This window comes from Trematomus bernacchii, unplaced genomic scaffold, assembly GCF_902827165.1.
Source record: "Trematomus bernacchii unplaced genomic scaffold, fTreBer1.1, whole genome shotgun sequence".
In the NCBI taxonomy this organism is placed as follows: Eukaryota; Metazoa; Chordata; class Actinopteri; order Perciformes; family Nototheniidae; genus Trematomus; species Trematomus bernacchii.
The window spans coordinates 9,687,784-9,792,734 of NW_022987564.1; the positions used below are offsets into that span (position 1 = coordinate 9,687,784).

The following is a 104,951-nucleotide window of genomic DNA, read 5'->3' on the forward strand; positions in this document are numbered from 1 at the left end:
GTATTCATACACACAATGGACAGCCAGATAATATTCTGCTGCACTATTGAATAGCTGACACCTGGAAGATTTGCTTTCACACGAGCCCTGAGGCTGGACAACCTCACCCCAAACCTAAGCTAGCAAGTCCCTGCACAACATCCCCAGGGTGGGGGGGAACATGAGCAATGTGTGGCTTTTGTAATTTTTCCCCTTCTTTTTTTTTTTTTTTTACTTTTGGCCTCCTTCTGAAACCATAATCACATCCTTTTCTCTTGAGAGATATTTCCCTCAATTCACAAAAGACTAAAAGGATTGAAGCAGGAAGGTGTGTGTGTGTGTGTGTGTGTGTGTGTGTGTGTGTGTGTGTGTGTGTGTGTGTGTGTGTGTGTGTGTGTGTGTGTGTGTGTGTGTGTGTGTGTGTGTGTGTGTGTGTGTGTGTGTGTGTGTGTGTGTGTGTGTGTGTGTGTGTGTGTGTGTGTGTGTGTGTGTGTGTGTGTGTGTGTGCGCGCGTGCGTGCGTGCGAATGGCAGTCCGGAGACTTTTCTCACAATGATAACATTTCACAATCATGACACCTAACTGTCTGGAAGATTTCCAACAGGAATGAGTGCTATCATGACTGATGATTAATAAAACACCGTGATTTGGACGAGTACTTATTTCATTTTTGGTTTATTATGTTTATCCTCAAAACAGAAAGCACTATCATACACTGTACAATTAGATTCTACAACAATTAGATAGTACATTTGGATTATGTGCCAAAAACAATCATGTTTCTTTTTTCAAGTTTTAACACATTTTTCCTAATAAAGCCACAAAAAGAAAATGCACCTCATAGAAAACTATAATTTTATTATTTTCTTTACAGACTTATTTATATTGTGGTGTTATTGGGATAGCATGTGATACTTAGTTTCCATCATGTACCTGGAGTTGCAGTTCATTTTCATATTAGCTGTAATCAGGCAAATACTGAGCGGATATGAACAGCTCCACTGTTCCCAAAACCAAAGAAACAGATAGTAGCTAGATTGATATCTAATGCAGTCAAAAACATCCCTGTCTATGCTGAGGCAGTATTTGTATAACTGTGATTAAAAATGTATGTTTAAAACAGGATTGTAACAGTCGAGACAGACATTATTAGGTCAGCAATGCAAAGAGGACATTATTACATTATAATGCTGATTCAGCTATTTTATCTACACTATCTTTATTAATAATAGCTAAGTGTCAGTGTCAAGCCTGTGTGCAAATGTTGTGCATGCTGGTGGCACAGTATGCATGCACACTTCTTTACCTGCCCCCTAGTGTTGCTTTGAGGGAACATCACTATTTGATATTTATCTCGTAAAATTGTTGTGTGATTATGTTTTTGTGTTGTACATGGTTACATAAAAAGAACAAGGTAAACATGGTTTAACTGTACAGAAAGCAAACAACAACAGTCCCATTATGTTAATGCTTATGACATAATTAATGATCATTTTCATGAACAAGGCGATGGATTAAACCCTAACTTCCAAATGGGCATCATCATGAATACAATAAATAAACATATCTTAAAATAATAAAGAAAACACACCAAAGTTTTGTGTTGTGTGTTTTAGTACTTACCAAAGCCACGTGGGGGCGACATTGCCAACGTCATGAATCCGCATCATGGTGCGTTCACAAGTCCTCTTGTAATCGAAGAAATAGATTTGTTACATGCATTTGTTCCAATGTTGACTAAGTAGGTCATTTGCATAGACTGTGTAAAATACGTAATTTACCGTGCACTACTCCCGAGCCTGCAGGTTTTCTGTTACATAACCTCTTATTCTATGGTTATTTTAGTTTTGTATAACTGTGCGTATTAATCATTTAAGGTTATCTATGTATGCCTTATTTCCATCTTCGCACTGGATCCATAAATGTTTTTTTCTTAGCCTCGAAGAGACGCATTACACCAGTGTCATTGAACGCATCAGTATCCTTTAGCTGTCTGTGAATTGAGAAATTCTTACAAATTGTGTACGCCTTACAAACGACACGTAGGTTACTGTTATTGTAAAGAGGTAAGTACTGCTGTCCTTTTAAGATTGTATAAGCTATAACATACCGCTGATACTTTTCCTGGTTAAAGTCTCCCACAGGCTGAAGGAAATAATTAGTTGATGTTTAGCCGACTAGCTAACGTGTTAGCCGGAGTGAGCTGAGGTTAGCATGGAGGCTAACCCACGCTACAGCTCGGTCATGTTAGTGCAGAGAAACACACCAGTGTCACCTGGATCACAACGAGCCAGATGTGCTGAGATAACTGAGTTTCAAGAAGTTAACAGGTTGACTGTTACTGAACAGTCAATTTAGAGATGGATAGGATATTAAGTCTCATCAAAAACAGTAGCTAACAACTAGCTTGCTAATTGTGTCTGTATTATTGTTCCTACCTCTCAAGACTTACTTAACAGACATTAGTAATTCCAGTATGCCCAATGCTTTGCGCACAAGTGCAAAACGTTGTTAATTCAGATAGCTAACATATGGTGTAACATGTTACGATAATGCTTAGCAGGCAGCATTTTCATTAATTAGCCATCGCTAGTTACCAGTTAATGCAATGCTGACCAAGGTCAACGTATATATAGACGTTGATGGGAGGCAAGGCTGAATTACCAAAAGGAAATATACACAATTTCACTGTCCCCATACCTGCAGGGGTCTGCGTCTCCATCAGTGTTCTAATGTGAGAGTAAGCACCACTAATGTTTATAGGATGTGAGCTGCACTAATCATTGTCAAGTTATTGGGGCTCATAGCTAATTCGTGTTTCATTTGGTAACACTTGTAGTCTGATTGCATTCTTAGAGAAAATTGTGGGGTGTGTTTATAACACACTCTACAATTTTCAAATCTGTTATCCACCTTAACTTTATAAAAGAAAATATCTTATTGAAGGTGCCCTTCTTGGATTGTTTGCTGAACCAAAGGAACTAGTTTATTCCCAACTCATAGAGAAACAAATCTTCTTTTTATGGAGGGCAAGAGAGAACTTGTTTCCCTCCCTGATTCCACTCTTTCAAACGAGTCACTTGTTAGTAAATCTGTAGCACAAACTGACAAATCTGGTCATGTTAGTCAGTTTTCTTTGCTAATTAAAACTTTCCTTGGTTGGTTAGTTTCGCCCATCTTGAATGGTTTTAGGAAATGAATTACCCTTACCCGTCATGTAAATCAAGGTTTTATAGCCCTGCCTGTAATTTCCCGTTCAGGTAAACTGAAGCTCTTCTATCTTGTTGACTTTGCCTGACCTCGGCCGGCTGGCAGTTGTGAAGTCTTTGCTTGCATTTTACAGTTTTTATAACAACCAAACGTTTAGCTGCCTGTAAGAAAGTCCTTGCACCTGGCCCTCAAAATGCTGATGAAAAATACTGAAAAAATTGCCAAAGTGTTCTCCTTTGCTATCACAGTAAACATGGTATTAGGCCAGTCTTTCTCTGTGGGAACTGAAATAACTCTCCAAACGTTTTAACTGACTTATTTATGGTAGATGTGTACCAACAACAAGAATAGAAAGTTAAGAAAAGGTCACAACACTGTGGTGTATCGGTAAACATCAAGTCATGTGTCCTTGCTTCCTCCTCTTTAGGCTTTCCCAGAATGGCGCGCGGGCATCAAAAACTTCAGTCCCAGCAGAAAAATGCAAAGAAACAGACAGAGATGAAGAAGGCAAAGGGTCATGACCAAAAGACAGCCGCCAAGGCAGCGCTAGTGTTCACCTGCCTGGTGTGCCGGGTGAGTATGATATCTTTACTATTACAACCCAGAGACCAACACCTGACTGAGGGTGCAGCCTGGTAATACTGCTATGTTATATAATAATGCCGAATTCTAACCCTTATTATGTCAAGGTTAGAAAAGTGCTAGAATTTGAATATATTCCCTTAAAAAAATGCTTGGTTTTCAACTAAATATATTGTTTTATATACACAATCCCTCATGTCAGAGTTCATTTGAACTTCTGGTGAAAAAATCCAATTGACCAAATACGCTGATCGCTTTGAGTATAAAATAATGATTTAAAGGTAATATTTTATGAACCCTTATAACGAGAAAAGGCTTTTATTTTCCCTTTATAACTCTGCTGGTGTTTGGTCCTTTTTTTTAATAATTCTATGAAGACATTTGTCCTAAATTATAAATTGTATGTATTTTCCCTTCCCGCAGACCCAGATGCCCGACCCAAAAACCTTCAAGCAACACTTTGAGAGCAAGCATCCGAAATCCCCTCTGCCCCCCGAGTTAGAGGGAGTGGAGGCATAAACGGTCACCATGGATACCAAACCCATTCAATGCCCTGCACCAACTCTGCACTTGTCTCAGTCTGACAGCAATGGATGAATCGATGTAACCAACTAAAATAGTTAGCCATATCTACGTAGGCTTTAACGGGCCAGGTTGCTTTAACACAATGCTTCCCCCCCCCCCTCTCCAGTCCTCTTTTCACTTGTGGTTAAATAACTTGCGGGGCTAAACTTAAATACCGGTTTTAATTCCAGGGCCACTGGAGTTCCAGGAACCATTCAAGTGTCGAATGAAGATTTCTCCCTTCCTTCACTAAGTTCCTCAGAACAGTCACTGCCCTGATGTCTTATGCACATAGGAGTATTTCTAGCTGCTAACTCTTGTACCTCTCTAACTCAAGCTTCAATTAAATCAATTGTTTGATAAACCTATAAAGCAAAAAGACATATGTTGTAAAGGCATAAAGTGTCTTCAAACAAAGCATGGGATTGGCTTGGGTGGGAAAATTCAGATTTTAAATTTGCTACAATCAAGACAATGGCAGATGTGACCTTGTCTTTTTTTATTTGTGCTTCAAGCATTGAATCAAACTGAGCCTGTGGCGTTTTTTTCTCATATCAGTTGTTCAATATTGAATTCTTCCACAGCGCTGTCTGCCGTTTTAAACTGCAATCTTTCACCTAGCTAATCATAATTTCATGTTGGGTAAAAAAAAAAAGTGAAATTTCACAGGCGAGTGTAAGCAACTTGTGTACACTTGGATACGAATGAATGAATGCTCCAATGATGTATAATAACATTTTATTAAATTTTACTTTGTTGTATATTTGCGTTTCTCTAGAAAGTGTTTTTTTCTTCTTCATATAATTCCAGGAAATCCTTCTAAGGATTTTGTAGGATTCATCTTATTTGTTTTTCTGCCTCGTGGGTTAAAATTAACTTCTAGCTTTTTAGGGTTTGTTGGTCCATTTACTTTTACTGCCAGTTCAATATTTACAGTCCATTAAAATTGACCACATTGTTCTGCTCCTCTGCTCATAGTGTAACTTTATTTTTCTTCCCATTTTGCAATATGTCAGCGTGAAGTCGTTCTGGGACATCAGCTGCTGTCACCTCTAAATGCAATCATTTATGAAGAATGATAGATAATAGTATTCACAATATTCCGTGAAGCCATCGGTAGGAAAAAGACAGAGTGTAATTGACATCTGACTTGGAAGTCATGCCAGGTGGCCAATCTACTCTAATGTGCCCATTTTTGTCATCTTGCCTTTTTAGGAAAACATTACACTGCGGGTACTTTACTCTCGGGTAAATTGCAAAAATCTGAATTTGATGTTGGATCATCATAAAAAGCTTGAACCTTCATTTGCAGGAATAATCTTATACCAACTATACTATAATTGAAGCATCTTGTTGATGGCTACTATAAATGTAAACCTTTTTCAAAATGTAAACATTACTTGATGCAAAAGTAGCAACGCTACATCTGAAATATGGTTTCAAGTTGTTATGCGATGGAGTAGCTGAAACAAACTGTCATAAAAGCTTTACATCATCTGCTGCTGTCAACAGGAAATGACTTGAACTGCACCACATTATAATTAACAAAATCAATTAATGCTGTGTGAACCGATAAGTAATTTCAGCTGCTGAAAATATTGTCTTCGACTCTTTTTCTTCACAAGCATTCATTTCCTCCGAGGTGTGACAGATGCTTCAGTTCAGCTCTGACTGTGACTGAAAAGATGTGTTGTCCCACTGTACACAAAGAATGAACTGCAGCATTGCATTCACTGGTATTACCAGCGTGCCTTGTATTCACAATGTCTGAGTCTGAGAAATAACGTTGTTTTCCTGTTTAATCTGAGTATTCAGAAGAACAGAGAAAAAAAGCCAGTGCCATGCTGCATGTTTTTCACTCACCCAAATGAGTCAGTCTGTCAACATGTAGCCTTCATTTAAAAAAAAAAATGAGGGTTGACTACACCTAGCAATTATGGTCATTATCGATTAATACATGAATCAAAAAGTAATTATTGTTAATTTATTGTGTAATCTTATGTGATTTATTTAGTATGCCAATAGTGCGTGTAAGGAGTTCTCAGTTAAATCAAATAGTCTTAGAAACCATTTTTTAGGTTATTTTTCCTTTGTGATCAAAGAAACACTAACTTCAAAGTGAACACGTATAGACTGATACATCAACATAATCTCTAGACACCGTTTCCTAGCAACTGCTAACATTTAGACACGGTACGGTAGATGGGGAAAGATCATTTTGGATTTGCATTATTGTTTAGTCCCCTAAATTAGATCAATAACATGAAATAATAACATTAAAAATTCAATTTTGGAATGTTTATAAAAGATGGAGCCACACATGACTTAGCAAAATAACCTACATGATTCTTCTTGACATTGTTTTACATAATAATACTCATAATTTATCATTTGTAAAAACACAACTGAATTTCGTCTAGTATTTTTTAGCAACACGTCACTACATCTCCCACGAGGACAAACGCTGTTTAGGTGTTTTTTTCCACTTCATACAACAATATTTAAAACCTTGTAGATTTACAGTTAGATGATTTCAAAAGCAGAGATATAAAAGACCGTAACACATAGTAGCCTATGTTCTAAACTATGTTTTGCCTACTGTAATATGGGAATTAGAATAAGATAAGATTGTTGGAAACTTAAATAAAAAAATAAAAGATCCACCAACTGTTTCCATGGCTTTAAATCTTTTGCCTCTAAATGTGGTTGCCATAGCAACCCGAGTCTGACGTCATCGTCCCAGTGAGACCGTGCTGCTGTGTCTTTGATTGGAGGGAAACCCCGTGGACGAGCGGGAGCGATCATCAGCTGTGCGGCCGGGAATCAGGAACAACATCATCTAACTACACTCGCAGGTTAGTTCTCCTATTTACTCCTCATTCTCGCTGCTATTATGAAGATTAGAACGTTATTTTGTACGCCGTGTGCTTAGACAGCTCTTTAAATTTAGCTTGAATTGTTGCTACTGTGGACTGTAAGAGGAAACCAGTGATGCTCCGCTTACTCAGTCATTGTTCGCCGCTTAACGTACTGAATGTGGAGCTTTACTGCAGTTGTAACCCATCTATGTATTTTACACACTGTGTTTAGAAGGCTGATTTTGAGTGTACCCCATTATCTTTTTACAAAATGAAGCAAGCCGACATTAATGTATAATGCTCGCTGAAATCATTTGCTCTGGGTGTTTTCCGGGAAGCGAAAAAGGGCGTTCACTTTGGACTGAAATAAGCAAAGCTCCTTTCATTCCGGTTAAACCGAGTCTGTCACACCATTATTGGGGTTTATTTGTATATTGTAAAATAGTTAGGAGATATTAGAATAGTTAGGCCATATTATATAGCAAGTCCTGCATCCTTGCGGCACACAGAAGTGTGTGTGTGTGTGTGTGTGTGTGTGTGGTGAAACTGGGTGGCCGACATTCCTCTGAAGGGTGCAGGTGTCTGCTGGTAAATCTGACTCACTGATCGTGGGATTTTTGAAAAATTAGTCTCCTGCGTTTTTCACAAGGAGATAATAAATGTTAAGCGATAATTAGCAAATGATGTACTTATTTCTATGCAATTTACAGCCCTGTAGTTATGGTAAAATGAAGCAAAGTAATATCTTAAAGTGTTACAACTATTACTAATACTTATGTCCTATCAATCAAATACATACATTTGTAAGTAAAGTTATAAGATGTTAGTCATGTCATGTTATTAAGCAAAAATGAAGAACACACTGGTTTCGGCTTTAGTTTTATAACCATATCCTGCTTTTGTTTGGTGTCAAACACATGCATGATGATGATTTCCGAAATGATTTAGAGTTTTTCACTCTGACATAACATTTTATGGACAAATTGACTAATCTATTTATGAAGAATATACTAATTGATACCTGTGCCCTGGGAATCTTGTTTTACAATTAACATGTCAAACAACTAATCTAGAGAGAATCTCCAGATTAATCAAATATATAAGTTGCTCTTTCAAATAGAGATAGCCTGAAAATTACATTTCATTTTCATTTAGCTGACGCTTTTATCCAAAGCGACTTACAATTATCAATTGGACGGATAAGGAAAACAATCATGTTGCAATGGCACTTTCAATATAGTTGCCCTACTATAACCACCCTTTTTAAAAATTTGATATATCATACTATCTTTTCAAATTTCTATTCTATTTCTTAATCCATTCTGATGTAAAACCCCTGTACACTATACACTTCTCTTGTGGAATTTGTAACAACTTCGATGCCAAGTCAACTTAGTCACCAGACTGAGTGCAGATAAACAAAGCTGGGTGAGATCCAACAACTATTTAAAAAATCTGGTGTGCACACACCCTGAACATACCTACTATTGCGAGAAACGCTATAATAATATTACTTGAATAATGTCAGGTGATACGATAATTCAACAAAGTGAAAGTTGTGCCATAGACTGCGTGTTATATTCTCCAATTATATCAGAGATCACTTTTTAGTGCTATTCAGTGCATGAAAATCTCTTAAGCTTGTGTTAACCAGAAGCATTTAACCAGAACCCATTCAAAAAACCATTGACTTTTGACACAGGGAAACTGTTAGTTGTAAAATGCAAATTGATTTCCTGGTTTAAGACTTGTTCCTTCAGCACACTTATAACTTCCTTTCAACTGATTGTTATTTTGGTATCTCCAAATGTGTGTTTGCATGCATGCCAGAGAACAGGTTTCTTTCAAAAAAACTTGATGACACAGGAAGGACAGTGTGTTTACATGTACTGTAGTCATCGGTCATTCAAGTTTAAGGATCATATCCCCCTTCCTCACCGTGTTGCTCCCCTCTCTCTCTCCTTGTTCCTGCCCTCCCCCCAACTCTCTCTCCTCTGTCTTCCTGATCCGTCTCCTGTCCTCTTTGTGTTGTCCTTCCCGACCCCCTCTCCTCTGGCCTTCCTTCCTCAACCCAGACAGGAGCCATGGCAAACCATGAGGAGAATGTACAGCGAGCCAAACTGTCGGAGCAGGCCGAGCGCTACGATGACATGGCTAAAGCTATGAAGGCTGTGACAGAGGAGAGCGAGGAGCTCAGCAACGAGGAGCGCAACCTGCTCTCTGTGGCCTACAAGAATGTGGTGGGGGCTCGGAGGTCCTCCTGGAGGGTGGTGTCCAGCATGGAGCACAAGACTGAGGACACCAAGAAATCTGCACAAGCCAAAGGGTACAGAGAGGCTATCGAGAAAGAGCTGAACGACATCTGCCAAGAAGTGCTGGTAAGCTGCAGAGATCACGTAGAGTTGCAAATAGGGTGAAAGGAAATGGAGAGCAAATGCTTGAACCGAGATTTACAGATGTGAAGCCAACAAATAAATCGGCTGTTTTTCTAGTGAGAACTTTAAGTGTTACAACAGAGAGAATGAGTGAGGGACTGTATTTGGTTTTCCTGTCCATGACAACTGTATGCAACACCAGTCAAATGCACTTAACAGATGCATTTATTTCCGCACAGGTTGCTTGCTTTCATATAAACATTATAGCTATAAGGTCAATAATGAGTTTAATTTGGTTACAGCCTGTATGGGCTGGGGGTCACGTCAGTAAGAGCTACATGGGGCAGTGTAAATATTCACTAACAACGTGTAGTCATGTGTTTCTGGATACCTCATATTTAGGGGGAAAAAGTTGGAATCAAATATTAAAGTATAGTGGACATAGTCGATGTGTAGGAGCCTTCACAACATGTATATTAGACTAGTTTGAGTCTCATGTTTTAAGTCATTCTACCAAGATATGCTTCAAGCTAATGGAGGCTTCTCGCTGCCGCTCTAGATGTTCAGATAGCAGACAAACCGGTGAACTGGCAGTCTTGTAGATTTAGTTTTTGAAATGACGCCTCATTCACTGCGATTTAATTTTACTACAATTTGATCAAAAGGCTGTAATGTTTCGTATAGGAGTGAGATAATATAATTTTGTATGTGCCAATATGCTCTGTTTAATGTTTCCTATCACTTTATGATATCTTTCGTCCTGACTTTCTTGATTGTTTTTGTATAAGCTAATGAATGCAAGAAATTAGCAAATTTCAACAGTGAGGATGAGGTTATCCTTTAAAGCAAATTCATGACCATTGGTTAAAATGTTCAGGTTAAATACACCACTCAAAATTCTGTTAAGTTATTATCTTATTTCAAACTGCTTGTGCATTTGTCTGTTGAGTTTCAAGACGCATTTCAACAATAATGTTGCACACCTTCATTGCAGGACCTGCTAGACAAACATCTGATCCCCAAAGCTACGCCTGCTGACAGCAAAGTCTTCTACCTGAAGATGAAGGGAGACTACTTCCGTTACCTGGCTGAGGTGGCAACCGGAGACAAAAAGCAGGGTGAGGAAAGCAGTAAAGCATTTTGAGGTTTCTTTTGGTCATCATACTTGCCATTAGCCTCTCCATTAACCCCGGTATTCACCCGGGACAGGGGAGTTATTATTAAGGTTTATGAGAAGTGCGTCAAATGTTTTTTTTTTTTCAAATGATTCCACCTTTTGCTAAATACAAACATGTGTACTGATAAACAGTCCTTTAATTATTATATGTTATATTCCATTATATTACACATATTCTGTTAATTTACACATTCACATTTCGTTCTGCATTTTGCAGCTGTGTATCCTTTAGCCTGGAATATGATCATGGCCTTAATCTTCCTCGTATGTATGTCATATTATTTGACGATTAGTGCACCAAGCTTCGATTAGTCAGCAGATGGTGCTTTTACACAAGGTGATCTTTTATCTCAAACTTTTTACAAGGTGTGCAGCATAAGATACCATGATGATCTACCCTGCTGGGAAATAACCAGAAGAGTTAACCCTGAAATGACCTTGCTGAACCCAAATCCTGCTTGTGGCCACTGGCTTGCCTCAGGTGTTGTTTGTGGCCAGAATACTTAATGCACACGAGGTCTGCTGCTTGGTCATCATGGCAACAGGAGCTGCACCATGTCGTTTGCTGCTACTGTTGAAGAAATATTTTGAGTTTAGTTGTTTTTCCCTTAGTATTTATCCTTTTTCCTTCAATTTGTGATGAGCATTTTATAGTCTTCGTGGTTGGTTGGTCATATTGCTGAACTCTTTCTTTCTTGTAAAATGCTGACCAGAGCCCAGTGTATTTGCTAAATAGCTGAAACAATTAACAAATGAGTTGATCAACATATTTATTACATTCTGTGGACCGAAATAATTATTTTGTGGAGGAAATAATCAGCAGGTTAATGGATAATCATAAACAGCCCGGCAATTTGGGCATAAGAAGGGCTTAGGTGACGTATCTATGAGTTGAACTGCAAACTTAATATGTGTAAATATTGGCATATGTGGGAGGCTGTGGCTCAGTGGACTTTAACTGAACTTCGAATCAGGGGGTAGCAAGTTCGAGTCCCACTGCAGTCAGCATGTCGTTGTGTACCAGGGCAAGACACCTCACCCCAAATTGCTCCTGTGGGGATTGCCCACAGTACTGAATGTATGTAAGTCACTTTGGATAAAAGCGTCTAACAAGTGACATGTAATGTAATGATTGCCTGAAATACATTTTAGAAGCAGGAACATGCACATACAGATTCTGAACAAAGGATCGTACTCTTATCCGGCAGTCAGCTATTAATGTAAACAAACCTCAACAGATAGCTCTTTCCCATTCAGTAAAATCTGCTAACTGATTGATCTCTCTTTCTATGTACAGCAACCATTACTAATTCACAAGAGGCCTACCAAAAAGCCTTTGATATCAGCATTGAAGAAATGCCGGCTACCCATCCCATCCGCCTAGGCCTCGCTCTCAACTTCTCTGTCTTCTTCTACGAGATCGTCAACTCGCCTGATAAAGCCTGCAAGCTGGCCAAGGAAGTAAGAACCGCCATTTTCTCATATAACTATCTTGTGAAAAGCATTATATGATGTTAATGTGGGTTTGTGATTCTGTAACTAATGAGTTAACTTAAAAGCGGAAGTGTTTTTCCTGATGTTTGAATACAAAGGGACTTTTCACCTTTACTAATTCTAACTTGTCATAGGAAGACAAGTTTAAGGTGGTATAATTTCCTTATAAACGAACAGGTGCATTATCAAAATTTTTAGACAATTTTCAAACCTTGCATTGTTTTTTTCTGCCACAAGCTGTCATGAATCGACTTTTATTCAGACTTTATCCGCATGTTTTCAAGACCCTTTTTGAATTTTGTTAGTTTTTAAATGCATGTTTTTACTGGCTCCCGGTACAAATAGAAAAGTAAGTAATTCTAAATGGTAGAATCTGGCTGCAATGATAAACTACCATGGGCCGCTTCGCTGTCTGCTGTTAGTGTTCTGATTGATCCCCAAGCGGTAGTAGGTACTTATTGTGTACATAATGAGCATTAGTACATCAGTCTTACACCATAACAAAAACCATAAAATACCTTGGTTTTACACATTTTCTGCAGGCAAGTGTATTCCCTCAGTCATTCCTAATTTTCCGATGTACAGTTGTTGTTGGACAGAAATACATCATGTTAGACCGTACCTTTGACTAAAGCTGTTGTCGGGCTCAACAATTTATCAAGTACAGCAGGAATGTACACGTTATCTTAAACCTTGTTCGTGGCTGTTAGCTGTTGTCTTTTTTTAGCCATTATCATAATTTCTTTTAGTTTTTCCTTGCAATTTTTTGGGTACAATTGTCGGAAGCCTAAACACATGTTTTTTGGAAGCACTGATGGCTGTCTGTGTCTCCTCCAGGCATTTGAACAAGCCCTTCCACAGCTGGACTCCCTCAACGCTGACTCCTACAAAGACTCCACCTTGATCATGCAACTGCTCCGTGACAATCTGACAGTAAGTGTGTCATCTTCATTTCTGTGTCCTAAAATGTCACTTTCTGATCTCACTTATCTCTGCACTGGTTTGGTTGATTTTGACTTATAAGTCATCTATACTTTACTAAATGTTTGAAATATTGAATTGTTTCCCATGATTCTTAGTTTGCACTAATCTCAATATCACTTGCTCTATTGCAGCTGTGGCAGTCAGACGCCCAGGCTGAAGAGCAGGAGGAGGGGGACAAGGAGAAGGAGAAGGAGAAGGAGGGGGAGGGGGACGACAAAAAAGAAGAAGATAAGAAGGAGGATGCAACTGAGTAGAACTAATCTTCAGAAGAAAAAGAAAAGCAAGAAAAACACACATGTTTTACCTCTCACCAGCCTAAGTTATGTGTGTGTGGCTGTGTGTGCATACACATGCACAGATATGTATGTTTACACTCCACTCACAATGTGTAAAGTACAGGATGTGTATGCAGATACACTGACGTGTATGTGTGTTACTTGTATGAGCACCTCCACAGAGAAAAGAATGGAATAGATCTGTCTTGTTTCTTTCGAATCTACTTGTTGTGTCAAACAGTGGATGTTTATTTTTTTATTTTTTTGTTCATTGTTTAGTCCAGATGATGTCCCTTCGTTTAGATCCAAATCTGCCCCATGTTCTTTAACCTTATCACCGTAGCAAACTGCTGCTGTTGCAGGAAAACACAAACAAAAAAACCTCTAAGTGTAATTTTGATAATTTGTATGTTTTACTTGAACTCAATATTTACAATCATTGTGACACGTGAGTCTAAAAAAATCCTGCATATACACTGTTAAAATAAATTTAAATAAAAAAAAAATATTGTTACAGCAATCAGAAGTCACTAAATTTAAGATCTCGTTTGAAAAAGCAGTGATCATATGATGGAGGGATTTACCTTGGTAAAGATCTATTACCATATTGGGTGTATCCATCCCGCCCTCTTGGTGTCGGTGTAGCAGATGGTGTATTTATGGGTGGTACACTTGTCATTGCTCTTTGTGCATTTGGGCATAGGAAAGGTTTTCTGTATGAATGGCCACTTGGGAATACTGTATTTAAACTTTGGTTTGGTTTGGTTGAGGGTTACATTCCATTTGACTGACATCTATTTCAAACTCGGTGAAATGTGTACACTATAATTTCCTGCTATTCTCAATAACACATGACAAGGTATGGAAAGCCTAAGAAGTGAACAACTTGACAAAAAGGCGCAATACTGTAACTTTTGATATTTTATCTTTTCAGCAGTGCAGATGATACTTTTGCCATGTGCTCTCATGTGGCTTTCTGCTCTTTTTCTATTCAGGTGTTTTGTATTTTCTTTTTGTGTATTTTATTCCCTTGAATATTGATTTGACTCCTGGAATGTATGTGGTTCTCAGTAGTATGGTGTGAGGGTTAGCCGTGCTTTGAAACTGGCAGTTTCTGCTTAGGATTTAGCTTGAACCAGGTGGTTTACAGTAACATTTACCTTCCTTGAAAGTACATTGTGAAAAACTAAAACATGCCTAAAATCAACTGATTATTAAAGTAACTTGGTAGGAAGCTGCGTTATGACAATTTAGTAGTAACAAAGTAGTGCCAGTTTCTTATAATTAACAGTATCTTGGTTTTAAAAAGATGGGATGCAGGATTCAGAATTAACACTGAGTATGTTATTTGGTTATGTGCTTTCATGTAAGTGGAATTAAAACATTAAATCAAGTGTGCTGTGTTTGCTCTTTGTACATGTGGAATTACTTTTTGTTTACAATGTATTATTATAGTTATCTGAGAATAACCCATGTAAAGGCATATCCCAAAAAGGATAATTTCTCGCATGACTCCATTGTGAGCAAATAGCCAAAAAGTGGAGAAAAGTCTAGAAACATTGAAAAGAAGGACACCATTTTCATTTTTCCATGGGGACATGAAAGAACAAACAGAGTTGTCTCTAAGAATTCAAGATACAACTGAGTAATTGAAACAAATTGCCATTTTGTGGGTGAAATGTTTCCTATAAAGCATTGTATTTAGGTGATATAGCCGCTTGTGAACGTCCTCTAAAAGCACACAGCCAAGAACCGCCTTCATTGAACAGTGGCTGATTTAACGTTAGAACTCTATTATCTAACAAATCTAGACAGAACACTACTTTTGATTTCAAACGATGAAAAGGCTTTATTTGTAATAATGCACAATAGCTGCTGTGTAGTTTTAGCAACAATGCGACATACAATAAACTAAACAAAAGTGAAAGACAAAATTATTCAAGTAAGTCGCCAGAACAGCAAAGATATGTACCAAAAAAATAGAATAAGACAAAAACAGAATATAAAATTAAGCTGATGCGAGGCCAATGGGACACTTCGGTACGCTGATGAAAGACCTGTGAGATTAAAACATGAAGCTAATATCATTTTTTATTTTATTCCATTACCTCCCTTGGTTCTGGTGAATTAAAAAAGACTCAGTAGAAAAGCACAATGGAAAAGGCAGCAGAGCTCTGGTTTGATTTCAGATGGATACTAGCTTTTCACTGACAACACTGCCCTCTGCAGATGGATATGGCTTTGTGGGCCATGTTGTGGTGCATGTATGGATGTAATTTTGTTCAAATTAAGCTTGACTCACTTTTTTAATCTGCAGTGAAATGTTCCCTGTCAGTGTTAAACTATAATGTGTTATTATGTTGCATTAGACTGCTGTAAATGTTTAAATGTGTGCTCTTTTTTACATGTTGGTATGTTGAATCTACAGCAAAGCATAATTGTCTCCAGGATCATCATGCATCCCTAAAAAGTAAACTTTTCATGTGCTCAAAAAAGCATGTTTTGCACAAAAGGCACCAATTCAATGTTCAGGTTCACAAAAACGTATAGTCATCACATCTAGATACATGTTTTTCACTGCAGCAAGCCTCTGAAACATAGTATTATAAACATATATTCAAATAAGTGCTTCAGATTAGTATCATACCTGAGTAAATGTATTTATTCTACCATACTATAAAATATCAAGGGTTTAGTTTTCAATCAGTAGGCCCATTTCAGTGACATTTGTGAGCTAATCAGCTCAGATCAATGGCCTTTAGAAACAGATCTAGTTAAGTGAGTAATGTAGCTCTGTCTTCATTTTCACTCTGATAGCAGCTGATAACGCCATAAGAGTCACACCCCAGATGTATGAAGGCTGTAGAAAGCATATGTTTATAATGGGAAGGATTTGTATAAGACAAAATCAAAACAGCACAGCTATTCATATAGGTAAACCTTTCAACTACATGGATATGAAATACACCTTTCACACATGACTCTTGCTTGATATTTGCACATAATAGGTGTACTCAAAATCAATAATACACACATGGTGTGGCATTGTACAGGATAATGTAAAAAAGGAATATAAATGTCCAAGCATGAAATTGCAGGAAATAGTTTGTCACACGTGGTGGATGATGGTGTCAGAGACAAAAGCAATGTTACATGTGCTTGGAAATCATGTGATGTAGTCTTGCACGATATCATATTTGCTAAATGCCCATGCACACGTTACGTATCAAATGCGGAATACCGTGTTGCGGTAAAAAATCTCATAAGGCACGACAGGCCCATTACATCCTGACTGTAGCCTACTACTGTCTATATACTAGCGGGGATTTAGTTTCGCCTGTCGATCCTCTCAAATGCAGGGGATTTCACGTCGTCCCCATGCAGCACCACTGAACAATTGCCTATTGTGGTCAACACAATAAGTCAATTTCGTTTTTACTTGATTTCATCATCATGCGTACAGCTGTGGTTCACGCCCCCTTGTTAACTTGTTTTACAAATATACTGGAACATGATTGGTCCATTGCGGTGACGCGTCCTCTGGTATATATAAAAGCTCTTCCCAGTGTTTCCTCCCCCTCTACCCCGGCTGTTAGCGCTGTGTGAGTGCGTGTGTGCTCCTGAGCCCGCTCGGCACACGTTCTATAAAAAATAAAAAAAAAACAAAAAAAATTCAAAACATAAAATATACAAAAAATCATTTTTATTTCTTTTTGTAACAACGGTGAAGCTGGAGTAGACCCTGCGCATTGGACGGTAACGTATAAGATCGAGCTAGCTAACGTTTAAACGGAAGACATTTTTGTTTCAGTCGACGTCGTACCAGCTCCGAAGCGAGGCCTTAAGTCGCGTTTATTCGCTTTTAACATCGCGTGTCGATTTGAGTTACAGTTTAAATTCATTAAGAAGCGGACATAGTTCGATTTTAAACGTATTTTTTTTACTCAAAAGCCGTAACACGCCAACGGTTGTAAACGTCTACCATCAGCATTCTGCTTAACTGACGTGACTTATAGCGACCGTTGGAGAACCACACGTTCGAACAGACGACAAAAACTTTTGTCCGGTTATAACATCTACAAAAATCAGTCTTCGTCCAAAAGAACTCCGCTAGACCATGAACCCCAGCGCTCCCAGCTACCCCATGGCATCCCTGTATGTCGGGGATCTGCACCAAGATGTGACCGAGGCCATGCTGTACGAGAAATTTAGCCCTGCCGGAGCTATCCTATCCATCAGGGTCTGCAGGGACATGATAACCCGGCGGTCCCTTGGATACGCCTATGTTAACTTCCAACAGCCAGCGGACGGTGAGTACTTTATTAAAATGCCGAGTAAAATGTGTGAAAAATTGTCTGTTTTAACATGCCATGCGGTGATAAGCGAGAGCTAGCCTCCTTTTTTTTTTTTGCTACACGTGACTGCGGCCGACATGTTGTCGGTATAGGCAGGGTCTCCTCATGTGAACCACCCAGCAGTGGCGTAGCAGAGAAGAACCCGGCCCTGTCCACCATAGTAATGTAGCATCGTGCTGCTGAAAACTAAATGCCTCTTTATCTCTGTTCTGTAAGGACGACACCCAAACTGTTCGGCCTAAAGTGCTGCCCAAACCGTTTATTTAATCCTCCCTGAATGCTAACCCGTTAGCTTTGTTGTGGTATTAAAATTCAACTCTATTTCAAACGTTGTCGGTTAGTTGTTCGAATGTCAGCCCTGCACACCCTCCAAAATCAATGCATTCCCCGGTTATGAGCATTGCTTTGCCTAATTCTTCAGAATTAATTAATTTGCCCCGCATTGGGGATATTTACGGTATTACAACAGCAGAAGTATAGTGCAGATGAAGGGAAGAAAAAAGACTCGTAGTTTAAAAAAAAAGAAGGGGAGGCTTAAAAACAAATTGCAGATAAGTTCACAATGGTCAAAAAGTAGCAGCACATTTGATTTATAAAGTGACCATATGAAATTAGCAATACATTGGCAAATATAATAAATAATATTATATAAATAAAGTGTAAAATGCACCAGGGTAGATAACAGTGTTATTGCAAATTAGGGGTATTGCAGTATATGTGGGTGGTGCATAGTTTATTTAGTTTTTTCCGAAATATAACAACCCTTTTTAATATAGGAAGTATTAGGGTGGTGAATGTAGATCTAGCCCTCTGTAATGCATATGAAATAAACATATATATATATATATATCCTGTTAATTATTAATTTATCTGCAACTAACGGTTATTGTCTGTCAATGAACAAAAAAACAATTTATTTCTAAAGGAAAAGGTTTTTGCACTTGAACAAACAATGAAATGATGTTCATTAACATAGAATGTTTTATTTGAAACCCCCTTGGATGTACTGATTAATGTAACACGTGCTAATTGTGCTTCTCCCCTCAGCCGAGCGTGCACTGGACACCATGAACTTTGACGTGATCAAGGGGCGGCCTGTGCGCATCATGTGGTCGCAGCGCGATCCGTCACTGAGAAAGAGCGGCGTGGGAAACATCTTCATCAAGAATCTTGATAAGTCTATCGACAACAAGGCTCTATACGACACCTTCTCTGCTTTCGGCAACATCTTGTCATGCAAGGTAAAGGACAAGTGACCGACTCCCCTTCTTTTTGTTTCCAACCTGAAATACGGGGGTGCTCACGCAGAAGTCATTGTTATGCCACAGCATTTAAAGTGGTCATTTGCATGTGTGTGCTATGTAAATGTCCTGGAGTTTCTTTCATTGTAAACTACTTGCCCCCCACTTTTCACCCCTCAACAGTCAGTTTCTGTTGCCTTCTGCCCATCAACCGAACAGTACATTTGTATGTAGATTAATATTAGATCAACTTTATATATTTTCCCATAGCAACCAAGCTACCAACCAAATTCATGCAACATTGTGGAAGTAATTGAGATGTATAACAGCAACAGTCATTTACTGTTAATCAATTGTTGACTAAATTATTTACTTGTTCCTGAATACAAGGCATGCCACATGAAAAGACAGTATTATATAAAAATCTAATATTTGAAGTGTGGTCGAATAACTATTTGAGGTTGAATTTACTGCATGTGTGTGTGGCTTTTAAAAACAGCATGTGTTTTCTTTCTCTAAGGTGGTTTGTGACGAGAATGGCTCTAAAGGCTACGGGTTTGTGCATTTTGAGACTCAAGAGGCAGCTGAACGAGCCATTGAGAAAATGAATGGCATGCTCCTCAATGACCGAAAAGTGTAAGTTAAGGTTTAACACATTTAAAACCGTGGTGCATACTAATGTGTGAAATGGGGTAACTTGAGTCTTTGTTCAATGAATGATGCTTGAGCAGTTTCAGTCGGGAATTCTTTGCAAAAGTGAGTGAATACATAGGTTTGGCAGATTAAGACGCAATAAAAAAACAAAACAAATTATGATGCATAACGTTTACTTAAGGTATGCAATTTGCATTACTATTTTGATGAGCAATATTTGGTCTTATTACTGTAGTGCAAGTGTTTTAATATGTTGCTAAATGTCCATTTGCAGATTCGTGGGCCGTTTCAAATCCCGCAAAGAGCGCGAGGCCGAGTTGGGTGCCCGCGCAAGGGAGTTTACAAACGTCTATGTTAAGAACTTTGGTGAAGACATGGATGAGGAGAAGCTGAGGGACGTCTTCAGTAAATACGGTCAGTCAGGGTGTCCATGTTTCAAAAATATTGATTCCTGTTCAAATGAATACAGTATTTTTATCCTCTGCAGTATAACATGGGGCAACTTTATAGTCCTTAAAGATATTTTCTCTGTTGTCTAGGGCAAGCCATGAGTATCCGAGTCATGACCGATGAGAGCGGAAAATCTCGAGGCTTCGGGTTTGTCAGCTTTGACAGGCATGAGGATGCCCAGCAGGTAAGAGTTGTGCCGACCCCCTCGATATACATACATACGGTAGTTTTAACAGTTGACTAAGTTTTCTTGTTTTTTTTCACAGGCGGTGGATGAGATGAACGGGAAAGAGTATAATGGCAAGCTCATCTACGTTGGCCGTGCCCAGAAAAAGATGGAGCGACAGACAGAGCTCAAGCGCAAGTTCGAGCAAATGAAACAAGACCGCATGACTCGCTACCAGGTCTGTTTCCTTTTCAAATTATGCATTTTAGTCAAAGCTGCTTCTTTAAATCCCTTCTGTAATGTTTGGTCAAGCTTGTTGAAAGAATGCAGCTTTGTCAAATTCGGTGCTCTCTCATTAGTAGGTTGCACTGGCCAAAACAGCTGCAACAGTGACTCTGTAGTTCATGGGCCCCATATTTCTTCACCATGGATTTTGGGGATAAATATGTATTACAGACAATACCTTTTTTAAATAAACAGTAAAAAAACTTCTTTCAGTCCATTGGCATTCGATAAAGCTTTCGTAATGAGTCATATTCTCAAAAATAAATCCCAAAGTTAGAACTACTTTTTGTCTTTTTTCAGGGTGTCAATCTGTACGTGAAGAACCTTGATGATGGACTTGACGATGAACGTCTGCGAAAGGAGTTCACACCGTTTGGCACAATAACCAGTGCCAAGGTAATACCTCAGCTATTGGCTTATACTATATCATTTATAGATTTACCAGTGTCCAATTTCACTCATCTTTTCTTTCTTTGTTTGACACTCAGGTCATGATGGAAGGCGGACGCAGCAAAGGTTTCGGCTTTGTCTGCTTCTCGTCCCCGGAGGAGGCCACCAAAGCGGTGACAGAAATGAATGGACGCATCGTAGCCACCAAGCCATTGTATGTTGCCCTGGCACAGCGGAAAGAGGAGCGTCAAGCTCACCTGACCAACCAGTACATGCAGCGCATGGCCACTGTGCGCGCAGTGCCAAACCCAGTCATCAATCCCTACCAGCCAGCCCCGCCGTCTGGCTATTTCATGGCAGCCATACCTCAGGCCCAGAACCGTGCTGCTTACTACCCAGCTGCTGGGCAGATGGCCCAGATCCGCCCGAGCCCCCGCTGGGCCACACAAGGGGTCCGGCCACAACGTAAGTATCTCACACTTCCTCACATGTCCGTTCATCATTGTGTATTCACTGTAACAAAATAAGTTGTTTGTCTCGTGTATGATACCATTGTGTTTTTGTGCTCATAGATTTCCAGAACATGCCAGGTGCGATGCGTCCCTCAGCACCACGCCCTCAGACCTTCGGTGCCATGCGGCCGTCCTCCCAGATGCCCCGCATGATGTCCACCCAGCGTGTTGGTAGGTCACCTATACCAAGTCAATATTCCATCCAACTAAACACAAAATAAAGCTTACCTGTATGGCTGCTGCTTTTGTCTTATGCGTTATTTTTCTGTCCCTCTTGCTGCAGCTCAGCCCATGGGCCCCCGGCCAGCTGCTGCAGCTGCAGTTCCTGTGCGCGGAGTCCCTCAGTACAAATATGCCCCAGGAGTCCGCAATCCCCAGCAGCACATGCCTGCGCAGCAACAAGTTGCCATGCAGCAGGTACGAATGCACATTTTTCAAAAGGCCACACTGACTGACCCATGCATCCCTGCACATTAGAAAAAGTTCAGTATGGACCCAAATGTTTTTGTTTATCTGACTTTTAATCCCTCCCATCAGCCTGCTGTCCATGTTCAGGGACAGGAGCCTCTGACAGCCTCCATGCTGGCTGCCGCTCCCCCACAGGAGCAGAAGCAGATGCTGGGTAAGTGTCACCAACAGCTCTACACAAACACATACTATGTTAGCCTGCCTTGAGCTCTCTGTCCTTATTCTTCCATCTCTGACTCTATCCCCCACTTTACCTTCTTCGCTGTATTAAATGCGTATGTATTTTACGTGTTGTCTCTAACAGGTCCTTGGTGAGTAGTTTCCTCTGTATTAAATCCTCATTGTCTGTCACACCTCTAGGTGAGCGTCTGTTCCCAATGATCCAGAACATGCACCTAGGTTTGGCCGGGAAGATCACCGGCATGTTGCTGGAAATTGACAACTCAGAGCTGCTCCACATGCTGGAGTCCCCAGAGTCTCTCCGCTCAAAGGTAAGAACTTGAGGAACATTTCCACCAAAGGATGAGAGTTTATTAATTTTAAGTATGCATCTTCCCTAGTTTGCACTTTTTAAGATGCAGGAAAGATCTTGTGGCAAACGGAGCACTTTAGAGATGGCCCCATGATGTTTTACTAACAATCTACAACCTTATCTTTGCAGGTGGATGAGGCGGTGGCTGTGCTTCAGGCCCACCAGGCTAAGGAAGCCACCCAGAAGCCTGTGCCAACCCCAGCTGGAGTCGCTACTGCCTAAAAGCATGGTATGACTACCTTTCCAGAGAAGGATATGACATCTCATCTCTCATTTCTGTCACTTGTGTACTTGACGAGTTGTAGAGTTATTCGTATCACTGATTGTATTTTTGCGTTTTCACAGGTGTTGGACATCTTGAGACTAGCTTCACCGATGGACAAAATAAATAAACAATGAAAAAAATGAAAATACACAAAACAAAGTAAAAAGAAGTGAAATGATATAATAAAAAATGCCTATGGTAACAAGTCTCCAACTGGGCCTAGATGAACAAACACCAGGCCTGGTTTGTTGAGTTAAAATGAGAAAATAAACAAAAAATGGAAAAAGTTAAAATCAAAAACTACCAGTTCATGGAGGGTTTTAGAAGAGAATTCTGTGACATTGAATCATTCCTTTCTGCCATTTTATCCCTTTTAAATGTTTGGATGTGTGGGCTTTAGAAGCCTTTTATTGTGAAATGTCTTATGACCTTTGCTTGCTTCAATAAATCTTGGAAAAATATTCAGTTTGTTTGTCATTCTTCTGATGTGAAACTACAGAAAAATACCATAAGCCAGGCGTGTAATGTATGCACAGTTACCAGATGTATCCTGGTAAGAGTTTCAATAGAATTGGAGGATGAAACCCTGTTTATTTGTCACTCGTACATGCACACAGTGAAATGTGGTCTGCATTTAACCCATCCTAGTACTAGGAGGAGTGGGCAGCTATTGTACAGCACCCGGAGGGCAATGGGGAGTCGGGGGGTGTCTGCCTGGTGCTTTGCTCAAGGGCACCCCGGCAGGGCCCAGGAGGTGAACTGGGACCTCTGCAAGTAGCAGTCCACACTCCATATTTAGGTCTGATCGGGGACTTGAACCGGCAACCCTACGGCTCGCAGTCCACAGCCCCTACTCACTGAGTCACTGCTGGAAATGTTGGCATATTCACAACTCCAATTATACTAGATGCTAAAGTGGTCTAAAAACAAGCACCCATCATACACACACACAATAATGAAGTGGACAAAGTGCAGTTGCGTTTCAAGATTTTATTGTGCTTTGGGACAGATGATAATGTCAACGATCACTGAAACACTTGTATTTCTGCCTGCATCCGATGCACAGTGGTGGTGTGGCACAGCTGCATCTTTAAGGAGCACTGATCAGTTAGTTTTCGATGGGTGCGGCAGGCTTGGTCAGCTGCTGGAAGATGGCCTCCATCTGCTGCTGGAAGCTATCGATCTGGGGCTGGAACTGAGCCTGCACGTTGGCGGCCAGGGGCTTGATCTGGGCCTCGGCGTTGGAGGCCACGGTCTGCAGCTGCTCCTGGATATGAGCCACCAGGGGCTCCAGCTGAGTCTTCTTCTCATTCACGAAGCTCCTGTGGGGTACAACATGAGCACCATGAGACAAAAGCATAGATACTAGAATACAAAAAACAATCTGACCTGCATATTACACAACTGGTTAAATAAACAAGTGCTGTACTTATATACAATTATTGTGTCCTTTATGAGTATTTGCAATATTTTATCTGACTTGTATAATAAGGCAATTGTGGTGCTTTTTACTTTATATATAAAGCTCTAATTACTTGGCAGTAGATATTTATATATGCACCCTAAAATTGAAAGTTAAATTATGATTTATTCAGTGGTGGAAAAAGTAGGAGAAATAAAAGTAAAAAAGACATGCATCAATATATACTTAAGTACTCCTTATACAACATTTCAGAATTATATTATTTTACTGGATTATAATTAGAGATATATTTGTCTTCAGCACTTGTTTATACCTCCTTATACTGTTCATAGTGTAAATACTTCAGTTGTTTATATCTGTCAGATGCATGTATTTATAGTATACAATGAATTACACTGCATTACTAACAGCATGTCGTTGTTTTAGTACTTTCTAATCTGTCTAAGTGTACATTCAAATAATTCATTATGTCATCATATATTGTAATTTATTACTTAATTTAACAATGTAGCAATAATCTTAATCTCCAAAGTGATTTACTAAAACTGTATGACAGCCAGTAGATGTGACTGAGTGACTGAACTCTGAGTTAGTTGGATGTCTGCCTGTACTCACGTAGCCTGGTTGGCCAGGTCGTGGGTGCGTATGATCTCGGTCAGGTCCAGAACCATCTTGTTCTTCATGTCCTCAAGGTACTGACCGAGCTTTTCAAGATCGGCAGTATCTTGGGCAAAGCTTCCTGTGGGTTTAAGGAAAGTCAATGTTAAGAATGTTTTTCTGCCCAACAGAATACATGCACTGTCAAATTTGAAGAAAGTAAAATGTAAAGATCATACCTTGTGCCAGAGCAAGCAGAACAACGGCTGCGATGAGGGAGAATTTCATGGCTGCTGAGTGGAGGAGACCTACAAAAACAAATATACTCAATTATTATCTATGTTTGATATTACCTGGGGCCAGAGTGCTGCGTGTTCCTCTCTCTATTATTTCTGTTTTTGCAATAAAACCAAAATGAAAAGCATCAAGATGAGTCATTAAGTTGTTTTCTGAAGTTGAATAGATATTTGTTTCTCAATCAGATGACTCACTGATGAAAGTTCTCACATTTTCCAGGAATCACAGTCAGTCTTCTGGTAATAAAATACATATTTTCTAGTTTGTCCAAACGCCCACATGTCAACTTGTAAACTTGATCTGGCTTATCATTGACGTCCTGTCAACACTAATAGGTGAACCTTGACTTTGGAGTAATTTACCACAACAATGTGTTCCCAAGGTCACAAAGTTAACCTTCATGTTTTAGAGCAACAAAACAAGATTTATTTAGTATTAATACATCTGTTGTGAATTTAGAATAAGATATGTTTAAGGAGAAAGAATATTCTCATACCGTTGTAGCCCACATTTATTCACCCAATTTAAAGTGCCTAAAATTCATTTTTTTTAACCAAGTTATCGCATAGTTTTTCCACTTCTCTTACACTATGCTTCTCACACCTCAGTGGTGAATACTACTTTGGGTCATTTATTTATTATTTTAAACTTTTAATTAAGCTTAAAATCTGATTGGCTTGTCACAGGTCACAACAAATGTACGGACCGTATTCCATACTATTGTCACAATTAAGTTAAACATAAATGAAATATCAAATGTAATTTTAGATAACAAAATCAAGTACTTCAGGACCAGAAAATGTTTGGCAAATTAACAAAGGACTTCAACAAGTTTCAGAATTTGGTTGTTAACTGAACAGAAGACGTTTAGATGATTTTACTCATGTTAACCATAGTATACTTTATACTACCCTGATATGGAGTCAAACATGATTTGTATATCTCCTTTAGACATCATTTCCAGTCAGAGTATCAAAATAGAGAAACAGGTTTGCTTCTTAAAAACAGCTGTTGTAGATGAGAAATCTAAACCAACATAAAACATTTTTTCACAAACTAATAAAACTGAATTAACTAAATTCAAAGAAATAGATTGAAAGGGATCATGCCATAACTTTATATAAACGTATGACATTGAAGACTTCAGGAGCAAATGCTACCCAATTTTAAGACATGTCATTCTTTAGTTCAAATTCACCCCATCCTATTGTCATTATTAACATCTGCTCTCTCTTCAAATCTCTAAGAGACAAGGCACATTTGACTTTCAATGCATTACATTTCAGTCTTAAGTTTGTGGAATTGTCTCAGTAGTTAAAGCGCATAAGCAAATTATATGAACAGATTCAAACTCACCTGTACTGTAGGAGAAAACTTGACCGGATGGTGCCTTCCTGCTGGACTCCCCCACCTCTTATAGTCACACATGCTGATGCAGCGCCGTCCTCCTGTGAATCTGATTGGACAAGATAAAGCAACAAAACATTATTGGATGTTTGGGCCAGTGAGGGGATCACAGCGCCAACCCTTGCTGCTCATCTGCCACCTGGGCAAACAAAAGCAAAGTCCAACAGTCCCTCTGACTGTCCAACACCAGAGTGCATCTTATCATGGTGATTAAATAAAACGCTCAATTACTGAGAACAGCATCACCACGATGACGTTGAGGCCAAACTTTGTTATTGCCACATCAGCTGCAAAATATATGATAAGAAATAAGACAACTGAAAGACTGTCCTGTTTTATCCCTGTTGATTTCATTATTGTTTTAACATACCCTGATTCATTTATAATTATTTTACAATTGTTCACAGATTTTGTTACTTTTGTCAATAATGGCACCCTAAACTAAGCTTTTAATTGTATTTACTCAACTTTACTTCAATTAAGGTTGTAATGGGATCATGATTCAATCATTTACATTTAAAATAAGGGATGAATCATAAATGACCATTCCTTAGCTTTCATGGTATTTGTGTAAGGCACTGATGAACTGTGATTGATTGATGGATGTTCTGATAAAATTCTTGGAGCATTGAACTGAAAACACAATGAGTACACGGGAGAACAGCAAATTGACGTCAGGTTTTGGCTGGAGAATTGACAATGTTGACAGAATTACTCACAGTTGTGACAGTACTTTCTGCCCAAACCAACTCTTCTCTTCCCCTGCTCTTAGAAGCATAATCAACATTACATTACAAGACGCTGCAAGTCCTGTCCCCGGTCAGGTCACACTGTCCTGTTACTGTCTGAATAATAGATTGTTTTATCTTCATGTCTAAGACACAGCTGTGGTTGAAACCCAAGAACAAAGAAAGTCCAGCCTCATCAAACTGGTAGAAACCGCTTCCCCAAGGCTGGAAAGAGAGCAGTTTAAATGATCAGAACATAGACTAAAGGGCCCTATGAATAATTTCCTATAAGAAGTGATCTGTGAAGTTTACATGTTGAGTAGTGTGTTGCCATGACATTTGGGATAGAATCACGTTCCCTTGAATCACAAGGCCAACATTTCAATTAGTCCTGTATAGATCTGCAAAACCAATTACGTTCCCATCAGCCTCAGCTGTGCTCTGTGTTAGTTAGCAAAGGTTAGCATGTTAAAACTAAGACGTCATGTTTGGATGTAGCTCATTTCATCACTGTGCTTAAGTATTGCCTCACAGAGTTGCTATTGTGGTTGTGAACTTGCTATTTATTTACCAGTGTTGGGGAGGTGTTGTTAGGGAGGAAACTACATTTTGCAGTAGCTTGCTGGTAGTTCAACCACTTTTATATTTTCATCAATGATAACAGTGATTCAATAGTCGATTAGAAATGTTTTGCCTTTTAGTTGTTTCCAACCTTTTATTTTGGGTAATAAGACGAAAGGAATGCTTTTTTATTTTATTTTCCACTGTAATAACCCCCCTTTGACCAAACAGACCACGTTTTCTTTCATGCATTAGCCATCCCAAGACACTTGACCTTTGACCTTTGTGTAGTGCCTGGCTGACCTTATGTGAAGACTGTTTTAGTTATTAAGATCGTGAAAGTCAGATGTTACAATACTCACAAGTAAACAACAACTTTAAGTAATACAATGTGATAAATGACTTATTTCTTTAGTGGTATTGAGGTTATATCTCAGACATGAACATGGTGGAAAAAATAAAACAGAACAATGAAATGCCATTTTTATTTGGCATGTGACTCTTTTGTTTAAGACTTTTCTGCAATATATATCACATATATACAGTATATGGTCAATCTAATCTAATTGTTTTACTATTTAAACACACTTTTTCTAAGTACCTTTAGTTAACCAAACTGGATTTCTACTTAGAGTAGCTCTGCTGAATAGTTCAACTTCTTCCTTTGTGACAAAGTTGGTGGCTTGCAAATCTATGGTTTTAAAGTAGCTTTCCTAACACTGTTATTTACTATATATATCATGAACTCTGATTATGTGCTTTTACTAAATGTCTACCTTAACAGGTAGGGAATGAGTTAAAGTTCAGTGTCCTGTTTGGGAGTGAATACAAAACCTTACATTGTAGAGTTATTAGTCACAAAACACTGTAGTCTTTTAAAATGTCCGCTGTTCTTTCGAGCAACATATGACATTCATTATTGTGGATGAAAACCTTCTACCTTTGGTTTACATCCAACAGGGTGTTACTGCTACCAGTTTATCTTTATGGCTGTTGTAAAATAATTAATTCTCAACCCCGAATCCACCCCCAGCCATAAACCAGTCAACAAATTGGGAATACAGGGGAATTATGTGAGAATTGAACATAAACAACAGGAGCTGTTTAATAAAACTTGAACAACAATCCTTTGAGTCTCTTTTCATGTACTGGAAAAACCCTTCACTGGAGTTTTAAAAATCAGGTTTTGACTTTAAAGCTTGATGGAAACCAGATGTGGGAATCTCCCTGTCCAGAGTGTGTTCACGGCTGGCCTGGACTCCCCGGGTGGAAACGGCTTTAGGTTGTTTACGTCTCCCAACTCATCCTCTAGAAAAGAAAAACAAATCTGGTATGCAAGGCATGCAGGGAAGACACTGACCTGAGTCTAAACGCTGCAGCAGCAGGAGGAGGTGGGAACTGTTTGATAGAACTGTTTGATAGAAAGTGGAGTATTGTGTGTAATTTTGTTGAACATAAACTCAGAAAAACCTGAAAAAAAAGAGAGACAGAAGAAAATGTCCTAAATAATATTTTAGGGGTTCTTTCTATTGTGGCAGTAAATGCAGCATTATGATGTTTTATAGTGTTGGTTGTTTCATTTGTAACAATGTCTAATATCTAATGTTGATAAAAGGACTCAACCTTGACCTGAGTAAAACCTTAAAAAACATAGTCTAAAAATAAAAAGCAACAGTCCTGAACATCAACAAATTGAGAGGTACAGAAGTATTATCATCAAAATGAACTCCAAGTATAAAAAGTATACTTTTCATTAAGCAGAATGGTCTTTCAAAGAGTTATATTATTATAGCATCAGTTCTTCCCACACATTTTTTTATGTAAGATCCTTTTAATGTTGTATCTGTGGATACTTCGTATAGTACTAGATTGATAATATGCTACTGCGTCTTTTCCTGTTTACTTGTTACATGTTAAAATTATCAAAATCTTAAAGATCGTAGTAAAGTAAAAAAGCAATACTTTTCTCTAAGATGTAGTGGTGTAGGGTGAAAGTCTAAAGTATGCTTAATAACTAAAGTGAAAGTAAAAATTGTACTGGAATACTTTCACATTCCACCACTCATATCTTATGAGCTAATATAATGATTTGTAATATAAAGTATTGTATATATATATGTTTGATCAGATTCTGTGTTCATCCCCTTCATAAATAAAGTAAAGAAGTATTACCAGGGAAATGACCTCAGAGTTACTGTCTCTGTAGGAAGATAGGAATGTGACTGATACAGTATGATTAGATTGTTACCGATGCATCAATGAGTAATCAGGACTTTACTGTTGTAGCTGGTTGAGGTGGAGCGAGTTTAAAGTACTTTATTAGCTGTAGTTCACTGTTTCCCAACGTAGGGGTCAGGGCCTACTTCAAAGGGTCACAGGATAAATGTGATGGGTCTAAACATGAGATGATTAATGAAACTGTAGAGAAGACAAAAAACAAAGTTCTGAAAAATATTATTTATAATCATTGTTTGGAAATTGCTATAATCGTTGCTTTTGTTCATCAATCATTGGAGCATTGCACTTCTTATGGTTTTAAACTGTAATTTAACTGAAACAATATGAGAGGTTAAGAGGGGATAATATTTCATTATTTAATGTAGTGTATGTAAAGTAGCAAAATATACAAAACCTCAAATTACTTTTATTTTCCACCACTGGATTTTTGACATGCAAGCTTACTTCAATAAACACACAATGTTTAGGTCAGTGGTTTGTTATAAGGATAGTGATTCCATCAACAGTCAGAGAAAGAACTGATCACAAGAAGTGGTCAAAAAAGGTAAATGGCCCTGCCGAGCAGCTTTAGAAAAGGACTGCAGAACAACATCAGTGTTGAATTGTCCCAGAGCTGCATAGCTGAGGTTACTGATGTAATGAAATGAGAGCACGCCCTCCAGTGAGCCAAACACTCATTACAGTTGTGATAAAGGATGGTTTGTTTTCCTTTGTGTTGTATGTGCACTTTAAAGTAATCAATGCTACCAGGCCACGTCTCAGATGTTAGATTGATCTGAGATACCCAGTCGCTCAGTCTACTAGATTTGTTAAAAATGTGTTTTGGCAAATTCAGATCTGAGAAAAATGATATATTCAAATTCTCCCCATCATCCTTCTCCACACTCCTCTGGCCTGAAACCAGACCACAGAAAGAATGAGAATGTGCACAGGCTCCAGAAAAGTCATAAAAAACCTTTAGTAAGCTCTAGAGGAGGACTCATTTCCTCCCCAAGTCCTTGGTGGTCCACTAACTTAAAGTTTAACCCAGGTACTTCAGACTTTCATTGTCTGTTCCAGAGAAGCATCGTTATTGTTTTCAGCCTCTTATCGAGTAAACTGAGTTACTTCACTTTAGGGTTTAATCACATGCTTCAGGCTGCAGAGCCCACACTGTAGTTTTGCTCTGTTCGTCCCAGAGAACAGGGGAGGCTCAGATTTCTTGGCTGGATACCTCTTTGACTTTCTACTGCTGCATTCAGGTGCTTTAGTAAATGTCGTAATTATGAAAACATAATGCACATAACTGAACATTGCATAGAGGAAATTAGGATGTTATTCATGCTCAAGTCACCAAATGTTTCAATTAGATTTATTTTCATTTTAAAGCATTTCCATCTGTTTCCCGTTTGTGCCATTAGACCATTCATAGGGGAACTGGGTTATCTATTACATTGTCAGTTCCTATTATCAAATCTTTGTTTTAAATCCTGGTGCATAAAACATTGCAAACACTGTTTCATTTCATTCAATCCAGCAAAACAATTATCATACAGTAGAATACAACTTTTCTGACCTAAATTGTTTTCTGACAAAGCTCAAAATGTTTAACTTTACAAATTGTATTGTATTGATCCCTGAAGCTGTAACTGATAACATAGGAAATCAGTAGCAAGGTCAAAGTTAAGAGAAAGTGTTTCTTTTAGATAACATTAATTTATTTTACTTGGACAGAAAGCCTATGACACACAATCGCAACATTGGCACTATGGGTTTTACAATACTTTTCAAATGGCAAACTCTATCCTAAAACAGTACATTTGGATTAGAAAAATACACACAAACACACAAACAAAAAAAACAAAAAAATATTTGCATGCAAACACCAAATATGCCTATAACCATACCATATTTAGCAAACACCCAACATCCATTACAAAGTGTTAAGTAAGGTGTACATAATGTTAGAGAAATTAAGTGTATTTATCTTAATAATATAATTAATGCATTAACACTGTGTACAGTGATGGATTCCCCAGCTCTAAGTATTTAGAGAACGAGGGGTCCTTGAAGGCACCGGTTGACTGACATCCCCGCAGTCTAATCCACACAGTGAAGATGCACAGCAGCGGTGAAATGTGTCGAATCAACATCGGCTAACTACTTCTCTAGGCTGTGATTGACAAAACCCCGCTAACACTTTGTTCCTCTAGCCTCTACAGACCGTGTTTATTCCTAAAACCGTCGGGTACACATTTAACCCACACCGGGACTTCGCAGACGTTACGTCGGGACAATGGAATCTCACGTCCTCCCGGACAGTATCCGCCCTCAGCGGCTGCAGCCAGGCATCGGATTCGGCTCAGGACCGACCGGGACGCTCCGCTCCTCTCTCCGGCCCGGGGTGACGGTCCCCATCGCGCCGCTGCTGCCCTCCCCGGCCTCTCTGTCCGCCTCGTCCGGGCCTCCTCCGCCGCCTCCTCCGCTGCAGCTCCACAGCCTGTACGGCGGGCTGGGAGCGGGGCCGTGGCCGGGGGCAGGGCACTGTAACCCGGGGAACCCGGCGGTGCTGAAGGAGGCGGTGGAGGCTGTGGTCCGGAGCTTCGCTAAACACACTCAGGGCTACGGCAGAGGTAACGGGGATAATGCTCTGTTAATGTGGAGACAAATGGTGTTAACATGTGGCATATAGACAGAGGTGGGAAAAGTAATCATATCTTGTAGGCTACTTTAGTATAAGTATAACTACCAGAGTGTAGGAATACTCTGTTACAAGTAAAAGTCCTGCATCCTGCACCAACAGTACTCATTATGCACATTGGCCCATTTCAGAATAATACATTTTTATGTTTTAATTATAATTATTGATGCATTAAAGTGTTATCAAAGCTGGTAAAGGTGCAGATAGTTGTAATTACTTAGTATACTGCAGGATAGCTTGTGGATTACTCAAGGTGTAACTAAAGTATGATTTAAGTGTTGATTATATTTCATATCATTAATCCAAATCTGCATAGTAACTAATGGTATTAAATAAATGTATAGGAGTAAAGGTACACTATTTACATATGTAGTGGGGTAGAAGTACATTACATAGTAGCAAAACATTGAAATAAGTAAAGTACAAGTATCTAAAAATTGTATTTAAGTACCGTACTTGAGTAAATGTACTTAGTTATTTTACACCACTGCTGGCATATAGTTTAGTTTATACTTGGGGAGTTTTGAGGAGCAGAAAGCCACTTTGAGCTGCACCATTTGTTTGGATGTGGATTAGCAACAGACACAAATGAAGCTACATTCCTTTATTATGTTTGGTTGCACACTGAAAACTATACTGACATTATATTGTTTTTACTTATAGGATTGACCGTGTTCTTTTGGGATGCAATGTCACCAAAATGTTTTTTTTTTTTAATTAAAGTTTTCCTCTAATATTTAGATAGCTATAACATTGGCTTTTATCCCTCCATTAAAGGATTAAGACATAGCTGCAGGGGGTTACATTTACACACAATAAGCTTTAATACCTATACATTAGCCTAATTAAATGTAACTTATTTTTAAATTGGACACGGTACACTACTGTCCTGTAATGTAGACAGTAAAACGTACTAACAACAAAGGAAAGGCAGGGACTTCACTTATTATCAGTATATCTAGTGGGTACATTTAGGTTATTCACATCTTTACTGATCAAAATAGACATCCGTATATTAATTATCAAAAATATGTTTGTGGATTATCCAGACTCTCTCATCGAGCTTTAACAGTGGTATGCAATGAACTGTTAACTTAAAAAAATCAAAAATCACAAGGTATAGTTTATTTGTGCTTATATCTGTTTATCATAGTTTACCTACCTTTATAAAACATGTTATTCATCTCTATTGCATGCTGGAAAGCCCTATGCATAAGACATTACACCAAAAGCTGCTGTCCTGTTGGCGGTGGAGCTGACACAAATGTTCCTCCCCGCTGCTAATAGGATTTATTTCCAAAAGATTGTCCCTCTGTGCTCCTGACTAACAGCCTCTTTCCTCCTCTATCCCATTTAGGCAGCTTAACACCTTCAAATTTGGCAGGACCATAAAGACTGTTGGTATTTTTGTCTTAATGTTGCTCCAATTTTTGTATTTAATCTTGCGACAAAGGAGTTCTTGTTACAGAAAATTATTTGTTATATTTTAGCATTTGGAGATAATAATTTCCCCTACATTATACAGTAATTTGGGGTTTCTATATTTTCTTTGTGGCATAGTTATTATTCAGCCATTATCGGGGAATGAAAAGGCCTTTATTTGTCTTAAGAGTATTAAGACAGGGGGTCATTCTGCCAGGGACCATTTTCAAATGGTCCCTGGCAGAATGACCCTCAAGTATTTACCCTGGCTGATATCATTTTTTATGTCTATTTATGTCTATTTTGTCTTTTCCACGTGATATATTTGTCAGTCATGTGCTGATTGAAATCAGGCCACTGCCTCCTAGTTTGTTTGAGTCTGGGCCAGCACCATTGTCACATGCCATCCTCCTCTATCTCAAAATATTTCCTGTCGTTCTATCTTATCACTGCACCGATCCCTGAGAGGCTCAAAAATAACTCGGTCAGGGTCTGAATGATTTGTTTTCTTGAGTCTATTTCTGGTGGACTCAGTACTTCATGTATATTATGGGGGACTCATCATACATCTAGCACTAGCTTAAGTTAACTATTGGACGGATACATATGAGAAATGTCTTTGTTGTAAAAGTAATATAACGGAGAGCTACTTGCTTTGTTTATAATATTGAATTGGCTGTTCTCAATAGCAAATTGTTGTTTACATGTTATTACTTTTTATTGGCAACCAGCAAGGGAACATTTTTTAGAGAGCACAGTATTTTCCCTTTTCACACAGTAAGAGCCTTTTTTGGATTGCAGTTTAGGGATTGATATATCAAATGTCAGAATTTAGCTCTTAAACACACTGATCAGTCTCCAGATTTGAGAGCGATTGAAACAAGAGCTCAGCAGTAAAGAGCTCAGAGAAAACTGATGATGTTGGCTGCACTCACATTTCCCTGCAGATCCAAACAGAAGTAATCATTTCCGATTCAGCCGCAAATCCTTTACTGCTTTTCTTTGTTGTTGTTTTCCTTTTGGAGGGCAGGGATGTAGCTTTGTCACATGAGCACATCAAGTGTAGAGTTGTAGGGAGTGTTTTTTCTTTAACCAGCTCCTCTGAGGTGATACAGAGTTTCCTCTCATCAGCCACCACCTAAATATTTCCAGGAAAAACCTCTGGCATCCTTAAGATGACCTCCCCCCCCTCCCTTCCCATCTTTTTGTTTAGAGAAGATGTCACAGAGTACAGTTAGAAAATGTTGATCTACCACACTGTGACAAGGATTTTTATACTTCCTGAAAGTACATTTTAATTATACACAGCTGCACTGTCAGGAAATTAATTAATTAATATATATATTTGAAGTTCAGCAAACAAGCAACAACAGTTTATACATGGCATAATTTGCATCCACATAGAGAGTAACATACATAATATAAATCAATAAAAAAACCTGTAAAGAAACAGAAGCTTTTGCGAATTTCACAATGAAATCAGTACAGCACCATATCCAATTGCTAGTAAAAATGTGAAGTTTGTCCGCATGAATCCCTTCTCAGTATGACTTCAATTTTCGACAATCCCCCCCACATGTGTGTGTGTGTGATCTCCATCCTGTTTACAATCCGTCCAGCTCAAATGTGTTTTCCCTCCGTCATATTTTGATACATTGGAACTACTTATTCTCATGTTTCCTGCTTGTGATGAGGTTGCTTTCATCTCTGTGCCCTGCAGTAAACGTGGTGGAAGCTCTGCAAGAGTTCTGGCAGATGAAGCTGACCAGAGGCGCCGACCTGAGAAACGGAGCTCTAGTTGTTTATGAAATGGTCCCATCCAGCAACCCTCCTTATGTCTGCTACGTCAGCCTTCCCGGAGGCAGCTGCTTCGGGAGTTTCCAGGTATCTTGTGTTTCATTTCTTAGCATGCTTGTGAGAACATCATCACATCTTCTTTTGATTTTAAGAAAGTGCTTATTGGTGTTTTACAGTATGATTATTTGTAACAAAAGTGGTCACTAATGTGCTATGTTAGTTACAAGCTGAAACATTTCCAACATGAACCACTGGAGAGCTCAGTTGGAGCTGGTAGTATTAGGCAATGTCCTCCCATCTGTCTCTCCCTTTGAACACTGCATCTAAATTAAAAGCACTCTCTGGCTCAAAAAATATCTTTAAAAAAAACCCACATGCTTGCAACCACAGCACACTAAATATGGATTCTCAGGACAGATAAAAAGTGTCTGTTCACAGTGTGAACTCCACATAAACACTGGCTGGCTTTATGTTTTGGACTGTAAATCTGTAACAGTGATCGTATCTGACCGCTAATGCATGATTCCTTCCCCGTTTGACAGTTCTGTCCCACCAAAGCCGAGGCACGACGCAGCGCTGCCAAGATCGCCCTGATGAACTCTGTTTTCAATGAACATCCCTCCCGCCGCATCACAGACGACTTCATAGAGAAGAGCGTCAGTGAGGCGCTAGCCTCCTTCAATGTAAGTTATTTATAATAGATTACAGGAAGTCCTGTGCTCAAGTGATTCACTGGCAGTGAGGAGGAAGTCACAGTGTATCTGCACTGTGTTGTGCTGATATGTGAATGAAAGTTATAGAAAATAAAGATTAAATAATGCATTAGTATTAATTCATGTGGTACTGTTTTTTACACTCACACTACCTCACTGCATTTACATTTTATTTTAAAACTGTGACTACTTTGCAGATGTTATGATTGATTTAGTTTTCTGAGTAGTAGGTTAGTCCATTGCAGTGTATTCCAACGTATTCTGTATATTTTATATTGTGTGCTGTATGGATTATCTTTAGATGAATTGTTAATATGTATATATTTACTGTTTATTTTGTATTGATGTGCAATGCCTATTTTTACATCCTGCTGTACAAAACAATTTCCCAAATTAGGAGCAAAAAGTATATCTTATCTAATTTTGAAAATCTCATGCAGTTAGAAACATGAACATGGCTATTTGTCCACAAATAAATGATGCCGTAAAAAGGAAAATAAGGAATATTACTTTGCCATACATTTTTCAATCAACTTTCTTAAAAGAAATTCCGTCAGATATCATTATTTTTTAAAATACACTCCTACAAAACATGTTTTGTATGCATACAACACACAGTTAGATTTCATGTCACCATACCAGAGGCCTGTACTACGAAGCTGGATTTTCGCTTAGCCGGCTAACTTCAGGGAAATCTCGGGCTTTCCGGTCCTACGACGCTGGTTCTCTTTTTAGCAGGCTAGATTTCCATGGTAACTTATGCATCAGTTCTTCCCACACATCTTTTTATGTAAGATCCTTTTAATGTTGTATCTGTGGATACTTCGTATAGTACTAGATTGATAATATGCTACTGCATCTTTTCCTGTTTACTTGTTACATGTTAAAATTATCAAAATCTTAAAGATCGTAGTAAAGTAAAAAAGCAATACTTTTCTCTAAGATGTAGTGGTGTAGGGTGAAAGTCTAAAGTATGCTTAATAACTAAAGTGAAAGTAAAAATTGTACTGGAATACTTTCACATTCCACCACTCATATCTTATGAGCTAATATAATGATTTGTAATATAAAGTATTGTATATATATAAAACATAAAACTGAGCGGCAAACCTGCTCCGGAGCAGGTTAGGTGGCAGGCTAAGAGATCAACTCAGTGAAAGCACTGCCTGCTGACCAATCAGAGCTCCGTGTGCGGAGTTTAAAGCGATCAATTCATATTACAGGACAGAGGAAATACAGAAAAACTGCCGTTGCAGGAAAGACGGCCGGCCAAAATCAACTGACTGTGTGAACGTGAAAATTAATAGAATATCCCCTCCCATCTTCAGAGCAATCTGACTATTATAATATTAGCGTTAAGAAAGCTTACTTAAATATCTGCCACGACATAAGTAACCGGATCAGAGTAACATTAAGTACAGTCCGCGGCACTGTGAGTGCAGACGTCGATGTGTCCCATTATCATTCATATCATATCACATCATAATGTATCATATATTTCCTTATTTGAGTCAGCTTCTTGAGCCGTATCTGGCCGTGCAACACTCACAGTGTCACATACTGTATGCAGAAGTATTATTTTAAGCAACACATTAAGTTGACGAAACACTCGAGTCAAATTCTCCTAATTAAAGTCAGATCCACTCGTGTCTTGGACGGGGCAGTGATTTCATAAACCTGTTAATGTACGCATTCAAACACTTTTTCTTTTACCAGCTGTATTCACCTTGCAGGTGCAGCTATGTGGCTTTTATCCTGGATAAAGTGTTTAAGTCATGGATGTTTAAAGTTTAACTTCTTCATATTTGACTAATATTAAAGTTCACTTTTCATTCAGGAAGTATGACGCTGCGCTGTCAGTACGCTTGTCCGTGTTTGAGATTGGTCGAATGCTCCAAATACCACCCCTTTCATGTGAACGCGCACCTAACTAGATAGGACACGGCTGGCTTGAGCGATCCACTTGATAACCAGCGTCGTAGTACAGTTTAGCCAGAGCGCGTATGTTTTGGATTGGGCCAACCGGCTAACTCAAACATATCCAGGTTAGGTTGAACCAGCTTCGTAGTACAGGCCTCTGTTGTTTGAGCCAACACAGCTGGGTGACATTAACTTGTTGTTGTTGTTGTTTACAGGGAAACAGAGAAGAGGCTGACAACCCTAACACAGGAATTGGAGCATTTCGCTTCATGCTCGAGTCCAACAAAGGAAAATCCATGCTGGAGTTTCAGGTGTGGAAAATTCAGGAATGTTTGTCGTGTTAAGATGCATTTTCTGCCAGAGGATAGTGTGACGATAGAATTGCAAATAGCAGTGTGAAAGGTTTGAGCCTTGATGCCGTGTTTAGAGTGTTGTATGTGTTAAGCTTTAATGTGCATCTAATATAACAAAGATAAAGACCAGTTAAATGAAGTTTGTTTGCTTCTAGATCTATTGAAAGGGTTAAAACACAGCAGTTTGAGCCGATTTGTGACCTCTTTATCTTTTAACACAGAGCTTGTAGCCAGAACATCACCACCCTATGTCTAATTGGTAAAAGGGAAACTGAGGGAAGCATTCTTGTTTTGCAACACCGAGTTGTTACACATTTAGTCTCTTGAGGCGAGTTTCATCCCTGATTCCTGCTGTTTTAAATGTGTTTCAGGAGCTGATGACCGTGTTCCAGCTGCTGCACTGGAATGGAAGTCTGAAAGCCATGAGAGAACGACAGTGTTCCCGACAGGTACCGTCTTTCATCCGACATGGGTTCAATTATCCAATCGCAGACGTGGTGTTCATCACTTTTAATTTAGTCTTCTAAACAAACAACCTCTGTGTCCCATCTTTCCCTCATGGCATAACTGATGCAGAGCATTACACACTTTTGAGAGCAGCGATGAGCTGGAAAATAACATCACTGCAGATAAACAAGCACTATAAATGCTAACAAATAATGTCTCCATAAGCTTCTTGGTTTATGCAGCTGAATTGTGAAGTATGTTCAAATTGTAGATCCAAGAAATTGTCTTTGACTTTCTTGATATCAGGTTTGATATCTCTACTCCGACTGACTCTCTTTTCACCATATATAAGCTAACATAAGGCAAGCCAATGTGTACATCAAGACAAGATGCTTAAGAACAAAGACAAGGTGTATATAAAAAAAGACAGATTCAGAGTTCTCAGAAAGCAGCACCAGGCATCATAAGATTAAACCATTTAATGTTGGTTAAATACAGTGATTTGTTTCATTGAGAGATGTTCAGCCAAGAAATTGAGCCATTGTGATGTTTTTATATTATGTCTGTATTTCAAGTTGGGCAATATTGTCTTTTTTGAAAATGTCAAGGTTATACTTATTTGTGTATGTGAGGTAAAAACTAACTGTGCAGTACATTGCTACAGTAGAAAAAGAATGCAACTGATAGCAGAAACACAACATTTTAGAATGATTAAGAAAGAGTATCAATCGTGTCCGTCTGAATAAGATCATTATCTCCTTATATCATTTGAAATATAACGCTTGCTTTACACACAGGCGGAGATTTACTGAAGTCTGACCACATTTAACCTTGGAAGTCCACTTAGCTTCCTCTGTCTCATTTTATGTGCAGGAAGTGCTGGCTCACTACTCCAACCGGGCTCTGGATGATGACATGCGCACTCAGATGGCAGCCGACTGGGTGAACCGGGAGCAGAGTGTGGCGAGCACTATCGCACAGGAGGTGGCGTCGACGGAGCGAGAACTGGAGGACGCGAGGCTGGCGGGAAGAGAACTGCGTTTTTACAAAGAGAAGAAGGACATCCTGATGATTGCTGTGGGCCAACTCAACGCAGCCAACACTGCCACGCTGCCCTCGCACTAAACCTGCCTCCATCGTGGAAAAACATGCCTTCACTCTCCCGGTAATAGTACTGATTACATCATACATGTAAAGGTGCTTCATCTGAAAGGGTTTGTATCTTGTGTTTTGAATACCATGAGGACCAGGTAATCAGGCCTTGATTTACAGTATGCACAACCGTCCATAAAACCAACCCTTGCCGTTATAGCCGTTGCCTCTTTGTGCCTAGTGATTACAGGATAACAGTGCTTTAAAAAAGATACCTGTAAACTTGCTGGGCTTTTTCAACTGACTTGGGGTTAACATGTTTTTTATTATTTCATACTTTATTTGAGTCAAAGTAGACGAAACACACCCTGCCTTTCATCACTGAATGTACGGGACGTAAGTTTATATACCACCAAACCAAACCTTTTTTTTTTAAGGTTTGGATCATTCTTAATCTTTTTGATTTCCTTTATTTGGCTATGTTTACTCTGATAGTATTTTGGACACCAGCAAGTGAAGATAAAAACATTTATGGTTCCTTAAATCTAAATGGCAAGTACCCTGTGTACATAAATAATCAACATATTTTTTAAACACACAAAAACCGCAAGGGGATAAAAGATTCCAACTAACTATCGGTATCGTCAGATAGAGGCTTTAAAATGAAATATAGGAATCAGCCAGGAGTAAACATTTCCTCGGAAACAAAAATGCTTATATGTTACATAACAAAAATATGACTTGTTTTACATGTTGCCTTAGTTAAAGTAGTTTTTCTTATTATGCTTAGTCAATGTTCACATTTCTTCAAAATGTCTGCATATGCCAGAAGGCCATCGGGACAACAGTAGGCATAATGATATGTAAATAATTCCACTACAGGAGAGGCTTTATGTTTCCTGCAATATGATGGATAAAAAATACGTGCATATCGGTTTCCACATTGGCAATCGGCCACATGTGGAAACAGAATATGGTTACAGAATATCGGTATATCAAATATCTGCAAATACCATATCGTACATCCCTAAACCCTCGATAATGGTTACAAGAATGTGTTCTGCCTGTTGTAATGAAAAGAAAGTGTATATATGTGGCAATTGAAATGAATTCAAGACAGCATTGAAGCACACTCATATAAGAATGTGTAGGTTCTTTGTTTAAATATCAGCATTTGACTGATTGCTCAGGTTTTTGAAAAAGAAATCAGATAATGAACCGTCACTATGTATTTCTTTTTTATTGGTGGGCTTCTTACTATTTTAGTGTTCATTGTGTGCTTGGTGACCATGACAGTAGCTGAATGTATATTTTCAGTGTGCTATCAACTAAGGATCTGCAAAGCAATGCTGTTTAACATTTAGACGACTGAATTGTTATTGTGATGCAGGATGGGTTTGTCATGTGCTTCATTTAGAGAACAGAGTTTAGTAGACTCAAATGTAGGTCATGATCTCATTGAGTCAAAGAACAGTGTTGATTGGAGTCTAAATGTGAAGGCCAAAAAAACAAATTGAGGGATCTTTTGTGATTGAACAAGCAGTTTGTTTGTTAGCAGTGCTAGTGTATGTCAATGGGCTAAACAGTGTATATGAGTCGCACTTATCAAATGTTTTCATGTTGAAGGACCTAATTTAGTTCATGCTGAATATGTGATATCTTCATATTTCTCCATGTATCTAAAATGTATTGAATACATAATACGGATAAAGTCATGTTGGTGGGTAGCCTTTTAAAGACCCCATGTAATGGAAGTGAGAGTTTAATGGATAATGTGTTGCTCTTGTTGGATGTAGTGTGGGCAGTGAGTTATGCAAGTTAAACAGCAGGAGCGCTCATTCTCACTGCTAAATGCTGGATTATCAACAGCAGAAACTGATTACACTACATGTGGGGAGTCTGCAAATAAAAAACAAAGAAGCAGAGATGGAGTATGATTAAAGCCAGATTTAATTGTATTACTTCACTCTTTTCCCTGAATCATTGTGCCTTTTTTAAATTGGTTACACATGTAAACAACCTAAACATTTCATTTCCTTTAATGTGGTCTTTAAAGGAGGCTTTACTCTGTTTAAAATGTTTTTGTTATTTCATGTAAAGGTAAATATTACATGCTATATTATTGTTACTTATAGAAGATGTTTGGCATTTTGAGAAATGTGCTTATTCTCTTTCTGAAATAGAGTTACTAATCTCTTATTAGTCCATTTTAAATGTAAGGCTTCAGCTTAGCTTAAAGGCTGATTATCTGAATTGTTACAGTAGAGACGTGAATCTTGCCACCTGAAGATGAATAAGCACATTTCTCAAAATGTTGAAATATTAAAATGTTACATGACATAAGTTTATGAAGGATTTATTAAATCTTGTTACCTTTGGTATACATTTATAATCATTATATATTGTTTGTTTGGTACTCAGCTTGCAAAATATGTGTGCAGCACAACCAGGAAGATATTTCTGAGTAAGTTTTGTCTCTGCAGCAATCTTCAGTCAATACTGAAAAGTCAAAATAGACATTTGAACTGAAACAATGAACACTTAAACCTCACAACTCTGCAGCTCGAACCCTGCAAATCTTACATTTTTCTTTCACTTTGGTTTTCTCCTGCTTCCAGAACCTCATCTGCAGAGATGAACTATTTGAATGATCTTTTTACAGGAATGAGGCTCGAGATCTTAAATTGTGTGTTTATTTTTTATTTTTCTTGTTACTTTGATGCGTGTGTGTGATTTTTGACTACAAGCCATTCATGTTCGAGCTCTCTTCTTAAAAATGCCTTTTATCTTTCTTTGTGATCATTATCAATGAAGGCTTTTTTAAACAATATATTTTTTTGATATCCATTTTATAAAAGAACGTGGGCTTTTTATCTTTTATGCATGTTGTGTTGATTAAGTTTGTTTTTAATGTTTCGTATTCCATACAGTATTGTTTTATGATAGTGTTTCTGAAGGCTCTTATTGTATGTATTTTCTATGAATATTTTGTATTCCATGTTTATACTTTTATTAGATTTATATAATGTAATAAAATGGCTCATACAAAAGTGTATTAAATGGTCTTGTTACTTGTTTCAATCACAACTAGTATAAAAAGGTAATTATTAGTAATGTTTTATTGGTATGTGATGTGTATAATTTACACACAAAAAATTGCTTTTCAAAAACATTTTAGAATGAAATGTACCCATTTCATACAAAAGCATAGTGTGCTCCACACTTTGCTCTAAACGGGATAGGAAGGAAAAGGGCTATAAAGTGATATTGCTTATTGTTCCAGGCAATATAGATTGTTTCAATGTTATGTCTGCAGGAATTCCCGGTTCCTCTTTAATACATATTTAATGTTTAGTAAAATGCAGATAAACATTGACGTAATGCAACTGATGAATCAAAGACGGGCTTCTAGTTGAAGCTAATTTGCAGTCCTTGTGAACTTGCATGTGTTTCATAGATTACAATAGATATCATAAGTAATTTGCCAAAAATGGTAGGAACCCTGCCTTTGATATCAGAGTGGGTATAGCATTATGATAAAACAACAACAAGGCCTGTCAATTGACATTCACAACATTGCTCACTATTGTAAAAATAAATAACTGTTAAAGATTATTTAAAAACGAATGCGTAAATAGGTAGGGCTTTAAAAAAAAAAAGTATTTATTTATTTTGTTTCACTTCCGCTCCCGGAACACACAGACAGGAAGAGGCGGGGCCTCAGTTCAGGACGCTTGCCTGGCTCATTCAACATGGCAGCGGGACCAATTTCAGAAAGAAACCAAGGTAAATACCTCTTTATTAACTCTGTTTCAGACTTTTATTTAAGTCATCTTTGAATCTGCATGTGGATTACATTTCATACGGCTTTCCTCATGAGTGTGAGCGCCGGTTTAGCTCATAGTTAGTGGTAAACATCCGCCAGTGTATCACATGGAAGTGTTCATTTGTTAGCTTAGCTTGCTGCTGCTTTACCCATTCAATGAAGTTTAATATACTCTTAATGCATTTCAAATGTTTGCGTTATGATAACGTTGGTGCGGTGTTGATTATGTATTAATTTGAAGTATTGCTGCGGCTGTTGTGAGTAATTTAGAAGCAGAGGTACATCCTGTTAGCTAACAGCTAAAGTTAGCCTAGCAAGCTCACCATGTTGAGTAGCTAAACAAATGACTTCACATTTTTCTATATGAAATATGTTTTTGAAACCTTTGATAGGATAGTAATGTGTTCTGTGGAAATTAATATTATAATTACGGTGAACATATAACTAAACTGTTAGGATATAAACGTATTGGTCTTCACTTCAGTTAGAACTGTCTATGAAAGTCGTATTTGAGAGTATTATTGGCTACGTTGCAGCCTTATCAAGGTGGACTTCTTTTTAACTGAATTTCTTCAGTTTCTGCTTAACTGTTCAATGTTTTTTTTTAAACTTCTATGTTGTTGATATGATGTGCCTTCCAGGGGGTTTATCCTAAATAAATAAATATATATATTCAAGTTTGCAAACACATTTTTGCTCTTATTAAACATATTTGGAAGAATCGTCATCATTATATTTTTTAATGATTGTATATAAATATATATGTGTTTTTAAAGTTGATCTCATGTCCTCCAGTTGTAATCTCACAACATTATTTTTATTATATTCTCCAAATGACTTAAAGGCCACATGCTTTCATTCAACAGTATGTTATATCTTGAGAATGTTTCCTTTTGAAATCCATTTAAAGTTCAATGCATTTTTGGACATCCAGTTAATTTCCCTCTCACGTTTATTTAAAATTGTAATTAATGTTTTCAGATGCCACTGTATATGTCGGCGGCTTGGATGAGAAAGTATCAGAGCCGTTACTATGGGAGCTTTTCCTGCAGGCCGGCCCTGTTGTCAACACGCACATGCCAAAAGACAGGGTGACCGGCCAACATCAAGGTGAGTAACCGCTAAGTGCAACTCTTGTTACGCAAGAAAAAATCGTGCATCTTTTTGTATCCAGAAAAATGCATGTAGCAACCTTTTTTTATCTTCTCAGGTTATGGCTTTGTGGAGTTCCTTAGTGAAGAAGATGCTGACTATGCCATAAAAATCATGAATATGATAAAGCTCTATGGCAAACCCATTCGAGTAAATAAGGCTTCTGCACACAACAAAAACCTGGATGTGGGTGCCAACATCTTCATTGGTAATCTGGACCCTGAGATTGACGAGAAACTGCTCTACGACACATTCAGTGCCTTCGGCGTGATCCTCCAGACGCCGAAGATCATGCGAGACCCAGACACCGGCAACTCCAAGGGTTATGCTTTCATAAATTTTGCGAGCTTTGACGCATCAGATGCCGCCATTGAAGCCATGAACGGCCAGTACCTCTGTAACAGGCCCATCACTGTGTCCTACGCCTTCAAGAAGGACTCCAAAGGAGAACGACATGGCTCTGCCGCAGAGCGACTCCTGGCTGCACAAAACCCTCTCTCCCAGGCAGACAGGCCTCATCAGCTGTTTGCAGACGCTCCACCGCCAGCGAGTGCCCCAACGCCGGTTCTCACTGCTATGGGGAGTGGGATGCCAATGCCAGGTATGACGAAAATACTGTGGTTACATGTAGGATATTCAGTGGCTCGCCTCTTTTCAATATGACATTGTTTACAACTACTAATCATCATGAAAGATCCCATTAATAGTAACTTAATAAATGTTCATTTCAGGTCATATACTCATAGAGAACATATTGTAGTTTGACATGCAGGGAAGATGGTGTTTGTACTACAGGCCCTGCACCATAATTGATCATACCCATATAACGTCAAACAAAGTTAACACTACATTGGGTCAAAAAAGCACTTTTTATTTGCATTTAAACTCAAGTTTTCCCAATTTAATAGTTCACACACTGCAAAAAAATTGTTTTGTTATCAGGTCATAGTTCACCCTCCATTATCTCTTTTAGCTTTGAAGACATCTCTATCAAACAACTATATTTATTTAAGTTTCTGAATAGAGTTTAAACATATACAGTCTATAGCTTTAAAGTGTCATAATGTAAAGTCAATGGTACCTTGTAATGTTGCCTTTTGCTGTCAGCTGTTGCTCCCCACAGACCTGGGGGGGGGGGGGGGGGGGGGGGCTCAAAACTAACGGTCCCATCTATAGATAATGATTTCCATTGCAGATTTTTTTTAAGTGAACAGCAGAAATGTAAAAAACCTATCCGACAAAAGATCATCTCAAACCGCCGCTGTGTTGGGATATTTAGGACATTCCAATAGAAATTGGGCGTTGCTCAGGTCGCATTCTGTTAAACACTGTTACACTATAATTTCATTGAGAGGCAATCTAATTCCTAGGAGAGACCTGATGTAACACAGGGGGCCGCCTACATGCTGATATTTGGTGGCCACAGTTACAGTTAGTATAATTTGACAGCCATGGGGCATCAGGCGATGGTTAGTGCTTTAGGCTTTCAACTAGCAATACCCAATCATATTCCATTTACAGCAGCTGCCTCTAATTAATGATTATTTATCGAGTAGTTAAAACGATGTAAGTGCTCTGAGAGCAGATAACAGGTTTCATTACCAACAGAGATATACAGTAAACCCAGTAGGAAATGCAAGAGATGTCTCTTGTGTGGGTAAGTGATAATTACATCGATATGTTTAATCTTGGGTGATGTCTGGAATTAAGAGTGAACATAACAGCTAACAAATTAACCTCTTTAATGACATTTTTAAATATTCAACAAATACTTAGAGAGGACCATATAATATTTAGCGAAGACACTGTGCATTAGTACAATATAATAACTTGTAAATACAACTTGTTTCTGTGCAGGCATGCCACCTCCTGGTTTCCCTAATGTTCCTCCTCCTGGATCGATGCCTCCATCAATCCCCCATTCGATGAACATGCCTCCGAATGCAGGTGGCCAACAGGGCGGGGGGCTTCCACCCGGACCCCCACCCTTCCCTGGCGGCATGCATCCAGGTACTAGTTTGTCAAAGATTAAGTATACACATTGGCTGCAAGTATGTATATAGGGGAATGTATACTGACAGTTACCACAGGTGCTAAAAACAAGTGAGCTTTATACAGGTGTTTTCAAGGTTGTGTAGAGCTGAGTTATATATTAATAATATATATATTAACATCATTATATCATATCAATATCGTGAGATTTCGATTTTTTTATGTTTTTAAAGGCTGCAATAAAGTAAAGTGATATTTCTTTACTTTACCCTCTTGTTTATGTTGTCCAAATTACTGAATAATATTTGTCTAAATTCTCACAGTGTAATGAGTTTCTGATAAAAGCATCAATGGCCAGCCCTACAACATCGTCCCCCTATAACAAAATCAAGGTCTTTGGTTAAATATTGTAATAATAGATTTTTTTATATTACCCAGCCCTACTTAAAATGCTTTAAATTGACTTTGAAAGGGTTGTAAAAAGCCTGGTTTAAACATTGAATAGATCTGTGTCCTTAAAACAGTTTGTTCATGTTAACGAGTGTTTTCAAAAACAAAGGAAGCATTGAGCATTAACACGTAACTGTTTCTGCAACGCAGGTATGCCTCAGATGTCCATGCCTCCTGGTCCTCCTGGCATGGTGCCTCCCCCCCCGGCCCCCCCAGGATCAAACCAGTCCCGCGCCCCGCTACCACCCGGCATGCCTCCTCCGCCCATGGGCATGCCACCCAGAACGCCATATGGACATCCCATGGGTAAGCACTGGAGCTACTCCTCAAATATTTGTTATCAAATTAACGTGTTTTCAGCTTAAAAAAAATAACATCTCTGTCGCGTAAAAAGCTCCAATAAAGAGCAACTGAAATGGGGATAACCTCACTTCTACTGGTTGGTTAAGCGGAAACATTTATTATTGATTTGTAGTATTGACAGATACCCACGTTGCCAAGACTACCATGACAATTAAGCTGTTATAGGCAGGTGTGCTATTGATCAACCACATCTCTGTCGTGGTCGTCTTAGCACAATCAATTTTTAAAGGACACCTTCACCATAGTCCACGTCTTGAACTGAAAAGAACAGTGGGCTATAATGAGAAAAACGTGGTAAAATGTTACGCCTTGTATAAAAAGAGGCTCATAGATTGGACAAGAGATGAAATCCATTACACCTTTTGTCATGCCTGAAAATGTATATCATATAGATCAGATTTTGTTAGATCGCTCTCACACATTGTGGCGTGCAGTGGACTAGTTGGATTGCCTTTCTGGCACAGTGTATGGCCCTTTCACACATGAGTTTCACGCTGATCTGTAGGTGTGTTGATGGAAAGAAATACCAATAATATTGGTTAGAGGTTTGCTGTACAAATGATTGTATACTGGTATGATACTATTTTATAAGCTATTCTTCCGAGCTTGAATCAGTTCACAACGTTACTGGAATAATCTGTGCTAAATCTGGTGGAATCACAAGCAGTTCTTAAAGGTCACCTATTATGCAAAATCCACTTTTTCATGTCTTTTATACATAAACATGTGTCCCCCTCTCCGTGTAAAAAGATTCTGAAAGTTTCAGGAAAAAGATTCACTCACTTTTTGTCCTGATCCATTTATATAAAAACCTGTCTGAAAATGAGCTGATTAGATTTTGGCCACTTTATGATGTCATAACGATTTTTTTGGGTTGTGTAACCATTAGCCAATAACCAACCAAGGTAACCCCCCCCACCTTATCACCTGAATCTCCTCCTATACCCCATTCACACCAACGGTGTTTCGGGGCCGGTTCGGTGCTGGTGCTTGAAAAGCACCGGGTTTTCCTGTTCACACCGCAGCGGAGCAGCCTCTAAGCTCCGGAATCCGGTTCGTTTCGAGCACCAAAAAGTTGTCCGTCTAGAAGCAAGAACCGCATACGTCACGCTTACGTCGGAGGGGGGCGAGATTAACCTGAGCTAACAGTTAAGGCGAGTACGGCAAATAAAAGTTGTAACAAGCAGTAGTGCTGAGCAAAGTGACTAGAAGGCAACCACACACTTATAAAAAAACACGCTTTATAAAGTCAGGCAACACTAACCAGGCTTCGTGTGATTCTGTTTATTTGTACCTTACTTTGACCATCCGTTCGCTGTTATTGATCATTGTGGAGAGCAGGCAGACGTTTTGTTTTGTATTATAGCAGCTATCGGATGGAATCAATACATGGGCTGCACAGGTTGTCATGTCCGACTATCACAAGTAGAATCATAATGAAAAATACGTCGGTAAAAAGTGCCTGGAGAAAACGGCTTAGCAAGTAGTCAGTTTAGCTTCGGTTGCTATGCTAACATCACCCATGTTATACCAGAGAAACTTTCATAACAGCGTTGTGATGCCAAACAGCGTCAATTCAGACTGACACACATTCACTTAAGGGGAACTGGGGATATGTATCAGCTGCTTGTGTGACAGTCAGACAGTGAATACTTTAGAGCCGTGTGAGCTAACCCGGAGCTAACGGGAGAATACACTCGTGGAAGAGCAGCAGCACTGCAGCGGTCGGTAAATGAAACACATTAATAAACAATGAACCACGGCACTCTGGAGAAAAGTATAAGGTTGGAGAAGTCGTTATTTAATTTAATCTGGCTTCGTATGATTAAAAGCAACGCAGTCCCCGGCCCGTTGTTGTTGTGAGGTGAGCTCCGTTGGGGAGAAAATCAGCGACGTAAACTGTGACGTCATGACGCAGCAGCGGCAGCACCAGTCGGGCTCTGAGCGGTGTGAAAAGAGCCGGAGCTAAACCGAAGTACCGGTTCTGAACCTGAAAAGCTCTAGCACGGAGCTTGAACCGGAGTTGCGTTGGTGTGAAAGGGGTACTAGAGCACCATTGTGTTATTTGTAACCAAATATCTCAGAGGGGCGTGGGGAGTGGCTCCTTATTTTCATCTAAAGTAACAGACAGAGAATCAGCACTTTTGAAACAGGGCTGAAACAGAGGGGATTATGGGATGCTACAATGATCTGTTTGGTATTTCGAGCCAAACACTTCAGAGACATGTTTTGTATATATGAGACCTATAATATATTGATGAAAAACAGTATAATAGGGGACCTTTAAAGTGTTTTGTTTTAGGGAGAAATGTTTTCCAAAAGAAGTTAGTAACACAAAAGTGTGATAAAATTGTGGCTGGTTAAAAGAAAAAGGGAGCATGAAGTTAATTTCCAACACTGCTACAGTAACACGGAGTACAGCTTGTCCTCCATACTATCCATGTGCTAGGGGATGCAGCTATATTCTGGCAGGTGTATTGCTCGGGACCAAAGGAAGTGCTGTGTCAAGTGTGACATTGTTAGCATTAGCAGTTCTCGAGAAAATCTACATGGAGCAATAGGCCAAGCAGTCCGGTTCAGTCCTGTCTGGTTTCCTAGATTGGAAGGGGCTAAAAGCTGTTATAATGATAAAAACTGATGGTTTTGAAAACTGTTTTGCCCCATGGGTCAAACTGTTCATTATCCACCGTAGTGCAAAACCTCTGCATTTAATGATGCTAACAAATATTGTTAACTGTGGTTACCGTTGGCTTTGGTGAGAGTGCAAAAGTTGTGAAAAATAGAGACTAACAACTTCTGTCTTTGACTACGCAATGTATTGTTTATTTACCGGCTAATAGTAATACCTAGACTATGGATTGCTATACGACCATAGTAACACACTGACCCTGTCCAACTGTTACTGTGAGAAGATAAAACAGAAAGGCACATTCATTGTTTGCTAGTGTTTAACCACAGACAATGATGAATTATGTCCATAGAGTCTGCTATAGTAGCATATAATCAGAGATGAATATTTTACCATGTTATGACCCTCCCTCTTCTTCTCCCAGGTCACCCGGTGCCTCCAGGGATGAGAGGCCCTCCTCCCATGCCTCCACCAGGCTACGGCGCTGGCCTTCCTCCTCGTCCTCCTTTTGGCTTCCAGAGAGGACCCCCGATGCCCCCGAGGCCCCCCGGTGTCCCGCCCCGCGTTCCTATGAGAGCACCAATGCCACCATAATCCATTACAGGCTGCAGAAACGGGCTCTCATTTTGATTTTTTTAATACCTCTTAAGATCTACTCAAGTTTGTAATAGTGAGAATCATTTAACCCCGTGTATGTATTTTTTTTTTGTGGTCATTGTACAGATGAAGACCTTCAATGAATAAATTTTTTTAGTACACATTTTGAAAAGTAATTTTTTAACTCATGAATATGAACATCTTCGTCTGCATGGTTAATATCATAATAAAATGCTTCTTCATAGCAGCCATTTTGACACGCCATGCCATGTGTCCCTGTCTGCTTGGTGGCATTTCCTCTCGTGACTCTTAAGGGTTGAAACCAAAGTAATGTTGGGTTCCATTTGAATTTTTCCTGCCCTATACTGAGTCAAAAATGTCCGCTGTTGTATAAGGCAATTACATTTACAAATATCCCTCTGTCTTGGTTCCAAGAACTGACACATATGACTAACATATATGACACGTGTCAGTTTTGGTCTGATAGTGGCTATAAAGAACGGTTCGGGGCAACCATAATTATAAGTAATACCACTTTGCATATAATGACTAATTATGTCAAATGTAGTTTCCTTTCATATTTTATATTTAGGTAATATTTTTTAATCCGCACACAAGACTGCATCAATTCCAGATAATGAAAAAATAAGAAATGTGTCACAACATCAGGAGGATACGTCCCCTCCTGACCCAGAAAGCGACGCGGGGTTCTGGTCCAGGCTCTCGTCAACTCGCGCTACTGCATTTCCCTCCTGGCTGGTCTACCTGCATGTGCCATCCGACCTCTGCAGCTCATCCAGAATGCAGCAGCTCGTCTGGTCTTCAACCTTCCTACATTCTCCCACATCACACCGCTCCTCCGCTCCCTTCACTGGCTTCCAGTAACTGCTAGAATCCACTTCAAGACACTGGTACTTGCGTACCATGCTGTGAATGGTTCTGGCCCTTCCTACATCCAGGACATGGTTAAACCATACACCCCAGCACGTGCACTCTGCTCTGCATCAGCCAAACGGCTCGCTGCACCCTCACTGCGAGGGGGACCCATGTTCCCATCAGCAAAAACACGTCGGTTTGCTATCCTGGCTCCAAAATGGTAGAATGAGCTCCCCATTGACATCAGGACAGCTGAAAGCTTACACATCTTCCGGCGCAGACTAAAAACTAATCGACTCCACTTCGAGCAATAAAATCACTAACAAAGCACTTATATACTAACTAAGCACTCATATACTAACAAAGCACTTATACTAACAAAGGACTGGCTTATCTAAAGCCAGTTGAGTACTTAACATGGTTTGGCTCTATGAAACCTAATGTACTTGTATGATTCTGTTTTCTTCAAGTTTGTATCTTCTTGGTCGAATGCACTTATTGTAAGTCGCTCTGGATAAAAGCGTCAGCTTAATACAATGTAATAAACAGAAATTAGAAATGTCAAATTACTTTCAACCTAATCTAAATTAACGGAAGCATTTTAAGATTCCACGACTGGTTATTATTCTGTCCTGCTGCACATTGCACAGCCTGAGGAATGTGACAAATACAAACAACTAAAAATAAATATCTCACATCGATGGAGACATTTTATTTGAATGGGGATGACATCAGACTGTCTGTGGAAAGCTCACGTTTCTTCACGAGCAGGTCTTCGTGCAGTAGAAAGGATCAAGAAAATGGCAAGTGGTTGGCATGGCAACAGGAGTCAGGTGTGCCTGCACGTGTGTATAGTCTGTGCACACAATTTGATCTTCATGCGTACAGACAATGATCTATTTGTAAAACAGATGCATGGAAATAAGGTGATAGGGCGCGCATGCGTGCCTGGGTACACATGTATATAGTGTGTTTAATACTGATCTAGTGTTTCCTAACATGGTACACACAGACACATAAGATAAGATGAAAACAATGGCACCATCTTAAAGGGGCAATGGCTGGAGGGAAGTGGAGGAAATGTGCGCAGATTGTGTGCAGATATGCGCCAAACCCCTCCAGATATGAAGGCGTTAATGTGCTCGTAAAGGGTTTGCATGGGGGAGGGGACCCCTGCACATCACTGAGTGTGTGTGGATGCCTGGCGTGGGCTTCTCTCTCCTCCAACCCGCACAGCATCATCACGGCAACAGACTCGTGCGCACCATCATCCTCACCCTCCTCCTCCTCATCCTCCTCATCCACATCTCCGGCTGAAGAGGCTCCACATCGCAGGAATAAAGGTGAGCGGGATTGATAATTAGCTGTTAGCGGCCAATGTCGTGTTAAAGCGTTTTATATGTTTTATTTTTTGGCATTAAGACATCCTCGGTAAAAGACGATGGGCGTGATTTGCAACCGTTTGCTTCACACAGCAATTAAAGATCGATTTTGTGAATCGAGTCGCGGCCCTATAATCTAATCCAAATCGTGACGAGCTGTCGGCACCGTGCTTTCTAAGAATGAGCACAGATGTCAGGATGCAAGACAATCGGCTGCTATTTATAATTTAATCCGGTCGTATTTGTGGGCTGTATAAATTGGCCTGTTGGCGACAAGGCCTTTTTTCCCTTCTTCTTGACATCAATGATTATGACTGGAGTGGAGTCTCAAATTGGCTCATATTTGATCACACTTTTGAATCCACGTTCTTGCTGCCCCTTCTGGGTCATATCTGCTTCTGAAAAACACATTAAAACAGACATTAAAATAGCACAAATATGATAATTTCATAAAAAGGCATGCGAGATCATTTTATTTGGAGAACGATTTGTGTTATAAATGTCGTTATAATGTTATCTTCGTGTCCAAATTAATCATTACGACGTTTCTTCGGATAGAAAGCCCTCTAGCTTGCAAGCATGTGAGGATGGCTATCTGCTCTGCTTGGCCTCACTAAGGAAGTGGTCAAATTATGCTGATCGATTTTTGAATGGGGGAGAAAATAAGGACACCAAAATCAAAGGGCTTAGCTCCATCTTCCTCACCCTCTCCCTGCTCTTCATCACTGACAGAGCTGCATGGGGCTGTGGAGATGCTGTCAACTTGACAACAGGGCCGAGAGGAGAAAAGTGGCTTTAAAGCGTTTATTCGGATCTGACTAGATAGTGTTCGCCTTTGCACTTTAGTGTCTTTGTGAAGAGGAAATAACAAGGGTTATGAGAAGAGTGCATTTGTAGGTGACCTGTTGCATAAAGGATTCAGTACTTTGTAGTGTATCTATCTATCTATCTATCTATCTATCTATCTATCTATCTATCTATCTATCTATCTATCTATCTATATCTATCTATCTATCTATCTATCTATCTATCTATCTATCTATCTATCTATCTATCTACTGTATGTCTGTGCACATTATATGAATGTAAAGAGATGTTGTTAATACACATACAGAGAATGATTGTTTTAGCTGGTGCTCTGTCCTCTGGTGATTAAATATATAGCTATACTCCATATTGGGCAAAAACTGTCCTGTACTCATGCAGTTGATTTCAATTATACTTGCTAGACTAAACCCCATCTATATAATAATGGAAAAGGAGTAAAAGAAAGGAGAAGGAGGGGAAAGAAAGAAGATTTAAACTAATATCTTTCTTTTGTTCCATTATGTTTACTTCAAAGCATTTCATGTTAGCAGTCAAATTAAAGTAGAGAAAATAAAGACTGATATCTGAATGGTTTGAATCTGTATATTGGTTATATTGTAGTACCCTTATCTTAATGTTAATAGTAACACCTAAGCTTTTCTTATTGCCAACAGACATGCATGCTGTGTGAAAGGCCCTGCAGAGCTCTGTTTGTATGGGACAGTTATTACAGGCCTGTAAGTGCACAAGTGTGAGTCATTATTAGGTTAGTGTCCGACAGTTTAGCCGGGCTGACCAGGCCTGTGGGCTGCTTTTGGTCTGTGCCAGTAAATACGCTCATCATGCGGACGGGGAAGGATCTGTGACTACTAGGGATGATGTTTGAATTTAATTTAACATAAACAAATCAAACTTTTGTGCGTTGACCAAGATGCAGATGCATCTTTTTAATCAAACCTACTATTATATATTATATATATTATATATATACTATCCTGCCTTTGCAGGAACTATCATTTGAACGGCTAAACAGGCAATACATTATTTTCTCAGTATGATCAAACACAATCATCAACAAACAGGCAATTATTTAGCAAAACCCAGGAATATCGCTGTCACTGAGGACATTGATTTCATGCATTCGGTATCGGTTTATGTTCATCATTTCAACAACCTAAAGAACAGTTATGTCATTCTGTATTGCTCATACTGTGTTTGAAAGGTCGATTAAAATGTATGTTTATGTTTTTTAGCTTCAAGAATATTGAAATTATAAAAAATATGATGGGATTTACTCTTTCATCATTGTATACAGTGGGAGTGTTGAGAAAGGCTTTAAAGTAGAGTTTAGACAAGCACATCAGGAGATACCAGAACATCTTTATAGGTTTCTTTTTGTGGATGACCTCTGGCTTCAGTATTTATGAGACCCTGTTGCCGGCCCTGTATATACTTTATACCTGGCAGACATTTCAAGCTCTGTCCACACATTATTACCTGTCAGATCTCATTTTTGAAACAGGGGTCAAAGTGAGCGTTGCAGTGATGCCCCTCATTCTGGGTCTGTTGTTTCCCTGCACCGCAATATCAAAATGACATGTTGTTTTATCGCACGTCGACCCGTGGTTCACAGCATCCTCATACAGCAGCATATGGATGTGGTTATTGTCAGTGAACTACACGAGTCAGTGGCTTATTTTCTTCAAAATGAGATGTGATACTGCAGCAGACAGTTTAAATGGACATCAGATTTCCGGCTCCTTTTTTCAATTTCAAGGCTCATTTGTTTCAGCATACAGCTTCTCTAAATCCTCCGTTGTTCCCTTTTTGAATTAAAAAATGCCTTTATTTGATTAATCTAAATATCTAAATATACCTATTGCTTTTTCTTCTACATGGTTAATGCATTTTCTATTCCTAAGTAATAGAAAAACACACATTTCAGGGCAGGATTTTTGAGCAGTCTTAAGGACAAATAAAGGAGAGGTGTTGATATGTGTTGATCTGTCAGGCCTTCATTGATCATTTGAGCATTATATTTGGTGCATTGCATTTGAGTCACAGTCATGTACTGTAGCTCTTATTCATTAATGTCCTCACCAACCGAAATCCATTAAAAATCACTCTGACCATTCAGGGCTTGATGTCTCGACCCGTTATTACCATCAGTGACTCAGCAGTAAACACATGCTGGGCAGATATGGAAATGCAACAGGTGTAGCCTGGAAACACGGCATCAAACGCTGATTAGGTGGTTTGGTTATCTCAATGAATAAAGAAGAACCATCAGTTCAAAGAGAAAGACATGTCTGGACAGTAATAGGCATAAACCACCCTCATGTGTAGAAGACACCAAGACAGAAAGACACAAAACAACTACAAACAACACATGTTTGTTTAATTTTCCTTGTGTTAGTTTAGCTTTTCTTTGCAGTCATTTTCTGTGTCTTTGTAGTCATTTTGTACCTCTTATCAATTTGCATGTCTTTGTACATCTTGCTTCTATTCCTTTTCTAGTCACTTTGTAATCATTTTGTGTTTCTTTGTGTTGTTTGAAGAAATGCTACTTCATCTCAATAGCTATTAGGTATGCCTAATTTTTGTGGGCCTGGAAATTAGCTTCGCCCCTTGTTCCCTCAACAAAAAAACAAAGAGATATTTCCATTGGGTTTTGGATATTGCAGATATACCTTTTTTCACGTAATTTTAACGTAACCACCACTAAGCTCAAGGCTGACCAGTGTTCAGAGCAATTATGTTTAATGTCCTTAAAAATCTCTTAAATCTCATTTAACCTTGTTAGCAAATGCCTTTTTGAAGACATGAAAATGCTTCACAAGTCAATAGTTGGGTTTTTACTGACATATTCATGTTGTATAAGAAACGTCAAAATCTCTTTAGCTTGTATAGATCACAAACCAAATTTCTGGCATCTTACCAAAACCCACAACAAAAAACATTTATTTCGACATAAGGGACTAATAGTGCAACAATTATAACTGATATTTGGGTTTGGATACTCATTCCTGAACCACTCCATAGACACTTTAACCAATCCCATGGCCCATATACTAGCCCCTACACTTTATAGTGGCTCACCAGAAATGTGAAGTTTATAATGCCATGCCTTGATAACAAAGTGCCTTTAATGAAACTACTACTACATGCCCGAATGAAAGTAATATAAGACTTTCCATTTTCTCCCCAGACAAAACAAGAGCCTGTGGTCAGTCCAGTGACTGACAACACATCTGTGAGGTGTATCCTGAACACACAGAAGCTTCAGGTGGCCTCTCCCCTAAATCCTTGACCACTTTTTCATCTTCTGATCCTCTTTAAAATGGAGGAGGGTTACCAAAACCGGACTGCCTTCATAAAAGGCGCCAAAGACATTGCCAAAGAGGTCAAGCGGCAAGCATCCAAGAAGGTCGGCCGCTCAGTGGATAAGGTGACCGACGAGTACAGCAAGCGCTCCTACAGCCGGTTTGAAGAGGATGATGATGATGACTACCCCCAGCAGGGGAGCCAGGACGGAGGCTATTACCGTGGAGACAGCCAGGCGGCCAATGACGAGGAGGGCGGCCACAGTGACTCCACAGAGGGTCACGATGAGGATGATGAGATCTATGAGGGCGAGTACCAAGGAATCCCTCGGGCTGAATCTGGCAAAGGCAGCCTGGCTGGAGGACCGGGCTCGGTGAGTGCCGGCGCTCAGCAGTTAGGAGACATCGGAGTGTCCGAGGCCGAGAGGAGGAAGGACCAGGAGGAGCTGGCTCAACAGTACGAGACCATTTTACAAGAGTGTGGTCACGGGAAGTTCCAATGGACCCTGTACTTTGTGCTTGGACTGGCACTCATGGCAGACGGCGTGGAGATCTTTGTGGTGGGGTTCGTCCTGCCCAGTGCTGAGAAGGACATGTGCCTGTCTGAACCCAACAAGAGCATGCTAGGTAAGACTCTTCTCCCTATGGTGCACAGGCTCTGGATTGGCTGTGTCACCATTTCTTTTTTTAATGTTGCTATAAGTACAACTGTACTAATGAATATTGGCTTAGTATACTAACGAATATTGGCTGTGAATCCACATTGTATTCTTCTGGTCTCTGAGCGCTTCATTGCTCTCCAAAAACGTTTAAAAACACATCAGCGAGCCACACTGTTACAATTGTGCATCATTACCATTAACATGAGCACTTTGAGGCAATGTACACCATCCTGCTACCGGAAAAACCTAATACAGCACCGGGAAATAGTCCCCAACAAATACACTATTTACTGATGCTTGAGTAGTGTTTGCTAAAAACCTTTAACATTCGTGCTTTCAGTAGAGAACAGGCCTGTGTCTTGGAGATTATTGTTGGATTTGGTGTTTTCATGAGATTTATTGACCATAAAAATATAGCCGTCAAGAATAACGACTGATATTATAAAGAGAGGAGATTTGTATTACTCCGTATATTTGAACTGCTCTCTTGAGAGAGCCTGAAAAGCCCATAATAATATAACAGCAATAAGAAGACAGGGTAGACTTACATCTGTTCCTCTAATAGTTTCATTTCCTCTGCTCTCTCCACAGGACTGATTGTATATTTTGGGATGATGGTCGGGGCCTTCCTCTGGGGGGCTATGGCTGACCGGATAGGCCGCCGCCAGTCTCTTCTCATCTGTCTCTCTATCAACAGTGTCTTCTCCTTCTTCTCCTCCTTCGTCCAGGGATACAGCACCTTTCTGTTCTGCCGACTCCTTTCGGGTGTTGGGTAAATTAAGAAATACTGTATTCATATTTTCTTATTCTGATGTGATCTTTCCGTTATGAAAGCCCATTTCTGCCAATGTGATGAAAAAAGTCCCTTGATATAGTGAATTAGTATTTGAGAAACAATTTTGACATACTATGTTATTTTTTTTAAGAAAGTTTCTCCTTATTTTGAGGTACTTCATAAATGTTTTTGGAAAGCTTTTAATAATTTAGAAATTTGACCTCATATTTTAAAATGCTCCCTACTTTTCTTGAGGTACTCACTCATTATTTTGGGATATTTGTGACACTACCTAATTATTTTTGATACACTACCTCACTCTAACTTACTTTTTTTTAAGACTCACATAGGGGAAATGAGTTTCCCTATGTGAGTGTTTAAGACACCTAACTGCTTCTTTGAATATGTTTTTTCTTTTTCTTTTCTAAAACTCGCATATTTAGTTGCTAGAATCATTTTAATTTGTAGTTTAATCAGCGCTTCTCCATTATGATGCACTAACGAAAACATATAAACCATAATACAGTTAACTAAATGGAAATAAGTGAAAGAATAGGTGTGAGCCGTACATACGTTGTGTTTCAGGACATCTCATATCAAATAATGTAACGTCTTCTTTCTTATTACAAATGCTGTTAATCCTTCAACTTAAACTGTGTGTTTGAACTCTTAAACAACAGGACTGTTCAACTCAGTTTGTTTCTGATCTTTGTAGGATTGGTGGCTCTATTCCCATCGTGTTTTCCTACTACTCTGAGTTCCTGTCCCAGGAGAAACGTGGAGAGCACCTCAGTTGGCTCTGCATGTTCTGGATGATTGGCGGGATATACGCATCTGCCATGGCCTGGGCTATTATCCCACATTACGGTGAGTACAGCAACTATACACCTGAATATAGGAGTATTGTTAGCTACCTCTGCTAATGTTTAAGTTAGATGATCATCCTAACTTTGATAAACACTTTAAGCACAAGTTAACGATTTTAGGGAATATACCCATTTGCTTTCTCACAGTTACATGAAAAGAACGATACCACTCATATATGTCCATTACATACATATGAGGTTATAACGAGTTAGCTTAGCACAGACTGCAAAAAGGGGGAAACAGCTAGCCTGGCTCTGTTCAAGTGTAACAAAATCTACCCAACACATATATTTAAGCTTACTAAATTACTCAATATACCTCTAGTTGGTTTGGACTTCTCATTTTCTCTGAGCAATTATTAACGTTACTTTCTTTGGAAATAGCTGTTTCCAATTTGATTGCTAAGCTAATGTATCTGGCTGCTGATTTTAGCTTTATATGTGGCGGACAAACATGAGAGTTGTTTTCATCATATCATCTAGTTCTTAAATGTAGATATTTGTGCAGTAAGGAAACTGTTGACACACAATTTGGAGCCTCAGTTTTAGTTGGTAAAATCCTGCTGGTTTAAGCTTTTTTGCTAGCAAGCATCTTTCCAGAAACGCTGCACTGCGGCTGACCTCTGACTCCCCCGGAGGCAGGACAAATAAGAACATAGTTCATTCAGTGTCACACCAAATTAAATATATTCCAGCCTGTGCCTTATAAAGACTTGGTGTTCAACCTCATCTGATGCCCTTTACTGTACAATTGTAGGGCAAAGTGTAAGGTTTGACTATTATTAGCAAATATCTTTTGTCTTTTCAGGATGGAGTTTCCAGATGGGCTCGGCCTATCAGTTCCATAGCTGGCGTGTGTTTGTGTTAGTATGCGCGTTTCCCGCTGTCGCAGCCATCGCTGCCCTCAGTGCCATGCCAGAGAGCCCACGCTTCTACTTAGAGGTGAGCAGATGTGCTGATTGACGGTCTGACAGTATGAGATGGATACTACAAATGTGAAATAACGATAATTTTTTCTTGTAATGTTTAAACTAATGTGGTTACTTCCATACAAATAACAGAAAGATATACACAGTATGACGTTTATATTTCTTTTAAACAGAACGGCAAACACGACGAAGGCTGGATGATTTTGAAGCAAGTTCACGACACTAACATGCGAGCAAAGGGACACCCAGAGAAAGTGTTTTCTGTGAGTATCCCTGACATTTTTTTGTTTTATGCCTTTATGAGATATCCGACAGCAAAAGAAGAAAGGTTAGTCAGAGAAGGAAGAGATTGGGAATGATGTACTAAAGGTCATCGTTTTTATTGTTTGCTGCAGTTTTTAAAACGTAGTCTCTAGTGGACAGCTTGAAACATTTTCACAGTCTTGTCTGACATACATTGTATTCAAACGATAAATCAGCTGTGCTTTAATGCAAATCAAACATAGATTTCATTAAACAAATACTCAGGTGCATATAAATAGTTTCCTTTTTCTCTACAGTTCAGTGTGTTGGCCTAAAGACAGTTACACTCTTTAAAGAAAACAACAACCACACGTTTTTAAATGTCCAAAATGTAGCATCTTTCAAAGATATTCTAGTGATCCTTTTGTACAGACAGAAAGATAGCTCCCAATTAAAATAACAGAGCAACCTTTCCACGTCTCAGTCATCAGATTGACAGGGCGTGAAGGAGGTCTGCACACAGTACTTCTCATAATAAATGATTTATTCCTCTCTATAGCAATGTTTCAATCTGCAAAATCGTCTTTAGACTTTGTCTCCTGTCAAGGATATTTGTTGACCTTCACCTGACTATTTATGACTAAATGTGCTCACACTTGTTCCCTTTTCACCAGGTTTTAAATCAACAATAAATGTCCAACACGTGTTTAGTATAAATGAATGGTAATGCATTCTAATCACATGGGGAAATACGTTTGCATTATCCTTTTCGTCTCACTGTGTTATCGTTTCTTCATGGAAAACTCAAAGCTGCAGGAGGAAGAAATACCATTTGTAATTAGAAAATGTTACCATCATAATTCATTTTAAGACATCTGGCTGAAGGACTTGCGTCTCTGTTATCTAAGGTCACCACAATTAAGACGGTGAAACAGATGGATGAGTTGTCGGACATTGGCACCGACACTCCGGTCTGGCAGCGCTACAGGCTGAAGATCGTGAGCCTCTCCCATCAGGTCAGTGAAGGAGACGCCATGTTTTGCACAAGTTCTGAGCCAAAACTGTAAACAACTTTTAAAAGCATGACATAAAAAGACCCCTGAGATCATTTCTGTATGAGGCTGTGGCCTTTTACAGCTCGAGGCTGGCTGTAAAAGGCATCGGTGGAAACAAACATTGTGGAGGAAGGCGTGGGTGGCAGCAAGTCCAAGAGTAGCTAAAGGTTGAAGATGCCATCTTTTCCCTTTTAATTAGTTTCTTCACCACAGTCTGATTTTGTGAACTATTTAGACTTAAAATTCACAAATGATTACATATTCAGACATATTCACATTCAGACTTTCTTTTCTGCCTTTTGTTCCCTACTTTTAAATATAGTGATAATTTGTTGAATCTGTTACTAAATGACTTTTTCTTGTTTAAACTTGTGTTTTTCTTGTGTTGCACATTATTGCAGCACCACTGCTTCAGGCAGAAACTTTACCAGCAAGATTTTAATTTGCATTCAGCCTACGTTCTGCTACACGCCTACACCCTCCATCTTTTACAAAATCCACTACTGCACCACCCGCTTAATGCCCACTACAAAAAGTCTCATCTCTTAATGTTGAAGCTGTAACTAAGTAGTTTCATGTGGAAGACAACAGATATCACCAAAAGGGGGAGAACAAGCCTGGCTGTGTTCAAGTTTTAGGTCCAATTCATAAAGTTAATTCTTTGTAAATTGAACATTACTGCTCAGGAATATCAGTCGAAATATCACCACATTATCAGATTAAACTAAGATCATACACAATGTATCTTCTGAGGGGTTTAAAATATGTTCTCCCATGCTTTCTTTTTTCTAAAGTTGTGTGTTTTCCTCTTTACGTGTTGCAGATTAGGAACAACATCCTTGCCTGCTTCAGCCCAGAATATAAACGGACCACTTTCATGCTCATGGCTGTTTGGTTTACCATGTCTTTCAGGTAGAGTATAGACTCATACAACATTTTCTAAGTGGGGATTCTTGTTCACTTCTTAGGTTTATTTAATCGTTTTACTTAACATCGTTCACTTAACATTTTGCAGCTACTACGGTCTGACAGTGTGGTTCCCAGACATGATCAAGTACATCCAGAGGCAGGAATATGACTCACGCACAAAGACCTTCACTAAGGAGCGAATCGAGCACGCCACTTTGAACTTCACCATGGAAAACCAAGTGTATCGCGAAGGACACTTTTTCAATGACAAGTGAGTGTTTTGTGAGCTGCCGTTTTATTCAGATTTATGTTCTAATGATCAACAATAAAGCACAACAATAAAACTGCAGAACAGAAAAGTTTAACCTTTGACGTGTTCGTTAGGTTCCTGAACCTGAAGATGAAGTCCATGGTGTTTGAAGACTCAGTGTTTGAGGAGTGCTACTTTGAGGACATCACCTCCACACACACCTTCTTCAGAAACTGCACCTTCATTGCAAGTTTGTTCTACAACACAGGTAAATATTAACAGACATGTTTCAGTGTGTTCAATAGTCATGTGCACGAAGATGAACAGACGATGTAGCTTCTCCTGCAGCTAAATAATATTCATGAGCAGTGAGAGTTTAAGACATTAAACACTCTGTTAAATGTACTTTAGTGTTTTGGTGCATAACGTTAACAAAAAAATATGAACAAGTGCCTCTTTAAATATTGTTAAACAGAGAAAAACACATCTCATTATGTCAGTACTCATTTTAATTACATCGCAGGTTAACAGTAATGATCACTTTTATGTTATAACACAGCTGCTGAGGAAAAACACACGTCGGAGTGTGCAGGGGTTTTACTGCCGCCTGAAGTAAAAATAGAGACAAGATAAAACACAGATGTTCAGCAGATCTGTAGCCATGGAAACATTCTGTTGCTAGTATCCCTAGGTTACTGAAGCAGAACTGTTACCATAGCAACGTAAACAAATCACAGACTGTTTGACAGCAGAGTGACGAGACTCCTGACAGCTCTCCATGATTCGAAACAACAGATGCAAGAACGTGTTCAATGGATAATTAGAACCAACAAATCTTCTGAGATAAAACTTCAGATCTTATTTCTTTATTCTTTTTAATTGATTTTTCTCTTTATTAATCAGCCTGTGTTTTCTGATCTTTGCTTTTTATTTAACCAGGAAAATAGTGTCAATAACTAGGAAATAGTGTCATTTATATTTAATGTTGCAGACACAAAAACTACACATAAATGAAAACAGAATTATAATCATGAAAAATAAGTCATCAACACACTCAATCAAAACAACACAACAATGTGTCTCCCTGCAAGTCATCCAAAAGAGTCTCGACTCGGCAGATTTATGTCTAAATGAAACACAAATAAATATAAATACAATTTTTCCCAATTCAGTCGTGGCTTTAGAAACATTAAGTAGCAATTACTCCTCGGAGCAAAGACAATACATTTCCAAAGGAAGTTGATATAAAGGTAAGATTGCCTTACAAATAAGAATATGCCAATGGCCATTGGTAGAAAATGCAGGCTGTCCAACTCGACCATGCAAAGAACAATATTGTGCTTTCAGTCAACGTGTCAGATTCATCCAGAGAAAACAGAGGAGCTGCTTCTTAAATCCCACAGAAACCGCCTCAGCAGCTTTTACAGCAGCAACAGTATCTTCTCATCCCTGAAGCCAACAATACATTCCTTTATGTTCATGTCATTCGGGCATCTTAACACTTTATGATCCTTCAGCACTCTTATGCCTGACTGCTTTTAATAAAATGTTGGCTATTGGTATGAGAGCAGTTTCAGCGGTGTCATCAAATAATAATGTGCTTTTGTGCAGCTGTAGTGCATCAAAGTATAACCACAGAATAACATAACAGGCCTCCCAACCTCTTGTGACCTTTTCTGTTGTTCCCCCTGTTATTTTGTTTTAAACAGTTTATAGCGAGGGATGCTGTTTATCATGTTTAATCGCTGCCTGGAAGGGATTTCAATTAGAAACAGCTGCTGGCAGGGGACCGGTTGTGTGGTGGCTTTGAAAATGTCCCCATTTATTTTGCTGAGATTCGTTATTTTCAGGCAAGTTTGTACATAACTAAGGTTTCAGAAAGGAAAAATATGGTCAGAAGTTCTTCAAAATCATAGTATAAAAAACATCTATTAGCCTAAGTCAAGTTGAATTGATAGAGGAGTAAATATGTAAATGTCTGCCCTACAATCTTTGCTATGAAGAGCACTGTCCTTATCTGTGGTTAATGTTACTTCTAGCATCTTTAAGAAGAAGATACATTGGTAGATCTTAAACATTGCTTAATTTAACTTGGAAAACATGAAGGGGAGGCCAAAGTACATTTTCCAGCACTGAGGATTATCTCCAATCCTTTAGTCAGGCTGCATACAACCCTGACTTCCTCCTAAGCCTGCATGAAAGGATTTAGTTGAGCAATTATCAATGTTTTTAGTTTCAAACACATATTCGAACACAAACTGTAAAAGTTATGTACACACTTCATTGCACTTGATTGGATTACAAAATTAAACCTATCCCAGTCGTTATTGCTCGTAAAGTTAAATGTATGTCAATTAATTCCTTCATAAATATCAGAGCATCATCACTTCTCTCTCTCTCCCTTTTCTCTTTCATCAGATTTATTCAAGTACAGGTTTGTGGACTGTAAACTACTCAACAGCACCTTCCTCCACAACAAAGAGGGCTGCATACTGGACTTCAGCGACGACTTCAACAATGCCTACATGATTTACTTTGTCAACTTCCTCGGCACGTTGGCGGTGTTGCCTGGCAACATCGTGTCAGCTCTATTAATGGACAAAATTGGGCGTTTAAGGATGCTGGGTAAGACAATCTAATCAATGCAGATAATTCACTTTAGGCTATACAGGCTATTTAAGTTAATGTAATTCTGTTTCCTCTGTCTGTCTCTCTCTCATCAGCGGGATCCAGTGTCATATCTTGTGTCAGCTGTTTGTTCCTGATGTTCGGCAATAGTGAGTCGGGGATGATCGCCCTCTTGTGCCTGTTTGGTGGCATCAGCATCGCCTCGTGGAACGCCCTGGATGTGATCACAGTGGAGCTCTACCCCTCGGACAAAAGGTAACATGATGGATGATGATGATGATGATGATGATGATGATGATGATGATGACGTTTTTTAAGGTTGATTCCCTGATGTGAGCTTGTGGGGATTCAGAAAGAGCCAGTTGTGGGAAATAACTAAGTACATTTACTCTGCAGTTTCCTATAAGGTGCTTTTACTTTACTTAAAGGGGACCTATCATGCAAAATGCACTTTTGTACGTCTTTTATACATGAATATGTGTCCCCGGTGTTCCAGGGAACTCACCAAGTGTCAGAAAACACAACCCTCTCTATTTTCCTCCATACCCAAATCTCTAAAAAAAGGGCTGCAACGGATCTGATAAAAACTGATCCAGATTTGAACACTGTCCTGACGTCAGGACAGTGGCGCTACGGCTATTGGGCCAACTCCACCAATCAGGAGGAGACAGCCACGGCCATTGCCGTTCGAAAGCGCTGGAGATGCTGTAGTACATATGCCAGGCCAGTAGGTGGTGCTGTTCTCACAGAATCTGCCCTTGCAAAAACAGAGCTAAAAAAGTACAAATTGAGCAAAATGAGGCATGGCTAAAATGCATGATCTGTTTGGTATTTGGAAAAAGTATAAATATGCCTTATATAGTTATGGTCCTACACTATATTATTAAAATATAGCATGATAGGTCCACTTTAAGCACTACTGTTAGGTAAAATATGCTTTGATGACTCCCATTTTTGTAATAGTTGCATTTTTGTTAGGTAAGCTTGTGTTGAGAAACTATTCAATGTGGAGTCGATGTTGAACAACTTCGTCTGACAAATGTTGTCACACCACTGCAGCATGATTTCTGGTGTCTAATGTCTTATAGGTTGAGGACTTGTATGTACATGATACAACCAACAACTATTATTACTAGCATTACAAGCGGAAATACAACAAAATATTGTACATTTAAGATTTGGTGCTCACGTCAGTTCTTAAAGCCTCACTGTGATTGTGTTTCTCCCTCTCTTCTTGTTCAGGTGCACAGCGTTTGGCTTCCTGAACGCCCTCTGTAAGCTGGCGGCGGTCCTGGGCATCAGCATCTTCCAGTCATTCGTCGGCATCACCAAGGCCGTACCCATCATATTCGCTGCAGGCGCCCTCGCTGCAGGTAGTTTCCTTGCGACAAAGTTGCCTGAAACACGAGGCCAAGTGTTGCAGTAAAACAAATGACCAGCAGTTGGCAGCAGAGCACAGCTGGAGTGTGTGTTTGACAACAAAAGGCCCGAACATCCCAGAGAGCTGCCGCCACACACCAACAGAGCAGACTGCCATCCCCATTGTAAGCCCAGAATCCTTTGAAACATGGATTGCATCATTTAAAGTCTATAGAGCGATAAAGAGTAGAGCACACAGATGTAGAAATACATTCCTATGTCATGATAACACATCTAAATCTGTATGATAACACTTTCAGCTGAGGACAGAGATGTTAAACGCAGAGATGAGACTGTAGAAAAAAAGCCATTCATGGGGGAACGTGAACATATTTAGTCCATGAATGTGGTAGGTTTTCATATATGAATACAATGTTTTACTTTCCTGTCTGTCCTTGGCATCAGTGACTGGCTTTCAGTGCTGCTTTTTCATATCACTGTACAATTTACTCCACATTTCCATTGAGGCTAGTGCTTTGATAGACGTTTTCTTTGGAAAGATCTCACAATGAATTTCAGGGTGAATATATTTTCTCTGAAATGGCCCATGACCCTTGATCACTGCCATCTAAAACCAGAACAGTTTTTACCAAATGATATAAAAACATTCCAGTGAGACTTAATTTATTCAAAACTCCTTGTCCCTGCAGTCTAGTCCTCGACTGAAAGGTGAAACGCAGACAGGCGAAGATGCATTTCACAGGATTCTTAGTTGTAAATGGGAATGGTTTGATCCAGCTCCTCTCGTGTTTTCCCCTCCCTGTTGTTGAACCATGCAGCTGTGGCAGTGTGATGTCTGCAACACAGAAACGCATTTTGGTCAAGTGCTTGATGTTGAGAGAAGATACTTTAGTGTAATTTTTGTAAATTAGTAGTGTGAGTGTGCATGTGTGTCGTTATGAAAGTGTTTCATGTGTTTCAGTGCAGCCATGGAGAGCATCTCTTACTGATCCAACAGCAGAATGTACGGAGCAGCAGTCACACATCCATTTATATCAAATACAAGTCACGCAGTAGCTCAGGTGTGGTGAAATGTTTAGGCCACTTTTACAGCTGGTGTTATGTTTAAGCAACAATTCACCAATTTATTGTACATGCTGGATAGTTCTCTTATTTAAAAATTCCTTTTATTTGCCTTAATATGAAAACAAGTCATAAATGAATGGAAATGTTTGTTCCATGGAAACACGAAATTGACAAAACTATAAATATTTTTGCAGACCGTTTAACCACAACTCTTTTCAGTAGTTATTGTCAGAATGAAACTCTGGAAAAGTAACGAAAAATGACCTTAATATAATTTATATAGTTATAACTGTATTTGGTTGTTTTATATTTTCCTGTATGACCTTAAACAAACAATGCAGTATCCTTCCCTAACTTGTGTTAACGCCCCTAGGAGTCATGATGTGACTTCATTATTCTCATAAGCACAAATTAAACACATCTGAAGTCCTATTGATCAGGCAGCATGGCACATAATGGTCTAATTTCATTTTAAGGGCTTCTGATCCTGCCAGAATACATATGTGCCACAAAAAGTGAAATCCCTCACTGTGTTCCTACATGATTCTGCTTAATCGAGAAGTACACAAATACACAAGACCATAGCTTATTGTGACTTTGTTCTAAATTGGACACAATTTCTCCAAAGTAAAGCTAACTGAGTACCATTATATATACATAATCATTACTTAGTCGATCATTTCTCCAAAGGTGTACATCAACATGTGTGCTGACAATCAGTGAGTGTATGTAGGTGCTGCTGCCCAGTAGAGCATGTTGTTTGACCTGAAGATGTCCTCTGAATTGTGTGTGTGTGTGTGTGCGTGTCTTGTGTCTATATGATGACAAACGTGTCCCGTCTTGTTCATGTTGGAGAGACTGTTAGGATATGTCATTCTGTTCATGTGTGTATTTATGTGTGGTCGAGTGTGTGTGTGTGTGTGTGTGTGTGTGTGTGTGTGTGTGTGTGTGTGTGTGTGTGTGTGTGTGTGTGTGCGTGTGTGTGTGTGCGTGTGTGTGTGTGTGTGTGTGTGTGTGTGTGTGTGTGTGTGTGTGTGTGTAAGCTGACTCTAAATCGTCTGTCACATATTTTTCTACTTTTTTCTGTTGCGGTGTTTTCATCCCTGCGATGAATGCAGCTCAGTTGGGGACCATGAAAATATATTTACACTAAAGAGAAGAAAAAACAATATATGCAGTGTAGAATTGTATGTGCTGTTCTTCATGATAGACTCGGGTGCTCTTTTGCTGATTACAATTCAGTCTTTGAAAACCAACCCCATCAAAGATAGCCAGTCTAATAGATGTCTGTTCTCGGTTTAGAAATATGGAAAAGGATCAAATCTTAAACGAACAAAAACAACTTTGCCCTCTAATCCTTCTGTATTCAATCGTGACGCATGTTTGTATCGTATTGTCTCACTTCTTGGACGTCCTGTATGCCAGCTGTTTTTGTCTAAAGCAAGAACTAGTGTTTTCATTGTTGTATGATGACATAGATTTGTTGCTTGCAGTGATTGTTCTTAATCAAAGTGGGGTTTAAAATTGGTGAAACTTGAGTATGTGTTCTGAAAGTAAGTTAGTGGTGACTGTGCTCCTTGTTTACCTTGGACCCAGATAACTCTTTTTTTAAATAAATATATATATATATAAATAGGCCTAAAGTTCAGCAGAGAATGCTTGTAACTGTGCAATTCATCTTGTCAAAGAGGTACAAGATATGGCCAGAAAATGGCAATATGCTTAGTGAGAAAGGAGCCAGAATAAGTCCAATTCGACATTCACATGTTTGTCCATTTGAAACTATTTTGAAAAGCGGAAGTGTGAGCAATAACGTGGAGGCTTTCACTAAATCTGAGGAAACAGGAAGTCTGTGTTAAATCCAAGAGGACCACCAAAAGATTTATCAACTCATCAAAAGAGCTCCCTCTGTCAAATTGAAGCTCCTTTCCAAAATGTAAAAGTTCACTATTTAATGTTACTATGTGTAGAATTTGCATTCTATATAAATATATATATATATGTATAAACTATCAAAAGGGTCACTGGTTTGAGTTTTCTCTATGACGGCAGTGATATGGGATGTGTTTGCAAACACCTGCCTGAAGACTTCCATTAATGATGGCGGTCTGATAAAGGGGTGGAGGTCTTTTTATGGCATGGTTTCTGTTTCCTTAAGAGCACACGGATCAGTTCTGAATGAGTCCTGAAAAAAAGGACCGACCCATGCCAGAAAACAACTCCATCTGTAAAAGAACTGCAAGAATCCTTCACTGTAGTTTGGACTTTGGGAATTTATGTTTGTGTTTTCTTTAGTTTGACTCCGAGCTGTTTATTAAATGATAAAAGTTCTACTCTTAATGTGAGTTAAATTCTGAAAAATCAATGTACTGTGTGTAGAAACTGTAGATGTTTGTACGTGCAAGTTTGGAATTTGTGGAACAAAAGATCAATGAAAACAATTCCAAAAAAGTTCAATATGACACAAAAATCTATCGTGTGTTGTCTTTGTGTTTTGTAAATGAAGACTGAAAATCTTGGTACATTCAGTATTTATTACTTCTGGATATTGAGAATATTTTAGTGATGCTGAAAAGGTGCTGTATTTATTTTACGTGAGAGTTGTTCATTATTCCAGGATTGGCCCTTTATCCAGTTCTTTGAAGAAAATCATAATGGAAATAAAACCTGAAAGAAAACCCATTGTGAGTTTGCATTACACAGCATGATATCAACTCAAGTTTAATTCAGTAATACTTAAGCATTATCTCTACACCGACTACTTTATGTAAAGGTGCAGTTATGTGGTTGCTTTCCACTCCGATCCAGGAAAAGTTTCAGTGTCTTGGCCAAGAAGACTTCAGGTGCTCCATCCACGGGAATGAGTCCTCAAGAACAAAGGTTTCTGGTTTAATCGCAATGCTTACAATACAATTTCTGCAGGTATGTGACAGAGGCATGGCAACACTTTTTGCCATTTCCTCAGTCAAGGAAAGGATACAGTTACCCAAGTCCTTAAAAGGTCCCCTATTATATTTATCAATATATTAGGTCTCAGATATATACAAAACATGTCACTGAAGTGTTTGGCTTGAAATGCCAAACAGATCATGCATTGTAGCATCCCATAATCCCCTCTGTTTCAGCCCTGTTTCAAAAGTGCTGATTCTGTCTGTTACTTTAGATGAATATAAGGTGCCACTCCCAACGCCCCAAAAAAAACCAAAATGGTGCTCTAGGAGGAGATTCAGGTGATAAGGTGGGGGGGGGTGTTAGCATAGTTGGTTATTGGCTAATGTTACACAAGCCAAAAAAATCGTTATGACATCCTAAAGTGGCCAAAATCTGATCAGCTCATTTTCAGACAGGCTTTTATATAAATGGATTAGGACAAGTGAGTGAATCTTTTTTCCTGAAACTTTCAGAATCGCTTTACACAGAGGGGACATATTTATGTATAAGAAACATGAACAAGTGGATTTTGCATAATAGGCGACCCTTAAAGGGGCCCCATTATGCTCAATTTCAGTTTCATATTTTGTGCTTCATGTTCAATGTTCCAAAAGTGCTTTATTTTTCCTCAAACTGCAGCACCTTTTTTCACCCTCTGTCTGAAACCAGAGCCCAGTCTGCTCTGGTTAGCTAGGTGGCTCTGTTAACCGCCTGGAGATGTCCTGCCATATAGCCCATCATGTTCAACGTGTTGGAGCGCTAGCCAATAGAACTGCAAGTGTTACGTAGTGATGTCACGGAAGTAAACACAAACCCACTACAGGAAAACACAAGTTAAGAATCAGATTTATTAAAAATAGTGTCCCAACTCCTGTGGAAAAATATACATTTAAATATCAGGCCATCTGCTGATCACATGAGGGGGTAACAAGCGAAGAGAGCGATCCCACACTGGTTACGTCCGTTTCGAGCCATCTTGATGTAGCCTTCCTCTCCATAGGTTACACCCCAGCTACAATTGAAGAACATTTAGATTATAAAACAGAAATAAAGTTTTATACATTTCCATTCAACGCTAAAATCTCAGACACACCTATTCTTGACCAGCCAGTAGTCGTGTCCATTCTCGGTGCCGTAGCCCACAGCCAGCACGCCATGGTTCACATTGTGGGTGCAGCTGTGGTCCCTGTACACTCCTGTAGGGTCACACAACAGGTAAAGACTTCAGGAAAACATTCACACAGATCCCAACATGTTTTAAGTAAACTTACAACCAAGATTAAACTTGTCATTTAAGAGGTATTAAGCATCTTCTCACCATGACGGTAAAAGCCAAACTTGGGCCTGGAGGCATCGATTGCTACAGAGATAGGGCCAATTTTAGCTAGCGCTGCCTTCAATGCAAACTCATCGCCCTCTGCGATGAAGGCGTAGCTTGAGCATTTGGCGACGCAGTACTTTGGGTTATACTTGCAACTACCACGCTGTAAAGAAAGCAATGTTCAGGGGAGTTACAGTAAGGTTAAACTTTGAATATTAACACATTCATTGCTTAGGAATCTCACCCAGCCAACGTAGGGGTAAGCTGCTTCTGAATCTATGCCTTTGTTTTTAATGACGTATTGGAAAGCGTCTGCCATGAAGCCACCGTGGCACCCATTATTTCCGGACATAAGGGAGCAATCCACCAGATTCTGAGGACTGAGGGACATCAGGGCGCCGTTTTTCTTCTTAAGTTGCCCTTCAAGAGCTCCAACTGCACTGAAGGCCCAACAAGAGCCACAAGAACCCTTGAAGAGAGAAAAGTTGATTAAACATAGGTCCAAATTGGCACACTAGCATCAGAAATCCTTTATTGTTCCCACAGTTTTGAAATTGTAATTGTTACAGCCACTGGATTTAAAAAAGGCAAATACAATAAATAGAATACAATTTAATAAAGAGGCAAGCACACCGTAATTAAGATAAATAACCATCCAAGGTCAAATATAAAATATTTAAAGCTGATTTAATAACCACAAACAGCCGAGTGCAAGTACAGTTTGATTCGATTAGCACAGAGGTCCACTTTTAAGTCCTTGTGAATGATCCTTGACATCTTCCCTGCAAGAGGTTTTTCTTCGAGGTCAAGGAAAAGTGGATATGATTTTTTTCCTTTAGTCGACTGCAGTCTTTGTCTTAAGCTACAAAACCCAACCAAGTCCTAATGTTCTCTGTTGATATGAACTGATTATTTAAAGGTATCCCTCACCTGCTGTTTGACCTCAGTTACCAGGCCTTCTTTCCTCCAGTCCAGTGTTGGCGGTAGAGAGACGTTGACCGCAAAAGAGATGGGAGGACCCCTGGTCAGGCCAGAGGGCACGACGGTGCCCATCAGAGTGCCTGAAATCTCCTCAGTGGTCTGCAAAAAAAAAAAAGATTGCAAGTCAGTTTGTCTAAGATAAGAGAGCTTTATTGTCTCCCTTAGGATAAATTTGTCTTGGGCATCGAGATAAACATAAAACATTCAGGTCAATCAGTCATAGATACAGAGATCACATATCACATGGCAAAGAAACAACATACAGGTACAGCACTTTCCCTATTGCACATACATAAATCAAATATTGCATTCATACATAAATCAAATATTGCACCTTCCCTACTGCATTCATACACAAATATTGCACTTTCCCTATCTAGGTAAGAAACAGTTTCAAAGAATACATAATGAACATAGGCATGGTGTTTTAATCCAATAATAGTTTACTTACCAGGTCCCCCAAGTGGTTCATGGCCAGCTCATAGGTGTGCAGGCCCAGGGAGGATTCCAGGTTGTGTACATTAATCATTTCAAAGTTGCCTTCCCAGATCCGCCTGCGCCCAAACTCCTCAATCTGGAAACACAGCACAGTAACTACATGCGATACGAGTAAAAACCTCCTGACTGAAATTACCAAGAGGTGAAGACTTATACGATTGATAGGCATTTCCCTTGTAAAAAAGAGAAATGGTTACAATTTTAGAATTAATGCAATAAGGAGATGACAACTTCAATTGGCTTTCATGCCTAAACCCCAAACATTATTAAAGTCTTAAGATAACTTAAGACTTTAATTTTACCTCGTGTTCATAGACTTTTTGATGCATCTTCTTCCATAACACCCAGTGTCGATCCAGTTCTGAGCTGAGAACGGCCAATGCATATCCACACACGATGGTGAGAAGCAAGCTCCGAAACATCTCTGGATCTGGCTTTGATTAGACAGCTGCAGCAACCTTCACTGAAGCACCACCAGCTGATAGCAATTCACATTTAGAATCAGTTGAAATAAAACATAAATCCATGCATTAGTAAAGTGCATTTTTTAAAGATACTTGCTGGTTACATTTATGGAAGGCAACAAGTAGATGGAAGAAAAGTGATTTACCAAGATAAAAAGGCAATTACCAATACATCTTCACATTGACTATAGGATATAAAAGTAAATTTAGCCCACTATTCATGCACTTATTGGAGAGAAACAACAAAAGTAAGCATTGAAAATAAACGTCAAACATGCTTATTGGAGATCAGAGATGCTAAAATATTACCAACCTGAGGAGATCACTGGGGGAAACGGCAGGGAGAAGCTCAGGGCTTTTATAAGCCACCATGCCCACTGCACACCTGCAGCTCATTAAACCTGCAACACGTGGTTTCTCCACTTGGGGGCAGCACTAAAAAGAACATAACACTGACACATCATTTCCATGGATGTTTGCCTTTTTTAGGCTGTTAGTAAAGCAGCTACGGGGCAGTATTTAATTGATCTGGAGTCGTGTTTCTAAAGAATGTAAGTCCAATCTCATTATTATTATTTCTGCTTTGAAAGGAAGTATCTGCCCCTTTAGCTGCAAAATGTTCCCTAGCTGTTTGGTGCTGGGCAGACTCCTTCTAGTCTGCTGCTTTCAGTTGAGTGATTAGCACATTTAGATAAATTAATTAAAACAAACTTTTTCTGTTCATTATGCTCAATTAATTTCATGTGGTTTAATGTTTCAAACAAGAAAGGTTCCAAGTAGACTGCATTTCTCTATAAATACTTGTAAAACCTGTGTTTTCACAAAATGCTCTTCAAATGATAGGCCTACAGTTTGGAAAATAGTATAAAGTCTAAGGAAGAACAGCAAGGGGAGGAAGATAAATGTGTCACAAAGAAATCAAGTTAAACATCTCTGCAATATATTGTCCACCAAAACCAATAAAGAATCCAGAAGAAGAAGTTTATTAACAACACCCATAATTAGGCCTTAATAAAAATAACTGTATAATACTTTATCTAAATATGACAACAGTAATAATATTTTCTTCCCATGCCACCCTTCATAACAGGCAGAACACCGATATTTAGTTTATTCAGAGTTTAATTAAATCCACAAAGTTCACTGAAGCAGAGCCAACATTTAAATACAAACATTTAAATAAACACATCAAATTGATAACATGAAGAGAACTCTATCTTCAAAATGAACTTTAAGAAAGGAAACGCAGGCATTTTTTATTTGTTGTATCCACCAGTTTTACTTCCAGGGTATCAGTGTCAGTGTTACAGGTAAAAAAAACAAAGAACAATGTCTTGATATCTAATAAATAACATTTTCACAGCGTGGGGTAGACTGCAAAACTGGCAATACCACAGAGGTTGTTCTTGTTTCTTGCAATTCGAATGAAGCCTTCTTCTCCCCACGCGGTGCCCCAACTGCAAACACAAAAACATTCACATGTAATATTTAATATAGGTCATACACTTCACATGTGGGATAAAAACAATTGTCAAATCCTGTGACACTTTTTAGCCAGAAGAGATAAACTCACCTGTTCTTCACGAGCCAGAAGTCTTGTCCTGCGTCTGTGCCGTAACCCACGACCAGCACCGCGTGATTTATGAACTTTGGGTTGCAGTTTGGTACATTATATAAACCTGAAACATGCATAAGGTTTATAAAAGTGGTTAAGAACATTTTAAATATTGACATGCTCTAAAACTCTCTCCTGTCCAGCCACACAACCTATATGGATATTGTAAAGATAAAACATTAATATCACTAAACACAGAGAAAAATGGGCCTGTTAGCATGAATAAAACATCTTATTCATAACTGTTAATAGAGTAAGAAGAAATTAAAACAAATGTTCATTTAAGACAACACTGGACCAATACAACTATAAGATACAGGACTTAACACCTGAGAAAATAACACTTAATGTAAGTGCACCACCAAGCTGTCTTTGTATCCCTCTAAATATCTAATATAATTAAATACGAAAGTGATATCAATTTTGATTTTATGTCTGTAACTGAACCAACATTTGATGAAAAGAACATTTTCCAGTGGTGGATTGATAATATATATCAACAGAGCAAAATATACATAGCTGCAGAGTTGGGCCTTTTAAACAATTTCTGAGAAAACGATATTATATAGAAGATTAGAAGCAAAAGGGAGACATACTACTTTAAGCATTTGATTTCACCCCTTAAAGAACCTAAAATGGTCATAAGATTAATGGAGCAGGAAATGACTGCAAAGCCTGTTCTGTTTTCATCAACCAAAGTATAAAAGATACCATACTGCACATCCAATGTTTAAATGTCCATGAAGCCTCACCTCCTCTGTAGAGATGGAAGGATTTCAGCATGGCGTTCAGGGCCACAGCGACCGGCCCCTCTGACGCCACGGCAGCCTGCAGAGCCCCCTCATCCCCCCCAGGGAGGATGTGGAAATCAGAGCAGTAGCCGGCCTTTCCTCTGACTGAATACCGACACTTCCCGTTCTACAAACACATGTGAGATTTACTAATTATAATATGTATCTATCTATTTAATCAACCTGTTAAATATGTTTTATTCTCTTAAACCACTTGTGTGGAAGTGTATCTTGATTTTGTTCTAAGGGTGAATATACATCAAACAACAACACAGTGTATTATTTGTATTAAGTATGCAGAGTGATTACAATGCATGTATACAGCGTAAATATTAATGTACAAATCTACATTTCTCATATCACCTCAGCTACAAACAGAGTTTCATTCTGTATTCAACACATCTGTCAAAACACAAATCCAGCTCTGAAATATAATTATAATTAATGTTTCATACATACAACAGACTACATAAGTATTTAGGAAATATATTTGGCATGATGGTTTGTCTGTTTATCAGAAATTCTCTTGATGGCGGGTTGATTTGGCAAGTAAACCGAGTAAATGCAAAATATAGAAAAAAACAAGAAGAAACTACAAAACTGTAAAACAATACTTTAATGCAATAATTCTTAATATAACAACCTTGACAGTTAATTCCTTACCTGGTGTTCGTAGGGGTAAAACTTCTCTGAGTCCACGCCTCGGTTGCGGATGACGTAGCTGAAGGATTTGGAGATGTATCCTCCTCTGCAGCCGTGGTTCCCGTCGCTGGTGCTGCAGTCCACCAGGTTCTGAGGACTCAGGGGAACCAGGACTCCTGTTCTCCTCTTCATCTGACCCTCGAGAGCCCCCAGAGAGCTGAAGGCCCAGCAGGACCCGCACATCCCCTTCCAGAAAGATAAATGATTGCCACTGGTTGTTTATTAGCTCTTGTTCCCTCAATTTAAAATGGCTGATCTAAAATGATTGCTCACCTGGTTTTGGACCGGACTGACCAGGCCGTGCTTCCTCCAGTCGACACTCTGAGGCGTCGCTGAGCCTCTCGGTTCCTTTAAAGTGACATTTCTGAAATCAGCTGACTCCTCCAGCCTCAGGCCGTTCAGCTTCTCATTGACTTCCTCAGCTGTCTTGAGAGAAAAGAGGGCTGATAGATATATGCCATGCACATACAGTACATTTAACAATTTCAGCAGCAGTTTGAGGACATGATGAAATATATATCAGCGTTCCTCAAATTCCTCTTCTTCTCCCAAAAGTTTCTCTCCAAACTTTTCATCCTCAAATCTCCAACCAGGCTATAGCCCTCTTTTGATATATTTATTTTAGAATCACAGATCTGCAAAGGAAGTTTGTATTTGTGCATGTAGTGTCCCTCAGACACCAGCAGGCAATCATACAACTAACCACAAGTTCCTCTGATTCAAGTTTACACTTCTGCCTTTAGGAAAAAGAGAACAAAATAGACCACAAATACTATGTCATTTTTATTTGAACTCAATAAAGTGCCACGCCAGGTCAAGCCTTTAACTCGCCCCCCATTTTTAGCTGTGTAGTCCTTTTGTGTGGGCTTCAGATTTGACTTTCACTGTAGTTTTCTCGCATCAGCACAACAACTCTGTAAAAACGATAAGAACATTTTAGCCTTCCCCACATACGTCCTTCACGTCTTCATCATCAAAGTAAAACATTTCTTTATTACCTTCCAACACAGCCTAAAAAATGCCCTTAGTCTCTAGGTTTTGACTCTACAAACCTTTATCAACACTTCACTGAGCATAAATGATTAATGTCCTATTCAAGTACTGTTTCGCATGTACACCAATCCTTGATGTAACTTTATTAGCCCTCCCAGATGCACTTTACGGGGACCTATCATGCAAAATGCACTTTTGTACGTCTTTTATACATGAATACGTGTCCCCGGTGTTCCAGGGAACTCACCAAGTGTCAGAAAACACAACCCTCTCTATTTTCCTCCATACCCAAATCTCTAAAAAAGGGGCTGCAACGGATCTGATAAAAACTGATCCAGATTTGAACACTGTCCTGACGTCAGGACGGTGGCGCTACGGCTATTGGGCCAACTCTCCACCTATCAGGGGAATGTGGGGTTGGGCCACGGCCGGCCATTGCCGCTCGAAAGCGCTGGAGACGCTGTAGTACATATGCCAGGCCTGTAAGTGGCGCTGTAGTCTGCCACAAAAGCAGCGAAGAAGACTTCCCGCGCATGGTTGCCATGGTTTCCCTTCTGTTTATTCTCCGCTGTGGCTTTTTTTCTCCCTCCCCGAGGCAAGCGTTTGCTCCTGCTGCTTTAATTCAATGCAATCCCTCCCCGTCGAGGCAAGCACTGTAATTCTCTCCGGTTAGTCCACCAGCAGATGACAAACACCCACCTCTCCGCCTCTTCCAAGGAACGAGGGGACCGTGCGGCAGAGTTTCAGTTTCAGTTACTTTCGCCGGTCAACATGTCCGTTAAAGTTTAAATCTTCCGGACAAAATTAGAAAAGTGCCGGTCAAAGGTCTTCTTTGTTATTTATTGAGCTTTAAAACAAATGAATAACGACTCTATAGGCCTATAATAATATAATAAAACACGGAGGACGGAGATCTTTTTTTCTCCCCCTCTTGACTTGATCAGAGCACGGCTCCCCTCTCCTGCAGGGGGGCGTGGTCGGCTGCAGCTCACAGAATCAGCCCCGTAGACAGCAAACAGCACATAGAGTGAAATGAGGCATGGCTAAAATGCATGATCTGTTTGGTATTTTGAAAACAGAAACGTATAAATATACCTTATATAGGTATGGCCCTACAATATATCATTTAAATATAGCATGATAGGTGTCCTTTAATCATGGTCCAGAATGAATGTCCAGATTGGCCCAGCCATACTGGATTAAATTAATCAGTTTGTATAAAGCGAGATTAGTGCTGTTCTATAGGTTAGGATTTAGTTCAGCCACGCAGGGTGCAGGTTTAATGCAGATTACCAGTGTTGGTCAGTGACATCAGTCACGTGCCAGCAGATGTCAATGAGTATGAACCAGCTTTAATGTCTAGCAGCGAGAGGAGTCAGTGAAGGGACATCATGTTCAGGGTGAAATATCCGCCTGTTTACTATCTCTGGTCTCTGTGATACATTTCTCTCTTAAATAATGATGACATGTTCAAAAATGTTGAGCACTGTAGGGCGTTCTTCGGTTTGGCAGTAAAATATCTTGTTGAATATATTCAGACTTGAAAGATATAAAGAGGTCTTTTATGGTTGATTCAAGGCTACTTCAGTAAGCTATACATTCAATAATTGCTTGTTAATTTGAATTAGATAAGATTAGATTACATTTTACTGCTGACTTTCTCCAGACTAAGAGTCGAGACGTTTCTGTTTTGTGAAGGATCCAGTGCTAAGAAGTTTACACAACCTGTTTTCTGAGCAGTAGACTGAGAAGCAGTTTTCCTACCATGTCAGAGAGATGATTGAGTCCCATGGTGAAGCTGTGGTTTCCTGCTGAGGCCTCCTGGTTGTGTCTCAACACTAACAGCATGTTCTTCTCCCACACCGCTCTCCTGAACTCCATCTCAGTCTGAAACCAAGACACAGGCTAAATGATCTGATAAAGTGTGTGAAAATGTGTGTGTATGGTTCTGACATTCTTACCTTATTATCATAAACCTTGCGATGTTCAATTTGCCATTCCTCCCACACTTTATTTAAGGCAGATGAAGAGTGGGTGAGGATCACAAACGCCAAAAGCAACACGGCACAAAGTATATGCATCCTGCAGAGGGAGAAGCAAAACTAGTCATATTATAAGAGCAGATTATCCCTTTTTTTATTATAACCATAACCGAAAAATGTAATGGACACATTTTTAGTTTTTTTGTTGTTAATTTAAACAGAATTTCTTTAGGTTTTTTACTCTTAACGTCGCTTTGAGTTCTGTATCAACAATCTGACTAGCTCCTTTCTGATATCTTATTACAATAAAAAGATGAACATCTAAACTTTGACATATCTTAGTTGTTGATGTGCACTGTGCTCGTCTAGTCTAAAAAGAAGACACACTTTAAAACAACCAGAGAAAATCCGGTGCTGTACAACTTTGATTCAGGAAATGCAGCAGGAGGTTTTTTAGCATTGCAGACTTTTAAAAAGATTTCCTCACTAGAGAAGTTGAAATCAGTCTCACTGTAATCTTTGAGCTTCCTTCTCAGCTAAACGTTTGTTTTTACATCATTAGCTTTTGATATGTACTCAGATGATCAGTAAAACAGTCTCAATGCATTACCAAGAAGATTGCATTTACCTTTTTGCAGAATTATCAGCAGGGGAGAAAGTGAACAAAGAAAGTTTGTAACGGACCAGAAAGCCTTTCTCCCTTTAGAAAGAGGAAGTATAGCTTCCTCCTGCACTCTGTTGCTTGTTTGTTGCTCAGTCCTTCAGTTCATCTGCTCTCTAACTTGTCATGTGAATCTAATTTACAACCAGCTGCAGAGGCCCACAATACCTTTCCACTGCCAGAGGTGGAAGTTATAAAAGCTACATGATAGTAATATATAACAATAATAATAATTTGTTATCTAAAAAATAACTGTAATAGATTGATAGAAAGAGATAGGCCTCGTAGACCCATTGATCACCATTTTCTGGTTCATTATTAAACAACACATATCATTGAGTTTGTCATTTACACATGAGAAAAACAAATTATTTGGCAGAAAAACAACAATAAAAACACAATACACATTCAGTTTGAACTTTCTCTGCACAAGAAACCATCAAGTCACTTAATATCGGAAGAACTGCAGTTATTAATTGGGACTAAAAGTTAATGCACGCGCCTAAAAATGGTCAAACAATTTACCACTGTAAAACCACAACTATGTGTTGTTTTTTTCTTAGATTTTTTTTCTCAGATTTAAAAAAAGACATAGTGTTTTGATTTGTGAACTTGAACGGTGCTGGTAAGCACGTTTTGATGCATGCCACTGCCACTTCTTTTCAGTCACTATGCTAAGCTAACTAGCTTCTGGCTGTATTGGTGGCTATATGCTGGCTTAATGATGTGGTATCTTCTGATGTAACTCTGTAGTAAATACAATTGGTGTATAATATTTTTTCTATAAAGATGCTGACCATGTCATTTGCAATGTCGCTGGGTAAGATTTGGCTGAAGACATTTGTTGCAAATCATCTCTGCAATCCCCTTTTCTCTTATCTGTGTACTGTACTCTGTCTAATAAACAGGAGGGAATAACCTATAGACATCACAGCAGGCACCACCACAGGGAGTAGCAGTGACGAAGCAAAATAATGATAAAAATACATTGTGATATAGGAGCTTTAGGAGCTCTGATTTGTCCAAGACTGTTGCTTTCGTCACTGATTTTCCTTTCCAATGTTGGACAGAGATTTCGCTGATGAACGCAGATTCCCCGAGGTACCAGATGGTATGTGACTGACTCAGCACCGGCTCTTCTTCTGTGGTGATCGTGCACCTTTTGTTTCAATACACACCTCATAATCCTTCAGCTGAGCAGAAAGTCAGGCAAATCTGTGTTATTTTTCTAACGCTTATTGAAGGGAGTGTTGGCATATCCAACTGAGAAGTGGAGCAGTGTTGGTGTCGCTCTATCATAAATGTAAGAAGGAAATTATGTATTTTTGGGTTAAGTTTGACCTGTCCCCACCTTCCAGCACTACAAATCAACAGTTGTGTCTTCATCGAAAGGCTTTAATAGACCAAAAATCTGAAAAATATCTGTATTTCTAAGTGTCAGTGCTTGAATTCATTCCCATCTGGTGTTTGTGCCCAAATCTCTTCATTTGGCTGACCTGTGTGCTACCTCCTGTCATCCAGTAGAGTGAGTTGGATGCAGCCCAGGAGCTAGTGTATATAATCCCCCAGCATGCACCTAGCACACACACACGTCCATGAGCCAGGTTTGTGTTGCCATGAGTACAGCGAAGCAACAGGGGAACAGAACTGCAGCAACACGCTTCCTCCGGAGCTGAATAATTCAGAATGGGAGGATAAGGCTTTCTCGTTATGATATGTCTGTCTCTTTCTCTCACACTGCAGGTTTCATTTGGATGTATTTCTGAGGTGGACACGAGAAGACCAAGAAGATTAACCCTGCTCTGAGAGTTATCATTCTTTGTGTGCATGTTTACAGAGACAATAATAGAAAAAAAATATTTGCAAAATGGTTCTACCTTTTGATCACAAAATTGTTAAAATGGAGCTATCACAATGACAAGCCCTCCAGACTGAAGAGACGGTGAGTTACAATGTTTGATTTTCTCACTCTTACATCACTTCGTGTACCTTACATTGTTCTTGAGCTCTCTAAAATGTTAGCACCCAGTAAATAACTGTGATTTCACCTTTGTACACTGTTTTCACTCTCAAGCATGTATACGCTCTCAGAGGAGTTCAGGAGGTGTCAGTCTTCATCACTCACTGCTCTGGGGAGTGCCTGACTATACAGTATTCCCCAGCTCTATACCCATAACTGTGTCTAAATAAAGTAAAAACCTAAAAATGATAATCCTAAACACAGCAATAACTTATTTTGTCATAAATACACTCTATTGAATATAACACGTTTCCAAAAAGGCAAAAATCCAATGATTTAAGTGTAAAATGTTTAGTGAGCTCTTTGAAATGCAATATAATGTTAATGTTAAAATAAAAATATTTACACAAAATCCTCTTTTGCCTTAGTGAACATGCTTACCTATTTTTTCCTATTTTCTTTTTATTTAGAAACGCTGCTCTTTTGGCAAATAATGTATGTATATAAGAAATATTACTACTATAAATGCAGTCTTTGTCTCTCTGCCCCTCTTGTCACATGTTCTATAGTGTTGCGTTGTTTAATACAACATGTGAAAAGATCTGAGGTGGCATCACACTTTTTTTCCAGCACTCTCTTGGCAATCTAAATAACACATTTCAGTCACACATTTTGTTTGATGAACTGATTCTGTTGAATTGCTACCTAGGATTCTCGTTTCCATTTTTAAAGGAATGAGTTTATATATCATGTCAACATACATTTTTGCATTAATTATTTGAGGAGATATAGTGTAATTACTGAGCTATTTTACAGTAACTGACACTTTTATCCCAGTTGCAGTTAAACTTCGAGCAGTGTTATAAAACCATTGGGACTGGACTTCCTGTACAGAAATATATTTTTGCTTTTACTGCACCATAGTGGTTGATTTACTATTGGTTCATATAAAGAGAGAGCAACTTCTCACATAATTCTGGATCCGAGTATCAAGAAAATACCTCATGTGAAGCCTAAAAGTTTTAATAATCATTATTTTGAGTACTATTTATGTTTTGCAGAAAGCTCCCTATTTTCAATGATGTATATTTCTTTCTCACTCTTTTATCAGCTGCCTCTCTCTCTAACACACAGGCCACCAGATGTTTGAGGGGATTGCCGTCCACCAATGGCTGTGCTGTGGAGCTCTCTTCCTGTTGGCAGCGGGGGTGGCCTTCTCCTCTGAAACCCGCCGGTCGTGTCCACAGCCCTGCCGCTGCAACACCGTGCTGCAGGAGGTCAACTGCTCCGATGGACAACTCACTACAGTGCCCAACATTCTCCCACAGAACACTAAATTACTAAACTTGACACATAATAAGATCAAGTCTCTGGTGCAGCAGCAATTCCAGACTTTGACACAACTTTTAGACTTAGATTTGAATGACAATATCATGGTTTTAATTGAGGTGGAAGCATTTATCGGCTTGCAAAGTCTAATAACTCTGCGTCTTGCTCGCAACTACCTAAAGATTATCCATGTGGGGGCGTTTGATGGTTTGCCAAAACTAAAGTTACTGGACATAAGCAGAAATGAGATCCTTGTTTTTCTCGATTTTACTTTCCGTGACTTAACTGCCCTTCAGTTTATTATAGCAGCAGATAATGACTTAGTTTTTATTTCTCGTCGAGCTTTCACTGGCTTAACCAGTCTGCAAGAGTTGCATCTCGATGGCTGCAACCTCACTGCCGTGCCGACAGAGGCGCTCACTCAGCTTGGCGAGCTGAGGAGTCTTCATTTTCACAGATTGGGCCTCACAACGCTGCCAAACTACGCTTTCCGTCAGCTAGAGCATCTCAAGGAACTTGTCATTTCTCAATGCTGTCTGGAGAATCTGTCAGGAAACAGTCTCTTTGGACTAAATCTTACATCCCTGACTATTAGAAACTGCAACCTCAGTGCTGTCCCCTACACCCCTTTGCATCATCTTGTATATCTTGTATTCCTAGACCTTTCTTTTAACCCAATTACATTCATTTATGGGAACCTTTTTGGAGAGTTGCTCCGGCTCCAAGAACTCCATTTGGTGGGGGGATCATTGCTGCGTATCGATATTGGAGCATTCAGAGGTTTGGCTAATTTCAGACTTCTGAATGTATCCAGAAACCTTCTTACCACACTTGAGGTGGGAGCCTTCCATTCAGTGGACACCCTGAGAAATCTGGGACTAGACAACAACCCACTAGCATGCGACTGCCGCCTGCTGTGGGTGGTGCGAAGGCAACCATATCTGGAGTTTGGCGGAAATCCACCGACTTGCAGAACCTCAGTGCAGTTGCAGGGTTGGTATTTTCTGGACTTTACTGAAGCTGAACTCCCAGGTCTGCTCACATGTCGGCAGCCTCGTATTCTGAACCGCAAACCTCAAGAAGTGAGAGTAGATCAAGGACACACAGTGGTGTTTGAATGCAATGCAGAAGGTGACCCTGTGCCATCGGTCACATGGATAAGCCCACAGTTAAAACCTCTATCGCCCATTGGCAGAATACGGGCTCTCTCTAATGGCTCGCTGGAGGTTCGCTATGCCCAACCTATGGACAGTGGTGTTTATTTCTGTGTGGCATCTAACGCGGCAGGAAATGACAGCATGCCCGTCAGCCTTCATGTCCGAGCCTTTCCAGCATCTTCCAAAAAAAACCTGCGTCTTAAAGGCTGGTTTGCCTTTCCGTCCGCCTCGCCAGGTGTGAGTGGAGACCAGAATATCTCATTTGATGTAAAGACGTTACTGGTAGCTGCAACCATTGGATTTCTTTCATTCTTCAGCTCTGTGAGCGTATGTTTCATCTTCATGCTCTTCTGGAGTAAGAGTAAAGGGCAAATAAAGCACACAGCCACAATAGCATACGTGCCACGAAGTGCTGAGTCAAGTAACGGAGGGAAAGGCAACTATATGGAGACAAGCAGGTTCACCATGAAACTAATATGAGTCAATAAAAGGTTTTTATTTTGCTTTAATTTCAAAGCATGCAAATGTATGTCCAACACACACTGAGTGTTAATTAATCCGTAAGCATGTAAGCTAGAGCTACAAAAGGGAAAAAAGACAAAGTAAAATGTGCTGGCATGATTCTAGATATTAATAAGAGTCTAAGTAACGTTTTAGGAACATCTAACCACATCATTTCCTGTCTGTCTCTGACACAAAAGCTCCACTATAACAAACCCTGAATGTAAACCAACCAAAGTAAGAAAGATTTAATTTGCATAATGCATTTGCTGTAGAGATGTTAATTATTCAGTTAATTGCATGTTGATTATATTGCTTTGTTGATGTTTATGTATGGAAACAATTTACAAATGTTAGTTTTGTTCATTTGGTTTCCGAAGAACAAGCGATATGGTTTCTAAAGAACAAGTGAAATAGCGCTCTTTTAAATTGAAATAATTATGATGGACGTCAGATGTACACAATACTTGCATCTATATTGCCTGCCATTCAAACTCAATTTGGTTATATACTGTGCTGGTATTCTAATATTGTCACATTTACTGCTGTACTCATTATTAATAGATGTATATCCCACACATATATTAAAGTATTCTTTAAATTCTCCAAAATAAAGCACACATAAAATGTAATTATTGTGCTGATTTTTGTTGTGGTTATTCAATGTTTTTTGGTCAAAATGTACGAAGGAATCATCAGATGCCTAAAGCATCATGTTTGCTTTGTACAATTCTTAATAAACAAAACATGAATGTAAAAAAATACAATTTTTATGTTGAGTAAGGTAAAACATGAGGGCTCTCCAGGTATAACAAATCACACCAACTTAATATGAAATAAAGCATGAATATGGTGAGTGATATTTCCAGAATGTTCGTATACATTTATAAGAGGCAGATTCTTAAAGGGCTTATGCTATATGGGACGGCCAGGACCATCCACTCCTGAAGGAGTTCAAGCTTCTGTCCTTAGGATGTCGTAATAGGCCCCCAACACGAGAACAAAGAAATGATACATCTCCTCTCCCTGTGCTCTTTCATCCTTAGTGATTTTAATTTGCTTAATAGCATATGTACCCTGGCTGCAGTCCTTGCACTTCCCTTGCACACTTGTACATTTGCATTATTTGTATTTGTACTTTTATGAATTTCCATTTCCCAGCTTTAGCTCTGCACTTTATTGTGTTGATGTGTCACTGATGTTGTGCTTTCAAACAGAATAAATTATTTCTATTAACACCAATGGGTGGCTGTAGCCTTGTCTAGGCTTTAATCAGAGGGTTGTTCGTTCGATCCCTGGTTGCCTGGTCCCTGCTATACATGTAGCAAAATCCTTTGGCAGGTTATTAAACCCCAAATGGCTCTGTTTGCGTTTGAATGTTTATCCTTCCTAATAAGGTGTCACCTTGGGATTTAGCCTTTACCACAAGTGTATGATTGTGAGTTGGAATTGAGTGATGTGCTAATACTAGAAGAGTGCTATACACTGTGTATGCAGTGAGCACACAAAAAAGTGTATTTTTATTTTGTTGAAACAAGCCGAATACCAAGACTATTCACAACTGCCACAGTGAAGTTCATATAATGCTGTTGCTATGGCAATAGATTACCTTTCTGCTGGCTCCATGACAACAGTATCTAACATCGGATGTGTCCACCATTCTAAATGTACCGGAGCCAAATTGTTCTGTGAATGAAATAAATAGATATAAAATCAATATAAGATCAAATTGTACACAAACGAAGGTACCAATTGTATGGAATTGGGAGGAGTTTTATTTTGTAGTGTAGCCCGGAAGTGCATCAACTGCACCGGATGTATTGGTTAGGTATTCCTAGTGGTTAGCATTAGCTGTGTTCTTAGCTTGTTTTACTACAGGTCAGTAATAACGAGCACTTTTTAGGCCTATTAGCGTGAAATAAAGCGTATTTATAACTCAAACAAATATGGGTACGAACAGATAATTGAGTAAGCCAAAGGTAAAAGCGGTCCCCTAAAAACAGCCTAGACCGATAGTTATCTCAACATTAGCTAGCTAGATACCGAAGCGTGTTTTGCCATTGTTTATAAATCACAGTCATGACTCTCGCGGTGGACCGGGAGCAGAGGAAGACTGCGGGAAACCGCTTGTCAAAATTACTGGATGCTGAAGAAGAGGATGATTTCTACAAGACCACGTATGGAGGGTTTGCCGATGTGAGTAACAAAAACTGACTGGTACAGATTAAACCAGCTAACTAACACCTTAGCATCACCTCTTGGCTAGCTTGGTCCCTTGAATAGCTGGTCAAAATACTCCGCTTTATTAAACTTTCATTTACATTATCGCCCTAAATGTACATATTGTCAGATTAAATCATATTAGGCTGTTACTGTCTACAAGTTTGCAAAGTTACTAAATGTATTTGTTTTGTTGTTTGTAAGAATTAGCATCATAATATACTTTATGTCCCAAAGGGGAAAGTATTCATTATGCAGATTGGACCATTTCAGAATAATATATATTGTACGTTTTGATTAGAATTATGAATGTGTAGCTGGTAAAGGTGCAGCTAGTTTTAATGACTTTGTATACTGCAGGGTAGCTTGTGAATATACTCCAGGTGTAACTAAAGTCTTATTTAAGTGTTGATTATATTTCACATTATTAATCCAAATCTGTAATGTAAATAAAGGTATCAAATAAATGTAGTGGAGTAAAAGTACACTTTTTACCTTTGAATTGTAGTTGAATAGAAGTACAAAGTAGCAATAAATTATAATGCTCAAGTAAGTACAAGTATTTCAAAAATAGTAGGCGTGTGGATTAGTGCGTTGGTGTTCGGATCAGGGGAGCACAGGTTCAAACCCCACTGCAGTCAGCATGTTGTTGTGTCCCTGGGCAAGACACTTCACCCCAAATTGCTCCTGTGGGGATTGTCCACAGTACAGAGTATGTAAGTCGCTTTGGATAAAAGCGTCTAACATGTAATGTAGTACTTAAGTACAGTAGTTGAGTGAATGTACTTAGTTACTTTACACCACTGCTAGTACCCATCTTCTACAATGATTTCAATTGGAAACCATTCTGTTGAAGGACTGGGTTAGGTAGGGTAGGATAGGTAGACACAGTAGGTAGAGCTAATTTGATTGAGGTGTCTTATATTTAGTCTTCTCTTGTTGATACATTTGGATGAATGTACAAATACACTCCAACAGACCCATTCTATGGTACTGCTGATTTAACCTTAAACCTTAATCAATTACTCTCTTGAACAGTTTGAGGATTTTAATGATGTGTTATCTTCATGAACGTAGCATTTATTGCAAGGCTGTTGTATAACCTCTAGCTTGACAGTCCTAATAGACTGAGTCTAACATCTACACAGCCTATATTTAAGAAGATCATGACTTCAGCATGTGCTGTTCAGTGGAACAAAACCCCGTTAGGTGTTTCTCATGTCTTTTAGTTCAAGTGTACTTGAAGCCACCGTAGAAAGAGAAGATGCATGAATTCTCAAAGATGAAAGAGATATATTTACCACCAATATGAAACACACCAAAGGACACTTCCACAAAATGTGTCTGCAAATGATTCTTGTCATTAAAACCACCATGCCCAGTGATTCATCCCAAACTGTGACCACGACTCCAATATTTCCTGGCCGACTTTATCTTAACAGCTGACAAATTTGTGAAGGCTGTTTGAGAGTGCCAGCCTTTCCTGCGTCACACTCTTAAAGAGAGAGAGAAAAAGCTTTCAAGGCTTTAGGATTTATGTGTATCAAAAGATGATATGCTATTATTCGACATTCAAGTAACTTTATTTACATTTAAAGACTCCGAGTGGTATCTTCGATTTAAAAACCTGTCTCCGTAATTTCCAGACAGATGCTGGTTCAAAGGTCAAATTGTTTGGGAGATTTGGCAGCAGCTGCTTCGGCTGTTCTGACGTTTAGCTGGAGTTGACAAGAGTAGCTAGGAAAAACAATCCTGAGACGCCTCAGACCTCTCTGCTGGTAATTTGATAAAACAGTGTGACCATGCTCCTGCACAAGCTTCAATTTGAGGGCTAGTGTGATTTAAAAGGTCTGAGTATTTTCTACTTGTGATTAATGTTGGTGTTTTTCAACTAATTTTATTTGTGCGTGCATGTTTTGTCATGATTTTCCCGTCATAATTAAATAACAGCGGGATGTGTGTTATCTGCGCACTTAGGCTACTCAGTATTCAATAACATATTTGTTTTCCTCCTTAGAGCTCCGTTATTTGTATCTTGCTTTGAACATCTCAGACTAAATGCAGATTCCCAGGACTCTTTTAAAACATACTGCTGATGAACAATTACATTAAAATAACCCACTTTGTCTACACTTTGTAAATACATTCCATGATGAGCCTGATGTCTGTATCACCTTGAGATTTGCTTGCGGTTAAAACAAAAGCATAGAGAGAGCCGCTTCCTGAATGTGATTTTGTTTTAGATCTGTTTGTGTGAGTGGCGTGTATTTCTCAATTAAAAATAAACTGGCTTGTTGTATGGGAGAGATTTTAACTGAGTAAATCTCATGGTTTTATGGCTTTACAATATGCTTAGCACACATGCGTGTCACAGAACCTCACTGAATTACACTATGCTACACCTTTAGCTTCAAACTGGTGGCACATCCATTGTATTTACATTAAAAAAAGAACTGAGGGAATTTGATTTAAAAGATGACTCCATGGTGAATTCTGAAGCTAGTTTCATCAACAGGTAATCTATTTCGACATGTTTAATACATTTCTTTCAGGAATCAGGAGATGATGAGTATCATGGAGAAAATTCAGAGGATGAGGATGTGGTGGACAGCGATTTTGACATCGATGAGGGCGATGAGCCAGACAGCGACAAGGAGGACGATGCACCTAAAAGGAAAAGCCGGGTTGTTACTAAAGCATATAAGGTAGGAACAATCATTTGATATTAATATGTAAATGAAATTATTTCATCAGTCTATATATATATATATCTGGGAGACCTTTTATTAAAATGACACTGCAGCGTAAAATGACCTGTTCTTGTGACGTGCAAGTATTTTTACTGACAGATTTACAACATGAACGAAGAAATTCATACATGATTGAAATAGATCATGAGTTAACAGGATTTTTGTCTTTGTTTAATCCAAGGAACCAATAAAGGTGGCGAAGCCCAAACCAAAAAAACCCTTGGAGGAACAGAAGAAGACTGAGAAAGTTAAAGTTGAGCTCAAAAGGAAGATCCCACCAGAGTTCCAAGATTTTGGTGAAAGTAAGATTGCAAAAAAACAAACACAAATGCCCACACACTTAATGATCCAAAAACACTTCACTAAAACGGTTTAACACATAAACCATCACTTCATTAGCACACACTGATTACATCACAACTGAACTGTTTCAGTACTTGAACATTATGAATAATTGGTTTAGCTGTGTATCATTCCTTAGCACGGAAGTCTGTGCGACAGTCCACCAGCGAGCATACCCGAAAGACAAATCTGCGCCTGCAAGAGCGTCAGGATGCCCCTCGGAGGAGGAGGGGGGCTCATCGGGACCGGCCCCTCACCCAGGAAGAACTGCTGGCCGAGGCCAAAATAACGGAAGAGCTCAACATCCGATCTTTGGGTGAGAACATGTTATTCAAGTTAATCAAATATAAAGATTTTTGGTCCCAAAATGTTCTGTCTTGTGTTCAGTACTTTTGTTCAAGCCTCAGTATATATAGTATGTGTTTGTGATGACTCAAACAAACATGTCTGACTCTTTTCATACAAAAATAACATTTCAAATATTATTTCATAGGCGGATAAATAACAATATTAATTGTACTCTATAACATTTGAATAAAGCCTAACAATTCAGACAGACATTAGGCCTGTTTTAGTTATTTGCCGTGTCAATTGCATAACCTCTCCAACGTGAGACACTAATGGCATTTCTGTTGATGATTGCAGTATACATAGACATTTGTAATGCAAAACAGATGCCCCTAGCTGTATTTATAATATATGTGAATCAATGTAGTCCATCTGTTTGGCAAATGGATAAACAAAATCTTAGTAAATACCATATCATGATGAATTTAACCAGTGATTATTGATGCTAAATAAGTAACGAATATGTATGAGTTAAAAAGAAGATGACCGTGTTCATTTTACCGACTGTGTGTAGAGAACTATGAACGTCTGGAGGCGGACAAGAAGAAACAAGTCCACAAGAAGCGGAGATTTGACGGACCGACCATCCGTTACCATTCAGTCCTGATGCCACTCGTTTCACATTCGGTCCTAAAAGAAGAAAACGTTGATGTTGAAGGGTACGTTTCATATGATCTACCTTAATTGTTTTACACAGACAAAGAGCATATCGAATTTTAGTTTTTTTATAGTTTAAAGTATGTTTTTCAATTACCCATCTACCAAAGGTTGGATCAGGACGTTCCTCAGACTGCAGCACAGAATCCCAGCACGCCGTCCCAGCAGCCTGCGGGGGGGCTGTGCTCCCGTACTTATATAACGTTCAGCGAAGACGAAGCCTTCGAGGCGACGTTCCCACACAGCGGCCAGTCGAGCCCCCCGCTGCCAGTCCAGGAGGTTTGTCCCGTTACCCACAAGGCCGCACTGTACCGAGACCCGGTGACTGACATACCGTACGCTAACACACGAGCCTTCCGCATCATCCGAGAAGCGTACCGTAAATACGTGGCAGCTCATGGATTTCCAAACACTTCGGGTGCGGTGACAGGACTTGACTCCTCAGCAACAAAGAGCTCCCGCCAGAAAATGGTTGTCAAGCAGAGTGCTATGGCAACATAGATTAGTTTCAGAAATAATTTTCAAAAAAGGTTTGTGCTTTTTTTTATATGTATTAGTTTAAGCAGAATGACTTCACATGGAGTCAATCCCTTTTTGTATACAACTGTCAGGCATTCAGCAGTCAATGTGATTATTACGTCAAAGTCGGTGAAACAATTGAAGGCAAACACCAGTACTACTGTTGACTGGAGAGAGCATGGAATTACAAGAAGTAGACCTTACTGAAAATCAAACATTACCAAAACCAAGCAGGTGGTGCTTTCCTTCAAACGGCAAACAATCTTATCTTATCTTTAGTACAGTATCACCCTAATAGAATACAAATCTTGTTTGAATGAACAAAAAATAATCCCTGATTGGCTTTAGATGCACATTGGCAGACTTTTGTGTTTTTCCTTAAATGAAATGCCTTTTTTACTGTCAATATATCTGGGCTCTACAAATGTACATATTTCTCAACAAAAATAAATGTTTGAAACATTGGAAAAATACCTATTTACTATTTCTACAAACTCTGGTTTATAACACATCAGTCGCATGAACAACGGCTACACTGAAAAGATTCATCATCTTAGCATTCCTGTTTTCTTTTCATTTACTGTTTTTTTTAGCCTGTAGTTGTGTTTTACAGCTTGTATCACTCCATCCATCATCATAATAAATCTAATTCCATCCCAAATGCCCTTCACAACCTAAAATCCACCCTGAATCTAACCATATAGTGAGGTTTGTGTGTCATAATTAGATTAACCGTGGTATCAAAATAAGTCAAATTACGACATTTCGATTTTGCTTTTTAAAACTTTAATTTACTATTCAGACAAATGCCATTACTGAAATTACAGGAGATCATTTTGGGAAAATTGGGCCCAGGAGTTTCATTTACTGCGTCTATCTGCAGGTCATTGTGAACATTTTAATTAATCAAAGCTGTTATTGCTCATTGCCAAATTTGAACAGACTCCATTTTCTGTCTGTAAGGTTTGTTATTGACAAGACATCTGATGAATGCCAGCCACATAAATCACATTACAATATCAAAACAAGCCAGATGAACGATTTTGAATTTGTTTGAACCGGCCATGGAACTATAATAAAAAGCTGTTATTTCTGTTCCTGGTAAATAACATAATAGAAAATTGTTTTTTTTTAGCTCCAGTCTCAAGTATCCCCACAAACAATACTGCTCTGTTGGTCCCTGTAGGACCTTGAAATGATGTTTTCTATATTTATTCTCTCAGGGCACAATCACAGAGCAACAGAGTCGCGCTGAACAACACTGAGTGCTTGGCTACCTCTGACCCCTCGCACATTGAACTGAAATCCCTCTCCCCTGCACAGCGTGGTGTAGCTTTTGGCCATCTCCACCAGTCTGTGTTACATAAAGCCCAGTGGGAAACAACAATATTGTAAACATTTAATCACCCTGGTTTCAAGGACAAAAATTAAACAAGTGGCATTCACGTTGTTTCTAATATTAGTGTTATTTTCAGCCGCAGTACAGCCCTTTCGCCTTTTACACTTCAGCCTGACACATCGATGACGGTGAAATGTCTGTAACGGCTAAACCAAAAACAAACAAATCAAATGACAAACAAAAAAAACTGCTACTGTGGAACCAGATGGTGAATCGTACTCAGAGACCGATCCATTGTCTAGGCAAGAATAACGTTTGTGCTTCGCTTATTTTCCTGGGTTTAAAAAACAAACAAAACGGTACAAACAACTCTTTCCCTGCCGCATGCCCTGTGAAAAAACATATTCCTTTTTTCTGGTGCCAAATCCCACCTATACCTGTCTCCAATAAATACCAAGATCACCTTGCCCTAATCATCAAGCTGCCTTCAAAATAAAAGCACAAACATCTACTGTAATTAATGGAAATATTGGACTAAGTACTGATGCTGAACGTATGCTCTACAGAACAGCAATAAGATACATGTTTAACTATTATATAATGCATATCAAGGAATAGATCGACTTCGGCCCTTGAAACTCTTTTTGAGTTTCAGGTAGAGATCCAGCTGAGTCGTCCTCCATATCAGTTCAGCCCTCAGCAGATGGTTCAGGCAGACATTTCACTTCTGAAGGAGCGTTCCCAAAATTCAGATTTGATGCCGCTGCCAAGAGGATCTCGTTGCACTCAAGCGGATTTTCTCCTGCTGTTCCTGAAAAGTCCTGATGATGTTGAGCAGAGCATCTCGCTATAGGCAGTCAGCCATGTCTTTGTTCTGTGTCCTTAGCAACCAGGCTGTTTACACTAAAAAGCTCAGGCTCCATTTCATGTTCTTTACCAGTCAGCTGATTTTTGACTAAGGGGAAAAAAGAAAATGCATCTAGCATGATCTTGATCTGACCTCGGCTAATGTTTTCGCTTCAAATATCCTGTAAACCCAGGTTTTTTCATTTAAAATAATCTTATGAAAAAGGAACTTAAAGTAAAGCCATATTGTTCAGGATGAATGACCAATACAGTTAAATGTATAGTTCACAAATAATTGATTAATAGTTTATTGTGAAAATGTAAGTGACAACAATTCTGATAATAATTATCATGATGTTTTTAATGCTTCCCTGATCTGTAAATTAGAGGTGAACTGTGCTCTTAGTGCGGATGAGCTGATCTCCACGTTTGACTCGACATGTACACTAATATTGGATTATGTTGCTCCTTTTACGCTTAGACGCACCAAAGTTCTCTCAGAGCCGTGGCTCAATGACTGTACTCGTGCTCTCAGACGCGCTTGCAGGCGTGCAGAGAGAAAATGGAAAAAGGATAAACTCCATGTCTCCCTAGAAATCCTTCGTACTTGCCTTTCCGACTACCAGACGGCAGTCAAAGCAGCCAAAACAGAGCACATTTCTCTGTTAATCTCCAAAAACAGCCATAAACCTGTCCTCAACTCTATAATTAATCCCTGTGATGTTTCTTCTATTGTGCCATCGACTACTCTCTGTGATAAGTTTCTTACATTTTTTATCGAAAAAGTATCTGCGCTTAGGCTAGCCCACACTAGTGCTACCCCAGATCCTGCTCCTTTTATGTGCCCTGCTGTCCTCGACCACTTTGAACCTGTATCCCTCTCATCTCTCTCGGATGTAGTCAAGCACCTGCGGCCGACAAACAGACAGCATTCCCTCTCGCCTTCTCAGAGATGTTTTAGAATCAGTTGGAGCAAGTATTTTATTACTTATAAACACCTCTCTTAGCTCAGGATGTGTCCCAGCTGCCTTCAAACATGCCGTGGTGCAGCCACTGCTTAAAAAGAAAAATCTCGACCCCTCCATTCTCGTAAATTTTAGGCCCATCTCCCAGCTACCTTTTTAATCTAAAGTCCTGGAGCGAGTAGTCTACGCCCAGCTGCAGTCTTTTTTAACCATGCATGGCATCCATGAAAAGTTTCAGTCTGGCTTCAAACCCATGCACAGCACTGAAACAGCCCTTTTAAGAGTTTTTAATGATCTGCTCCTAGCCGCCGACTCAGGTAGCCCAGCTGTCCTGGTGCTGTTAGACCTAACAGCTGCCTTCGACACTGTGGACCATAGCATCCTGTTGTCGCGGCTCGAACAGTCCGCAGGCATCACAGGCTCTGCCCTTGCATGGTTCAGGTCCTACCTGACAGACCGCAGCTTCTCAGTGCAGCTAGGTACCTTCTCCTCTGCTACAGCCCCTCTTACCTGTGGGGTTCCCCAAGGCTCGATCCTGGGCCCCATCCTTTTTCTACTGTACATACTGCCCCTAGGTTCAAATCTCACAAAACACAACATCCCCTTCCATTGTTACGCCGATGATGTACAGATATATCTGCCTCTCAATTCAAATGTAAACTCATTACAGCTATTGATGGACTGCTTGACAGAGATCAAATCCTGGCTGAGCCAACATTTCCTCAACCTCAACGAGAACAAGACCGAGGTCATCTTTTTTGGACCCCAACCTCTAGCCTCTCCGGTTGATATTCTGGGCTCCCTCAATAAAAACATCCTCCCCTCTGTCACGAACCTTGGAGTGACCTTCAATAGCGCTTTTAAATTTGATAAGCAGGTCAGCACCGTAGTCAAAACCTGCTTTTTTTAAATGGCCAAGACCAAGTCGTTTTTATCTTTTAAAGACCTAGAAAGGGTTATTAACACCTTTGTAACCACAAGGCTGGATTATTGCAACGCTCTATACGTGGGTATGGACCAGGCGTCAATTAGACGCCTGCAGCTAGTGCAGAACGCAGCTGAGCGTCTACTCACTGGCCACAAAATCACCCCAATTCTGGCCTCATTGCACTGGCTTCCAATTAGGTTCCGAATTGATTTTAAACTCCTTTTATTTGTTTTTAAAGCACTAAATGGGCTGGCTCCAGCTTATATAGCTGAACTCCTCCATCGCTACACCCCAGCCAGAGCTTTAAGGTCGGCTGACCAGCTGCTGCTGGTAGTGCCCAAGACCAGGCTAAAAACCAGAGGTCACCGAGCCTTCGCAGCAGCTGGCCCTAGGCTCTGGAACACTCTGCCCCTCCATGTGAGGTCGGCCCAGACCCTAGGGGTTTTTAAATCGACACTAAAGACTCACTTCTTCTCCCTGGCCTTCTAGTCAGAGCAGAGCACGACTCCTGACATTTCCCAGTGTTTGATTTTTATATTTGCTGTTGTAATTTATTGTCTTCTGTTTGCTATCGCAGTAAAGTGTTTTTTATTGCATGTACAGCACTTTGGCTCGACCAAAAATCGTTTTTAAAATGTGCTATATAAATAAAACTTGATTTGATTTGATCAACCAGAAATTCAATAAGACGGTTGTTCCCGCTGCCTTTGGTTATTATCCTTTAAAATTATTGAATGTCTGTTGAGACAAACAAGCAATTTGAAGATAAGACATTGCCATCTTGGGAAATTTGGCATTTTCACTTTTTCCCTCATTCCAACTCAACTTCCAATTATGATGATTGGCTGCTTGTCCTTACTTTGTTTCATTTAAATTAACATAATGTTTTTTTGACTGCTGGTTGTACTTAAAGACATATTTGAAGATGTCACTTTGTGCTCTATGCAACAGCGACATGCTCTTTTCTTTATTTTCTGACATTCTGTATACCAATCGATTCATCTTATAAAAAATGAATAGGTTGCAGTCAGAGTTGTCTCCCAAGATGAAATCCTGTCTCTGCTGATGCTTTGTGTTTGATGTGCTAATAGACAACCCACTGTCAATAAGGGCCTTTTAAAACACACCTTGCACGTGTGTAAACGGTGAACAATACAAGCTATTTATTTTGACACTGATCTTCCTAAAGGACTAAGTTAATCATCCATAACACATCAGGCTTTCACACAGGCATGATACTTGATTTATGTTATCATAAATGCTAGTACCTCCAGTGGTGAGGCCATCGCTCCGAGAACAAACAGGCTGACAACAGCGATAAAGATCAAACGCACTTCAGTCGTCAGGCAGTCAGATGGTTTCTGTCATGATATAAAAAATGGCGGTGAATCGCAGAGCAGAGGCGGACTGGCCATCTGGAAGCTTTCCTGGTGGGCCGTCGGACACCCGACCTTTCTTGCTCTGTGTTTGTCATATGCTGAGCTGACAGTGACAGACTGATTGAACAGTGTATTAATCATGACAGATGCCAAACAAATTAACATCGAATGACAAAAGACCAGACAAAAGAATATTCCCCTGACACCGACTCGACCGAACACTATATTTAAATTTATTATTTTGGTATTACATTACATTGCATTTAGCTGACGCTTTTATCCAAAGCGACTTACAATAAGTGCATTCGACCAACAAGATACAAACTTGAAGAAAACAGAATCATATAAGTACATCAGGTTTCATAGAGCTAAAACATTTCAAGTGCTACTCAACTGGCTTTAGATAAGCCAGTCCTTTATTAGTATACAAGTGCTTTGTTAGCACAAATTAGTGTTGCTAACAGCAGCCTACTGTGCTGCTTTGGCATTTAAACGAGCAGTTTTGAGACAACCAAATGAATCCAGAACAGGATGAAAGGCCTGTGGAAGGATACTGCTAAAAAAAGGAGCGGTGGGTGTAGCAAAGACACATTGTCTCCAATAATCTAGCAGCCTTTTACGGTTAAGATACATCATTTAGCACATATTGTTTGCATCCTTTCGCAGTAAATCTAAATGTATTCAGCGCAGTGTCATATCTTCATATATTTTTTTCAGGATATATAGAACATGTTGCACACAAAACCAAAGGATTTGAATTGTAATGGTGTCACTTTACACCAGCAGGCATTTATTTATTTTATCGAGCCTTTTAATTCTATCAACCTCAATACTTTGAAAGCAACTGCTGCCCACACACTGCCACTTGCTTAGGCGAAGAACGGAAAAAAACAACACATTAATTCAGAAATAACAAGTTATCCCTTAAAGCGATGATGATGAATTCAGTGTCAGGCTAAAGCCATCGTCTCTGGTGGAAAAACAGACGGATGTAACGTTTGTAGTCAAACATATTAAGGGTTTCAGACGCATTTTTAAGCATTTCTCATGTCATCTGCAACAGAATACTGAAAGCTTTGTCTCCCACATACTGCACAGTGCATATGGTAGCAATTGAACAGTTTTCAGAAACGGAAGAGAGGGAACTGCATTATCACTCGTTCTAGTGTGGTAGTTTCCATGGAGACGAGTGTAGGTGGTGTACTGTGCTGTACTCCTTCCTTGTCCTCTCCCCTCTTCTGTTGCCCACCCTCTCTGTTCTGCTATCTGCAACATCCGCGTAACTTTCATTCCTTCACATTCTCTCAAATCTTATCGCCTCTTTTTTGGATTCTGCAGGATTTGCATCGTGCACATTCTCAGTTTGAACCACCTTTGCATGAAATGTATTACTTGGAATTAAGCATCCCCAAAAAAGCAAGAAACAGAAAGAAAGTCTAATTTGGTTGAGACTATTTTAGGTTATTTTCTTTGTGGATTAAAACAGTTGACATGAGAATCTTATTTTTTAGGCTTTCTTTACATTATAGCTTTTTCCTTGATTCAGCCTCTGTCTTAAACCCCTAAATCCTTTCCTTGATTTTGTATTATTCCTTGATTTTGTTTTTTGCTGACTGTCCAAGTTCTTCTACATGCTTTATCAATCGTTGCTTTTTGTAGAGCAGCTATTCTTTCATCTGTTGCCATGGAGATGTATGTGTTTCTCTGTGAGGGTTGAGGGAAAGTGAGGGGATGTTTCATCTCCAGTTAATGTTTTTTGGAAGATTGCATGTCCTGTCCAGTGTCCCAAGTAGGGTAGAAAATGTTTTTAAAAGGCTATTTCTGCTCACGATGTTTGACATTTTGCTCATCATTTACGCCCTCTCGATTGTGTGCTATGGAGTAAATGCCTTCAATTTAAGGTGCAATTTTCCTGCCCTGTTCATGAGTTAGTGTTTGACATTCAGTAACATCACTGAAGTTGTTCCTCACTGATACTTGTTTTTGCTCAGGGCAGCTTGATCACTCTTTAATCCCAATCCAATGAGAACCTACAATTTATATCAACAAGATAAAAGAACATGCAAAATGAAAAATATATTCAGTGACTCCAGTGATAATTTTTTAGAAGTGTAGAGTATGACAATGTCATTGTCTCTAAACATGACTGTGAAAACAAACAAATCTGTTTTCTAATGTATCGCATGGTTTGTCTGTTTAGAGATCAAACCATTCAGATGAATTTAAAGGATTATCATCATTTAGGGAAAAATGTTATCATTACTCACTTCTCAGTTTTCTATCAATCAACATCCACCAGACTCATGTTTGTGATATAGTGTCATAAATAGAGAGAAATATCTGAGTTAAACCTTCTTTAAATAGGATTTATGTAACACCCTCATTATATATGCCCACAAAATGATCTATGACAAATTCAGGATTTGACAATTAGCAATACACATTTACGTAACATGTTTACATAGCAGATATCAAAAATAAGAATGTTTTTAAGCAGAACAGTCGCTGGAGCCTCCACATTTCTTCACCTCTATGGACAGTGTTTCTTGGACTCTCTGTCTGGACTGGATTTTTTTCAGTCAGTGTAAAGAAAAAGTGATAACACAATATTAAAATACCAATGAGTCACACACGGGCTTAAACTTATCCTGTGTATTGGCTTAAATCATATCAATCAAGCATAGGTTCACTTTTTTAAAGTCAGTGACATGTCCATTTGTACATTGAGGGAATTATTGTTTGTTTTTCTTTCCTCTTCCAGACATGTAAACATATGTAAGGCCACAACAACCTCAGTATTTGTCGTGTGCAAAAATGTAGGGAATTTAGAGACTAACTGTAACCGAAAATAACTGAACCCTTATATTATCTTAATAGTATTATCAAAATAATAACCACGGGTTATCTCGACGGCTGTTTTTTAACAGAAAGCCTGTGTTCAAAACATACATGAGGTTTGAAAGGCGGGTGGGACATTAACGGGATACATAGGATCAGAACGCATGTACCAGGAATAACATTTATTAGCATGGATTACTAGTTGGATAGGAGATACTCACTGGATGATTATCATGGCAAAAGCAATTTACAGTAACGATATCAGTAGAAAATGAGAAAGAAAAGTCAGTCAAATCCATCTTTCACTTCGCGTTTCATCTATTCTTTGGCAAATGAATGCACTTATTTGGTTGTGGGGCGTTGGAAGACAACGACAACGCTAGAAACTGAAAGAAACAGTATACACTTCATAATACGTTATAATACCAAAACCAGTAAAACACTAAATGGGCTGGCCCCGACTTATATAGCAGAACTCCTCCATCGCTACACCCCAGCCAGAGCTTTAAGGTCGGCTGACCAGCTGCTGCTGGTAGTGCCCAAGACCAGGCTAAAAACCCGAGGTCACCGAGCCTTCGCAGCAGCTGGCCCTAGGCTCTGGAACACTCTGCCCCTCCATGTGAGGTCGGCCCAGACCCTAGGGGTTTTTAAATCGACACTAAAGACTCACTTCTTCTCCCTGGCCTTCTAGTCAGAGCAGAGCACGACTCCTGACATTTCGCAGTGTTTGATTTTTATATTTGCTGTTGTAATTTATTGTCTTCTGTTTGCTATCGCAGTAAAGTGTTTTTTATTGCATGTACAGCACTTTGGCTCGACCAAAAATCGTTTTTAAAATGTGCTATATAAATAAAACTTGATTTGATTTGATCAACCAGAAATTCAATAAGACGGTTGTTCCCGCTGCCTTTGGTTATTATCCTTTAAAAGTATTGAATGTCTGTTGAGACAAACAAGCAATTTGAAGATAAGACATTGCCATCTTGGGAAATTTGGCATTTTCACTTTTTCCCTCATTCCAACTCAACTTCCAATTATGATGATTGGCTGCTTGTCCTTACTTTGTTTCATTGTAAATTAACATAATGTTTTTTTGACTGCTGGTTGTACTTAAAGAGATATTTGAAGATGTCACTTTGTGCTCTATGCAACAGCGACATGCTCTTTTTCTTTATTTTCTGACATTCTGTATACCAATCGATTCATCTTATAAAAAATGAATAGGTTGCAGTCAGAGTTGTCTCCTAAGATGAAATCCTGTCTCTGCTGATGCTTTGTGTTTGAAGTGCTAATAGACAACCCACTGTCAATAAGGGCCTTTTAAAACACACCTTGCACGTGTGTAAATGGTGAACAATACAAGCTATTTATTTTACAGGCTTAAACTTATCCTGTGTATTGGCTTAAATAATATCAATCAAGCATAGGTTCACTTTTTTAAAGTCAGTGACATGTCCATTTGTACATTGAGGGAATTATTGTTTGTTTTTCTTTCCTCTTCCAGACATGTAAACATATGTAAGGCCACAACAACCTCAGTATTTGTCGTGTGCAAAAATGTAGGGAATTTAGAGACAAACTGTAACCGAAAATAACTGAACCCTTATATTATCTTAATAGTATTATCAAAATAATAACCACGGGTTATCTCGACGGCTGTTTTTTAACAGAAAGCCTGTGTTCAAAACATACATGAGGTTTGAAAGGCGGGTGGGATATTAACGGGATACATAGGATCAGAACGCATGTACCAGGAATAACATTTATTAGCATGGATTACTAGTTGGATAGGAGATACTCACTGGATGATTATCATGGCAAAAGCAATTTACAGTAACGATATCAGTAGAAAATGAGAAAGAAAAGTCAGTCAAATCCATCTTTCACTTCGCGTTTCATCTATTCTTTGGCAAATGAATGCACTTATTTGGTTGTGGGGCGTTGGGAGACAACGACAACGCTAGAAACTGAAAGAAACAGTATACACTTCATAATACGTTATAATACCAAAACCAGTAAAACATATCCTGCCTTGTGGTAACGCTGTATTTCTAATGGTTACTTTGCGGCTGTTGCAAGAAAAATAAAGTAAAGTTGCTTTTGCATAACTTTCTAGAAACCCTGTCCTTCTAATTCACACATCTGTTCCACAAACTGGACCTGATAGTACATCATGTCTCACTGTTACCTGAAGAACCACGCCCCCACCAATGCAACCCCCTTGTGTTGTTTTAAGGCAGGGCGGATGTCAGTCTGAACGCCCACTAAAAGTCTGGATATCTTTGGCTTTGATCATTCTTTACGGACAGTGAACAGCAGAAACAATTATAACGACCAATAACTCTTTGATTGTAGGGACGTGAGTATTGTGTTAAAAAAACAAAAAAAAACTGAGCCTGTCCTTTAATCTGTTTCTGTGGCTGGTTTGAATGAACTTGAGCGGCCCCTGTGCTACATCTATAAATTGCAGGATTAGTGTGCTAGGTGCATGATTCCTATGCTGAAAAGATAAGGTCCTAAAACTTGTTTTTGATACCCGATTAGAAACAAAAGCGAGTACTTTTATCATAGTGGTTGTACTTAATGTATACAACAACACAATTAAGTGAACACAAAGCATTTCCTGTACAGTAAACCTGGGGCCCCTGGGGATCTTGTTACCAAAAATCCGTTGCACCAAAAACCAGCTGTCTCAAAATAAGATGTTTTTCGTCCATCAGCTTTCGCATTAGTTCCCATGTGCATCGTGCAGCTGCAGAGAGCACTGTCTTATTAAAACGTTGTTTACATGAAATATTACTTTTATGTTCTCGGTCTCTGTAAAAAAAAAATACATCTAAATATAAATTGATGGAAGGATTCAGGTGTGCAAACTCGAGCCTTATTAGAGAGAGGAGCACCCGTACGTTTATGCGTTAGACATTAAGCCCACTCAATGGCAGGAAGTAACTTAAAATTAACTTTATTATACTGCTTAACATCTTTCCCACCGTAATTATTGGTAGCAGTGGGCGGCCCGCCGTCATCGCTCCGTTTCGTTTTCAAACTCCAGAGATGGTACAGCGCAGGGCGGACTCGAGCTGCCTTTGGAGGCGTGGGTTTCTGTTTCTGTCTATCTTACGCACTATCTCCGCCCTCCAGGGAAAGACTTCTACATTTACTGACCACCTTTTTTTCACGCACCGCCGTTAAATCAAAATTAGGTGTGACGGATTGCAAGAGAGCAAAGGACCCGGCGTCAATTTACCTCCGGATTCCCCCTCGTTAGGAATTTCTGGATTATG

The 104,951-nt window shown here is 39.2% G+C and overlaps 11 protein-coding genes and 1 non-coding gene across 14 annotated transcripts; 9 read left to right on the forward strand and 3 right to left on the reverse strand.

The window, feature by feature from the left end:
- The first annotated feature begins 1,886 nt into the window (after positions 1–1,886).
- znf706 (zinc finger protein 706) lies at positions 1,887–5,098 on the forward strand. The gene is made up of 3 exons (XM_034124800.1): positions 1,887–2,045; positions 3,617–3,762; positions 4,195–5,098. Exons 2-3 carry the CDS (start codon positions 3,628–3,630, stop codon positions 4,288–4,290), a joined length of 231 nt encoding a protein of 76 aa, XP_033980691.1. The 5' UTR covers positions 1,887–2,045; positions 3,617–3,627; the 3' UTR covers positions 4,291–5,098.
- Positions 5,099–7,070: 1,972 nt separating this feature from the next.
- Positions 7,071–14,892, forward strand: LOC117477965 (14-3-3-like protein). The gene is made up of 6 exons (XM_034124801.1): positions 7,071–7,190; positions 9,269–9,571; positions 10,563–10,686; positions 12,043–12,206; positions 13,077–13,172; positions 13,355–14,892. The coding sequence occupies exons 2-6, from the start codon at positions 9,278–9,280 to the stop codon at positions 13,475–13,477; spliced, it is 801 nt and encodes a 266-aa protein (XP_033980692.1). The 5' UTR covers positions 7,071–7,190; positions 9,269–9,277; the 3' UTR covers positions 13,478–14,892.
- Positions 14,893–17,066: 2,174 nt separating this feature from the next.
- pabpc1b (poly A binding protein, cytoplasmic 1 b) lies at positions 17,067–23,277 on the forward strand. Its single transcript, XM_034124802.1, has 14 exons — positions 17,067–17,808; positions 18,901–19,094; positions 19,615–19,730; positions 20,023–20,162; positions 20,288–20,382; positions 20,465–20,602; positions 20,950–21,045; positions 21,138–21,504; positions 21,612–21,722; positions 21,835–21,968; positions 22,089–22,173; positions 22,380–22,510; positions 22,681–22,780; positions 22,897–23,277. Exons 1-13 carry the CDS (start codon positions 17,616–17,618, stop codon positions 22,771–22,773), a joined length of 1,893 nt encoding a protein of 630 aa, XP_033980693.1. The 5' UTR covers positions 17,067–17,615; the 3' UTR covers positions 22,774–22,780; positions 22,897–23,277.
- LOC117478518 lies at positions 20,690–20,826 on the forward strand. The gene has a single exon (XR_004555481.1). It is a non-coding gene; the product is annotated as a small nucleolar RNA SNORA5 (small nucleolar RNA).
- A 511-nt stretch (positions 23,278–23,788) lies between the features above and the next one.
- Positions 23,789–26,548, reverse strand: afp4 (antifreeze protein type IV). The gene is made up of 4 exons (XM_034125248.1): positions 26,490–26,548; positions 25,076–25,144; positions 24,855–24,978; positions 23,789–24,138 (listed from the first exon to the last, which is right to left on the reverse strand). The coding sequence occupies exons 2-4, from the start codon at positions 25,122–25,124 to the stop codon at positions 23,925–23,927; spliced, it is 387 nt and encodes a 128-aa protein (XP_033981139.1). The 5' UTR covers positions 25,125–25,144; positions 26,490–26,548; the 3' UTR covers positions 23,789–23,924.
- A 5,588-nt stretch (positions 26,549–32,136) lies between these two features.
- lix1l (limb and CNS expressed 1 like) lies at positions 32,137–43,525 on the forward strand. Its single transcript, XM_034125249.1, has 6 exons — positions 32,137–32,679; positions 35,890–36,053; positions 36,509–36,649; positions 38,815–38,910; positions 39,324–39,401; positions 40,273–43,525. Exons 1-6 carry the CDS (start codon positions 32,343–32,345, stop codon positions 40,522–40,524), a joined length of 1,068 nt encoding a protein of 355 aa, XP_033981140.1. The 5' UTR covers positions 32,137–32,342; the 3' UTR covers positions 40,525–43,525.
- Positions 43,526–44,187: 662 nt separating this feature from the next.
- sf3b4 (splicing factor 3b, subunit 4) lies at positions 44,188–51,664 on the forward strand. The gene is made up of 6 exons (XM_034125451.1): positions 44,188–44,277; positions 45,299–45,427; positions 45,528–46,070; positions 47,327–47,479; positions 48,062–48,217; positions 51,328–51,664. Exons 1-6 carry the CDS (start codon positions 44,244–44,246, stop codon positions 51,495–51,497), a joined length of 1,185 nt encoding a protein of 394 aa, XP_033981342.1. The 5' UTR covers positions 44,188–44,243; the 3' UTR covers positions 51,498–51,664.
- A 1,948-nt stretch (positions 51,665–53,612) lies between these two features.
- LOC117478383 (synaptic vesicle glycoprotein 2A-like) lies at positions 53,613–67,717 on the forward strand. The gene is made up of 13 exons (XM_034125397.1): positions 53,613–53,719; positions 57,774–58,515; positions 59,142–59,322; positions 60,041–60,192; positions 61,000–61,133; positions 61,294–61,383; positions 62,272–62,379; positions 63,242–63,330; positions 63,434–63,598; positions 63,712–63,845; positions 65,996–66,202; positions 66,301–66,460; positions 67,448–67,717. The coding sequence occupies exons 2-13, from the start codon at positions 57,906–57,908 to the stop codon at positions 67,629–67,631; spliced, it is 2,214 nt and encodes a 737-aa protein (XP_033981288.1). The 5' UTR covers positions 53,613–53,719; positions 57,774–57,905; the 3' UTR covers positions 67,632–67,717.
- Positions 67,718–72,411: 4,694 nt separating this feature from the next.
- LOC117478363 (cathepsin S-like) lies at positions 72,412–75,204 on the reverse strand. Its single transcript, XM_034125372.1, has 8 exons — positions 75,159–75,204; positions 74,684–74,859; positions 74,335–74,457; positions 73,833–73,982; positions 73,147–73,371; positions 72,900–73,065; positions 72,675–72,777; positions 72,412–72,593 (listed from the first exon to the last, which is right to left on the reverse strand). Exons 2-8 carry the CDS (start codon positions 74,801–74,803, stop codon positions 72,494–72,496), a joined length of 987 nt encoding a protein of 328 aa, XP_033981263.1. The 5' UTR covers positions 74,804–74,859; positions 75,159–75,204; the 3' UTR covers positions 72,412–72,493.
- Positions 75,205–75,822: 618 nt separating this feature from the next.
- On the reverse strand, positions 75,823–81,651 carry ctss1 (cathepsin S, ortholog 1). Its single transcript, XM_034125371.1, has 8 exons — positions 81,557–81,651; positions 80,908–81,028; positions 80,711–80,833; positions 78,227–78,379; positions 77,915–78,139; positions 77,213–77,378; positions 76,419–76,524; positions 75,823–76,302 (listed from the first exon to the last, which is right to left on the reverse strand). The coding sequence occupies exons 2-8, from the start codon at positions 81,025–81,027 to the stop codon at positions 76,203–76,205; spliced, it is 993 nt and encodes a 330-aa protein (XP_033981262.1). The 5' UTR covers position 81,028; positions 81,557–81,651; the 3' UTR covers positions 75,823–76,202.
- A 1,540-nt stretch (positions 81,652–83,191) lies between these two features.
- On the forward strand, positions 83,192–87,768 carry LOC117477617 (leucine-rich repeat and immunoglobulin-like domain-containing nogo receptor-interacting protein 1). Of its 2 annotated transcripts, none has more exons than XM_034124333.1 (2): positions 83,192–83,531; positions 84,661–87,768. In XM_034124333.1, exon 2 carries the CDS (start codon positions 84,692–84,694, stop codon positions 86,513–86,515), a length of 1,824 nt encoding a protein of 607 aa, XP_033980224.1. In that variant the 5' UTR covers positions 83,192–83,531; positions 84,661–84,691; the 3' UTR covers positions 86,516–87,768. The 2 variants fall into 2 exon arrangements, with proteins under 2 accessions (XP_033980224.1, XP_033980223.1); XM_034124332.1 differs by having other exon boundaries at positions 83,203–83,531; positions 84,684–87,768.
- A 586-nt stretch (positions 87,769–88,354) lies between these two features.
- vps72a (vacuolar protein sorting 72 homolog a) lies at positions 88,355–93,845 on the forward strand. 2 transcript variants are annotated; one of them, XM_034125380.1, is made up of 6 exons: positions 88,355–88,732; positions 91,309–91,461; positions 91,688–91,808; positions 91,970–92,164; positions 92,711–92,855; positions 92,964–93,845. In XM_034125380.1, the coding sequence occupies exons 1-6, from the start codon at positions 88,616–88,618 to the stop codon at positions 93,352–93,354; spliced, it is 1,122 nt and encodes a 373-aa protein (XP_033981271.1). In that variant the 5' UTR covers positions 88,355–88,615; the 3' UTR covers positions 93,355–93,845. The 2 variants fall into 2 exon arrangements, with proteins under 2 accessions (XP_033981271.1, XP_033981272.1); XM_034125381.1 differs by having other exon boundaries at positions 91,988–92,164.
- The last annotated feature ends 11,106 nt before the right edge of the window (positions 93,846–104,951 follow it).

Bases quoted from the DNA above. Each gene is read 5' to 3' on its own strand.
- lix1l (XM_034125249.1), top strand. From the start codon at position 32,343: ATGGAATCTCACGTCCTCCCGGACAGTATCCGCCCTCAGCGGCTGCAG. The intron at 38,911-39,323 runs GTGTGGAAAATT...AATGTGTTTCAG, and splicing joins AATCCATGCTGGAGTTTCAG to GAGCTGATGACCGTGTTCCA. The intron at 39,402-40,272 runs GTACCGTCTTTC...TTTTATGTGCAG, and splicing joins AACGACAGTGTTCCCGACAG to GAAGTGCTGGCTCACTACTC.
- vps72a (XM_034125380.1), top strand. From the start codon at position 88,616: ATGACTCTCGCGGTGGACCGGGAGCAGAGGAAGACTGCGGGAAACCGC. The intron at 91,809-91,969 runs GTAAGATTGCAA...TAATTGGTTTAG, and splicing joins GTTCCAAGATTTTGGTGAAA to CTGTGTATCATTCCTTAGCA. The intron at 92,856-92,963 runs GTACGTTTCATA...CATCTACCAAAG, and splicing joins GAAAACGTTGATGTTGAAGG to GTTGGATCAGGACGTTCCTC.
- afp4 (XM_034125248.1), bottom strand. From the start codon at position 25,124: ATGAAATTCTCCCTCATCGCAGCCGTTGTTCTGCTTGCTCTGGCACAA. The intron at 24,979-25,075 runs GTATGATCTTTA...TTAAACCCACAG, and splicing joins TCTGCTTGCTCTGGCACAAG to GAAGCTTTGCCCAAGATACT. The intron at 24,139-24,854 runs GTGAGTACAGGC...TGTACCCCACAG, and splicing joins GACCTGGCCAACCAGGCTAC to GAGCTTCGTGAATGAGAAGA.
- znf706 (XM_034124800.1), top strand. From the start codon at position 3,628: ATGGCGCGCGGGCATCAAAAACTTCAGTCCCAGCAGAAAAATGCAAAG. The intron at 3,763-4,194 runs GTGAGTATGATA...CCCTTCCCGCAG, and splicing joins TCACCTGCCTGGTGTGCCGG to ACCCAGATGCCCGACCCAAA.
- pabpc1b (XM_034124802.1), top strand. From the start codon at position 17,616: ATGAACCCCAGCGCTCCCAGCTACCCCATGGCATCCCTGTATGTCGGG. The intron at 20,163-20,287 runs GTCAGTCAGGGT...TCTGTTGTCTAG, and splicing joins GGACGTCTTCAGTAAATACG to GGCAAGCCATGAGTATCCGA. The intron at 20,603-20,949 runs GTCTGTTTCCTT...GTCTTTTTTCAG, and splicing joins ACCGCATGACTCGCTACCAG to GGTGTCAATCTGTACGTGAA.
- LOC117478363 (XM_034125372.1), bottom strand. From the start codon at position 74,803: ATGTTTCGGAGCTTGCTTCTCACCATCGTGTGTGGATATGCATTGGCC. The intron at 74,458-74,683 runs GTAAAATTAAAG...CTGTGTTTCCAG, and splicing joins AAAAAGTCTATGAACACGAG to ATTGAGGAGTTTGGGCGCAG. The intron at 73,066-73,146 runs GTGAGATTCCTA...CTTTCTTTACAG, and splicing joins CTTACCCCTACGTTGGCTGG to CGTGGTAGTTGCAAGTATAA.
- LOC117477617 (XM_034124333.1), top strand. From the start codon at position 84,692: ATGTTTGAGGGGATTGCCGTCCACCAATGGCTGTGCTGTGGAGCTCTC.
- LOC117477965 (XM_034124801.1), top strand. From the start codon at position 9,278: ATGGCAAACCATGAGGAGAATGTACAGCGAGCCAAACTGTCGGAGCAG. The intron at 10,687-12,042 runs GTGAGGAAAGCA...TTCTATGTACAG, and splicing joins AACCGGAGACAAAAAGCAGG to CAACCATTACTAATTCACAA. The intron at 13,173-13,354 runs GTAAGTGTGTCA...GCTCTATTGCAG, and splicing joins TGCTCCGTGACAATCTGACA to CTGTGGCAGTCAGACGCCCA.
- sf3b4 (XM_034125451.1), top strand. From the start codon at position 44,244: ATGGCAGCGGGACCAATTTCAGAAAGAAACCAAG. The intron at 46,071-47,326 runs GTATGACGAAAA...GTTTCTGTGCAG, and splicing joins GAGTGGGATGCCAATGCCAG to GCATGCCACCTCCTGGTTTC. The intron at 47,480-48,061 runs GTACTAGTTTGT...TCTGCAACGCAG, and splicing joins CCCTGGCGGCATGCATCCAG to GTATGCCTCAGATGTCCATG.
- ctss1 (XM_034125371.1), bottom strand. From the start codon at position 81,027: ATGCATATACTTTGTGCCGTGTTGCTTTTGGCGTTTGTGATCCTCACC. The intron at 78,140-78,226 runs GTGAGCAATCAT...TCTTTCTGGAAG, and splicing joins TCAGTCCGGTCCAAAACCAG to GGGATGTGCGGGTCCTGCTG. The intron at 76,525-77,212 runs GTGAGGCTTCAT...TGCATGTTTCAG, and splicing joins CTTCCATCTCTACAGAGGAG to GTTTATATAATGTACCAAAC.
- LOC117478383 (XM_034125397.1), top strand. From the start codon at position 57,906: ATGGAGGAGGGTTACCAAAACCGGACTGCCTTCATAAAAGGCGCCAAA. The intron at 60,193-60,999 runs GTGAGTACAGCA...TTGTCTTTTCAG, and splicing joins GGCTATTATCCCACATTACG to GATGGAGTTTCCAGATGGGC. The intron at 66,203-66,300 runs GTAAGACAATCT...CTCTCTCATCAG, and splicing joins TGGGCGTTTAAGGATGCTGG to CGGGATCCAGTGTCATATCT.